This window comes from Protomyctophum bolini (assembly GCF_963924005.1).
Source record: "Protomyctophum bolini genome assembly, chromosome: 20".
Taxonomy (NCBI): Eukaryota; Metazoa; Chordata; class Actinopteri; order Myctophiformes; family Myctophidae; genus Protomyctophum; species Protomyctophum bolini.
Window position 1 is genome coordinate 200,799 of NC_137881.1, and position 118,229 is coordinate 319,027.

The 118,229-nt window shown below is 43.8% G+C and overlaps 6 protein-coding genes across 12 annotated transcripts; all 6 read right to left on the reverse strand.

Annotated features, from left to right (window-relative positions):
• Window positions 1-20,491: 20,491 nt before the first annotated feature.
• On the reverse strand, window positions 20,492-34,145 carry LOC308335000 (large ribosomal subunit protein eL15-like). The gene is made up of 6 exons (XM_080791927.1): window positions 33,898-34,145; window positions 32,653-32,700; window positions 32,147-32,199; window positions 29,589-29,770; window positions 27,192-27,328; window positions 20,492-22,652 (listed from the first exon to the last, which is right to left on the reverse strand). The coding sequence occupies exons 4-6, from the start codon at window positions 29,758-29,760 to the stop codon at window positions 22,446-22,448; spliced, it is 516 nt and encodes a 171-aa protein (XP_080648053.1). The 5' UTR covers window positions 29,761-29,770; window positions 32,147-32,199; window positions 32,653-32,700; window positions 33,898-34,145; the 3' UTR covers window positions 20,492-22,445.
• A 2,533-nt stretch (window positions 34,146-36,678) lies between these two features.
• LOC308335871 (hydrocephalus-inducing protein-like) lies at window positions 36,679-42,276 on the reverse strand (the record flags this gene model as incomplete). The annotated part of the gene is made up of 5 exons (XM_080793090.1): window positions 36,679-37,872; window positions 40,130-40,248; window positions 40,747-40,979; window positions 41,316-41,584; window positions 42,194-42,276. 5 exons carry the CDS (start codon window positions 42,274-42,276, stop codon window positions 37,785-37,787), a joined length of 792 nt encoding a protein of 263 aa, XP_080649216.1. The 3' UTR covers window positions 36,679-37,784.
• LOC308334997 (large ribosomal subunit protein eL15-like) lies at window positions 41,385-83,302 on the reverse strand. 4 transcript variants are annotated; one of them, XR_013965952.1, is made up of 9 exons: window positions 54,474-55,088; window positions 52,918-53,029; window positions 47,150-47,225; window positions 46,630-46,717; window positions 44,576-44,744; window positions 43,677-43,759; window positions 43,138-43,296; window positions 41,767-42,774; window positions 41,385-41,520 (listed from the first exon to the last, which is right to left on the reverse strand). XR_013965952.1 is itself a non-coding variant. In XM_080791922.1 (8 exons), exons 5-8 carry the CDS (start codon window positions 44,663-44,665, stop codon window positions 42,435-42,437), a joined length of 672 nt encoding a protein of 223 aa, XP_080648048.1. In that variant the 5' UTR covers window positions 44,666-44,744; window positions 46,630-46,717; window positions 47,150-47,225; window positions 52,918-53,026; window positions 54,474-55,088; the 3' UTR covers window positions 41,454-42,434. The 4 variants fall into 4 exon arrangements, 3 of the variants coding, with proteins under 3 accessions (XP_080648048.1, XP_080648050.1, XP_080648049.1); XM_080791922.1 differs by having other exon boundaries at window positions 41,454-42,774; window positions 52,918-53,026; XM_080791924.1 differs by lacking the exons at window positions 41,385-41,520; window positions 41,767-42,774; window positions 43,138-43,296; ... (4 more) ...; window positions 52,918-53,029; window positions 54,474-55,088 and adding exons at window positions 70,654-70,919; window positions 71,561-71,644; window positions 76,169-76,305; ... (2 more) ...; window positions 81,882-81,929; window positions 83,069-83,302.
• Window positions 55,099-66,957, reverse strand: LOC308335001 (uncharacterized protein). 4 transcript variants are annotated; one of them, XM_080791928.1, is made up of 7 exons: window positions 66,817-66,957; window positions 64,477-64,578; window positions 64,011-64,106; window positions 63,646-63,840; window positions 59,745-59,883; window positions 56,337-56,462; window positions 55,099-55,237 (listed from the first exon to the last, which is right to left on the reverse strand). In XM_080791928.1, exons 2-5 carry the CDS (start codon window positions 64,556-64,558, stop codon window positions 59,780-59,782), a joined length of 477 nt encoding a protein of 158 aa, XP_080648054.1. In that variant the 5' UTR covers window positions 64,559-64,578; window positions 66,817-66,957; the 3' UTR covers window positions 55,099-55,237; window positions 56,337-56,462; window positions 59,745-59,779. The 4 variants fall into 4 exon arrangements, with proteins under 4 accessions (XP_080648054.1, XP_080648056.1, XP_080648055.1 ...); XM_080791930.1 differs by having other exon boundaries at window positions 59,734-59,883; XM_080791931.1 differs by lacking the exon at window positions 55,099-55,237 and adding an exon at window positions 55,348-55,391.
• Window positions 83,303-86,752: 3,450 nt separating the features above from the next.
• On the reverse strand, window positions 86,753-99,995 carry LOC308335872 (uncharacterized protein; the record flags this gene model as incomplete). Its single annotated transcript, XM_080793091.1, has 10 exons — window positions 86,753-87,186; window positions 90,110-90,238; window positions 90,737-90,969; window positions 92,271-92,434; window positions 92,766-92,865; window positions 97,292-97,313; window positions 98,830-98,927; window positions 99,172-99,231; window positions 99,402-99,497; window positions 99,914-99,995. 10 exons carry the CDS (start codon window positions 99,993-99,995, stop codon window positions 86,908-86,910), a joined length of 1,263 nt encoding a protein of 420 aa, XP_080649217.1. The 3' UTR covers window positions 86,753-86,907.
• Window positions 99,996-108,013: 8,018 nt separating this feature from the next.
• On the reverse strand, window positions 108,014-114,520 carry LOC308334998 (uncharacterized protein). Its single transcript, XM_080791925.1, has 9 exons — window positions 113,004-114,520; window positions 112,754-112,846; window positions 112,284-112,347; window positions 111,498-111,548; window positions 111,119-111,320; window positions 110,378-110,694; window positions 110,098-110,194; window positions 109,574-109,660; window positions 108,014-108,398 (listed from the first exon to the last, which is right to left on the reverse strand). The coding sequence occupies exons 6-9, from the start codon at window positions 110,691-110,693 to the stop codon at window positions 108,332-108,334; spliced, it is 567 nt and encodes a 188-aa protein (XP_080648051.1). The 5' UTR covers window position 110,694; window positions 111,119-111,320; window positions 111,498-111,548; window positions 112,284-112,347; window positions 112,754-112,846; window positions 113,004-114,520; the 3' UTR covers window positions 108,014-108,331.
• Window positions 114,521-118,229: the final 3,709 nt, after the last annotated feature.

Genomic DNA, 118,229 nt, shown 5'->3' on the forward strand with positions numbered 1-118,229 from the left:
GCTATTAGGAAGAGAGCTCCCCAAAAGCGGGGATATTATATGAACACTCTCATATAGAATGGAAAGATGATTTTGACAACTACTGCCCCACTTTTTCAAGGATACACCTGATGTGCAGCACAGTAGCCTACCTTATTGAAGGAATTGCTTAGCAAAAACATCTGCAGAAATACACACACACACACACACACACACACCCTTACTGGGCCCCTTAAACACAAGCCCTCATTTGCCACCCCCCCCAAAAAAGCCCTTGTTGGGACTGGATTTAGGGAAAGGGCACTTTGAGGCAAAAGGGCAGGGGGGCTCAGGTGTTCAAGCCCACGTAGCCCACCTAGCCACTTTTTTAAAATACTTAATATGCACAAGAATATATTTTGAAAGCTTTATTTTGAATTACATTAGAAGGGGCCTAAATGTTCTGATGAATTGAAAATGGTGGACCCTAAACAGGTGTAATGCTTTATGGTGTCGTCCAGTACTCCAGTTTATAGTTGTGCTTGTGAAATGTACTGTAATTCTGAGTCCAAGCTGAAGCTGTTCAATCATATAATCTCAAAGTTTAAATGGGGACACTTTTCAAACATATTGAACTCACCTTTGTCTTCTGTTAGAAGACCTCCATCCTCCATAATTGTTCCTCGTGGTGTAGCGAGCTGAATTTACAGAAGCGTTAAACGCATGTGGCCGAGGTGTGTTGGGCTGCCCGGCGGGGAGGTTCATGTTGCCGGCGGCCTGTAGAGCAGAAGCCCCCGGCCGAAATAGGTTACTCAGCTCACTGGAGGGAGAACTGTGAACTGGAACTGGCGATGGAACAGGAGGTGGAACAGATTCTCCAACGGAGCTGGCGATAGCGTCGATAAGTGAAGGGTTTCTTAATAAGTTTCTAATGAACGACGCAGCTTCTCCTGCTGTCGCCATTTTCAGGTAGAGATTCGCGGGTTTCAGGGTGAGGGAGTGGCTTCCGCGGGTTCGTCATCACGTGACCCTCTATGCCCATAACGCTGTTTGCTTGGCGGTTTGCTGTTCCGGTTTATATAGCATGCGCAGCGTGGTCGGTGTTATGGCAAAAATGGTGTCCTGGCGAATTATGTGACCATCTTGCGAGCTTGCTTCCTGTTCCAGGAATTGCCTTCCTGTTACATACATACTTTTGTGCATATACCTTCATACTCTCTCTCACACACACACACACACACACGCACACGCACACGCACACACAGTCACTCACACACGTATATATTATGTGCGAATGAAGTATGTATGTAAGTACAAGTGAATTATTTATATATGTGCGAATGCAGTATGTATGTATGTGCAAGTGAAGTATTTATATATGTGCGAATGCAGTATGTATGTATGTACAAGTGAAGTATTTATATATGTGCGAATGCAGTATGTATGTATGTGCAAGTGAAGTATTTATATATGTGCGAATGCAGTATACATGTATGTGCAAGTGAAGTATTTATATATGTGCGAATGCAGTATGTATGTATGTACAAGTGAAGTATTTATATATGTGTGAATGAAGTATGTATGTATGTACAAGTGAAGTATGTATGTATGTGCGAATGAAGTATATATGTATGTGCAAGTGAAGTATGTATGTATGTGTATGTGAGATATGCATGTATGTGCAAGTGAAGTACCTAAATGTATGTATGTGCGAGTGAAGTATGCATGTATGTGTATGTGAGATATGCATGTATGTGCAAGTGAAGTACCAATATATATGTATGTGCAAGAGAAGTATACATGTATGTGCGAGTTGACTATGCATTTATGGCCTAAACGGCTTCCCATAGTTAAGTGTACAGGTGTGTATCCTACCTCCACTGCAGTGAAAGGACAGTCTCCTCCCTGCACAGAGAAGCTCTTCTTGTCAAAGGTGCTGACGTGTAGGGCTCCCATTAGGCTGCACTGGGCTGCACACCTCTCCCCAGTACACTGCCACTGGCCTGCTCTGCACACACTGGAGACCACAAGGAGGATGGAGAGATAGGGGGGGAGAAGAGAGATATAGGAAATTACAGACACACACAAACAGCCGTAGGTAGAGAGGAAGGTCGCCGGTCGACCCTATAGGCTCACACAGTCTACTTTCAAAGTGTCCCCCGAGCAAGATGCGATCACCTGAGCCATCTGAACAAGCCACCTGCCGGACAATAAATGCAGACAATAAATGTTCCCACACTCACCAGGTGTTGCACCTCTGCTGTATGCTGTCTCCCGGCTGGTAGGAGCGTCTCCGGTGGAAGCAGGGACAGTCGTCCCTCTTCAGACAGACGCCCTGGTGGAGGACGTAGAGACCGGGGGGACACTCGCAGCCCCCGACACACTCCTCCCTGCACTGGGCCGAGGCCGCGGCCGGCCCCAGGGCCTGGGGGGACGTGCAGCTGGGAGGACAGGAGGACACGCAGTCTGATCATTTTCTTTCAGGACAATATATAAACAAAGCATGACACACTGTTACATTCTTATTGTATTGGTTGGTTGATTGATTGATTGAAACAGTTTGCAGAATTCTAGTACATTTCAAGCACAACTCAATACAAAGACTGTTAACTGTGAGTGGACGACCCAATTAAGCATTACACTTGTTTACCACAGGGTCCACCTTGTTCAATTCATCAAACATTTAGAGACGTACTAGACACTTCTATATAGACAAAGAACAGAACAGGAATTCATCATAAAGGAGGGGAAAAGGGAAAAGAAACAGTGGAAAAACTACCTTCTACTGGTAGAAAACACACATTCTTAGTGTATATATTCTTATTGTATATATTATATATTAGTTATTGTATATAGTATAAACATAAACATACCGTCTTGTTCTGGTAGAAACGCCTCCTGCAACGTGTGTACTTGAAGCTAGCTCAGCGTTAGCTTAGCTTACTAAACAAACAAACTCCGTATGAAATAAATAAATTCCTCCCGTTTTCACAACGAGAGAATCTGTCCGTTATTCTCTTTAGTCACACAGACACAGGCTCGTTCATACCGTTTAAAGATTATGAAGAAAGGTTTTCTCCATGGAGGATAAGCTGTTTATTCTAATAACTTAAGAGACTTTCTGTGAATCTCATCCACTGTGAATCTCATCCACTTTGCCTTGTTTGTTTACTGTTTCCACCCGGACAGACAGGTACGGTGAGGAACTCTGTCCGTCTCTCTCTCTCGTCCGGGTGGAAGCACACAGACTGTTCTGAGTTCCTGTCGGCAGGAACACCGTATTAAAATATTTTTTGTTTAAAGATTTAGAATCTATAGTATAGATCATAAACATGCACAGTCTAAACGGTACCTTTTAGTATAACTGTTTATTTAAATGTTGGATCAGATTGACCTAAACCATATAACACACATTGACTGTAAAAACAAGAAAGAATACATAAAAACTCAAAAAGAATGAATAATGTACCATGGATTTCAGTGTATAAAATAACGTGTTTTTTAAAGAGGTTTTTAAAGAGGTTTTTTGAAGAGTAATTATACATGAAAGGGTTCAACATAAATGTGAAGTTACATTTTATACTCCATAAAGCATTACACTTGTTTACAAGAGGGCACACCTTGTTCAATTCAAAGGTGTTTTATAAAGAGATGAAACAGACAGTAGATAGATAGATAGATAGATAGATAAACGTTTTGTTTTCTTTGCATTCTAAGTGACAACCTACGGTGCCAACTGTCAGTGAGCTGGCGTGTTGCTGCCCCCCACTGTTGGTCTGGGGTACTGTCCATTGTTTAATGTAGCCTACTGTGTGACCTTCCAGACCTGCAACAGATCATCCTATAAACAAATTAAACATTTAAATGATTATGAAAAAATGATTGTAAATCATTAAGTTGATTAATTAACCTGTTATTAATCAATATCTATTTTGGAAATGTCATGTATGTTCCAAATATGATTATTATCAGAATGTTCTGGGAAACTGGGAAATAGTTCAATAAGTTAAGTCTTAAGTTAAGAGTCTTTTATTGATAGGATATGTAGTCTAATTATGTATTATTATATCAGGATATGTATTTATGAATGTATTGCATATTAACTGATGTCCCAAAGACATGCAGTGGAGACAGAGATTATTAAAAATACTGTACCTCCAACTGTAAATACTTAGTGTAAGCGCCATTTGAGTCACCTAACTGTGGCCAATGATGTCCACTGAGGGGTGTGGTCAATGTGAAGGTTGGAAGGGTATTTAATCTGATCTCAATCAAGCAGCAGGTGTTGCTGACAAGAGGCAAACAGTTTTCAGACTGTGTTTAGGAGGCTGTTTGTATCATTTACGTTTATTGCATTTATTTATATGTATGCTGTAGTGACTAGGCCTGCAGAAACAGATAATAAATCCTCATTATACCAACTCTACGCACATGTTTGGACATCACTTCCTGGAGCACACGTCTTAACTACAACCCCACTGTCGGCAACCAGTAGTGCCACAAATTTAGGATTTGGGCGCTACATTAGGTCTGAAAACTAGGGGTTACGTATGTAACCAAAGTTATATAACAGCGAGCAAGGCTGCTCACTTATGGGAGTTTGCGCCCCCTAGCGTAAACACAGAAGCATTATATAAACTCACAGACAATTTTGGCTGGGACTTTGAGACGTGATGACGTTGAGAACCGCCCACCGGTGCGCTAGTATAAAAGCGCGTCAACGTCCCTTAGTCTCCATTCGATAACAATTGTTCTCTTCTCAAGCAACAAGAAGGGAATCCTAGTGAGCAGCCTTGCTCGCTGTTATATAACTTTGGTTACATACGTAACCCCTAGTTATATTAATCAGCTTAGCAAGGCTGCTCACTTATGGGAGACTTTATTAACTCCCTTATTGTCATCGCGAAGTCTGGACCCTTAGGGCCCGTACCATCTGTGAGCAAGGACCACAGTACGTCCCCAAAAGGACTACTGCCCCTCCTTGGGAAAGCCAACCAGGCTCAGGTCTGTCATAAGCGCCTAAGAGGAGCCGACAGAACAACCAGCTCAGCACCCTGGAGAAGACCAATGTCCCCCCAGGGAGCCGAGTCACTCCACTAACTGGAGGCCACGCTCAGGACCGCATGCGCCATCGGCGCTGCTGTCACATCCAGCCTATAGAAGGTGGCAAAAGTGGAAGACGATGCCCAACTTGCAGCGGAACAAACATCCTGAACAGAGACCCCCCTACAGAGGGCCCAGGATGACGCCATACCCCTCGTGGAATGCGCCTTCAACCCTATGGGAGGCACCATATTCCTACCAGAGTAAGCCCGCTCTATAGCCTCCACGATCCACTGGGAAAGCCTAATCTTCGAGATAGGCAGTCCCACAGTCTTGGGATCCCAGGAGACAAACAGCTGCGTAGTCTTCCTTGTCGCCTTAGTTTTGTCCAAATACAACCTCAATGCCCTCACCGGACAGAGGTTATGCCTCCTCCTCTCCTCCTCAGAGGCAAAGGGGGGCGGACAGAACGCCACCAGGTCCATCGGTACCGGGGTAGCCAGGCGGTTCTTAGGTAAAAACGCCGGATTGGTCTTCATGACCACCCTAGCATCCCCATTAAACCTCATGCATTCCGCACTCGTGGACAACGCATGGATATCACCGACCCTCTTAGCGGTCACCAAAGCTATTAACAACGCTGTCTTCAGCGACAATAGCTTCATACTCAACTCCTCCAAGGGCTCAAACGGTGGTCGGGACAGAGAGTCCAGAACCAAAGCAAGGTCCCATGAAGGAACCAAAGACTTAGTCACCGGAAGGAGACGACTAGCTCCCTTCATGAACTGGCGTACCAGCGGGAGCTGGCCCACCGTCTTGTCCTCAAAACCGATGTGGCAGGCAGAGATAGCAGCCAGATACACCTTGACAGTACTAAAGGCTCTGCCTTTATCCAAGAGGTCCTGGAGGAACGACAGAACGACCCTCACTGGCGCTTGAAAAGGCACCACTTGAGCTGGTGAACACCAGTCCTCAAACAATCGCCATCTCAAATCATAGGCGTCCCTGGTCGACTGCGCCCTCGCACACTGAATAGTGTTGATGACGCTCTGGGGAAGACCCTCCGCGCCAAGATTCAGCCTTTCACGGGCCAGGCCCAGAGGTCTAGATCTTCCGGCCGCGGGTGGAATATCTCGCCCCCCGCCTGAGTCAACAGGTCCCTGCATACTGGAAGCTGCCAGGGCCGATCGTACAGGAGAGGGACAATGTCTGACCTCCAAGAGCCCCATCCTGGGGCCACTAGGATCACCGACAGGCACTGCGTCCTCACCCTCTCCAGTGTGGGAAGGATGAGAGACAGCGGGGGAAAGGCGTAAAGAAGGCCCCGGGGCCAACGGTGCGCCAAGGCATCCAAGCCCAGCGGCGCCGTCCCTGCTATGGAGAAAAACAGAGGACACTTGCTGTTTTCTTCCGACGCAAACAGATCCACTCGTGGCTCGCCGAACCTCTCCCATATCTGCTTGGCCACTGTCTTGTGCAGCGACCAAGCCGCGTAGAGGTGCCGGCCCCTGTACAACAGATCCGCTCCCGTGTTCAGGAGTCCCGGAACATGGGAGGCCCTGACCGACAGAAGGTGCTCGTCGCACCATAACGTCAGTCTGTGTGCTAGCGCATGCAGTTTGGTGGACCTTAGTCCCCCCTGCTTGTTGATATAGCACATCATCGTCGTGTTGTCCGTCCTGACCAGGACATGGGAACCGCTGATGAAATGTTCGAGGTGCTGCAAAGCCAACATCACTGCCATCAGCTCCAGGTAATTTATGTGTAGTCGCAGAGACGACTCTGAGTCCGCATAAATTTGCCAATCGTCCACGTACATTGCTATCCGAACGCCCCGTTGACGTAGCGGAGCGACGGCTGCTTGCGTACCTTTCACAAAAGTCCTCGGACTCAGTGACAGTCCGAACGGAAGGACCAGATATTCGTATATCTGTCCCCTGAAGCCGAACCGTAGGAATTTCCTGTGTGGCGGGTAGATGGGGATGTGGAAATACGCGTCTCTGAGATCGAGAGTAGTATACCAGTCCCCTCGACGCATCATACGCAGCAGAGCCTTGCTCGTGAGCATTTTGAAGCGAAACACCTTCAAATAGCCGTTCAGAGCCCGTAGGTCTAGAATGGGCCGCATGCCCCCCCCCTTCTTTTTCACGAGAAAGTAGCGGGAGTAAAACCCGGTGTTGCTCTGCTCCGCCGACACCACACGTATAGCCTTTTTCTCCAACAGAGATGTTACCTCGTCTTGGAGAATTTCGGCTGCCTGACCACTCGCTTGCGAGCAGAGAACGCTCCCACAGGTGGGAGGTCTTCTGGCAAACTGTAGTTTGTAACCTTTCGAAATGGTGTTCAACACCCAAGGATGAGCACCACAACGATTCCACTCCTGTAGACACAGCGCCAGAGGGGTCGAAGCCAGCTCCGAGCCGTTTTGTGGCGGAGCGGCGCAACGTACGGTCGGAACTCGGGTCTTGAGCCTCTGTTCTGCCGTACGGACCCTGGGCTCTGGTGCCGTGTCCGAGGTGGTTACACTTGCATTTCGGCCGACAGCCACAGGCCCCCTTGGAGGCCCGGGCCGTGGGCCCAACCCCTTGAGTTTCAAATGTCGACCCACGAGACCGGCTTTCAGTAGAGAACACTGCTTTATTAAAGAAAGTGGTGGTACAGAAAACCTTGGAGAGACATTTATTAACAAACAAGTCTTCTTCCTGTCTGCGTGGAGAGCGTCCTGCATGAGGCCCGTGGCCGCTATGTTGCGCTTTAGAGAAACTCGGGGACGGGTGGGGGAGACAGTGTCCGGTGTCCCCCCTTGGGGCGGGTCTGGTTATTTCGGCTCCCCGCCGGGTGGTCCACCCTTCCTGGCATTGCGGGGGCCGCCGGCCGGAGACGCCGAGGGGCGTCTAGGCCTGTCGCCCTTCCTGCGGGTGCGCGGTGGACGGGAGGACGAGGCCGCTGCTGGCGGAGCCCTCTGACCTGCAGGGAACTTGGGCCCCGAGAAGGTGCTCGTCCTGGACCTGGAACGATCGTCCCTTTCCTCGGGGCGGTCGTAGGACGGCCTATAGGGCGGAGCCTGTTTGGGCCGTGCTCTGGACGCCGGGAGGCAGGCGCCGATGACCTCCGTGTCGGTCTTCGTTTGCCCGTCGCGGGAGCGCATCTCTTCGAGCATGGACGCGAAGAGCGTTGAGGTGGAGACCTTCTGCTTTAGCGGGTTGCGTCCCACCTTGGGGGACAGCTCCAGCCACCTGGCCCTCTCGAGGACCAGAAGCCTCGCCATGGTCCCGCCCACCATCTCAGTCTGGGCCTGAGTGAGACGGAGGAGCTCGAGGTGCAGGCGCCTCAACTCAGCCATGTGCTCGGGGGTAGGTGTGTCACCCGCCTCGAGCAGGACATGGGACGCTGACCCTTGCAGAAGGGTCGCAGCGTTCAGCGCTCTGGCCGCAGTCGAGGCGCACTTGTACGCTGCCTTATTCATCTTGGAATCGTCCTTGTCCGAAGGCAAGGAGAAGTCCGGGTCCTCGTGGAAGACGTTGGGATTAACGCCCATGAGCCATCCGGCGAAGGACTTGTCCATGGGAGGCATGGCCTCGAGGCCTGCTTCCCGTTGACCCGCGCAGTCCAGCAGCTTCATGCCTCCGGTCAGAGAGGCGGAGGCTGAGTAAGGCTGTTTCCAAGACATCATGAGGGATTTCAGAAACCCGTCATCGATGGGGATCTCAGCCTTGATCTGGGACTTCACTGGGTTGCCCTGAATCCTCTTGCGGAACTGCTCGCATAGGGTGTCCTTAGACACCGGAGGTTCGAGGCTGGCCGGCCAGACCAGTCCACAGCGGATTGTGGCCTTCTTGAAGAGGTCGACTATGTCTGTGTTATCATAGTGGAGCTCTGGTTCGGCCGGAGCAACTGGGGCCATCGGAGCTATAGCGGCGTCGGCCGGTGCAACCGTAGCAGTGCTTGGTGTCGCGATGGGGGCGGCGACGTCGGCCAACTGAACGGCCTTGACGACTGGAGGCGGGACCGCCATTTCGGTGTCGCTCTCGCCGTCGCTCTCCTCGTTATCCTCCTCCTCTCCAGAGGTGTAGGAGGATGCTGAGTCCTGAGATGAGGACTCGTCGGAGTCCATCTCAGCGTCGCGCTCTGGGAGAGCTCGTACCCGGCCCGCGTCGTCGTCTGCAAGGATGACGACGTCAGGGGCGTCGGGGAGCGGCGCCTCCATGTAGCGGTTAGGGTCAGCTGCCTCCCTAGAGGCTTCCTGACGCTGGGCCTCGTCCTCTTTCCCCTGTGCGTGGGCGTCCCGTTGGGTTCGGTACGCCCTGTGGGCGCGCTTCTGCCTGCTACGCTTCAGAAAGTCGGAAAAGGTGAAGCAATGCGGGCATCGCTCCGGGTTTTCCATCGCTTCCACAGCATGGCCATAGCCCAGGCAGTAGAGACACTCGTCATGCAAGTCGTCATGGGCGAGCAGGCCCTTGCAGGTCTTGCACGCCCTTTGCATGCACTGGCTGTGAGCGTCCGCCCGGGCGTGGCGGCGTTGGCGACGGGTCGTGGTCTCTGCCATCACACGAGGCTAGGAAGCACGTGGAAACGAAGAGCAGAGTTAAAAGCAGCCACGTAGGTGGAGGCTTCGTGGGCGAACACGTTACAGGCAAGGCTCGCTGGTTCATATAACTCTGGTTACAACAGTAACTGCGAGTTTAATCAACCAGTTTCACAAGGCTGCGCGAACACGTTACAGGCAGGGCTCGCTGGTTCATATAACGCTGGTTACAACAGTAACCGCGAGTTTAATCAACCAGTTTCACAAGGCTGCGCGTTTCAGATCACCACGCTGCCGCGGGCTCGAAAGGCCGCGGGACGTTGTATGTGGAGGCCGAGTAAAGAGCTATTATTAGCTGTTAAATGCAGGCCGTCAACACAAACGTGAGAGCTAAACAGAAATATTACTATATGCTGTTCAGAATACCACGCCGTCACGGGCTTCGGGGCCGCGGGACGTGCGTGCGCTGTGTCGGCTACACTAGCTGTTAAAGCAGGCCGTCGACACAGACGTGAGAGCTAAGCAGAAATATTACTATATATTGCGCAGCTCACCACGCCGTCACGGGCTTCGGGGCCGCGGGACGTGCGTGCGCTGTGTCGGCTACACTAGCTGTTAAAGCAGGCCGTCGACACAGACGTGAAAGCTAAGCAGAAATATTACTATACTTTGTGCAGCTCACCACGCTGTCACGGGCTTCGAGGCCGCGGTACGTGCGTGTGTTGTGTCGGCTATAGCAGGCTATGGTAGCAGCCACCGATGCCGGCACACGTGTGGAAACTAGCAAAGGGTCGAGACCGTTTCTAGCCCGTCACACGTCCGGGACCTTAAGTCACCGAAGTTTGTGTGGAAGCAAAAACACGCTATTGCTAGCCGTGTCAAAGACCGTCACACGGGTAAAGAAACTTAGCAGGGCTCGAGCCACCACACAAGTTACATTACCCACCAAGTTATTATTAACCTTGGTTTATGGAAAAAGGACTTACCGTTTTTCTTTACTTCTCGAAGCCTCTAGGAAAGCAGTTTCCGCGGTACCGAGAAGTTTTCTCGTCCTTGTGGAAATAACTCAGATGCTAAACCTTAGGGAGACTTCGCTTGCGCTGTGTTACACACATGAGAAGAAACAAATGAATGGAGACTAAGGGACGTTGACGCGCTTTTATACTAGCGCACCGGTGGGCGGTTCTCAACGTCATCACGTCTCAAAGTCCCAGCCAAAATTGTCTGTGAGTTTATATAATGCTTCTGTGTTTACGCTAGGGGGCGCAAACTCCCATAAGTGAGCAGCCTTGCTAAGCTGATTAATATAACTGCCTTAGTTCTACACTTGTTTATAGGAAGCAAGTCAAACGAGCTGGGTTGTTTTGAGGACATTGGACACGCACGGACAAGGCGTGCGTGACTGTGTGTTGGCGTGGAGCGGACTGATCGTCCACTGCTCTACAAACAAGTTCTGCTGACTGCTGCTGTTACCTGAAGCAAGCGATTGATTGCCACCCGGAGCTACAGGGGTGCCACCGGGGACGTCATCACTTCAGCAGGCCAGCCGAGATCGGGTCGGTACTGGACCGAGCCGCAAAGACACAGAACAAGGAACATATTTTGCGCTGACCACCGTCAGCGCCGTGGTCAGTGTTTATCCAGTGGGGCACACAGTACACAGTACACACAGACAGGGCGTGTGTGTGTGTGTGTGTGCGTTTGGTGAGAACTGGACGGATCTGCAGAGATGGCAGCAGCTGCGAGCGATCGTCTCTACAAGTTGCTGTGAGGTGGTGGTGATCGATTGCAACTCGGAGCTATAGGGGTGCACCGGGGACATCGGCAGCACTGTCGCCACACGGCCACAGCAGCAGATCTTCAGGGCCGGACGGAACCGCTTGCCAGTCGGAGATCATCCTCACCGACCAACAAAGTGGGTGTGTTTCAGCGGCGCACGGCCACCAATACAGAGGAAACCCAGTATTGGTAACAACGAGCACATTTAACTGACTCTTTGTTAATTTGAACATGGATTACTGGTTGGATGATGAACCTCCAGTAGTCACTTTGAAAACAATTCATGACTATCTCATGCACAAGTATTTTCCAAACAATCGGTGTCAAAAGTGCCATGATGGTGATGTCACATATGATATTGATGATATTGATGATATCCGATGACTGTGATGTCATATTTCATATTATTGGGGTCTCTGTTGGTGCTCATGAGTGTGACAATGGTGATGAGGCTCTGCAGGGAACACAGGAAATGCAGGCAGGTCTACAAGATGATATGATCAGCAGCTCAGCTGAAGAATCAGCTGTTGGTGAGAGGCCCAAGCTGAGCAGAGTGGTGGAAGAGCCACTCATACAAAAGCCTCCATCCTTCTCTCCAGCCCCGGCCATGAAGGCAGCAGCTCCACGACCAAAGAAGACCAGCCCCAGCATCGCTGAGCAGGTCGTCGAGGCCATGTCCGCCCCTAAGGAACGGAGCAACAACATGTCCCTGACTGTGATCATGAAGATGGCAGCTAAAAGCTCAAAGGAGAGAAAGAAGGGAAATGGCAGAGCCAAAGAAAGAGAAAGAAAAGATGGCAAAGCTCAAGAAAGAGAAAGAAAAGAAGATGGGAGAGCTCAAGAACAAAAAGGAACAAAGCAGAAGACATAACCCGAGTTGTTTAAGCAAGTCTCTGACATTCACCCTCTAAGTAGGCCAGTTTATGTTTGCAATCTTGAATATAGCCTGTGTTATGAATGCTTAAAAGGTTTTGAATTTAGTTTTTGTTATTTAATGGCTCTTTGTATTTTTACCATCCGGCGTCCCTCCCAACTATGGGACGTCATCGGCGTCCCTCCCAACTATGGGACGCCGGATGGCGTCCCTCCCAACTATGGGACGTCATCGGCGTCCCTCCCAACCATGGGACGCCGGATGGCGTCCCTCCCAACTATGGGACACCATCCGGCGTCCCTCCCAACTATGGGACGTCATCGGCGTCCCTCCCAACTATGGGACGCCGGATGGCGTCCCTCCCAGCTATGGGACGTCATCGGCGTCCCTCCCAACTATGGGACGCCGTCCGGCGTCCCTCCCAACTATGGGACACCATCCGGCGTCCCTCCCAACTATGGGACGTCATCGGCGTCCCTCCCAACTATGGGACGCCGTCCGGCGTCCCTCCCAACTATGGGACGCCGGATGGCGTCCCTCCCAACTATGGGACGTCATCGGCGTCCCTCCCAACTATGGGACACCATCCGGCGTCCCTCCCAACAATGGGACGTCATCGGTGTCCCTCCCAACTATGGGACGCCGGATGGCGTCCCTCCCAACTATGGGACACCATCCGGCGTCCCTCCCAACTATGGGACGTCATCGGCGTCCCTCCCAACTATGGGACGCCGTCCGGCGTCCCTCCCAACTATGGGACACCGTCCGGCGTCCCTCCCAACTATGGGACGTCATCGGCATCCCTCCCAACTATGGGACGTCATCGACGTCCCTCCCAACTATGGGACACCATCCGGCGTCCCTCCCAACTATGGGACGTCATCGGCGTCCCTCCCAACTATGGGACGTCATCGGCGTCCCTCCCAACCATGGGACGCCGGATGGCGTCCCTCCCAACTATGGGACACCATCCGGCGTCCCTCCCAACTATGGGACGTCATCGGCGTCCCTCCCAACTATGGGACGCCGTCCGGCGTCCCTCCCAACTATGGGACGCCGGATGGCGTCCCTCCCAACTATGGGACGTCATCGGCATCCCTCCCAACTATGGGACATCATCGGCGTCCCTCCCAACTATGGGACGCCGGATGGCGTCCCTCCCAACTATGGGACGTCATCGGCGTCCCTCCCAACTATGGGACACCATCCGGCGTCCCTCCCAACAATGGGACGTCATCGGTGTCCCTCCCAACTATGGGACGCCGGATGGCGTCCCTCCCAACTATGGGACACCATCCGGCGTCCCTCCCAACTATGGGACGTCATCGGCGTCCCTCCCAACTATGGGACGCCGGATGGCGTCCCTCCCAACTATGGGACGCCGGATGGCGTCCCTCCCAGCTATGGGACGTCATCGGCGTCCCTCCCAACTATGGGACGCCGTCCGGCGTCCCTCCCAACTATGGGATGCCGGATGGCGTCCCTCCCAACTATGGGACGTCATCGGCGTCCCTCCCAACTATGGGACACCATCCGGCGTCCCTCCCAACAATGGGACGTCATCGGTGTCCCTCCCAACTATGGGACGCCGGATGGCGTCCCTCCCAACTATGGGACACCATCCGGCGTCCCTCCCAACTATGGGACGTCATCGGCGTCCCTCCCAACTATGGGACGCCGTCCGGCGTCCCTCCCAACTATGGGACACCGTCCGGCGTCCCTCCCAACTATGGGACGTCATCGGCATCCCTCCCAACTATGGGACGTCATCGGCGTCCCTCCCAACCATGGGACGCCGGATGGCGTCCCTCCCAACTATGGGACACCATCCGGCGTCCCTCCCAACTATGGGACGTCATCGGCGTCCCTCCCAACTATGGGACGCCGTCCGGCGTCCCTCCCAACTATGGGACGCCGGATGGCGTCCCTCCCAACTATGGGACGTCATCGGCATCCCTCCCAACTATGGGACGCCGGATGGCGTCCCTCCCAACTATGGGACGTCATCGGCATCCCTCCCAACTATGGGACGTCATCGGCGTCCCTCCCAACTATGGGACGTCATCGGCGTCCCTCCCAACTATGGGACACCGTCCGGCGTCCCTCCCAACTATGGGACGTCATCGGCGTCCCTCCCAACTATGGGACGTCATCGGCGTCCCTCCCAACTATGGGACGTCATCGGCGTCCCTCCCAACTATGGGACACCGTCCGGCGTCCCTCCCAACTATGGGACGTCATCGGCGTCCCTCCCAACTATGGGACGTCATCGGCGTCCCTCCCAACAATGGGACGTCATCGGTGTCCCTCCCAACTATGGGACGCCGGATGGCGTCCCTCCCAACTATGGGACACCATCCGGCGTCCCTCCCAACTATGGGACGTCATCGGCGTCCCTCCCAACTATGGGACGCCGGATGGCGTCCCTCCCAACTATGGGACGCCGGATGGCGTCCCTCCCAGCTATGGGACGTCATCGGCGTCCCTCCCAACTATGGGACGCCGTCCGGCGTCCCTCCCAACTATGGGATGCCGGATGGCGTCCCTCCCAACTATGGGACGTCATCGGCGTCCCTCCCAACTATGGGACACCATCCGGCGTCCCTCCCAACAATGGGACGTCATCGGTGTCCCTCCCAACTATGGGACGCCGGATGGCGTCCCTCCCAACTATGGGACACCATCCGGCGTCCCTCCCAACTATGGGACGTCATCGGCGTCCCTCCCAACTATGGGACGCCGTCCGGCGTCCCTCCCAACTATGGGACACCGTCCGGCGTCCCTCCCAACTATGGGACGTCATCGGCATCCCTCCCAACTATGGGACGTCATCGGCGTCCCTCCCAACCATGGGACGCCGGATGGCGTCCCTCCCAACTATGGGACACCATCCGGCGTCCCTCCCAACTATGGGACGTCATCGGCGTCCCTCCCAACTATGGGACACCATCCGGCGTCCCTCCCAACTATGGGACACCGTCCGGCGTCCCTCCCAACTATGGGACGTCATCGGCATCCCTCCCAACTATGGGACGCCGGATGGCGTCCCTCCCAACTATGGGACGTCATCGGCATCCCTCCCAACTATGGGACGTCATCGGCGTCCCTCCCAACTATGGGACGTCATCGGCGTCCCTCCCAACTATGGGACACCGTCCGGCGTCCCTCCCAACTATGGGACGTCATCGGCGTCCCTCCCAACTATGGGACGTCATCGGCGTCCCTCCCAACTATGGGACGTCATCGGCGTCCCTCCCAACTATGGGACGCATCCGGCGTCCCTCGCAACTATGGGACGTCATCGGCGTCCCTCCCAACTATGGGACACCATCCGGCGTCCCTCCCAACTATGGGACACCGTCCGGCGTCCCTCCCAACTATGGGACACCGTCCGGCGTCCCTCCCAACTATGGGACGTCATCGGCGTCCCTCCCAACTATGGGACGTCATCGGCGTCCCTCCCAACTATGGGACGCATCCGGCGTCCCTCGCAACTATGGGACGTCATCGGCGTCCCTCCCAACTATGGGACGCCGTCCGGCGTCCCTCCCAACTATGGGACGCCGTCCGGCGTCCCTCCCAACTATGGGACGTCATCGGCGTCCCTCCCAACTATGGGACGCCGTCCGGCGTCCCTCCCAACTATGGGACGCCGGATGGCGTCCCTCCCAACTATGGGACGTCATCAGCGTCCCTCCCAACTATGGGACACCGTCCGGCGTCCCTCCCAACTATGGGACACCGTCCGGCGTCCCTCCCAACTATGGGACGTCATCGGCGTCCCTCCCAACTATGGGACGTCATCGGCGTCCCTCCCAACTATGGGACGTCATCGGCGTCCCTCCCAACTATGGGACGCATCCGGCGTCCCTCCCAACTATGGGACGCATCCGGCGTCCCTCCCAACTATGGGACGTCATCGGTGTCCCTCCCAACTATGGGATACCATCCGGCGTCCCTCCCAACAATGGGACGTCATCGGCGTCCCTCCCAACTATGGGACACCATCCGGCGTCCCTCCCAACTATGGGACGTCATCGGCGTCCCTCCCAACTATGGGACGCCGTCCGGCGTCCCTCCCAACTATGGGACACCGTCCGGCGTCCCTCCCAAATATGGGACGTCATCGGCATCCCTCCCAACTATGGGATGTCATCGGCGTCCCTCCCAACTATGGGACACCATCCGGCGTCCCTCCCAACTATGGGACGTCATCGGCGTCCCTCCCAACCATGGGACGCCGGATGGCGTCCCTCCCAACTATGGGACACCATCCGGCGTCCCTCCCAACTATGGGACGTCATCGGCGTCCCTCCCAACTATGGGACGCCGTCCGGCGTCCCTCCCAACTATGGGACGTCATCGGCATCCCTCCCAACTATGGGACATCATCGGCGTCCCTCCCAACTATGGGACGTCATCAGCGTCCCTCCCAACTATGGGACACCATCCGGCGTCCCTCCCAACTATGGGACGTCATCGGCGTCCCTCCCAACTATGGGACGCCGTCCGGCGTCCCTCCCAACTATGGGACGCCGGATGGCGTCCCTACCAACTATGGGACGTCATCGGCATCCCTCCCAACTATGGGACATCATCGGCGTCCCTCCCAACTATGGGACGTCATCAGCGTCCCTCCCAACTATGGGACACCGTCCGGCGTCCCTCCCAACTATGGGACACCGTCCGGCGTCCCTCCCAACTATGGGACGTCATCGGCGTCCCTCCCAACTATGGGACGTCATCGGCGTCCCTCCCAACTATGGGACGTCATCGGCGTCCCTCCCAACTATGGGACGCCGTCCGGCGTCCCTCCCAACTATGGGACGCCGGATGGCGTCCCTCCCAACTATGGGACGTCATCAGCGTCCCTCCCAACTATGGGACACCGTCCGGCGTCCCTCCCAACTATGGGACACCGTCCGGCGTCCCTCCCAACTATGGGACGTCATCGGCGTCCCTCCCAACTATGGGACGTCATCGGCGTCCCTCCCAACTATGGGACACCATCCGGCGTCCCTCCCAACTATGGGACGTCATCGGCGTCCCTCCCAACCATGGGACGCCGGATGGCGTCTCTCCCAACTATGGGACACCATCCGGCGTCCCTCCCAGCTATGGGACGTCATCGGCGTCCCTCCCAACTATGGGACGTCATCGGCGTCCCTCCCAACTATGGGACGCCGGATGGCGTCCCTCCCAACTTTGGGACGTCATCGGCGTCCCTCCCAACTATGGGACGTCATCGGCGTCCCTCCCAACTATGGGACGTCATCAGCGTCCCTCCCAACTATGGGACACCGGATGGCGTCCCTCCCAACTATGGGACACCACCCGACGTCCCTCCCAACTATGGGACGTCATCGGCGTCCCTCCCAACTATGGGACACCACCCGACGTCCCTCCCAACTATGGGACGTCATCGGCGTCCCTCCCAACTATGGGACGTCATCGGCGTCCCTCCCAACTATGGGACGTCATCGGCGTCCCTCCCAACTATGGGACGTCATCAGCGTCCCTCCCAACTATGGGACGCCGGATGGCGTCCCTCCCAACTATGGGACACCACCCGACGTCCCTCCCAACTATGGGACGCATCCGGCGTCCCTCCCGCCAATGGGACATGTGGATGGACCATAGAACTACATTCAAACACTACATTTCCCATACACCCTGTGGGTGGATGGAAGAACTACATTTCAGGACTACATTTCCCATATGAACATGTGGATGGACCATAGAACTACATTCAAACACTACATTTCCCATACACCATTGGATGGAAGAACTACATTTCAGGACTACATTTCCCATATGAACATGTGGATGGACCATAGAACTACATTCAAAGACTACATTTCCCAAACACCATATGTGGGTGGATGGAAGAACTACATTTCAGGACTACATTTCCCATATGAATACCAATAGATCTGTAAAACATGTGGATTGACCAATTAGATCTGTAAAACATGTGGCTGGACATGCTAGCATGACGCTAACTGGCAGACAGAGCCTTTAAAAACTACATGTTCCAAACACCACTGGACGCTAGAAGAACTACATTATGAGCCTCTAAGAACTACATGTTCCAAACACCACTAGACGCTAAAAGAACTACATTCTGAGCCGCTAAAAACTACATGTTCCGAACACCATGGGACGCTAAGAGAACTACATTCTGAGCCTCTAAAAACTACATGTTCCAAACACCACTGGACGCTAGGAGAACTACATTCTGAGCCTCTAAAACTACATGTACCAAACACCACTGGAAGCTAGGAGAACTACATTCTGAGCCTCTAAATACTACATGTACCAAACACCACTGGAAGCTATAAGAACTACATTATGAGCCTCTAAGAACTACATGTTCCAAACACCACTAGACGCTAAAAGAACTACATTCTGAGCCGCTAAAAACTACATGTTCCGAACACCACGGGACGCTAAGAGAACTACATTCTGAGCCTCTAAAAACTACATGTTCCAAACACCACTGGACGCTAGGAGAACTACATTCTGAGCCGCTAAAAACTACATGTTCCGAACACCACGGGACGCTAAGAGAACTACATTCTGAGCCTCTAAAAACTACATGTACCAAACACCACTGGAAGCTAGAAGAACTACATTCTGCGCCTTCAGAACTACATGTTCCAAACACCACGGGACGGGACGCTATGTCAATGAGCATTAGCTTAAGTTATTCGTTATTGTCTTATCTTTATAGCTATTGTTAAGGGTTATCGTTGTTTTAAAGGATAGTCCATTCATTGTGTAATTAATTAGGCTACTAATAGTTGGATGTGTTGAAATAAATAACAGTTTTTACATCAAATGTAGTACTTTTTAGTTTTTTATATCATTTGAAAAGCTAGCTAGGAGGCTAGCAGTCACAGAGTTCGATGGGTCACTGGATTTCAATGTTACACACCGGAAACCTCAACCAGAATCTGGTCACTTCAGCGCTAAACAACCTTTATTTATAACTCGATGTAAACAACAGACATTCCTGCTTTTAATAACGTATAAAACCTTTCAACAGCTACAGTACTGATTATTGATGATGTTTAGCAACGTATACAACTATAAACATTATAACAGTTAGTGTCTCTCAGTAGAAACGCCATTAGATTATAGTTTAAGTTTATTATTGCTTTAAAATCAAGCTTTGTGGACGGTTAATCTACAATGTGCCGTATGCGGTTATCACCACCAGATGGCAGCAAAGCCTTTATTTTGCATATATATTGTAAATTGAGATGTAAAATGAGGGGAAATCGTTTTGTCTCCACCATGCCGAAGGCATGGGGAGCTAATCTCCGGCACCGTTAACCTGGACGATGCCAAATTTTGCACACACACTCCCTGGATGCCAACGATGAACCTCTGGCCCAAAATCTCCATAACGGCCTGTTATAGCGCCACCAGGAGACCGCTTTGTGCAAAACAAGTTTTTGGACAGTACAACTGCAAATTTGGTCCAAACATCACGCAAATTGGTACACAGTCTCTCTAGAGCCATTCAACGAATCGGGTCTTTCAGATTTCTCAGACTCCATCCTGATTGGCTAAGATTGGCTTCCAAAGTTCGCAGGAGTGCTCAGTTTCAAACAAAAAGCTGTAAATCATGAACACATCTTGTGATTGCTGTGAAATTGTGCACACAATGCAAAACTTATATTATTGTTATTAATGTTATATACAATTATATAAAATAAATAATTATGTTTTAGAACGTATTTAAATCCAAACATTTACTATCGTTACTGTAACCCTAGGCTATAGGTACTTACTAGTAACTAGACCCTGATGTAAACAAGTGTAATGCTTCATGGTGTCGTCCACTCACAGTCAACAGTCTTTGTATTGAGTTTGTGCTTAAAATGTACTGTAATTCTGCAAACTGTTAATAAATATTTCAATCAATCAAACAAAAAGACGGACCACAAACTTATATTATTGTTATAGTGTTATACAATTATAAAAAACCCTAACCCTAAATAATATTATATAATTTAGTAATAAAATGTTGAAATGTATTATAGTTGTATTAAATAATGTTATATTCTTTAATTAAACAATAAAATATTTATTTTTATTAATAAGAATGTGCCAGGTAGCAAATAAAAGCCGGACCACGCAACCCGGACCAATATTTAACCCATTTTGGGCGGGAACCCCTTTGGTGTTTTAAGCATTATGTTATGCTTTAGCCGTTGAAAAATAGCAGATCTACAAGCTCATAGCACAGCACCGAGTGCAGCGCTACGAGCTTGTAGGTCTGCTATTTTTTAAATATCGTGAAAATGTGGTGCAAATCTTTGAATATATATTCTTTCAGAGGGAACATTTTTAACTCATACATTTGCTTCTGGGGAGGTCTCTGGAACAACATATTTTCAGATGGGGGTCGGCGGCCAAATACACATAATTCTGGGGGTCCTCGACATGAAATATTGAGCACCACTGATAGAGAAACATGAGGTATTTCAGACATTTTTTTAACTTCGACGTCAGGCCTAAATGGGTTAACTGAAAAGAAAGAAAAAGAAAACCTGACTATTATTCATAATAACTCACCACACCAGATTACTTAAAGTGCAAAGACATATTATGTTTATTGGTGGAGCTTTGAGCTGTGTGGTTTCCATGCCACAATGTAACTACACATATTCGTGTCTGTTGTCCAATAGTTGCTCCATAGATTAAAAAGAATATATATGTATGACTAAAGGAGATTCTTGGGGAGACGTGAATTTAAAAATAAATCCACAGAGCAACTATATTTGGAGGTATGAATCTCACCAACACTTGGAGTTATCATGATGTTAACACAGCCCAAACCTCTAAAAATACGGGGAAGCAGCTTTTTGCTTCTACGGGTCGACGGCATGGAACAAGCTCCCACTGTGCCTTCTTCAGGAAGCCTCTGTAGACATTTTTAAAGCACAGCTCAAGACCCACTTCTACAACATTGCTTTTAATTGATCTTTTATTTTTTGTTATTCATGTCCTCACTGTATTGCATTACTGCTTGTTTTTTAATGTCTTTGCCTTGCTTTTCTTTTTTTTCTCCATTGCTCTGTAAAGCACTTTGAGCTGCATTTCATGTCATGAAAGGTGCTATACAAATAAAGTTTTATTATTATTATTATTACTATTATTAACAAATTATTAATTGCGCTTCAAACGTTTTTGAGAAGAAAAAAAAAGAATCTGAATCAGATCCGTGCCACATCCAGACTGGAATCCGATTTTTACAAATGCGACTTGAGCCACATTCAGAGGTGGTTTCAAGTCTGATTCAAATCTCATTGCAGATGCAGTGTGAACGGTCGGGGGAAAATATTTGACTGGCTGTGACTGCAGTCTAAATGGGGCATTACTACATATCTGTAGTCTTGTTTCTCTTGTTGTCTCCTTGATTTGATAAGCGAGAAACACCAACACACACTCACAAAGTCACCCAAGTGAAAAAACAATAAATATACTTTATATAAAAAAAATAAAAGTGACCAAAGTGTTCTTGTGCCTCAATGTCAGAAATGTGAGAGTTCACCGGAGGTGGGAGGAGCATTAAATGCCAACCTGGCTGAAAACACAATCTCCTCCCCTCAGTGGTGTTGGTGATGGCTCACGGACACAGACGGCGGCTGCAGTTTCTCAGCCGAGCGGTCTTTGCTCTCCGGGTCCAAAGCAGAGTCGATGTCCTGCGTCTGCTGTTTCATCCACATGTCAGTAACTGTGATAGAGAAACAGAAAGCTAGTGACCGACCGATAACATTCATTGGAAATTGGATTTCTTGAATTTATAATTTTTGGACGTCCAATGAGCAGGAATACATTTTCTTTAATTTCCTTCTGGTCACATCTTAACACTCTAGTTTAACTTTAAATTATTTTCCGTTTGATGTACAACATAATCAAACTGGTAGTTTGAATTGAATGGGAAACCAAACCACAGAAAATAAAGTGTAGAGGTAAAGGCTTTTTCACCATCAGCAGTGTAAGGATTGTGAACTGAAGCCGTTTAAACCATTATATAAAGGTCTTTGTAGATCCATTCTGCTGTATAAACCTTTTTTTATGACGTATTTATATTCAGAGTATTGTCTTGCACTTGATATATTTATTCTTGTATGAGCCTGTGTTGTCTTTTAACTAGGAGAAACAATAGTTTTTTTTTCCTGCTGCTGCAGTTGGAAAGAATGACAAAGCAAGCTTGAATCTATAAACAAATTAATTGGCAGTTGCTGCTCTTCAGTGAACAGAAAATATATGTAGAGGTCTGGAGTCTCTGCGGTGCTTGTGCACCGCCTTGGTGATCCACTGGGTGTCGGGGTTGCGACGGATGGCCTTGTGGAACGTGTCGATCAGGATCACCTTGAAGAACTTGTAGGTGGAGTCTTCTCCCACCCAATAGGAGTTGAGCACGCGCAGGCCGCCGCAGTGACGCCCGGCACGCTCCTGTTGGAGGAGAGGAAAAGTACAGTGCGAGTTACGACCAATGAGAGGACAGGAAAAACACAGTGTCAGTTATACCTCTCATGGAATAAATAAAACATTTAATCTCAAGACCGATAACGTAATGAGGTTTTAGGCCGACCAGCTGAAGAACTCATGACATTTTGTGTGAGACCATTCGTGTTTCTGAGAGATGTTTCTATTCTATTGCTAGTTTTGATCACGTCAAATACTAACTAATGACCGAAAATATAGCTGATCTACAAGCTAGATCTGCCATTCTCGGTGCGCAGCAGCATGGAGTCACAGAAGACCTGCTGGTTTTCTCTGGAATCCAAATGAGTGAAATCAGTCGTGGCGAATGAGAACTGTAATCCATGCAAGGATGGATAAAATCTTTCAAAGCCTATCCTTTTATCAATGCCAAAGGAAGATAGGATTACAAAAACACCTCATCAGCAGCCCTCTACAACCAGCTAGTGCTGCACAATTAATCTGATTGAGATTGAGATCTAGATTTTAGATTAATTTCTAAATGTGAGCCAGAATGGTGCAGCACTGGTTGGCTGTCCAATTCATTTAGTTATTCTTGTATGTATTAATGTAGTAGTTATGACTCCAGGTGTCACATTTCTTTATGTAGTAATGTTTAGCAACTACAGTGCAGCCATGCAACCAGCACGCCCTGATACGAAGAAATACACAATGTCAATTACACTTCTATAGGAAGACAGGAAAAATACTGTCAGTTACACTTCTATAGGAAGACAGGAAAAATACTGTCAGTTACACTTCTATAGGAAGACAGGAAAAATACTGTCAGTTACACTTCTTTAGGAAGACAGGAAAAATACTGTCAAACACCTTGACATGAACCTTCTACAACCAGCACGCTCCTATAGAACCACAGGAATAACACAGAATGTCAGTTACTCTTGCCCACCACGGTGCACAACCAGTCCCACACAGACAGTCCCATGGGCTATGTGCACAACCAGCCCCACACAGACAGTCCCATGGGCTCTGTGCACAACCAGCCCCACACAGACAGTCCCATGGGCTCTGTGCACAACCAGCCCCACACAGACAGTCCCATGGGCTCTGTGCACAACCAGCCCCACACAGACAGTCCCATGGGCTCTGTGCACAACCAGTCCCCACACAGACAGTCCCATGGGCTCTGTGCACAACCAGTCCCCACACAGACAGTCCCATGGGCTCTGTGCACAACCAGCCCCACACAGACAGTCCCATGGGCTCTGTGCACAACCAGTCCCCACAGCAACAGTCCCCTGCACTCCAGCTTCAGAGCCATTCAAATAAAGCTATGGGAAAATGAAGCCAACGGGAAATGGAATACTTTTCATCGGTTCAATATTTACACATTAAAGCACTTCCACAAAAACTAAATCTACAAATCTAATCTCATCTGCAAAAGTAGCAAAAGCTGAAAATCTACAAGCTCACACTGTCAAAATGTGACACACTGAGCTTGTAGATCCGCTATAGAAATAGAAATTTGAAGATTAGTTTAGTGACCAGCAGCAGCGATTTGACTGAAGGTCAGCTCGTAGCCACAATGAAACCACTACCTTTTATTTCCCCAACGTTTTGACACAATACAGGTTTATATAATGTAGAATATAAGAACTATATTATGTCGAAACGTGTGCAACAGTTTTACACCATTCTCCTACATCACAGGCTGCTGTTCCATCGTGTTATGCTGCGTTCACACAGGCAGATATAAAGCTCTGTATATTTGTAAACCAGCTCAATGTTTTGTAACTTTGCATCTTCATGTCGATGGCTTCCAATTTCCATTAAAAATTTGCCGCAGTTTTGCAACTCTAGATATTTTTTTATAATGGATGAATCAATTTTTCACCCCTGTGTCAATCATCTAATGTGATCCTGGGCTCTACACACCCTCCGCCAACCTGGGGAGAGCAACGGACTTAACTCATGCTTCCTTTCCTGTCGAAGTTGCTCCTTTACACCTGACAGGGGGGAGTTTCCCTGGTTGGACGTAGCGCGTGGAAGGAACACGTTATTCCAACCAGTTCCTTTCCCCTCCATCAGGCGCCCTAGCTGGCCAGGGGGAGGCAGTTTAGAGACCAGGATTACTGCATGTTTTTGTGAGGGTACCTACCCTAGGGGACACAGGGAGAACATGCAAACTCCACACAGAAAGGCCCTTTCGCCAACCCCGCCTTCGGGTATGGGCACTGATGACGCGGAGGAGGAAACACGCCGCCAGCACCCACGGCGCCCCGAGCGGGAATCGAACCCAGGACCTTCTAGCTGTGAGGCGACAGCACTACCAACTGTGCCACCGTGCCCCACAATACCCTCCATTGACAACTCATTCATCCAAATTGCTTTTGCAATCTGCTTGTATTAAACGACATTAAACTCACCAACATTTCAGCTGTAGGGAAACCTTTAATTATCCTCTTTCAATCTGCAAAGGGTTTGTTTCATAAAAATCCACGTAGACATGTTATGATGAGCTACTTTCTGTCAATAAATTCTGTGCAGGTGATTCTTTTTATTTTTCAAAGTGTTGCAGTTTGGCAGCACTCATTTTTATTATGGGGTCGCGCTGCTGCCTCCTGCATTATGTGCAAATTCTAAACAGGTGGAACGCAGGGCCGTTCAGTGACTTCCAAAATCCAACACACCGGCACAGAATTTCTTGACATGAAGTAGCTCATAACATGTCTACACTCTACGGTGGATTTTTTAAGAAACAAAAGCTCTACGGATTGAAAGAGGATAATTCAAGCCTTCCCCTACAGCTGCAACGTTGGTGAGTTTAACGTTTAAGCAGATCGCAGATGCAGTTTGGATGAATGGGGAGTCAATGGAAGGTATTGAAACTCTAGATTAATCCCATTATTAAAAAAAACCCTACAGTTGCAAATTGCAGCTAATTGAGAATTAACGTCTTTGCATCTGCCTGTGTAGTGTGAACACAGCAATAGAGATGGTAATAGCACTGGTTTTCCTTCAGCACAGAAACTAACAAACCTCTTCCTCGTTACGTTTAGTACCAACGATACGATGTCCTGTCTCGTCCCGTCTGACTAAACGATGTTAGATGTCCATCTTCAGTTCAGTCCACAGTACCAAACGCTCCAAATGAACTACATCTGAAAAACTTTCACACTACTACTGTATACTATCCCAGGTTAGGGTCAGACTCACCTCAGCGGTGGACTGCAGGCTGTGTGTACATCCACACTACTACTGTACACTATCCCAGGTTAGGGTCAGACTCACCTCAGCGGTGGACTGCAGGCTGTGTGTACATCCACACTACTACTGTACACCATCCCAGGTTAGGGTCAGACTCACCTCAGCGGTGGACTGCAGGCTGTGTGTACGTCCACACTACTACTGTACACTATCCCAGGTTAGGGTCAGACTCACCTCAGCGGTGGACTGCAGGCTGTGTGTACGTCCACACTACTACTAGGGATGTCAGTAACGGATAGTTTCCCAGCCGGTTAGCCGATAGGATTAACCGGGTCATTAACGGATAGTGGTTGATTTATTTTCTTTTTTAATAGGCTACCGCTACCCCAAATGTAATATGCATGATGTATAGGCTGCATAATTAAAGTTGGTAGACGAATGGTATACATTTATTTATGCTCCTTTTTAAAAGACAAACTAAAAAGCAACATTTAACAATATAAATTGTTGTAGGCTTAATCATCAATAAACAACGCATCGCATATTCGCATCTGCATGATGCATGCATCTGCGTGTCTACAGTACAGAGGTCCGCCGGTTCTAGTCCAAAACATAAATAAATCCAGTCCAGATCTAAGCAACCTATACCTATAAAGCCACTGGACGCATGGGCTAAGCCTTTTTTTATTATTAAGGAAGATCAGCATGCATGTCACCGTGTTCTGTTTGTTGACTTTTCGCTGACGAGAAAACCCTCAAACATCGATAGCACATGGCTAACTTGATAGCCGTAAGCCGTGCTAGTGTGGGGACTCGGGAGACGGATAGGAGGAGGAGGTTGAGGAGGAAGCGACAGCGGCTGTAAACGTTCTCCCTCCAGGCCAAATGGCCAATAATGGATTTAATAATGTAGGTCTCTGCATTGATACGGTCGACATGTGTTAATCTCGTCTCGCTGTCAGCCTGTCACTCGCTTACATTTTGACTACCGCAACGCTACCGTTGTAGGCTTGTCGCCAACTAGCCATTGAAGTACAACAGAGAACGGGGACATTGAGGGGGCAGAAAACAGAGCCAGAGCGCTGTTCATGCAGCCTGGAGTGTGACAAGCTGGGCGGCGCAAATAAGAGCAATTTTAGGCATGTGTGCAACATGACAACTGTTTTAAAGTATTGTACAGTGACAACTACAGTCTCTGTAATGTTTATGTTGTACTATTACTAAAAACGATCTAAAATAAAGAGCAACACGCATTTATTATTATGCAAATTAACCGTTAAAGCTGATAATAATATCCGGATGTTTCTTAACGGTCGACTAACCGGTTAGGGTCAGACTCACCTCAGCGGTGGACTGCAGGCTGCGGGCGAACTTGATCTGGTTGACTCCGTGGTGAACGGGCTTGCCGTAGGTGGCTCCCTTCGGCACGGGGCGTTTACGACCGCCACGGCGCACGCGGATACGGTAGATGACGTAGCCTGTTGGAACAAAAGAAAACATACGCTAATGACGTAGCCTGTTGGAACAAAAGAAAGCATACGCTAATGACGTAGCCTGTTGGAAAAAAGGAAAACATACGCTAATGACGTAGCCTGTTGGAATAGAACACAGTAACCCATTTAGGACCACATTCTACATCATTTGTAACTATTTCATGTCAAGGACCCCAAAAACTATTTAAATGGGCGCCGACCCCCATCTGAAAATATGTCGTTCCAGGGACCTCCCAGAAGCAAAGATGAGTTAAAAACAGCCTACAGACCTTAATGTACCCAGTAAACACTTAGGCCCTCATTTATCAATCAAGTGTAAAATCTGCCACAGATTCGAGTGCAGGTTTCGTAGTACACCCACGGCCACTCGCCACGGCATTTATAAAGTGATCGCAAACAGCTGATCCTTCCTTAATTTCGTTCTGACGTTAACAAATGTGACGGCTGAAATCTATCTGGCACGCCCTATGAAATCAAGCCTCGCCCTCGTTTTTGCGACATGAACAATTGCAATACGACGGCTGGTAAGTTTGGTAACCAGGGTTACAGGAAAAAATACGTTTCTCCCGTGCCTTGCTGCCCACACCCCCCTCTCTTGACACACACACACACACACACACACACACACACACACACACACACACACACACACACACACACACACACACACACACACACACACACACACACAGACGCACACGCAACTTGCAAGCCGAACTAACTGGTGTCTTGTTAAATAAATAAAGAACGAACACCTGCATGAATTAAATAAAGTTGTAGGCCTACCCTGTCTGTTTCCCTCTCGCTTGCCTTGCTGTCATGTCCACGCATGCACGCATATACATGACACATCGACATCGCATCGTATCGCATCGTATGTGTATGTATATGTATATATATATATTATTTTTATCATTATTACTTTTTTGTTCTTACTGTAAAGCACTTTGAACTGCACTCACTGCCTGAAAAATGTGCTATATAAATAAAGATTGATTGATTGATCGCCATGAATGGAATTAGTTTGTAGGCTGGCCTATATTAATTTTACCCATTCGTGCGCAGTGCACGGCGAAGACTGCGCACTGCTGTGATATTAAAGTCCTGTAGGTGACTGCCGACATGATAGCCTAGCTCTCTCATGCAGCATGAGAGAGGCTATCATGTCGTCAAGGCAGTCATAATCAACGTTTATGTAGTGATTTCTGATTTGATCATTGATGAACGAATCATAAACATATGGATGAAGGCTTGCCGCTTGCATGTGTGCTGGTATGTGTTGGCGACGCACGCCGCGGTCCCGTCCTCCCGAGCCCCGAAAATGATCTCGCTTTTATCTGAACTGTCAAAACTGTCAAAACCTGTCTAAGCACTTATTTAAATGGTGAATGATTAAGCCCCTTACGCCTATAGCCTGCTAGTACTTACTACAAATAGGCAAGCTGTATGCTTGTCATCGTCACTTGGAAATAAAGGCGTGCAGTCCATTTATGCCTTTTTAAAAATAATATCATAATCACATATGCCGCATCACCGCATGCGCTCCAAAATCATCTCACAAGTGCGCTTGCATAACAAGGCCAGTAAAGCACTGTTTGATTAAGCACAAACTAATACATTGTAAACATGATATATTGTTTTTAATTGCACGATTTTAATTACTTGTAAAGTTTGAAATCTCTCCCTTTTTTTTACATACACATACCGTTTTATATTAACATTTTAGGAGCGAAAACATATGTTTAGATGCCTGTGACAGCGTGTCAGCAGTTCAGACAATGCTGCTCCGCTTGTGTAAGACAGAAAAACAGCCAAGGAAAAAGCGTACGCCAGCTGCGGAGCAGATGTGGGTTTTGAACGTTGTCACGTTCAATTTCAAGCTTTGCCGGAAATGGTAAATGTCGAAAATGTTTTCGCCATATTTTGGCGAACGCACGGTTGATAAATGAGGGCCTTAAGGCCTATTCATAGTCTGGATTTTCGGTGGTGAGCTGATCACCGGAGCTGAAATAACGCTGAGCGGTGGTGAGTAAAAACAGAGAGAAGGGCCTGAGCGGTGGCGGTGGTTTGCTGATCACCATGGCTCGTGACGTCATGTTGTAGTTCGGTGGTCACCCCACCACCGTAAATCCAGACTATGTATGAGCCTTCACCCTGCTAGGCCTTGTAGCCCAGCCTACAGACGCAGTAAACACTCACCCTGCTTGGCCTTGTAGCCCAGCCTACAGACCCAGTAAACACTCACCCTGCTTGGCCTTGTACCCCAGCCTGCAGGCCTTGTCGGGCCTGGTGGGTCGGGGGGCTCTGTGGAGGTTGGACAGTTGGCGGTACTGCCAGCAACGGACTTGCAGCAGAAAACGCATCACGTCCGACTGCTTCTTGCGCCACAACTCCTGCATGTACTTGTACGCTCCCATCTTGGTTTATCTGCAGGAATAGACAACATCTTCATCAGTATCATCCAAACATCACCTTAAACGCTTAAACCAGTGGTCCTTGAGGGGGTTCCAGGTGGTCCCCAGCTAAATGGAGTTGGTAACCAAATGGACCCTAATTAGCTCTTTAACTGTCGAGTGTAAAGGGTTAGTGTGTGTGTGAGGCAGCGTGTGTGTGTGGGAGAATAAATGCTTCACTCAGGTCATTTATGCTCGTTGATCGAGTCTCACTGAGCATCTAGTGGTCTGACACACACTGCTGCGCAGCAGGAGTACACACACACACACACACACACACACACACACACACACACAAATCCTAGCAAGCTTCTCCAGTGGTTTCCAACTTTGTCTCAATCGACGCCAAACTAAAATCCACGGTTTTAGTGTGGCACCTCCATATACATCTATACAGTATCATATCCACCAGTACAGTTATCATATCATTATCATATTACACACATATTACTACTACTAACACTCCTATCCAAATAGATGGGGTTGCTATTGAACGGGTGCACGAAAACAAATTTCTAGGTGTGACAATTTATTGACGATGGGCTTAGCTGGAAAACACACATCACAAACGTAAAATATAAAGTAGCTAGAAGTATAGCAGTCATAAATAAAGCAAAACTGGTTCTAGATCTTAAGTCACTTCACACCCTCTACTGTTCCTTAGTCTTGCCATATTTCCATTACTGTGCTGAGGTATGGGGTAGCAACTACAAAACATCAATTCATTGACTTGTCATTTTGCAAAAGAGAGCAATAAGGACTATTCACAAGGTTGCAGAGCATGTGAGCGGAGCGGAGCGAGGAGCGGAGCGGGGGGATTTTGACGTGAGCGCGGAGCGGGTTTTTAAATGGGTCAGATTGACTTCCGGAGCGAGAACTGTCCTCCGCTCCGAACCGCTCCGAGCCGCTCAGTGCACACGGCACGGCACTGTGCAAGCTTGGCTAGCAGTTTACATCAATCATTGCCTCTCTCCTAAAAACTTTATTGGGACACACACACACACACACACACACACACACACACACACACACACAGTCACACAGTCACACACTAAGACCGAGTTTGTTGGTGTGTCAACTACTATAGTTTAATTCACAAGTACACTGGACTGGAGGCTTGTTGTGCTGTAGTAGTGATAACAACGTTAGCTAACCAGCTAATGCGACGCTAACGCTATTCCCTCTCTCCTTGTTGCGCACAGCTGTGCTTTTGTACACATTTCCATCCGTTCGCCTTTTAAATCTAAATGTCCCATCAACACACGGGTCCAAGGCGCAACGCGATCTTATCTGGTTCTTGGGGTTTCATTAACACTGAGCAGTGAGCACTGACTGCAGTGCTGCCTGCTCGTTACGTCTCCACCTAAGGTCCTCCTCGCCCCGCAGACGGCGCAGTATACACAGGAGGAGAGGAGAGGAGAACAACAAGTCTAAAAAGGAGGGGAGGAGACCTGTCTGTCGCCTAGTCGCCTGTGTAATCTAAATAAAACTGTAAATAGAAATAAAGTGTGGGCAAATGTCGACTCGGGATAGATATTATTACTGTAATGTAGATGATACTCGGGGGGAACACCTTTTTCTTTTAAAGATAACTTTTTTTTACACCAGCGACAGATTTCAGTTGTGCGCGAGAGCATTTGGCCATGTGCGCACGTTAGGGGGAACATTGGCACAGAGCATGTGAGCGCGAGCGGAGCGGAGCGAGGAGCGGAGCGGGTGGATTTTGAAGTGAGCGCGGAGCGAGCGTAGAGCGGCGTGGGGAGAGATGAACGTGAGCGCGGAGCGAGCGTAACAAAAGCCGTCGAGAGCGAAGAGCGGAATTATCGGCCGCTCCGCTCCGCTCACATGCTCTGCAAGGTTGGTTATCTGGAACACACAAATCAATGCTGAGCTGCAACTAATCTGTTCTGTGACTGTCCCAGCATAGCGCTGTGTCATAGCGATCCACAGCAACAAGTGATTTCGTGACTTGACGTAAACCATACAGCGCGCACACACACACGGCTAGCTTATTATTTATTTATTATTATTTGTCTTCGTAGGAATGGTCATGGTAGTGTACTGTACTGTACTGTACGAAATATCTTATTTATTCCTCCCTGTAGATTACATGATTTACTTTGATGTGTTATATTTTCTTTTGTGCGTTTGTGTGTTGTATTGTTTATTTCCCTTTTTTGTGCAGTCTGTGTTTTGTAGACTTTTGTATTGTTCTTAATTAACTTTTAATCTGTTAAACCATCTGTTCTTTGATATGTTATTGTCTATTTTTTTGTACTACGTGCTAAATAAATAAACCTAAAACCTACTGTACTGTACCGTACTGTAATGTTAGGGTTTAGTCTCTTACCCGTCTTTGTCTTCGTAGGAATCCCTGAGACTGGAGCTCACCTCCATGTATCTCTGTACAGAATGGAAACATTTATGATTAAACATATTATTACGATGGATGCATTTATAATAGAACGTATTATAATCTATATTACATTAACCCATTTAGCCCGAGAATGATTCTACAAATGCCTTCTAAATTCTGACAGTTTTCTGAAAAACCATGTTTGTATGTCAGCCGTTCTCCACATTCATTTTCATGTCAAGGACCCCCAAAAATATATGTAATAATTGGCCGCCGACCCCCATCTGAAAATATGTTGTTCCAGGGACCCCCGTTCCAGACATTAAAAAACATTCCCTCTGAAAGAATATATATATATATATAAATTCAAAGACATCCACCACATTTTCTTGATTTTTTTCTAAAATAGCAGATCTACAAGCTCAGTGTGTGATATTAACTGAGCTCAATTCTGCATTAATTCCATATTAAATAATAGATATTTTGCTGCTAGTGCTTACATCCAACATGGCTCTGGTTCGATGGTCTGAGTTGATCTGTTCTCTGAGCTGAAAATAATGGAAATATGTTTTATTAGTTCAATGTTTATCTCACACACACACACACGTAACGGATTTATAAACCCACACACTGTCGTAAAGGTTGTAAGCGGTCTAGCTCTGTTCCATAGCTCTAGAAGGATATGGATCAGAGCTATAAGCGGTCCCCAAATGGACCCTTGCAGGTCTGTAACTCTGAGAGTAACACATGTGGAACCAAATGGACCCTTATGGGTCTGTAACTCTGAGAGTGTAACACATGGAACCAAATGGACACTTACAGCTCTGTAACTCTTTGATTGATTGATTGATTGAAATATTTATTAACAGTTTGTAGAATTACAGTACATTTTAAGCACAAACTCAATACAGAGACTGTCAACTGTGAGTGGACGACCCAATTAAGCATTACACTTATTTACAACAGGGTCCACATTGTTCAATTCATCAAAACATTTAGAGACATACAAATAGACACTTCTATGTAGTCAAAGAACAGAACAGGAATTCATCATGTAGGAGGCAAAAAGGGAAAGGATACATGTCATATACAGTGAGGGGAAAAGGGGGGGGGCGGTGGGGGGGATTCAGATTTTACAGAGGCCAGTTTCGAATTGCAGCCGTCCGTAGGTGCCCTTTGAGAGCGGTTTTGAAGGAGTCAAGGGATTCACATGTCTTAATGACTGTTGGTAGGGCGTTCCACATTTTGGTGGCATAGGAGCGAAAATAATTTAGTCCCTTGTTTGTGCCGAACCTGGGTTGTACATGGTTTGTTGCACTCCCTCTGGTGTTGTGGCAGCCCCATATGTGCCCTCTCCCTACGCGTAGGGAGAGGGCACATATGGGGCTAGTGTTGTGGGTGTGGACTTCGTTTACATTAAGGAAGTATTTAGACAGGTACATGGGTATCTTGGTGGTGTATCGAATCTTGTGGAACAGACCCATTGCAAGATGCTGTACTCTGTCGTCGACCCTAAGCCATCCCAGCCTGTCAAAGTGGGCAGGGGTGAGGTGGGTTCGGGGGGTGAGGCCAAGTAGGAGCCTGACTAGTTTGTGTACAAATGGAACCACATTCCATCTGGTTCCATTTCTCTCTCAAAATAAACCAACATGTGTAATAAGTGACATTATGGCATAATAATAATAAAACTGGTGTGTGTGTGTGTGTGTGTGTAATAACAGTATAAACATTAGCATGTAGCATACCGTGCTCTTCTTGTGTAGCATCTCTTTAGCTTTAGCATCCATTAGCCTCTCTTTCTCCTCGTGGTAGCGACGCTGCTGCTCCAGAATGGTCTCCATGTTTATTCTGAGTAATTTATATTAAATTTAACTTCCTAACGCAGTTAGAGTTTAAAGTTGAAATGAAGTGATTAAAGCGACAGTCTGTTGGTTTCGCCGCTAAACGGTTAGCTAGCGTTCCTTCCACCGTTTGTTTTCACTGCTGCAACGTTGCTGCTGACGCCCCTATAGCCCGGAGGGATCAGCCCACACTGGGATTGGCTGCTTGGTTGCTAGGCAACAGCGCGTTCATTAAATTAAACTCAAGATAGATGTATCGATATAAATATAAAATCATATCTATTTATTTTATTACATATAAACGTATTTATATTAGTTTAAAACAAACCGTCATCTGTCTTTGGACAATATGTCTATAATATGATAAATATTAACTAACCAAGTGACTAACCAATCACAGCGCGACCGTCCCTTCGGGCAATAGGATCTTGGAACGGAAGTAGGTGCGAGCCTAACTTCAACTGGGAGGAACATCAAGGCCTCAATGTTTGGTTCCGGTCTTGGAAAAAAATGAACTTTAATAATAACGATTGATTGATTGATTGATTGACATACTGTGAAATATAATGAAATGTACCCATTCTACATACTGTGAAATATAATGAAATGTACCCATTCTACATACTGTGAAATATAATGAAATGTACCCATTCTACATACTGTGAAATATAATGAAATGTACCCATTCTACATACTGTGAAATATAATGAAATGTACCCATTCTACATACTGTGAAATATAATGAAATGTACCCATTCTACATACTGTGAAATATAATGAAATGTAACCATTCTACATACTGTGAAATATAATGAAATGCACCCATTCTACATACTGTGATGAAATATAATGAAATGTACCCATTCTACATACTGTGAAATATCATTAAATGTAATAACCATTCTACATAACATGACATCACGAGCCGCGGTGAAGAGCAAACCACCGCCACCGCCCCCAGCCCTTCTCTCTGTTTTTACTCACCACGGCTCAACGTTATTTCAGCTCACCACCGACAAGCCAGACTATGAATGAGCCTTAAGTCGCCTGAGGGCCCTAAAGGGCGAGGTCGCATGCACGCATCCGCCTGGGTGACAGCGCTTTGGAATGGGGGTCAGATCATTCTGTACTGGCCATATAAGGAGCGTGTCTATAAGGAGAGTGTACAGGGTTTGATGAGGTCAGATCAACATATGGAATGTCAGAACAGGTCAGCTACATATATGGAGATCTAAGAGTGACAGCGGGGCCAGTCTTGAGTGTACAGGGTTTGATGAGGGCCCAGGTAGGGCCGGGCCTTCATTTCCAGGCCTGTTGAGAATGTAAATATTGATGACATCAGGTATCTCCATATATGGGCTTAATTGCGACAGCACGTCGCTTTTACTATGACATCGGGGGTCTTCATCACTGATGATGTCACGAGACCTGGGCACCATATATGGGTCTTTCCCATGTATGGGGATTTTGAGTGACACACTGACAGACAGGAAATGCACGATTCCATTTAACTGCGACCTACTGTAGCCTTAGAGTATATATGAATTATGTATATTATATATATTAATATTATACTCTTAAGACTGTAGCCTACATATGTTTAATAACCGTCTATTCTAACCGTTTATAGCCTATGATTATTTTACTGTATATTTGCATGTAATTAAATCTCCTGGTGAATTAAATGAAAATGGAGGACCCCAATGGAAACAAGCCTTTAATAGTGCTTTTTTCTTATTAATTTTAATCCTCAGACATTTGTATTGAACTGTACTTTAATATTCTACAAACTGTTAATAAAGTTTTCAATCAATCAATGTGTTTGTTGTTTACCTTTCTTACTGTAAGTCACTCTGATAATATAGTGTAGTATAAGCCAATAAGCATCGACCAATGAGAAATCAATATTATGTAAACGCAATACCACAGATCTGTTTGGATTAGTGGAGGACGGCCCTGGTACCATGGGGTTATACTGACACCTAGTGGCCATCATGATTCATGACAGGCTGGATGAAGCTGCTGGTAGAATGGAACGATGTTTATAAAACTACCCTAAAAATATGATTTATGTTTATTCAAACTACCCTAAATTAAATACTATTATGAATGTCAAAATAATGTGTTCAAATATATTTTATGTGACCATATTGACGCCTTGTGATGACGAATATGGCACATATTCAAAGTTGTAATATTGTATTATTTATTGACTGGAGAAATGCTCCATTGATAGTTATTCAAATTAAATATAGGGTAAATGTTTAATATTACAAAATGTAATACTGGGAGTTTATTTTCTAATTATACTGTACACTGTACAGTATATACAGTACCTGCACCATCAATAAAATGATGAAATGTAGATGCATGCAGTTGGTTCTTGCTGCCAGTATGGGAAAAGAATGGGACTGAAAAGAATCGAATGCACTCATGTTATGTTAAAACAAATTCCTATGTGTGTATACACAAATGGCTAATAAAGGTATCTGAATCTGACATTTCTGATAATTCATAAAATACATCATATTGACTGTTAAAGGTCAGCTTGGTGTACCTGGAATGATTCTTAAAGTATACACGACATTATATAAAGTATTATACAGATATATGTTATATATATATACCAGTCAGGTGGTACTGATGGTCAGTTTGGTGTACCTGGACTTACTTTTTAATTCCATTGTCCTATAATCTATAGAAATGGCAAAAAACAAGTTGTCTTCATGAACAAAACATTAACATAATGAATGTCTTCCAGATAGTATGTTCATACAGGCTGTCAGTCAACTATGTTTACATGCTCATATTGTTCATACAGGCTGTCAATCTACCACTATGTTTATAGTGGTAGATTTATACATATTGTCATGTCAGCTCAAAGAGACAAAGGTTTTACATTAATTGGAAATTGGATTTCTTGAATTTATAATTATTGGATGTCCAATGAGCAGGAATACATTTTCTTTCATTTCCTTCTGGTCACATCTTAATACGCTAGTTTAACTTTAAATTATTTTCCATTTGATGTACAATATAATCAAACTGGTAGTTTGAATTGAATGGGAAACCAAACCACAGAAGATAAAGTGTAGAGGAAAGGCCTTCACTGCCATCAGCAGTGTAAGGATTGTGAACTGAAACCATTATAAAGGTCTTCGTAGATCCATTCTACTGTATAAACTAAACATTTAATATTCAGAGTATTGTCTGGATATATTTATTCTTGTATGAGCCTGTGTTGTCTTTTAACTAGGAGAAACAATAGTTTTTTTCCTGCTGCTGCAGTTGGAAAGAATGACAAAGCAAGCTTGAATCTATAATCTAATTAATTGGCAGTTGCTGCTCTTCAGTGAACAGAAAATAATATGTACAGGTCTGGAGTCTCTGGACATCTAAACTAATATAACGATTAGAAATGATTACGATCAGAATAAAAATGAAACCCATTTACCACTTTTATAGCAGGGATTACTATCAGAATAAAACCCATTCAACACCTTTACTGAACAGCTAACTCTATAGGAGTGATTGATATCACAACAAAGAGCTTTAACCTTTTAACAAACACCGCGTTACAACAACCAAAATGTACTCAAACTAAAATTAAACCAACAGCGCGCGGCGGGAGCCTCCGATGGTCATGTGGAAGCGGTGACCCTTGCCCAGGCCGCGGCTCTTCTTGCCCGCGGACGTCAGGCCGCGCATCTCGCGGTGCTTGTGCACCGCCTTGGTGATCCACTGGGTGTCGGGGTTGCGACGGATGGCCTTGTGGAACGTGTCGATCAGGATCACCTCAAAGAACTTGTAGGTGGAGTCTTCTCCCACCCAATAGGAGTTGAGCACGCGCAGGCCGCCGCAGTGACGCCCGGCACGCTCCTGTTGGAGGAGAGGAAAAGTACAGTGTGAGTTACGACCAATGAGAGGACAGGAAAAAACACAGTGTCAGTCATACCTAAATAAAAAATAAAATCTCAAGACCGATAACGTAATGAGGTTTTAGGCCGACCAGCTGAAGAACTCATGACATTTTGTGTGAGACCATTCGTGTTTCTGAGAGATGTTTCTATTCTATTGCTAGTTTTGATCACGTCAAATACTCTTTCATCTTAAAATAACTAATGACCGAAAATATAGCTGATCTACAAGCTAGATCTGCCGTTCTCGCTGCGCAGCAGCATGGAGTCACAGAAGACCTGCTGGTTTTCTCTGGAATCCAAATGAGTGAAATCAGTCGTGGCGAATGAGAACTGTAATCCATGCAAGGATGGATAAAATCTTTCAAAGCCTATCCTTTTATCAATGCCTAAGGAAGATCGGATTACAAAAACACCTCATCAGCAGCCCTCTACAACCAGCTAGTGCTGCACAATTAATCTGATTGAGATCTAGATTAATTTCTAAATGTGAGCCAGAATGGTGCAGCACTGGTTGGCTGTCCAATTCATTTAGTTATTCTTGTATGTATTAATGTAGTAGTTATGACTCCAGGAGTCACATTTTTTATGTAGTAATGTTTAGCAAATACAGTGCAGCCATGCAACCAGCACGCCCCGATACGAAGAAATACACAATGTCAATTACACTTCTATAGGAAGACAGGAATAATACTGTCAGTTACACTTCTATAGGAAGACAGGAAAAATACTGTCAGTTACACTTCTATAGGAAGACAGGAAAAATACTGTCAGTTACACTTCTATAGGAAGACAGGAAAAATACTGTCAAACACCTTGACATGAACCTTCTACAACCAGCACGCTCCTATAGAACCACAGGAATAACACAGAATGTCAGTTACTCTTGCCCACCACGGGCTCTGTGCACAACCAGCCCCACACAGACAGTCCCATGGGCTCTGTGCACAACCAGCCCCACACAGACAGTCCCATGGGCTCTGTGCACAACCAGTCCCCACAGCAACAGTCCCATGGGCTCTGTGCACAACCAGCCCCACACAGACAGTCCCATGGGCTCTGTGCACAACCAGCCCCACACAGACAGTCCCATGGGCTCTGTGCACAACCAGCCCCACACAGACAGTCCCATGGGCTCTGTGCACAACCAGTCCCCACACAGACAGTCCCATGGGCTCTGTGCACAACCAGCCCCACACAGACAGTCCCATGGGCTCTGTGCACAACCAGCCCCACACAAACAGTCCCATGGGCTCTGTGCACAACCAGCCCCACACAAACAGTCCCATGGGCTCTGTGCACAACCAGTCCCCACAGCAACAGTCCCCTGCACTCCAGCTTCAGAGCCATTCAAATAAAGCTATGGGAAAATGAAGCCAACGGGAAATGGAATACTTTTCATCGGTTCAATATTCATAACACATTATTAAAGCACTTCCACAAAAACTAAATCTACAAATCTAATCTCATCTGCAAAAGTAGCAAAAGCTGAAAATCTACAAGCTCACACTGTCAAAATGTGACACACTGAGCTTGTAGATCCGCTATAGAAATAGAAATTTGAAGATTAGTTTAGTGACCAGCAGCAGCGATTTGACTGAAGGTCAGCTCGTAGCCACAATGAAACCACTACCTTTTATTTCCCCAACGTTTTGACACAATACAGGTTTATATAATGTAGAATATAAGAACTATATTATGTCGAAACGTGTGCAACAGTTTTACACCATTCTCCTACATCACAGGCTGCTGTTCCATCGTGTTATGCTGCGTTCACACAGGCAGATATAAAGCTCTGTATATTTGTAAACCAGCTCAATGTTTTGTAACTTTGCATCTTCATGTCGATGGCTTCCAATTTCCATAAAAAATTAGCCGCAGTTTTGCAACTCTAGATATTTTTTTTATAATGGATGAATCCATTTTTCACCCCTGTGTCAATCATCTAATGTGATCCTGGGCTCTACACACCCTCCGCCAACGGACTTAACTCAACAGAGAGAGAGAGACAACACTAACATAGCACTACTGAAATAATTAAACGTGTGGTAACCTGAAAGTGACACGCACGCACACACGCACGCATGTCACACAATGCCACAAACCCGTTGAATAGTACTAGAAGTACGTCTAACGCCACGCGTTGACGCAGAAACCTGTGGCCTGTAGAATGATGTTACCATAGGTGTCTCACAGGAGTTTCATAATCCTAGGGTCACCTCATTCGACAGGTGAGGCCTCGAACACAGCGTGGTGGAGCTGCATGGTCTGGGGTGTGAAGGTGACCACTGCAAAGGCGTGCCGGAGACAGATCAAACACTTCCAGACTGCGGGACGACTGTAGAGAAGAACGGACAACTTTAAGAAGCTGCTACCCCTAAAGAAATCCACTTAATATACCCACCAGTAGGATAACAGCCCCGAAGCCAAACAATGTGACTGCATTGGATAATATCTCATAAAGCTCTCTGTCTAATGGATGATTTGTACTGGTGTCTCACACAGAAAATAGCTGTTCTACAAGGTCCAGCTTGTAGATTTTATTTTTTCAGTGCGAGACACGGTGTGCAACCATCTATGAAGACCTGGAATGCATCTCTGTCACCTTAGCTTTTAACCACTTTTAACCATTATTTTTTTAAACTTAAGCTAACGAAAAATAGCAGATCTACAAGCTCGTAGATCTGCTATTGTTTTTGAAAAATCATGAAAATGTGGCGCAAGTCTTTCACAGCAAACGTTTTTAACTCAAATCTTTGCTTCTGGGGGTCCCTGACACAAACTTAGAAGACATTTTGTAGAATCTGGTCTCAGGTCTCAATGGCTTACGCCCTACCTTTGTATTGAGCGGCTTGATGGCGAGGCTGAGCAGGCAGGGCACCTTGCCACTGTTGGTGAGCTTGAAGCGGGCCTGGGCCGAGCGACCCACCAGAACATTGTTGAAGATGAAGCGGTTGTCGTCCAGGGCGTAGATACCTTCGGCGCTGCGGAACTCCTCCGAGGTCAGCAGGCTGCTACTACGACACAGACGGTGTTCCTCAAAGATAGAGCCCAGGTCTCCCCCGATCCCTGGAGAAGCAGAGAGAGAGATAATTTTTTAATTTTAAATAAAGAATGTTTTAAACATATATATTAATGTTATACTATCTGTAAACAATTGTAAGTATTGCCTTTGTTAAATGTTAAATGTTTGTCTGTGTCGGACCCCAGGAAGACTAGCTTTTGTCAAGGCAAAAGCTAATGGGGATCCTAATAAACAATAAAATCTTAGTGTTTGCCAATTATTTGGGGGCCCACTCGCAGCCCACGTGTTGAATACGTGAGAATAACTTGACACAGCAGTATAGCACTACACACACACACACACACACACACACACACACACACACACACACACACACACACCTGGCACGCAGACTTCAGCCACCAGTCTGTAAGGGATGCCCCCCGGCTGGTCCTTTGGGTCCCGGTCACTGATGTCCACGGACAGACACTCGCTCCAGTCGCCCACCTGCTCCGCCCCACAGTCCACGGTCACCACCTGGTGAGCCCCGGGAGGCAGGGTCCCCGCACAGGGCCACACCGTGAACACGCCCACAGTGAGGCGAACCTGGGGGAGGGGGGGGATGGATGAGGGCAGGGGGAGTTTGGACAGCGTCTGGACGGCGTCACACCTGGTTCATGCTTTGACGCCGTCAAAACGCAACGCAAACGCACTCAGTTGAGCCAAATAGCACTAAAACCAGTCTTACCGGTTTTATTCCTGCATAATCTGTGCCATTTGTCTGATTATGCAGTAAATTATGCGTTCGCATAAACAAATTTTTCTGGTGGGTCTAAAAAACGTGCCTCTCACTTGCGTCGTGACACCCGTGTCCTTCTGAGTGGCCCCCTCCGAGCGTGCGCACAGTCACACGCCCGCAGCCAGGAGGAGGAGGAGGAGGCGGGTTTGTTCCCCTCGTTGGTTGGTCGGTCAGTTGGGAAGATGCATGCACGTGCGCATGTGCTCCGGTGTACGCACGTGCATACGTGCAAGCTTTTGCATGCGTTCGAAGGGGTGGGTCAGGCAGGGTTAGGGTTTTTGTACAGGGGTCCCGCCGGGGGGGTCCGGAGAAGAGACCGGGGGGAAGTGTCTGCGCAAACAAAGACGTGCACGCCTCTACACCCTTCCGGGCGTCCACACTGAAAAGACTCATTGCTCGCCATTCAGCTAAGCCGCGCCCACAGTCGTCCCAGTGTGGGTGAGTGAGTGAGTGAGTGACCCTATTTCCCCGGAGAGTGACCCGGAGGGAGACTGGTGAACGACTCGTGATGAGGTGAGGGGTTTGGGGTTGGGACAGGGGGGACAGGGAATGGGCCCATCCATAGTGTAGTTCCGCTTTTCTGGTTCATGCATGACAACATGAACCTACTAGGCTGATCAAACAACAACATATGGACCGACTCACGACGAGGCGAGGGGTTGGGGCCCGCAGTCAGGAGGAGGAGGAGGAGGCGGGTTTGTTCCCCTCGTTGGTTGGTCGGTCAGTTGGGAAGATGCGTCACGTCTCCCCCGGAGAGTGAGCTCCCAGGTGTTCCTGTTGTGTGCCAACGCTCCGCCGAGCGGTTGAGTGGGTCCGGATATAACGCTCCGCAGAGCTGCAGTTCCTGTATCCTGATGCTCCGTAGAGCTGTAGTTTGACGTGTAGGTGTTTCTGTTACGTGCCAATGCTCCGCAGAGCGGAAGGGTAGTGAGGTCATGGGCCCATCCCTAGTGGAAAGGGGACAGGGAACGCCCCCCATATGCCCCCACATGCGCCTCCCAGCAGGAAGCTGTTTGGCTGAATGGCTCTCACGAGGCCCGCGCTTTACTGGACCTGAAGCTCTGAGACAGACAAGGAGCAAGGTGGTGTTATAGTTAGTGATAAGTAAGTAAGACATATTGTTGTTTTGACACTATTCATTTGTAAATAAATACCTTACTAATTTGCATCCCCATGTTTGGGGATGGAATTGAGTTTGATAGCGAAATGGCACCCACCTACACAAAATTTGACTACTTGTGTGATTGTAAATGGGTTTATATATGAATATATCCAAGCCAGTACATCGTATTATTCAAGCAACATTATCGTTCTTTTTGGACCACCTCGAAAACGAGATGGTACGGTACATCTCAAGGTGTTTTTCTTAAGTAGAGTACTTAGTTTACATTCCACCACTGGTGTTGTGTTTAAAGGTGTCCTACCCCGGCCTCCCAGGTGGTGCAGGCGTGTGTTTGATCAAGCGGCAGATGCTGAAGCAGCTTTCAAAGTCTCCTGTGTTCTCAACAGTGAACGTCTGTGTCCTCCTGCAGCCGTAGACCACTGGACCAAAGCTGAGGCCACTCGTAGGTGTGATCTTGTACCTATAGGAGAGGCAGATATAGTCGAGCATTTTTGGCCATATTAGATTAGTACTGTAGGTTATGACTCATGAGATGATAAATCATAGGTGATGAGACCTTTTTTTTGCAAAAACAAAAACGGAAAAGATCTGTTTATAAAAATACCCGCCTGTATACAGTACGTGTGGACAAAGCCTAAATCTTTGCGTTGATTGATCGAGACAAAAAGACAGAGGATGTTCACATCGATTCAAATCAAACATTTGAATGACAATTATTTTATATATACAAAATGTTCTCATTTGAATGAGGGACACATTACAAATTCTACATAGGCTACTAATACTACAAAAACTGGTGTCAGTGATGCCATATTGATCCCCAAAACAACGTGCGCTGACCTGGAGAAGACTGACTGGATGGAAACCTTGACTGGAATGATGGCTATGGTCTCTCCTTTCTCCCCGATGCTTGGCTCAATCACCTGCAGAAGAGAACGTTTGAACACAAGCTCATACAGTAGTACAGGCATGGGATTCAACACAAATAAACGGCACTTGATGGAACCACCAACTTTTATTTCTTCCTTTATTTTTTCTGTGCCACGAGAGTGGCAGCAGAGTGTAGGTAAACCCTGCCAGGGGTTTTTGCCTCTATTTGGTCATCTTAATTTTCGGTTTCCCGGCCTGGAGACTACCATTGTAATGATCAGCTATTATTAACGTTAGCTCACGTCGTAGTTTCAGAGATACGAGGCATTGAAAATCCTACTTTGACTGGTAAAGGGGCGGGGGGACGAATACGTAGCTGGCAGATAACGTCTCATACACTGGCGTATTCAAATGTTTTGGACTGGTAATGGATATAGATTCAGAATGTGACGATGCGTGGTGACCGTGTATGCCCTTTTCTCTCCCTGATTTTGGTGTTTTAAGGATTCTGTTCTACTTTAGGTATTGAAAAATAGCAGATCTACAAGCTCACCGAGCACCAAGTGGTGCGCTCCGAGCTTGTAGGTCTGCTATTTTTGAAAAGTCGTGAAAATGTGGCGCAAGTCTTTGAATATATATTTCAGAGATTTGTACTAAAATATTGGCTTCTGGGGGGTCCCTGGAACTACATGGGGGTCCGTGGTCCAATAGAGATAATTCTGGGGGTCCTTCACATGAAAAAGGTTGAGCACCACTGAAATAGAAACATGGGTTTTTCAGAAAAATGTTAGGATTTAGAAGCCTTTTTTATCGACCTCAGTCCAAAATGGGTTAAAACATTGACCATCAGCAACATAATAAATTCAAACCTGGCACCGCAGAACAGGCTGATCTTTGAGCGAGACCTCCTTGTGGTGCTTGAAGAGAACCTGCACTGCCGTGGACCTCTCTGTGGACATCAGGGTGCCGTGAAGGGGCGTAACGGTGAAGATGGAGGCCCAGTTTGGCTGAGACGGGTCTGTTCGCTCTAAAGTGAATCTGGTGCAGAACAAAATATCCAGTCAAAAATCAGACAAATCAAATCGAACTGAGCGGTGCAGTGTGTGTGTGTGTGTGTCAAGCATTCGCCCCTGGACCAGACCAATCTGTGGGTCGTGCAGGGTCACATTTTTCATGGATCCCTTAATTTAGTTTTGTATTATTATAATTTCAAAACATTTTCAAAAAAACATTCACAAAAAGTATTTTCATGGATAAGAAAATAAAAATAAACTTTTTTTCATTAATTGAATGAATGTTTAATTTAAGCTTATTCACTTTGTGGATACAGGTGCATCATGTTATTGACTGTTCCAACTCACTTGTCTTTCTGACCACTGGCATAATGCCCAACGTCAGCTTCTTAAGTCTGCCTTTGCGGCAGATTCTGGCAATGCTTTTCAATGGGAACGGAGCGGTAAAGAGGTTAAAACCCTCTGCTCAAAGAAAAATGAAGCCTTTAAGAGTGGCAACAAAGAGGCTTTTAAATTAGCCAGGTATGACTTTTGAGCATGCTGTGAAAAAAGCTGAAGCCAAATATAATGACATGACCGTGCATATAAGTCTGCAAGACAAACTACGTGCCAACGACACCAAGGGCGTTTGGCAAGGGATGCAAATCATCACAGCGTATAAAGGCAGCCGCCGAGCTCCCTGATAGATTGAACCAATTCTATTGTAGATTCGACATGCCCAGCGATGTCCATCCCAGTGAAACAGCAGTTAGTATAGATTCTCACCTTCTGCAGGATGCAGAAGGTGATTGCCGACCCCTCCCACCCTGCCTGCTCTCTTTTCGCACCCCCTGCCCTCAGGTAAGAGACCGCTGCAGTCTCTAAAGTGCAATAACTCGCGCTTTAAAAATAGCACTTATCCCGAGGCTGTGCACCTCCTGAATGCTGACCCTCTTTTCGCTCGCACTTTACAGCGTGAAGCTGCTTTGTAATACGACAAACTGCGATGAATTTATTTATTCAACATGAATTGTAACATTTTGCATTCTACTTATTTATTGGTCCCCCTCATATGATGTTTGTACTTTTGTATCTTGTTCTACTGTCTGAATATGTGTCTTTTTGTATGTCTGTTTTAGTGCACTGAAACAAATTCCAATCAACTCTGTTGACATGGCAATAAAATATTGAATCTTGAATCTTGTCCCCATTGAAAAGTAGTGTCAGAATCCGGTATAAAGGCAGAATTAAAGATCGATGTGACTGCACCCTAAAGGACAAATTTTAAGCCCAAATAATATTATGTGTGTACAGCGTGACCAGAGCATAGCAAGTGTTTAAGTATGATCTTTAATGTTCTCGGGGGTCAACAAAAAAGCCATTGCTCGCCTACAAATAGTACAAAATTATGCAGCGAGACTGCTGACAAACACGAGGAGGCGTGGGACACATCACTCCAATAGAATTGATTTTAAGATTTTATTGACAACTTTGACAACTACCTACATCTCGGCCATGCTAAAGCCATACAACCCAGCGTGTACCCTCAGATCGTTGGGTAGGGGTCTCCTGACTCCCATAAAAAACAAACTCGTCACCATGGGTGACCGGCCTTCGCAGCCACCATATCTGTGGAACGCCCTACCCCAGAACCTGAGGCTCTTTTTAAATCACTGTTAAAAACCCATCTGTTGTTCTGTTCACAAAGGCTTTCCCCTAGATTTATTTTATTGTTTTTGCTATGTGGTGTTGTTTTATTTTATTGCTTCTGTGTACTGCAGTCACGATTTATTGTTGTTGTTTTGTGCCTCTAAGCTGGTGTACTGCATTTTTACGTTCCATTGTAAAGCATTTTGTAACTCTGTTTTGAACAGTGCTTCATAAATAAAGTTTATTAGTATTAATAATTGGTAAGTTGTGACCATAACTACCTTTAGGAAAGGCGATGTCCAGAGCTACAGCAATGATCTGCATGTTCTCAGTGTGCACGATCCCAAGAATGTTCTCCATATCTGACACCTGAGGCACAATATGCACACGCACACGCACACGCACACACACACACGCACACACACACACATTAATGAAATTACCTATTTGTATCTACCTTTAAGGTGGTTGCACACTGATGCGTTTTGCCGATCCGAAAGTAGTAAGTAGGCTATCACTAGCTGTCAGCCTGTCGCCAACACCCCACTACTAGACAGCCGCAGAAAACGGATAAAAGATCGACCCCCGTCCGAACAAAAAACTTTATATACTGTAGGACAAAATATTCGGCGTCAGTGTGCAAAATAGGGTCCACCATGTAGCAAACGCTGCATTCGTGGTCTGGAGAGGGCAGTTGTTTTACAGACGGGTAAAAGGGCAGGGGCTGAAGCCCCCTTTGATGTCTGTGTGTCTGTGTGTGAATGAATAGAACACAACGTGTAGATCTATACATCCACTAACCTGGCGACATGCGCTGCATACTTCTTCTGTAGCTTGCATATGGGGGCAGATTTATGGAGGAACTGCACGGCGATATCTGGAAGAGCAGCAAACAGACGTGATGATGAGACACATTAACCTCATTGAGAGCAGAGAGCAGATTCTACAACATGTCTTCTAAATCAGGGGTGGGCAACTTTGGATATGGACAGGGCCACACTCACTCCAGAGGGCCACACTGCATATACTGTTGTAGTAGCCAAGATAGCAGATCTACAAGCTCAAAACATGTCACACTGCGACACGTTTTGAGCTTGTAGATCTGCTATTTTTGCTGTATTTGGATTGAAATATATTTTTATATTGAAAACTACTAGTAACTGGTGTACTGACCATGGTATTACTGTGCTTAACTGACCAGCCAACTGGCCTGACCAGAACCCCACAAAGATTCTAGGTTGTATTGTCAAGAGGAAGGTGTGAGACATGAGACTGAACAATACAAATTAACTTACGGCTGTTATCAAAGCAAACCTGGGCTTCCATAACACCTCAACAGTGCCACAGGCTGGTCACCTCCATGCCACGCCCCATTGATGAAATGGTTTGTTCAAAAGTAGCCCAGATCAAGTATTGACTGCATACATAAATATACTTTTTTAGTGGTCTCGTAAATATTCTAATATTTTGAAATAGGATTTTTAGATTTTCATGAGCTGTACGCCATACTCATCAAGATTAAAACAAAAGTCAGATACAAGGCCTGGTTACAAAATTAATTTGGAAGGGGGAACGACCAAGGCTGAAAAATACAATTATTTACCAAAGTAAACAACAAGGTGGATTTGAATTGCCCAATTTAGAATTATATCACATCTCCTTTGCCATCCGCTCACTTGAGAAATGGTTTTCCCAAGAAGAGAATATCCCATGGCTTCTGATGGAACGCAGTATAGTCACACCCTACAAATTGAATGAAGTTCTGTTCAGTGGCACATTGAGTAAATACTGCCAACAAAAATGTGGTCCTCTCATATCTCATTCCATTCATATATGGCAACAAGCCGAAGAAATTGGAAAAAGGAATGTTAAATGGCACATACTGTACATACACCAATTTTTAAAAACACGTCATTGTGCTTAGAACGCAAACCCTTGGTCTTTCCATCCTGGTCCAGTTGTGGCATCCATACTTTATTTCATCTAGATTCATCCCATTATAAAAAAATCTAGAGTTGCAAATTGCTGCTAGTCTATCAACTAGGCTTGATAGATAGCCTGATATAGTCTGGGCTTTAAATGAGCTGTACTGTACTTTGTTTGAATGTGTGAAAGGTGGTATATAAATAAAATGGCCTACTTGCTCAGACTGAGGTAACGCATATATATATATATATATATATATATATATAGGGTTAGGGTTAGGACAGGACCCACCAACGAAAGATCAATGGATGGACATTATTGAGGAACTGCATTCTATGGAAAAACTAACATTCATACTTAGACTACAAGAGGATAAATTCTATAAAAAATGGGAAAAGTGGAATCTCTTCTCTCAGCCTAGCGATATTGCAATAGAATTTCATTGAATGTTTATTGTAATATGAAAAATGCAGCCTTTTTTCTTTTACTTTTTGTCTTTTTTTTCTTGTTAGTTGAGTTTTTGTCTGTCTGTTCTTCCTTCAATAAAAATTAAGTGGGAAGTGAGGTGCTCCTATCATTATATATCATCATATTTGGTGGACATTTGATCTAATTTCTTTCATTCTCAATAGCAAATATTGAGACCTGTGGGGACAAGCTGTATAGCAAAAAAGGGAAGGGAAAATGTTCATGGTGGACTGAATACATTTCTCCATGGTCTGAATAAATAAGTTTCATATTTTATTGTTAAACCTTAACCCGGCATGTGATGAACTCTGCAGTGCTCAGTGCTCAGAAATGCAATGTCTTAATGCCACAGTTAGGTATGCACGTGACTAATGCACTGACATGGAGATGTTTACAAGTGTTAATTGGTATACTGCGTTATACTCTTTTATTAATACAATGTATTGCGTTATATATATTGTCTGTGCTCCTTACTTTTTGGGTAGGTGCTCCTAATTTTTTGCTAGTGCTACTAACTTTTTAATTTGGGAGCACTGGTGCTACCAAGAAAAGTTAATTTCGAGCCCTGGGTTCACAGACATGCCGGTCTGACAGACAGACAGCAATCACTAGGGCTAATTAGCCCTATAAAAAAATAGAAGTCCACATTATGGCATCAGTGCAATTCGGCCAGTCTATAGTTTTAAGCCAGATCACCTTAATTAATTATAATATGGGCAACTGTAGCTGTGTAGGCTGTAGGCTACTACATTGATCTCATCATGAGATCAATCATGTTTGGTGACAAATGTCCCGCAAATCATTTTAATATGACGACATCATGCAATGAACCTGCACAAAGAGGATATAGGCTACCCGCCGTATATGGTTGAACATTTAAATAGCTATATGCCTACCTACGTGTCCATGATCAGAACAAATCCATTCTCCACATGGCATTTAGACAGATGACAGTGAGATGATATTAATCTATTCCCTGCATGAATCAATGCAGCTCTGATATCTATTTTACTTCTGCAGGCGAGTGTGCAATTGTTCTTTCATATTTTTATAACCCTGCAGTGCAGTCATCAGTAAGGGCTTTTATCATTGCCGAGTTGTAATATAGCATTTGGTCGTGTGGTGAACAGGACAAATTAACTTCTTTCTCATTATGTGAAAGTAACTGTAACATCAGTTAACTTATTAATGTTCTGACATTTAACAAGGAGTGAAGCAATGCGTGCCAAGTTGGCAAGTTTAGTTTATAATTATATACAACTTGCGCTGTTTACTTGAAGATCTGTCCGTGCAGAGACCCTCCTGTCAAAATGAACTGCTCATCGCGGCTGTTGTATAAAATTTAAAGTTTGGAATCCTCTGTGCAGGCTATGATGACGTATTTCGATATTTCCTGTTGCCTTATATTGTGTTGAATGGGCATGGATGTTCCAACTAACCAGGCGACACCAGGCGAATCGCTTGGGAAAAATGCGGAAAGGATACACTCAGCGATCCGCAATTGAAGTGATTACACCATGCAGGTTCCCTGAATATCACAGGAGCAAATCGCAGCTTGATCGGACGGATAAATACGATATCATATTACGCATCTATTTACGCATCAGTTACACTGTGGCGTATTTCTCCTTTGTGAATGAGGAGAGGACCATAGTGTGTATATTGTATAGTGTTATAGTCAGGGCTGCACATAAGCGGTGCGCCAGTGTGCATGCGCCGTCAAAATTCATAATGCGCCGGGAAGCGCTTCTGCACCAACAGCTTACAGCTGGGGCCACACAGAGAGCATTTCGCACTGACTGCCACTCAAAGTACCGTAGCTACTACTGGCTAATCACAGCACGTCTTGCACAAGTGCACTGGCCATTGTGGCTAATCACAGCGTGTCCTTAGTCAAACGAGGGAGGATTCCATGCTGCTCACTGCTTGTTTTCCAGATGCTGGAGCAAGTGTGCGATGCCGTTTCTCACGGACTGGCACTGCTGCTGCACAATATGAAGCTTATCAACATGACAACAGCGTGCCCCGACATACTGTCCCTTATTATCGTAAAGTCGGGTAGTGTACACTGTTTATTTTGCACCGAGGAGCAATGTGTGTCTGTCTGACTGTCTGACTCTGTGTTGACTGTGTACATTGCCTCAGTCAGGGAAGCCTGACGTATGCTTCGCCGTACGACGTGTCATATGTTAAACAAATAGCCGATCTGCAAGCTCACAACGTGTCGCCTCCGCAACACGTTGTGAGCTATTAAATAATTTAAAAAAATAAATCTAAATATTGCTTTGATGTTCATATTATCCTTAGGAAGTATTAAGAAGTTTGTATTAGAATATGCATGATATAGGGCTGGAATACACATGGACCTATAGCTGCAATTTGCAACTCTAGATTTTTTTAAATAATGGGATGAATCTAGAGTTTAGTTGCAATACTCTCCATTGACTCCCCAGTCCCCACTTATCCAATAAATATCGCTTTGCTATAAGTTATTCATGCATCCCTCTTTTATCCATCCGGCGAGACGGGTCGCCGCATTTTAAGAGCACCAGTAACTCCTCCAGGTGCTCCTCTGAGTAGGCTACTAGACCAAAAAAGTTGTGTGCAGCCCTGGTTAGTGGTTATAGGCCCTCATTTATCAACCGTGCGTACGCCAAAATATGGGTGCACGCCGAAATTACCGACATTTTTGACATTTACCATTTCCGCCAAAGCTTGAAATTGAACGTGACAACGTTGAAAATCCACGTTTGCTCCTCAGCTGGCGTACGCATGTTTTTCTCCGCAGAACGGCGGAGCAGCATTGTTTGACCAGCTGAGAGGCTGCCAAAGGCATCGAAACATATGTATTCACTCCTAAAATGTTCATATAAAACTGTATGTATATGGGCTACATGTAAAAAAAGAAAAAGAAAAAAGGAATGGACCTACAAGATGTGTCTTTGTGTCATATTAAATTTATAGGAGCTTTCCAACTTTACAATTAAAATCGCACTTGATTTAAGCCATTTAAACAGTGTTTTGCATGAGCGCATACATGCGAGGATTTGGGCTGTCTGTGCTGGAATATTTCCATGACGTTGGAAAGTATAGCCTACGTGCAGTGCTGCCTGCAGCTGCGGAGAGTCCCAACATGCATGGGTAGCCTATATACTGTAGCCTAATCTACAGTAGGCCGATGTCTTTCTGGAGTTACATGTGCAATCTCCTCCTCGTTTAATAAACCCGACGCGTCGCTCGAATGCCAAATGTACCGCCAGCGCAAGTGGGAACCGCATCGGAGATGTAGGCTACCCAGCCAGCCCACCACCACCACTCCTCCAGTGCCAGCCACATGGGCTACGGTTTTAGCTGCACATTCATATATTGACAGTTGAGTTGAGTTGACAGCCTATCCACTGCAGCGACTATAGCGACTGTGAGGCAATCTAAATAGACTGTCGAACGTGCATGGTCAGTTGATCACGGTGTCACGGACAGACAGACAGGCAGACAGGACAGGATCAGGATCGAGGAGCAGCACCTATGCAAAACAGCAGCGTGTGTGTGTGTGTGTGTGCGCGCGCGCGCCTATTTGTTATTTAATTCATGGTTCACAGGTTCAGGTTTTCGTTCACTAATAGATCTTGTTGTATATTAAATTAAAAATACTTTAATAATTTAATATAACTGTACAACTAACAACATACAGTGACAGTTGCTTGCAAATTGCGATATGTGCGTCAGCGTGCGTGCGGGGGGGGGTGAGGCGGGCAGCAAGGGGGAAGCGAAGCGAGAGGAGAAACAGACCTACAACTTTATTTAATTCATGCAGGTTTATTTATTTAAGATACAACAAGTTGCAAGTTGCGTGTGCGTGCGTGCGTCTGTGTGTGTATGAGAGAGCTGGGGCAGCAAGTCCATGTAACCATGGTTTCAGGAAACGTATTGCCGTTTTCAGGTCGCAAAAACGAGGGCGAGGCTTGATTTCATAGGGCGTGCCAGATAGATTTCAGCCGTCACATTTATTAACGTCAGAACGAAATTAAGGAAGGATCAGCTGTTTGCGATCACTTTATAAATGCCGTGGCGACGTGGGTGTACTACGAAACCTGCACTCGAATCTGTGGCAGATTTTACACTCGATTGATAAATGAGGGCCATAGTGTGTATATTGTACAGTAGGATTCACATACTGTGTGTGTGGAGGTCCAGGTTCATTACTGAAGTCAGGAGAAAGTCCTTTAGACGCGTCTCTTCATAGACATGTAGCTGGGTGTTGGAGACTCTGCTCTGTGGTACAGACTTCTGGAATCATAACATTGTTTGTGTTAATGACATTGTCAATTCTTTTTTTTATTTGTATTATTGTTACATTTCATTTTATTTATACAAGGGTAACATCTTTTAGTTTCCTCTCACAACATTGCAGCAAAAAGAAAACTAATTGCAAAAAACATTATATAAATTGTTTTGTTGTAGTTTTACTATGCATGTAAAATACTGTAGTTACAGGGCCTGGCCAAGAGGGGGCACAAGTACACCAGATTAGGACTATAGTAGGAATATAGTCAGTAGGAGGCAGAGCCATATAGATTGATCTTAAATCCCTTTATTTTAGTTTTATAGTAATAGACAATAGTACAACATAAACATTACAGAGACTTTAGTTGTCACTGTACAATACTGTGCGGCGGCGGTGGCTCAAGGGTAGAGTGCCTGGATGGGAACCGCAAGGTTGCCAGTTCAAACCCGGGCTCCCCCAGAGTTACTGTCGAAGTGTCCTTGAGCAAGACACTGAACCCCTAATTGCTCCCGATGTGCTAGTTGGTGCCTTGCATGGTTTCCGCTGCCATCGGTGTATGAATGGGTGAATGTAATGCACAATCTATGTAAAGCGCCTTGGATAAAGGCGCTATATAAATGCACCATTTACCATTTACCATTTACTAAATATACAATACAATAACCGGGGATAGTTTAAACATGGCTTGTTGCATATACTGTACACAATCACATACTGTACATATTACTGTTCACATACTATACATGCACACAAGCAGCCAGCCTGTCTACTGAACACCACACTGATTTGTACCACTCCATTCACAAACTGCACACACAGTAACTTACAATCTGTAGATTAACTTTGAACAGGATTCATACAACATTATTAGATGTTATGTCTTGTTTTTGTCATTCATGTAACTTAGCATGAGATCACAAAGTTGTATTATAGTGTTGTGTATATCAGTGGTTCCCAAAGTGGGGTCCGGGGACCTCCAGGGGTACTTGAGGGAGTTCCAGGGGGGACCCAGCTAGATGATAGTTATGAACCAACTGGACCCTTATGGGACTGTAACTCAGAGACCCGTTAGGGTCCATTTGGTTCCATTTGTACACTCTCAGAGTTAAATTAGCATTGATTTTACAATATAAATTGGGGGTCCCAGAGATAGAAATGCCATTAAATGGGGATATGTAGACTAATGCATGTCAAACTGGGGGTCCTTGAAATTAAACGGGTTGAGAATCACCGCTAGAGCCGTACAAATCTTCTCTTATGGGGGGTCCCTGGCATATATTTTTTGGGGGTCCTTGTCGTGAAAAAGTTTGGGAACCGCTGGTGTATATAATGCTGCTGCATTGTCTGAAGGAAGCCAAGTTTCACTCTTATGTACATGTAGTGTACACAAGATGGAAGAATAAAGTACAACATTGAACCTTGAATTGTATAGGAGGATTCACATACGTTGTATCTGGAGGTCCAGGTTCATTACTTAAGTCAGGAGGTTCATGACTCTTCATAGACACAGATGGAGGCTCTCCTCTGTGGATGTGATGTTTGTCAGCTCCCTCCTCCTCTCTCTCCTCACACTGACTCATCTTTGGTCTTCAGGAAACCTGTCAAGATTACAGTCACAATACACCAGGAAACAGTCAATGCTGGCCTAGTCCAGGCACATAATAGGCTCTTATTGTCGCGTCAGCTCGTCGCTTGTAACTATCAACAAAGGCACAAAAGCCAAAAACGAATCTTAAAAAAATGAAAGGAAATGTTTGCTGTATACATAATGCGCGTGTGCACACACACGCACACACACACACACACACACACACAGACGTGCAGAGAATGTTAGAGGGGCTAACATTTCTAAAATCTCGCTCTCAGCGGTTCTTGTATTTTTTTACTGAGTGTTAGGCATGATTTTGATTGACAGGAAACCGAGGAACATCATTTATATTAGCAGTATGATTGTGATGATGTGTCATAGGCTTGTGATTGTAACATAACTGCACCCATAATGTTTATGTCCTTGTATGCATTTTTCCTTTTAAAGTGTGGACCAAATAAAATAATTCAAATGTGTGTGTGTGTGTGAGGTCAGTATCTCTTGTCCTCAGGGGGCGTGGCCACCAGTACTCCCTGGTTGCTGAAGTCCAAGGCTGCAGTGAGGTGGAACGCCATGTTGGATCCAACGACCAAGTATTCTAGGAGCGCAAAGACGGTGTAGACTGTCACACACACACACACACACACACACACACACACACGCACGCACGCACGCACGCACGCACGCACGCACCTATGTTAGCAGTAGTCTACATGTAAACAACATGTGGAGCAGAGAGCCACCGATGAACACGATGAAGGAGTTCTTATGGACTTCTGAAAAACACACAATAATATAGTATAGAAACACACAATACATTACCCTGAAATACACACAATAATATAGTATAAATACACACTACTAGCTGAAATACACACAATACATTACCCTGAAAACATACACGATACATACACAGAGTTCTTATGGACTTAATATACTTGGCTGTAGACAAATGTACAAGAAGCAGATCCGACTACATTTCTTTTGGCCCCAGACGGTTGAAAAGGGTTTGGTTTCATTAAGGATCTTAGATGTACAGTCCAACACGGATTGGATATAAAGGCTCTTTTATGTGACTACATTTATATCTGGGCCACAGACAAGACAGTACTTTCATTACAGATGTGACTACAGGTTGTATTCATATATCGACACCACAGCGGTCAGTAAATACTTACTGAATGTCTCTGTAGAGGAGACGTACGTTAGCAGTAATAATAATAATACTTACTGTATTGTAAACATTAAATTCCCATTGACAATGAATGAGTGGAATTTACGTATACATATGTAGACGTGCAAATCGGCTATTTTGGGATCTACAAGCTCATAGCGCGCCACCAAGTGGCGCGCTACGAGCTTGTAGGTCTGCTATTTCTTTTAAATCGTAAAAATGTGGCGCAAATCTTTGAATATATATTCTTTCAAAGTGAATGTTTTTAACTCAGGTCTAAATGGGTTATTCTGTACTGAGAGGGAGAATGCACACACTGATCGATGCACACACACTTATCAAATGTCACTTTCATTTAAGCAATATTACACGAGAGGGTGTGGGTTAGCGTCATTATTGCCACGACAGGGATGCGGTCAGGAACGAGTCTGAGTCGAGTTCCGCAAGCATCACTGAAGTGGCAATAATCACGTTAACCCACACCCTCGAATGTAATATTGCAATTCTACCACAGACTGACAGTTACCCTTAAAACAAAGAAAATCACCTTCTCCTTCAGGCCTTCCACCTCTGCCTGGAAGCTCTCAGCTCGCTCCTCTGCCATCTCTTCCACCTCTGCCTCTGCCTCGTCCAGCGTGGCGTCCGCTGTGTCCACCATCTCATTTAGGGTTATCTAGGGTTAGGGTCATCTGGGGTTAGGGTTATCTGGGCTATGTTGTTCCAGGTACCCCCCATCTGAAACTATACATGTTGTTCCAGGTACCCCCCCCCCCCCCCCCCCCCATCTAAAACGATGTTCCAGGGACCCCCAGAAGCAAAGATTTGAGTTAAAAACGTTCCCTCTCAAAGTTTTGCGCCACATTTTCAAGATTTGTCAAAAATAGCAGAGCTACAAGCTCACAGCGCGGCACTCTGAGCTTGTAGCTCTTCTATTTTTCAATAGCTAAAGTATAACATGATGCTTAATAAAACACTGAAGCGCTTCCCGTCCTGAATGTTAATGAGCAGGCCAATAACTGCTGCTAAATGATAACACATATAGCAGAGTCTATATCTGAGACGAGTTGTTTCAATGTCTAAATAACAGCAGGGCTGCCATATTTCAGAACATGTCAAGAGTGAGACTCTGGTGTCCAATGCGTTCGACGCCGTCCGAAGGGCGGCGGCGAAAACAATTGGCCTTTTTTAATGTGGATTTGTCCCGTTTTAACGTTGATATTTAACCTTAACACTGATGTCTTCACCTCCATGCCAGCTGCTCTCCCTGCACTGACAGCCTCCTCATGCTTAAAGTAGAAATTAAAAAGATATCCATCTATCTATCTATGTATGCTAGACCCAGCCAGCCAGCCAGCCACACACATAGTGCTCAGACCCAGCCAGCCAGCCATCCACACACATAGTGCTCAGACCCAGCCAGCCACACACATAGTGCTCAGACCCAGCCAGCCAGCCATCCACACACATAGTGCTCAGACCCAGCCAGCCAGCCATCCACACACATAGTGCTCAGACCCAGCCAGCCACACACATAGTGCTCAGACCCAGCCAGCCAGCCATCCACACACATAGTGCTCAGACCCAGCCAGCCACACACATAGTGCTCAGACCCAGCCAGCCACACACATAGTGCTCAGACCCAGCCAGCCACACACATAGCTCCGTAAGGGAGTGGTCAGTGGATGCACCACTCAAAACATCTTAAAAAAACTGAAGAGGCTACTGGAGATTGGAGAACCTGATTTGGACATGATCCGATACGACAATGTCACTATGACAGAAAGAGAAGATGGGTCTGGCCCAAGGTTATAATAGTTTTGGGTTTTTCATTATAGTTTAGTTTTAGTTAGTTTTGACTTCTTTTTTTCTAATTCAGTTAGTTTTAGTTAGTTTTTAAAGCGGGTTTGCTAGTTTTTATTTAGTTTTGGTGAAATGCTTAGTTTTAGTTTAGTTATAGTTTAGTTATAGTATTTTCGTACTTTGGTTTATTTGTCAGGTATAGGATTAAAAAAGATCAATAAGTATTGTGTAATAAAACCTAAAAAATATACCATTTAAAAATATAAACTCTAAAAGTTAGTTTTTTTGTTAGTTTTAGTTAACTATTATAACCTTGGACTCTGGCCACATTCATTCACCCCATAATCTCAGTGTAAATTGGGGAATATGTTGTGAAATAAAAAGTCAGAAAACTGGAATGTGGGAAAATGCCTTATTTTTACATTTTCTTAGTTCAAACACATCTGTGGGCTCTCTCTCTCTCTGAACAGTTAAGTCGCGATGCGGCCCCTCCCCCTCCACTTCACACACACACACACACACACACACACACACACACACACACACACACACACGACTTTGTCCCTATAATGTGCACCGTTCCACTTCCTCATATCACGCAAGAGACGCCACACACCAGTATAGAAGAGAGATAGTCACAGGTCACTTTGACACTTACTCACTTGTTGTAACTTGTGGGGGCTATATTGTCTTCCATGAAAAATATTTCTTAGCATGTTAAACTCTGCATGGCTCATTTCCATGCGTCACACAGTCAGGGACCCTGGTGAGGGTTTGGTCCACTGTTTACCCTCCTACTGCATATATCAGCGCTGCATGCAGATCGGCTATTAGGGCTGTCAGAACGAATTTCATAATATGAAAGAAATTTGAATATTTAAAAAAATTAATATATTCGAAAGCTAAAATTGCCATTCGAATGGAGCTTTTATCATTTATTAATTCTATTTAATATTTTTATTTTGTTTTATGTTATTTTATCCGCTCACTAAATTTATTGAGTAACGAATCTACCGCTGTGAAATCTCTCTATCGGTTATTCGGTTCCCACACGCGGTCACACGCTATTTATTTATTTTCTACCCGCAGCGCAGGGAACAGAGCTGATCTACAAGCCTACACCGCGTTGAATCAGCGACGCGTTGTGGGCTTGTGGCTTGCAGAGGTGGAGCTATTTCTCTGCATAGAGTTGTCGAGGAGTGTAGAGACAGAGAGACGCGCGGTGCAAAGAAGCATTGAAGCAACACAATTATTAAAGTTTCTTAAACTTAATTTTCAAGTGAAGTTTATGGGAGGAAACCTTTAAGAGAGGGGACAGGAATATTGTGCCCTGCTGCCCGAGTTGCCTCACTGAATGATCATGCATGTGCGCTGCACAGCATTGAATCATCATCAACCCACCTCGAATGCGCGCCCGTGTGTGTGTGTGTGAGAGAGATATCACGGCGTAGGGTTCAGAGGCCCAGTCAGTTTAGAGCTTGCAGTCTAACTTCGAAGAGAGGTGGCGAAAAAAAACAAGAAAAACAACAAATGATGGACTACTCTGGCAGCCCATGTGCATGCAAAACACAGCATGCAAGACGCCTTTGTTGCATTTGCACTATAGACAGACAACAATCTTACCGTGCTGAGTGCACTGTGCTCAATAAAACAACAGTTTAAACGCTATTTTGTGCTGTGAGAGTACTGCTTTGTCGTTTGGAAGGGGGGGCCCTCTAGTGGACAGAACGTGCATCGTCAACCTTGTTATTCTGTGTATTATTATAGGCTAAATACCGGTATGAGCTAAAATAAACAATGTAAATATTCGAATATTTTCGAAAATTACAAATAATGAAGCAATGAAATTCAAATTGGATTATAGAGGTGAACTGACAGCCCTATCACTGACCAGTAAAGATGTCTCAATCACTGACCAGTAAAGATGTCTCTATCACTGACCAGTAAAGATGTCTCTATGACCAGTATCACTGACCAGTACCTGACCAGTAAAGATGTCACTATGACCAGTATCACTGACCAGTAACTGACCAGTGAAGATGTCACTATGACCAGTATCACTGACCAGTAAAGATGTCACTATGACCAGTATCACTGACCAGTACCTGACCAGTAAAGATGTCACTATGACCAGTATCACTGACCAGTAACTGACCAGTGAAGATGTCAGCGATGCTCCTGAAGTGTGGGTCAGCTGCTCTCCATGTTCTGTAGAGATCTTCCAGCTTCACGTCCAGCTGGAAGTAATCCTTCAGCAGGGAGTCCAGCTCCGATGCTTCTCCATCTGACTCCACCTGATCAAATCAAACTTTATTTATATAGCACATTTAAAACAACAGAAGCTGACCAAAGTGCTGTACAGGTCAAAACAAACGGAACATCAACAGCGCCCATCAGCGCACAGACTAGTAAGGATGGGCCGACGGCATGGAACAAACTCCTCAAAAGCACAGCTCAAGACCCACTTCTACAACATTGCTTTTAATTGATCTTATCATGTCCTTTTTTAATGTCTTTGCCTTGCTTTTAATTTTCTTTCTCCATTGCTCTGTAAAGCACTTTGAGCTGCATTTCATGTCATGAAAGGTGCTATACAAATAAAGTTGTATTATTAGTATTATTATAGGAATGGGACACAAAGGGAAGGTCTATGCTGCTGTATTTTAACCAGTGTTGGGTGTAACGGCGCTATTAATAACGGCGTTATGTAAGGGACTACTTTTATTGGTAACGGAATAAAGTAACTTGTTAGTTTTGCAATTTAGTAGTTAGTTACCTAGTTACTTTTCCAAAACAGTAATCCCGTTACTATAATGCGTCCCTGTTCATTTTGTGTGCAAGATTTAAAAATAATAAAACCCCGACTGCCCGGAGTCTATTTCTCCTGCCTTCTATGTGATTTATCTCCCCAAGCCCCAACGCGCAGCGCATAGTATAGCCTACTATACATCCTGCGTCTACTACATCCTGTAAGTTCACTTAAAGGAGAACACCACACCAAAACACACTGGCCATGCATCTACCTTCATCCCTGTGCCATCATCCATAGTGCCCTTGATTTTTCTCATAGATGCCCCCTCCTCTACATCTCCCTCTGACTCCCCCCTCCCCTCCCACAGCTTGCATTTGCGCATGTTGTCCTCCTTCTAATGTGGGTATTTAGATAGCTCCAAACTTTCTTTTTTTTTTCACGCATCGTATTATAATAGTATACAGAGACTCACGCATGCGCAGTTTTCACTCTAGGCCAGCCGTTACATGTAATCCCAGAAGTAGTCGATTCCAGACGAGATTCTCGCGAGACGCGCGATACTTCAAGCTGGAGCGCTCCTTTCAACTGTGATCCACTATCTCTCCCAGTCTCCCTCTTGTTTGTTTACATGCAATCTGATGACTGATCGCGTCGCATCATTATAGTCCTTATCTTTCTGTATTATTAACAAACTAGACTAGTTTCATAATGGCCGAAGTTGAAGAAGATGTTGAGTATATGAGTATACCGACGAAGAAATGCGTCTAATGGAGGAGGCACGGATGAACGAGGCAGCAGGCGGTTCTACTGTTCCCCTTCCAGGCGTACGGCAGAGAACCGAGGATTTATTTTGGTGTTCATGTGGAAAATGCGATTTAAAGCCATTGGAAGTGGAATGTAAATGCTGCAGAGAATGGGAAGAGTGGAGGTCGAAGCCTGATAGTGATGATGAAAACACAGAGACAGTAGGTGTTTCTCGTCGTCGCTCACGATCACAGACAATGCAGATGTACCTCTACCCCATCTACTCGACAGAGGAGTATTGGAATTCTTTTTTCTGACCAAGAAAATAAACTGGGACAAACGACCAAAACCAGAAGGAGAAGACGGGCACCTATCCGTTGAGTAAGTATAGTCTACTCTACAACAATTAAAACAATTATTTATCTAATCTAAATGCCAGTGTTATTTCAAATAGAATTCATTATATTGTATTTCTATTGATACTATATATATTTTAACATTGTACTATTGACAAACCTTTAAAATAATGTCAATCATACATACTATTTTGGGGTGCATTTTTTAAATGAGTCACAGAATGACACGCTTCAGCCAATATGCTCTTTCTTATTGGAAGTAACAACAATATAGTGCTACACGGATTCAATACAGGAAAATGAATGAAAAAAAAATATATATATAATATGTATGTAGATAAGTAACATAAGTCTGGAGTAGGTAGTTATAAATTGACGCACCATTTTAGCAGTAGTAATTCCCACTAGTTTGGCATTTACATTTTTTATTCAAAGTGTTCAATGTGCAGTGTGAAGTCAATAGTATTTAGTCTGTGGAACTGCGTTTGCCTGCAGTCTAGTCCGTTCTATTTTTCGCTTTGTTTTTATTTTTAATCGTCTCAGACCGTGACCCTTCTTTTTATGTAGCGAGGCAGTAGTTTCTTCTTCTTGTTGTTTTGGACGAAAATCATCTGCCTTGAAGTGATCGCTGCAAATAATGCGTCCTTGAGTCTGCTCATCTGAGCTATTGAGATCCATCTGTAGTGCTAGAAGCCAACGTCTCCTCAAATCAAGGTTCTTCAGAGTAGGTATCGCATGAAAACTTTTTCTCTTTAGAGTTGACCTAGTCTTTGCGGTTGAACAGCCTGGATATATACAACGAGGCATGTTGTTGCTCAAATAAATGAAACTAGACAACTAGTAGGAATGCTTGACACGCGTGCGAATGTAATTAAACCATGTAAACACAAGTGGTAGGCGGCGGCGTGGAAGAGCAGAGCACAGAGTTGAGTTGACAGGAGCGCTCATAGGAAGGGGCGCTCCAGCTTGAAGTCTCGCGAGAATCTCGTCTGGAATCGACTACCTCTGGGATTACATGTAACGGCTGGCCTAGAGTGAAAACTGCGCATGCGTGAGTCTCAGTATACTATTATAATACGATGCGTGAAAAAAAATAAAGTTTGGAGCTATCTAAATACCCACATTAGAAGGAGGACAACATGCGCAAATGCAAGCTGTGGGAGGGGAGGGGGGAGTCAGAGGGAGATGTAGAGGAGGGGGCATCTATGAGAAAAATCAAGGGCACTATGGATGATGGCACAGGGATGAAGGTAGATGCATGGCCAGTGTGTTTTGGTGTGGTGTTCTCCTTTAAGAAATAAAAGTATTGTTACAAGTAGAATTTATTTTGAAGAGGAAGAAGAAGTTGTTTCGGTTGTAGCCAGCCGCTATGACAGTGCCGGTGGTGGTGGTGGAATATACTCTAAGCAGAATAATAATAACAACATGCTTTAAGCCAAAGTAAAAACTGCATGCGTCTTTGACTTAAACAATGTAGGCTAAACACTTTGGAAATTACGTTAAACATGGTAGATCCTCCGTGGCGGCGTCATTAGGTGAGTACTAGTTTAATGAATTGTTTAAGTTAACAGGCTGTTGTTGATGCCCCCCCCAAAGGGCAGGTCTACGCTGCTGTATTTTAACATCAGTTATTATAGGAATGGAACACAAAGGGCAGGTCTACGCTGCTGTATTTTAACATCAGTTATTATAGGAATGGAACACAAAGGGCAGGTCTACGCTGCTGTATTTTAACATCAGTTATTATAGGAATGGAACACAAAGGGCAGGTCTACGCTGCTGTATTTTAACATCAGTTATTATAGGAATGGAACATAAAGGGCAGGTCTACGCTGCTGTATTTTAACATCAGTTATAGGAATGGAACACAAAGGGCAGGTCTACGCTGCTGTATTTTAACATCAGTTATTATAGGAATGGAACATAAAGGGCAGGTCTACGCTGCTGTATTTTAACATCAGTTATTATAGGAATGGAACACAAAGGGCAGGTCTACGCTGCTGTATTTTAACATCAGTTATTATAGGAATGGAACACAAAGGGCAGGTCTACGCTGCTGTATTTTAACATCAGTTATTATAGGAATGGAACACAAAGGGCAGGTCTACGCTGCTGTATTTTAACATCAGTTATATTAATAATGTTAACGTACTTCCGAAAGCAGCTGGCTTTATGTTATAATAATAATAATAATGTTAACGTACTTCCGAAGGCAGCGGGCTTGGCCGCGCCGAAGGCATTGCTCTGCTGTGAGGAGAACAGTCCTCCTGTAGTCACGGTGTTGGTGGATCCGAACAGGCTGGTCCCGCTGGTTTGCGTGGTTCCCCCAAACCCGAAACCTGCACTGGTCGTCTGGCTGGTGACGGGCTGGCTGAATGTACTGGAGCCAAACAGGCCTCCTGGTGGAGAAACACTGTATTACACACTGGAGCCAAACACACCGTTAGTGAACAGACTTTGTCTCTATTCCAGAATGATTTCTTTCCGTCTTAGTGAAACAGAAACCAGCCCCTGGGTTATTTGTGTTCGTTCTAGAGAGTTCAGAATGAAAAGAAGAATCTTAACTCACCAGGTTTATTCTGTGTGGCTCCAAACAGACCTCCAGTGTTGGGTGTGGCTCCAAAAGCTGAACTGCCAAAACCTCCAGTGGTTCCAAAGCCAGTGCCTGAAAACACATCAAATACACATTAAATACACATCAAATACACATCAAATACGCACAATAACTTATTCTGCTGTCCAAAGGTGGAGGTAATAAAACTATAGGCTACAGTAGGTGATCCGAACGTCATTCAGACGGAGCATTAGTCCGACATGCGGGAACAACGGTCGGACTAGCGCTCAAACATGCGCTGTTCCGTGTTATGGTTAGGTTAGGGATAGAGGTATGTTATGGTTAGGGTTAGTGATAGAGGTAGGTTGTCGGTCTAATGACTGTCGGACCAAAACACGTTGTGTAAAGTATTAGAGTAAAGTATTAGTACTTACTCTGCTGTCATGTACATGTAGTATTAGAGTAAAGTATTAGTAGTTACTCTGCTGTCCAAAGGTAGACGTCGCTCCGAAGCCACTGGTGGTTCCTCCAAACGGAGCTCCAAACGAAGACTTGTTGAACATGATGTCCTTTTATGGACGTCCTGTTAGAGGACAGACAAACACATGACATAGAAATGAGTTACGTCTTCACAACCCTACAACCCCTCTCCTTAAGAACACCCTGGACACCGCTCCACACGTCCCAGACTCTTCTCCCTTCTCTTAAACACCCTGGACAACGCTCCACACGTCCCAGACTCTTCTCCCTTCTCTAAAACACCCTGGACAACGCTCCACACGTCCCAGACTCTTCTCCCTTCTCTAAAACACCCTGGACACCGCTCCACACGTCCCAGACTCTTCTCCCTTCTCTTAAACACCCTGGACAACGCTCCACACGTCCCAGACTCTTCTCCCTTCTCTAAAACACCCTGGACAACGCTCCACACGTCCCAGACTCTTCTCCCTTCTCTAAAACACCCTGGACAACGCTCCACACGTCCCAGACTCTTCTCCCTTCTCTAAAACACCCTGGACATCGCTCCACACGTCCCAGACTCTTCTCCCTTCTCTAAAACACCCTGGACAACGCTCCACACGTCCTAGACTCTTCTCCCTTCTCTAAAACACCCTGGACAACGCTCCACACCCCACATTGCCCCTCAATAATGTAACTGATATACAGTAGAAATATTACACCTTTAACTGGGAAAGCACCCGTCTCATTTTATACTTTGACTATTCAAAAATAGCAGATCTACAAGCTCCTAGTGCGTCACTTTGAGCTTGTAGAAACAACATAACCTAACCACATAACCATAACACTAACACTAACATTTATGAATATATCTTTGAATACATCCTGATCTTGTATGTAAAGCAACAATATTGAAATGAAATCTTTGCTTCTGGGGGTCCCTGGAACAAAATGTTTTGAAATGGTGATCGGTGGCCAAATACATTATAATGTTTTGGTGTCCTTGAAAAGTTTGAGCACCACTGATATGGAAATAGAAGTTTATCCAGAAAAAGGTTATAATTTAGAAAACATTTGTAGTATCGGGCCTCAGGTCTTAATGGGTTAATGTTGAATGTTCAAATCGTGTTACTGTAAACTTTACTTAATTACTTTACTACTGAAATGTTTTATTGTTGTAACATTTTGAGTCAAATATCGGTTTTAGCACAGAGGCGTCAACATACTTCGACCCAAGAGCAAAATAACAGATCTACAAGCTATTCTAGCAGTGGTTCAGGGTCTTATTGACAGCAGTGTTTTGATTGGTTCAGGCCAGGGGTTGACAACTTGACACTAAAGGCACTTGCCCGCCGGGCAAGTACAGGTCATGTCCTACTTGCCCAAAGGTCCTGCCCACTTGCCCCAAAAGTAAATTGTCTCATTATAAAATGATAGATTTCTTGGGGCTGTGCGTTAAAAATTGTCATACCTCAATTGTTATGCCAAATACAGTACATAGCTATGAATATGACTATGGGTTCACACTAGTTATTTTATGTTTAGGTGAAATCTGCACATTCTAGGTCAACAGTGCTCTTATGTTGCTTTCCACAGACCAGAAGACAGAGCTCTGGTCACTTTCAGGTGTTTAGACAGATATCTGGTGTTGTGTTTATAGAAGACAGAACGCTCTGGACACGTTCAGGTGTTTAGACAGATATCTGGTGTTGTGTTTATAGAAGACAGAGAGCGTTCTGGACACGTCATTACTTAAGTTACAAGAAGTCTACACTATTAGAGAATGTAGAAGAATTTTGATCAACGTTTGCCTGATTATGTCCTAATGGTACCAACATCAAAACAGCATGGAATTGTGGACAAGATCTGATCCAACGACAACAACAGGATTCTTTAGTTTTGGGTCTGGTAAATGTCATCAGATGGTGGTCTAGTATTAGTATTATACTATTATTTCATAGTATTATAGAATTATTATCGTCATTTTATGAACGCCAGTACGCCACAGCTTAAGTTGCAGATCTGTTGTTTTTAAAGAGCGACACCGTCCTACTGCGCAGCATAGCATACATTACATTACGTTAGCTCAGCCGTTAGCAGCTAACTGGCGAGCTAACGCTAGCATTCCTAACAACACCGAGTTCCACATGAATATAAACACATAACATCATGAATAATTATCATGAATGAGCTCCACGGTTAGACCTGACGGAGTTCTGTCGGCGTTAATGTGACTGGCATGTAAATAAACAGCGTGTCTCGCGCTGCTGATGCTGCTAATGCTAACTGCTATTAGTTCCTCGTAGTTTAACGAGGTAAACAAAACAACACTTTAATGTTTTTAAACGTCTTTAAAACTCACCTCCTCCTGTGACGTCACTCCCTCCTCCTATGGGCTTTAAACGCTCCAGTAAATTAATATGAATCAGATTAAAGTCGTTTGTGATTAAATGTCAGATTAAATATAGTTTAATGTGTGTCACGAATACTGACAGAGCTACAATTATACTTCTCCGTCCAACAGTGTTTCTGACAGAGCTACAGTTATACTTCTCCGTCCAACAGTGTCCAACAGACCGCCGGGAACAGCCGAAGTGCCGAACCACGTCACTCGGCTGTTGTCGTGCGAGCGGAACTGAGCATGCGCAGTGTGCGTTAATAAAATAATAATAATAAAACTATTTATTTATTTGTAGCACCTTTCATGAAATGAAATGCAGCTCAAAGTGCTTTACAGAGAAATGAATGGAGAACAAAAAGCAGGAATAAAACATTAAAATAATAGCAGTAAATAATATAGTGAGGACATTAATAATTACGATAAATAATATTACTTTTATACTCTAAGAATAGAACAACAAAACAGTGACGACATCTTAGAGTATATATTAATTATTAATATATTTATACTAAGGAGGACATTTAAAAGATCAACTAAAGCTTAAGTTAGCTTTAGCTATCGTTAGCTTTATGCTATCTTCATGGATATTATATTAATACGTGTTTAAGTGTTTCATTGTTGTTCTAAAAAATTGAAGATTATTTAACACAAACTGTCGATTCAAAAAAAGAAAGTTTTACAACAAATAAAGTGTCGTTTTTAGGTCATGAAGACACACAGCTAGCTGGTCAGCTAGCGGCTAGCGCGTAGCTAGGCCCTGTCTAATTAAATAACCCTAACTTTATTCTGAAGGCAACCGGATGTCTTAAATTTGCTAGCTCTCAAACAGGAAATTTTAAATTTGCTAATTAGACGGAGCCCTCTCAAACCGGAAGTCCTAAATTTGCCGATTAGACGGAGCCAAACATAATTTTATTCTGAAGGCAACCGGATGTCTTAAATTTGCTAGCTCTCAAACAGGAAATTTTAAATTTGCTCATTAGACGGAGCCCTCTCAAACCGGAAGTCCTAAATTTGCCGATAAGACGGAGCCAAACATAATTTTATTCTGAAGGCAACCGGATGTCTTAAATTTGCGAGCTCTCAAACAGGAAATTTTAAATTTGCTCATTAGACAGAGCCCTCTCAAACCGGAAGTCCTAAATTTGCCGATTAGACGGAGCCAAACGTAATTTTATTCTGAAGGCAACCGGATGTCTTAAATTTGCTAGCTCTCAAACAGGAAATTTTAAATTTGCTCATTAGACGGAGCCCTCTCAAACCGGAAATTCTAAATTTGCTGATTAGACGGAGCCAAACATCAGCTGTTTTCGACAAGAGTCGTACGGATGGAAATACACGCTGCCGCATCCTGCAGTTGTCGGTTGTCACCACCAGGTGGCATCAGAGACTACATTCTGCTGTATCTGTGCTGTGTTGTATGTTTAGAATGCATGTTTTAGGAAGCATTCATAGGGCAACATGTGTAGCCTAAATGTACTCAAATAGCCAGTTATAAACCTAACTAATACCTACCCTAGTTAGAACCTTAATGTACTCAAAGAGTAAGCGGAAATGCAGCGTTTAACGGCAGAATTTCGACGCTTTCATTTTACAACGCACATTACTAAAGTTACCAGATGGCGTTAATACCCACTTTCAATACATTTTGCATCACAGCCCAGTTTAAAGCAGTGTGATTGTTGCGTTGCGTCCTCGACGCCCTGTGGGCTTGTAGATCTATTTTCGGCGCTCTGCACCGTTATACGACGGTTCATAAATGTACCGGGCGAAAATAAATATTATTAAATTATGTTAATGAATGGATTATTTTAAATTAGATAGTTCATTCGTTATTTCGCTATTTTTTTAGTTAGTTTATTAGATGAAAAATATATATAGCACAGATTTAAAGTGAGACTTTGGTCTAAAGGATAACAGTGTTTCCATTGTGGTCCTAATATTCAATTACTAATAAAAAACACACGGACATTTACATTACACAAAGTTGGTAGACTAACCACCAGGGGCGCTATCGTCAGAGCTACAAGCCCACAACGAGCTGCATCAGAGACGCGCTGTGGGTTTGTAGATCCGCTATTTACAGCACACTACACCTTCAATGTAGGCTATAGTGGGTGGCACACATCTACCTATTAGATCTGGCTCTTTAGCCGAATGGTAACGTAAGGCTGGTATGTACGAGGATCCGTGTTCGCCTACCGAGGATTATAATTATGATACGAAGGTAAATAAATATACCGATGTAAAGTGTGAGATAACGTCTTAGTTATATAATATATGTTTATGGATTATTTTAAATTAGTTGGTTATTTGTTTTACGAATGGATTATTTTAAATTAGTTAGTTAAACTAGTGTTATAACATTCATATTCATAGTGGATGTCACCATGTTAATATCTGAAGCTTCTAGACTATTTAAAACAGTTTTGAGAAGGAAACATGCTGCCGTTTGTCCCTAAAGATTTCTACTGGTTTAAAAAAGCATCCCTTGCAAAGTTAAGTCTCTCTGTTATTATTCAACGGCATCTGTCACCCTCAAAGGAAAACAGGGCGCCGTTTTTATTTTATTTGACGATGAGTTTAGATTGTGAAAGACAGAGCTGAATCCGTTTTTATTCTACGGTCTGTGTCGCCCTCAAGTGGAGAAGACCAGTAACAGGTCTAGAACCATCCATCCATACATACATACAAACGTTGTGCCAAATCTTTGCTACTAGACCACCTATCCTAGGACATAGGATCACTCCGCAGCACGTTGTGAGCTTGTAGATCGGTTCATTTTTGTCTGTGTCAAGCTGTGCTTCATTTGATGCCGATTGCCTGCAGGGCACCGCTCTGCAGACCCGTCTATAGGCCGATTCTAACAAAAACAGAGAGATCCATGTTCTTTGAGCAGTATCGCCTTACCCTTTTCATATCAAGTTATATTATTTATTCAGCATATGAGCCACGGACCACCATTTGATGACGTTCAACCAGGCATAACAGGCAAACGATGAAAATGACAACTATTCTACTGTTCTACATGCTCTAATTGTGTAGACATCTTGTTTAACAATAATTTAACTTTTCAACTAGCTGTTGAAAAATAGGAGATCTACAAGCTCATAGCGCGGCAGCGAGCTTGTAGGTCTGCTATTTTTGAAAAATCGTGAAAATGTGGTGCAAATCTTTGAATAAATATATATTCTTTCAGAGCGAACATTTTTATTTTTTGCTTCTGGGGAGGTCTCTGGAACAACATATTTTCAGATGGGGGTCGGTGGCCAAATAAACATAATTCTGGGGGTCGTCGACATGAAATATTGAGCACCACTGATAGAGAAACATGAGGTATTTCAGACATTTGTTAAATTTCGACATCAGGCCTAAATGGGTTAACTGAAAAGGAAAAAAAAGAAAACCTGACTATTATTCATAATAACTCACCACACCAGATTACTTAACGTGCAAAGACATATTATGTTTATTGGTGGAGCTTTGAGCTGTGTGGTTTCCATGCCACAATGTAACTACACATGCGACTTGAGCCACATTCAGAGGTGGTTTCAAGTCTGATTCAAATCTCATTCAGGAGATCCGTCTCAGTCTGAACGCAATATAAATCGGATTCCATGTGACTTGTTTGTGTTTAGTTATTTAAACAGATCGCATTCCAATCTGGATCTTGCACAGATCTGATTCAGACTGGATTCAGCTGCCAGTCTGAACACACTTATTCACACACATTTATCTTGTTATCTCCTTGATTTGATAAGCGAGAAACACCAACACACACTCACAAAGTGACCCAAGTGAAAAACCAATAAATATACTTTATATAAAATAAAGTGACCAAAGTGTTCCTGTGCCTCAATGTCAGAAATGTGAGAGTTCACCGGAGGTGGGAGGAGCATTAAATGCCAACCTGGCTGAAAACACAATCTCCTCCCCTCAGTGGTGTTGGTGATGGCTCACGGACACAGACGGCGGCTGCAGTTTCTCAGACGAGCGGTCTTTGCTCTCCGGGTCCAAAGCAGAGTCGATGTCCTGCGTCTGCTGTTTCATCCACATGTCAGTAACTGTGATAGAGAAACAGAAAGCTAGTGACCGACCGATAACATTCATTGGAAATTGGATTTCTTGAATTTATAATTTTTGGACGTCCAATGAGCAGGAATACATTTTCTTTAATTTCCTTCTGGTCACATCTTAACACTCTAGTTTAACTTTAAATTATTTTCCGTTTGATGTACAACATAATCAAACTGGTAGTTTGAATTGAATGGGAAACCAAACCACAGAAAATAAAGTGTAGAGGTAAAGGCTTTTTCACCATCAGCAGTGTAAGGATTGTGAACTGAAGCCGTTTAAACCATTATATAAAGGTCTTTGTAGATACATTCTGCTGTATAAACTTTTTTTTATGACGTATTTATATTCAGAGTATTGTCTTGCACTTGATATATTTATTCTTGTATGAGCCTGTGTTGTCTTTTAACTAGGAGAAACAATAGTGTTTTTTTCCTGCTGCTGCAGTTGGAAAGAATGACAAAGCAAGCTTGAATCTATAAACAAATTAATTGGCAGTTGCTGCTCTTCAGTGAACAGAAAATATATGTAGAGGTCTGGAGTCTCTGCGGTGCTTGTGCACCGCCTTGGTGATCCACTGGGTGTCGGGGTTGCGACGGATGGCCTTGTGGAACGTGTCGATCAGGATCACCTTGAAGAACTTGTAGGTGGAGTCTTCTCCCACCCAATAGGAGTTGAGCACGCGCAGGCCGCCGCAGTGACGCCCGGCACGCTCCTGTTGGAGGAGAGGAAAAGTACAGTGCGAGTTACGACCAATGAGAGGACAGGAAAAACACAGTGTCAGTTATACCTCTCATGGAATAAATAAAACATTTAATCTCAAGACCGATAACGTAATGAGGTTTTAGGCCGACCAGCTGAAGAACTCATGACATTTTGTGTGAGACCATTCGTGTTTCTGAGAGATGTTTCTATTCTATTGCTAGTTTTGATCACGTCAAATACTCTTTCATCTTAAAATAACTAATGACCGAAAATATAGCTGATCTACAAGCTAGATCTGCCATTCTCGCTGCGCAGCAGCATGGAGTCACAGAAGACCTGCTGGTTTTCTCTGGAATCCAAATGAGTGAAATCAGTCGTGGCGAATGAGAACTGTAATCCATGCAAGGATGGATAAAATCTTTCAAAGCCTATCCTTTTATCAATGCCTAAGGAAGATAGGATTACAAAAACACCTCATCAGCAGCCCTCTACAACCAGCTAGTGCTGCACAATTAATCTGATTGAGATTGAGATCTAGATTTTAGATTAATTTCTAAATGTGAGCCAGAATGGTGCAGCACTGGTTGGCTGTCCAATTCATTTAGTTATTCTTGTATGTATTAATGTAGTAGTTATGACTCCAGGTGTCACATTTCTTTATGTAGTAATGTTTAGCAACTACAGTGCAGCCATGCAACCAGCACGCCCCGATACGAAGAAATACACAATGTCAATTACACTTCTATAGGAAGACAGGAAAAATACTGTCAGTTACACTTCTATAGGAAGACAGGAAAAATACTGTCAGTTACACTTCTATAGGAAGACAGGAAAAATACTGTCAGTTACACTTCTTTAGGAAGACAGGAAAAATACTGTCAAACACCTTGACATGAACCTTCTACAACCAGCACGCTCCTATAGAACCACAGGAATAACACAGAATGTCAGTTACTCTTGCCCACCACGGTGCACAACCAGTCCCACACAGACAGTCCCATGGGCTATGTGCACAACCAGCCCCACACAGACAGTCCCATGGGCTCTGTGCACAACCAGCCCCACACAGACAGTCCCATGGGCTCTGTGCACAACCAGCCCCACACAGACAGTCCCATGGGCTCTGTGCACAACCAGCCCCACACAGACAGTCCCATGGGCTCTGTGCACAACCAGCCCCACACAGACAGTCCCATGGGCTCTGTGCACAACCAGCCCCACACAGACAGTCCCATGGGCTCTGTGCACAACCAGTCCCCACAGCAACAGTCCCCTGCACTCCAGCTTCAGAGCCATTCAAATAAAGCTATGGGAAAATGAAGCCAACGGGAAATGGAATACTTTTCATCGGTTCAATATTTACACATTAAAGCACTTCCACAAAAACTAAATCTACAAATCTAATCTCATCTGCAAAAGTAGCAAAAGCTGAAAATCTACAAGCTCACACTGTCAAAATGTGACACACTGAGCTTGTAGATCCGCTATAGAAATAGAAATTTGAAGATTAGTTTAGTGACCAGCAGCAGCGATTTGACTGAAGGTCAGCTCGCAGCCACAATGAAACCACTACCTTTTATTTCCCCAACGTTTTGACACAATACAGGTTTATATAATGTAGAATATAAGAACTATATTCTGTCGAAACGTGTGCAACAGTTTTACACCATTCTCCTACATCACAGGCTGCTGTTCCATCGTGTTATGCTGCGTTCACACAGGCAGATATAAAGCTCTGTATATTTGTAAACCAGCTCAATGTTTTGTAACTTTGCATCTTCATGTCGATGGCTTCCAATTTCCATTAAAAATTTGCCGCAGTTTTGCAACTCTAGATATTTTTTTATAATGGATGAATCAATTTTTCACCCCTGTGTCAATCATCTAATGTGATCCTGGGCTCTACACACCCTCCGCCAACCTGGGGAGAGCAACGGACTTAACTCATGCTTCCTTTCCTGTCCAAGTTGCTCCTTTACACCTGACAGGGGGGAGTTTCCCTGGTTGGACGTAGCGCGTGGAAGGAACACGTTATTCCAACCAGTTCATTTCCCCTCCATCAGGTGCCCTAGCTGGCCAGGGGGAGGCAGTTTAGAGACCAGGATTACTGCATGTTTTTGTGAGGGTACCTACCCTAGGGGACACAGGGAGAACATGCAAACTCCACACAGAAAGGCCCTTTCGCCAACCCCGCCTTCGGGTATGGGCACTGATGACGCGGAGGAGGAAACACGCCGCCAGCACCCACGGCGCCCCGAGCGGGAATCGAACCCAGGACCTTCTAGCTGTGAGGCGACAGCACTACCAACTGTGCCACCGTGCCCCACAATACCCTCCATTGACAACTCATTCATCCAAATTGCTTTTGCAATCTGCTTGTATTAAACGACATTAAACTCACCAACATTTCAGCTGTAGGGAAACCTTTAATTATCCTCTTTCAATCTGCAAAGGGTTTGTTTCATAAAAATCCACGTAGACATGTTATGATGAGCTACTTTCTGTCAATAAATTCTGTGCAGGTGATTCTTTTTATTTTTCAAAGTGTTGCAGTTTGGCAGCACTCATTTTTATTATGGGGTCGCGCTGCTGCCTCCTGCATTATGTGCAAATTCTAAACAGGTGGAACGCAGGGCCGTTCAGTGACTTCCAAAATCCAACACACCGGCACAGAATTTCTTGACATGAAGTAGCTCATAACATGTCTACACTCTACGGTGGATTTTTTAAGAAACAAAAGCTCTACGGATTGAAAGAGGATAATTCAAGCCTTCCCCTACAGCTGCAACGTTGGTGAGTTTAACGTTTAAGCAGATCACAGATGCAGTTTGGATGAATGGGGAGTCAATGGAAGGTATTGAAACTCTAGATTAATCCCATTATTAAAAAAACCCTACAGTTGCAAATTGCAGCTAATTGAGAATTAACGTCTTTGCATCTGCCTGTGTAGTGTGAACACAGCAATAGAGATGGTAATAGCACTGGTTTTCCTTCAGCACAGAAACTAACAAACCTCTTCCTCGTTACGTTTAGTACCAACGATACGATGTCCTGTCTCGTCCCGTCTGACTAAACGATGTTAGATGTCCATCTTCAGTTCAGTCCACAGTACCAAACGCTCCAAATGAACTACATCTGAAAAACCTTCACACTACTACTGTATACTATCCCAGGTTAGGGTCAGACTCACCTCAGCGGTGGACTGCAGGCTGTGTGTACATCCACACTACTACTGTACACTATCCCAGGTTAGGGTCAGACTCACCTCAGCGGTGGACTGCAGGCTGTGTGTACATCCACACTACTACTGTACACTATCCCAGGTTAGGGTCAGACTCACCTCAGCGGTGGACTGCAGGCTGTGTGTACGTCCACACTACTACTGTACACTATCCCAGGTTAGGGTCAGACTCACCTCAGCGGTGGACTGCAGGCTGTGTGTACGTCCACACTACTACTAGGGATGTCAGTAACGGATAGTTTCCCAGCCGGTTAGCCGATAGGATTAACCGGGTCATTAACGGATAGTGGTTGATTTATTTTCTTTTTTAATAGGCTACCGCTACCCCAAATGTAATATGCATGATGTATAGGCTGCATAATTAAAGTTGGTAGACGAATGGTATACATTTATTTATGCTCCTTTTTAAAAGACAAACTAAAAAGCAACATTTAACAATATAAATTGTTGTAGGCTTAATCATCAATAAACAACGCATCGCATATTCGCATCTGCATGATGCATGCATCTGCGCGTCTACAGTACAGAGGTCCGCCGGTTCTAGTCCAAAACATAAATAAATCCAGTCCAGATCTAAGCAACCTATACCTATAAAGCCACTGGACGCATGGGCTAAGACTTTTTTTTATTATTAAGGAAGATCAGCATGCATGTCACCGTGTTCTGTTTGTTGACTTTTCGCTGACGAGAAAACCCTCAAACATCGATAGCACATGGCTAACTTGATAGCCGTAAGCCGTGCTAGTGTGGGGACTCGGGAGACGGATAGGAGGAGGAGGTTGAGGAGGAAGCGACAGCGGCTGTAAACGTTCTCCCTCCAGGCCAAATGGCCAATAATGGATTTAATAATGTAGGTCTCTGCATTGATACGGTCGACATGTGTTAATCTCGTCTCGCTGTCAGCCTGTCACTCGCTTACATTTTGACTACCGCAACGCTACCGTTGTAGGCTTGTCGCCAACTAGCCATTGAAGTACAACAGAGAACGGGGACATTGAGGGGGCAGAAAACAGAGCCAGAGCGCTGTTCATGCAGCCTGGAGTGTGACAAGCTGGGCGGCGCAAATAAGAGCAATTTTAGGCATGTGTGCAACATGACAACTGTTTTAAAGTATTGTACAGTGACAACTACAGTCTCTGTAATGTTTATGTTGTACTATTACTAAAAACGATCTAAAATAAAGGGATTTAAGATCAGAACACGCATTTATTATTATGCAAATTAACCGTTAAAGCTGATAATAATATCCGGATGTTTCTTAACGGTCGACTAACCGGTTAGGGTCAGACTCACCTCAGCGGTGGACTGCAGGCTGCGGGAGAACTTGATCTGGTTGACTCCGTGGTGAACGGGCTTGCCGTAGGTGGCTCCCTTCGGCACGGGGCGTTTACGACCGCCACGGCGCACGCGGATACGGTAGATGACGTAGCCTGTTGGAACAAAAGAAAACATACGCTAATGACGTAGCCTGTTGGAACAAAAGAAAACATACGCTAATGACGTAGCCTGTTGGAAAAAAAGAAAACATACGCTAATGACGTAGCCTGTTGGAATAGAACACAGTAACCCATTTAGGACCACATTCTACATCATTTGTAACTATTTCATGTCAAGGACCCCAAAAACTATTTAAATGGGCGCCGACCCCCATCTGAAAATATGTCGTTCCAGGGACCTCCCAGAAGCAAAGATGAGTTAAAAACAGCCTACAGACCTTAATGTACCCAGTAAACACTTAGGCCCTCATTTATCAATCAAGTGTAAAATCTGCCACAGATTCGAGTGCAGGTTTCGTAGTACACCCACGGCCACTCGCCACGGCATATATAAAGTGATCGCAAACAGCTGATCCTTCCTTAATTTCGTTCTGACGTTAACAAATGTGACGGCTGAAATCTATCTGGCACGCCCTATGAAATCAAGCCTCGCCCTCGTTTTTGCGACATGAACAATTGCAATACGACGGCTGGTAAGTTTGGTAACCAGGGTTACAGGAAAAAATACGTTTCTCCCGTGCCTTGCTGCCCACACCCCCCTCTCTTGACACACACACACACACACACACACACACACACACACAGACGCACACGCAACTTGCAAGCCGAACTAACTGGTGTCTTGTTAAATAAATAAAGAACGAACACCTGCATGAATTAAATAAAGTTGTAGGCCTACCCTGTCTGTTTCCCTCTCGCTTGCCTTGCTGTCATGTCCACGCATGCACGCATATACATGACACATCGACATCGCATCGTATCGCATCGTATGTGTATGTATATGTATATATATATATTATTTTTATCATTATTACTTTTTTGTTCTTACTGTAAAGCACTTTGAACTGCACTCACTGCCTGAAAAATGTGCTATATAAATAAAGATTGATTGATTGATCGCCATGAATGGAATTAGTTTGTAGGCTGGCCTATATTAATTTTACCCATTCGTGCGCAGTGCACGGCGAAGACTGCGCACTGCTGTGATATTAAAGTCCTGTAGGTGACTGCCGACATGATAGCCTAGCTCTCTCATGCAGCATGAGAGAGGCTATCATGTCGTCAAGGCAGTCATAATCAACGTTTATGTAGTGATTTCTGATTTGATCATTGATGAACGAATCATAAACATATGGATGAAGGCTTGCCGCTTGCATGTGTGCTGGTATGTGTTGGCGACGCACGCCGCGGTCCCGTCCTCCCGAGCCCCGAAAATGATCTCGCTTTTATCTGAACTGTCAAAACTGTCAAAACCTGTCTAAGCACTTATTTAAATGGTGAATGATTAAGCCCCTTACGCCTATAGCCTGCTAGTACTTACTACAAATAGGCAAGCTGTATGCTTGTCATCGTCACTTGGAAATAAAGGCGTGCAGTCCATTTATGCCTTTTTTTAAATAATATCATAATCACATATGCCGCATCACCGCATGCGCTCCAAAATCATCTCACAAGTGCGCTTGCATAACAAGGCCAGTAAAGCACTGTTTGATTAAGCACAAACTAATACATTGTAAACATGTTATATTGTTTTTAATTGCACGATTTTAATTACTTGTAAAGTTTGAAATCTCTCCCTTTTTTTTTACATACACATACCGTTTTATATTAACATTTTAGGAGCGAAAACATATGTTTAGATGCCTGTGACAGCGTGTCAGCAGTTCAGACAATGCTGCTCCGCTTGTGTAAGACAGAAAAACAGCCAAGGAAAAAGCGTACGCCAGCTGCGGAGCAGACGTGGGTTTTGAACGTTGTCAATTTCAAGCTTTGCCGGAAATGGTAAATGTCGAAAATGTTTTCGCCATATTTTGGCGAACGCACGGTTGATAAATGAGGGCCTTAAGGCCTATTCATAGTCTGGATTTTCGGTGGTGAGCTGATCACCGGAGCTGAAATAACGCTGAGCGGTGGTGAGTAAAAACAGAGAGAAGGGCCTGAGCGGTGGCGGTGGTTTGCTGATCACCATGGCTCGTGACGTCATGTTGTAGTTCGGTGGTCACCCCACCACCGTAAATCCAGACTATGTATGAGCCTTCACCCTGCTAGGCCTTGTAGCCCAGCCTACAGACGCAGTAAACACTCACCCTGCTTGGCCTTGTAGCCCAGCCTACAGACCCAGTAAACACTCACCCTGCTTGGCCTTGTACCCCAGCCTGCAGGCCTTGTCGGGCCTGGTGGGTCGGGGGGCTCTGTGGAGGTTGGACAGTTGGCGGTACTGCCAGCAACGGACTTGCAGCAGAAAACGCATCACGTCCGACTGCTTCTTGCGCCACAACTCCTGCATGTACTTGTACGCTCCCATCTTGGTTTATCTGCAGGAATAGACAACATCTTCATCAGTATCATCGAAACATCACCTTAAACGCTTAAACCAGTGGTCCTTGAGGGGGTTCCAGGTGGTCCCCAGCTAAATGGAGTTGGTAACCAAATGGACCCTAATTAGCTCTTTAACTGTCGAGTGTAAAGGGTTAGTGTTAGTGTGTGTGTGAGGCAGCGTGTGTGTGTGGGAGAATAAATGCTTCACTCAGGTCATTTATGCTCGTTGATCGAGTCTCACTGAGCATCTAGTGGTCTGACACACACTGCTGCGCAGCAGGAGTACACACACACACACACACACACACACACACACAAATCCTAGCAAGCTTCTCCAGTGGTTTCCAACTTTGTCTCAATCGACGCCAAACTAAAATCCACGGTTTTAGTGTGGCACCTCCATATACATCTATACAGTATCATATCCACCAGTACAGTTATCATATCATTATCATATTACACACATATTACTACTACTAACACTCCTATCCAAATAGATGGGGTTGCTATTGAACGGGTGCACGAAAACAAATTTCTAGGTGTGACAATTTATTGACGATGGGCTTAGCTGGAAAACACACATCACAAACGTAAAATATAAAGTAGCTAGAAGTATAGCAGTCATAAATAAAGAAAAACTGGTTCTAGATCTTAAGTCACTTCACACCCTCTCAGGGCTCGACAGTGCGACTAGGTACTCGCATTTGCGACTAAAAATATCACCGTGCGAGTTGTAAAATTCAATTTGTAGCACAGGTGCGACTACAGGATTTGACCATTCAATCGTGATAAAGACAAGTCTCTGTCTACAGCAAGTGCACATTCTATAGTCGCGGTTCTATACCTACATTTATATTTCTGAACGGCGGTGTCGTTCGCCAAAAAGAGCAGAGCTACAAGCCAACAACGTGTCGACTCTGTCGAGGCTCAATGCGGTGTTCATTTGAAGATCTGTTCCCTTTGCTCCCACCGCCCCTCCCCTCCCTGTATTGCTGCTCCGTGCTCTTCCCTGTCACACTGCTTGCTAAAGAAGTCAGAGCGAACTCAGCGGGATAGCATTAGCATGATCGCACAGATGCAGAAGGAATTGCTTGGACCCCGACACGTTATTTGCAAAGTTTGTTTGTAATGTTCAAAGTTCAAACGTAACTTACTTTTAACCAAACGCGGGTGAAACAGCGTGCACACATATGGAGTGGACGGATTGATGTTTATCAAAAACAACCCTTGCTTAGCGTTTGCTTACAAAAGTGTGTGCCCAGCATAAATGATAATGCAAATGACCGAACTGGCTGGATTACCGTATTAATATCAGTCAGTCAAAGCCAAGGAGAATGTTACAATACTAATTCACCATCGAGCAGCCTCTGCACTGTCTGAATGTCACACTAACATGATAGAACAGCAGGATAAAAACGGATAGCCTGTCTATCCATCCATGAGCAACTTATTATCTATCTAGCTCTGGTCCATAGCTCTAATGTGTTGCACGTATTAGAGGTATGGAACAGAGCTACTATCGATCTATCTACAAAGTATTAGCATAAAACAAATTGATTATATAGATTATATGAAAACAAACATAACAATGATATCATGATGAATATCACTATTTTGTGATAATTGCTGAAAAGATAGTGATATAATATTTTGACATTATTTTCCACCCCTACCTCATATCACTTCATTAAAAGAATCACACCCATGTGAAGTGAGGGGCGCTCTTGTCATCATACATCATCAGAAATCATCTCATACTGGCCAATCAGAATGCCTGTTGCCTGTGATTGGTTAGCTGATTTGCTCGTTTACTTATGACATACATTTTCCCTTCAATGTCAATGGCGTCATATTTAGCAGAATTTTGACGTAATTTCTCTGTTGATTGTCAATGGCTCATTTTGAGATGTGTGGGGACAAAGGCTGTATATTGGAGGGGCTAGCGCCCCTTAAAAATACATCATTTTTCATCGTGCTCCTAAAATATTTTGTGTGCTACTAGATTTTTCAACTTAGGCGCACACGTGCTACTTGGAAAAATGCTAAGCGTCGAGCCCTGCACCCTCTACTGTTCCTTAGTCTTGCCATATTTCCATTACTGTGCTGAGGTATGGGGTAGCAACTACAAAACATCAATTCATTGACTTGTCATTTTGCAAAAGAGAGCAATAAGGACTATTCACAAGGTTGGTTATCTGGAACACACAAATCAATGCTGAGCTGCAACTAATCTGTTCTGTGACTGTCCCAGCATAGCGCTGTGTCATAGCGATCCACAGCAACAAGTGATTTCGTGACTTGACGTAAACCATACAGCGCGCACACACACACGGCTAGCTTATTATTTATTTATTATTATTTGTCTTCGTAGGAATGGTCATGGTAGTGTACTGTACTGTACTGTACTGTACTGTACGAAATATCTTATTTCTTCCTCCCTGTAGATTACATGATTTACTTTGATGTGTTATATTTTCTTTTGTGCGTTTGTGTGTTGTATTGTTTATTTCCCTTTTTTGTGCAGTCTGTGTTTTGTAGACTTTTGTATTGTTCTTAATTAACTTTTAATCTGTTAAACCATCTGTTCTTTGATATGTTATTGTCTATTTTTTTGTACTACGTGCTAAATAAATAAACCTAAAACCTACTGTACTGTACCGTACTGTAATGTTAGGGTTTAGTCTCTTACCCGTCTTTGTCTTCGTAGGAATCCCTGAGACTGGAGCTCACCTCCATGTATCTCTGTACAGAATGGAAACATTTATGATTAAACATTATTACGATGGATGCATTTATAATATAACGTATTATAATCTATATTACATTAACCCATTTAGCCCGAGAATGATTCTACAAATGCCTTCTAAATTCTGACAGTTTTCTGAAAAACCATGTTTGTATGTCAGCCGTTCTCCACATTCATTTTCATGTCAAGGACCCCCAAAAATATATGTAATAATTGGCCGCCGACCCCCATCTGAAAATATGTTGTTCCAGGGACCCCCGTTCCAGACATTAAAAAACATTCCCTCTGAAAGAATATATATATATATAAATTCAAAGACATCCACCACATTTTCTTGATTTTTTTCTAAAATAGCAGATCTACAAGCTCAGTGTGTGATATTAACTGAGCTCAATTCTGCAATAATTCCATATTAAATAATAGATATTTTGCTGCTAGTGCTTACATCCAACATGGCTCTGGTTCGATGGTCTGAGTTGATCTGTTCTCTGAGCTGAAAATAATGGAAATATGTTTTATTAGTTCAATGTTTATCTCACACACACACACACGTAACGGATTTATAAACCCACACACTGTCGTAAAGGTTGTAAGCGGTCTAGCTCTGTTCCATAGCTCTAGAAGGATATGGATCAGAGCTATAAGCGGTCCCCAAATGGACCCTTGCAGGTCTGTAACTCTGAGAGTAACACATGTGGAACCAAATGGACCCTTATGGGTCTGTAACTCTGAGAGTGTAACACATGGAACCAAATGGACACTTACAGCTCTGTAACTCTTTGATTGATTGATTGATTGAAATATTTATTAACAGTTTGTAGAATTACAGTACATTTTAAGCACAAACTCAATACAGAGACTGTCAACTGTGAGTGGACGACCCAATTAAGCATTACACTTATTTACAACAGGGTCCACATTGTTCAATTCATCAAAACATTTAGAGACATACAAATAGACACTTCTATGTAGTCAAAGAACAGAACAGGAATTCATCATGTAGGAGGCAAAAAGGGAAAGGATACATGTCATATACAGTGAGGGGAAAAGGGAGGGCGGTGGGGGGGATTCAGATTTTACAGAGGCCAGTTTCGAATTGCAGCCGTCCGTAGGTGCCCTTTGAGAGCGGTTTTGAAGGAGTCAAGGGATTCACATGTCTTAATGACTGTTGGTAGTGCGTTCCACATTTTGGTGGCATAGGAGCGAAAAGAATTTAGTCCCTTGTTTGTGCCGAACCTGGGTTGTACATGGTTTGTTGCACTCCCTCTGGTGTTGTGGGTGTGGACTTCGTTTACATTAAGGAAGTATTTAGACAGGTACATGGGTATCTTGGTGGTGTATCGAATCTTGTGGAACAGACCCATTGCAAGATGCTGTACTCTGTCGTCGACCCTAAGCCATCCCAGCCTGTCAAAGTGGGCAGGGGTGAGGTGGGTTCGGGGGGTGAGGCCAAGTAGGAGCCTGACTAGTTTGTGTACAAATGGAACCACATTCCATCTGGTTCAATTTCTCTCTCAAAATAAACCAACATGTGTAATAAGTGACATTATGGCATAATAATAATAAAACTGGTGTGTGTGTGTGTGTGTGTGTAATAACAGTATAAACATTAGCATGTAGCATGTAGCATACCGTGCTCTTCTTGTGTAGCATCTCTTTAGCTTTAGCATCCATTAGCCTCTCTTTCTCCTCGTGGTAGCGACGCTGCTGCTCCAGAATGGTCTCCATGTTTATTCTGAGTAATTTATATTAAATTTAACTTCCTAACGCAGTTAGAGTTTAAAGTTGAAGTGATTAAAGCGACAGTCTGTTGGTTTCGCCGCTAAACGGTTAGCTAGCGTTCCTTCCACCGTTTGTTTTCACTGCTGCAAGTGCAACGTTGCTGCTGACGCCCCCATAGCCCGGAGGGATCAGCCCACACTGGGATTGGCTGCTTGGTTGCTAGGCAACAGCGCGTTCATTAAATTAAACTCAAGATAGATGTATCGATATAAATATAAAATCATATCTATTTATTTTATTACATATAAACGTATTTATATTAGTTTAAAACAAACCGTTATCTGTCTTTGGACAATATGTCTATAATATGATAAATATTAACTAACCAAGTGACTAACCAATCACAGCGCGACCGTCCCTTCGGGCAATAGGATCTTGGAACGGAAGTAGGTGCGAGCCTAACTTCAACTGGGAGGAACATCAAGGCCTCAATGTTTGGTTCCGGTCTTGGAAAAAAATGAACTTTAATAATAACGATTGATTGATTGATTGACATACTGTGAAATATAATGAAATGTACCCATTCTACATACTGTGAAATATAATGAAATGTACCCATTCTACATACTGTGAAATATAATTAAATGTACCCATTCTACATACTGTGAAATATAATGAAATGTACCCATTCTACATACTGTGAAATATAATGAAATGTACCCATTCTACATACTGTGAAATATAATGAAATGTGCCCATTCTACATACTGTGAAATATAATGAAATGTACCCATTCTACATACTGTGAAATATAATGAAATATAACCATTCTACATACTGTGAAATATAATGAAATGCACCCATTCTACATACTGTGATGAAATATAATGAAATGTACCCATTCTACATACTGTGAAATATCATGAAATGTAATAACCATTCTACATAACATGACATCACGAGCCGCGGTGAAGAGCAAACCACCGCCACCGCCCCCAGCCCTTCTCTCTGTTTTTACTCACCACGGCTCAACGTTATTTCAGCTCACCACCGACAAGCCAGACTATGAATGAGCCTTAAGTCGCCTGAGGGCCCTAAAGGGCGAGGTCGCATGCACGCATCCGCCTGGGTGACAGCGCTTTGGAATGGGGGTCAGATCATTCTGTACTGGCCATATAAGGAGCGTGTCTATAAGGAGAGTGTACAGGGTTTGATGAGGTCAGATCAACATATGGAATGTCAGAACAGGTCAGCTACATATATGGAGATCTAAGAGTGACAGCGGGGCCAGTCTTGAGTGTACAGGGTTTGATGAGGGCCCAGGTAGGGCCGGGCCTTCATTTCCAGGCCTGTTGAGAATGTAAATATTGATGACATCAGGTATCTCCATATTTGGGCTTAATTGCGACAGCACGTCGCTTTTACTATGACATCGGGGGTCTTCATCACTGATGATGTCACGTGATGTCACGAGACCCTGGGCACCATATATGGGTCTTTCCCATGTATGGGGATTTTGAGTGACACACTGACAGACAGGAAATGCACGATTCCATTTAACTGCGACCTACTGTAGCCTTAGAGTATATATGAATTATGTATATTATATATATATATATATATATTAATATTATACTCTTAAGACTGTAGCCTACATATGTTTAATAACCGTCTATAGCCTATGATTATTTTACTGTATATTTGCATGTAATTAAATCTGGTGAATTAAATGAAAATGGAGGACCCCAATGGAAACAAGCCTTTAATAGTGCTTTTTTCTTATTAATTTTAATCCTCAGACATTTGTATTGAACTGTACTTTAATATTCTACAAACTGTTAATAAAGTTTTCAATCAATCAATGTGTTTGTTGTTTACCTTTCTTACTGTAAGTCACTCTGATAATATAGTGTAGTATAAGCCAATAAGCATCGACCAATGAGAAATCAATATTATGTAAACGCAATACCACAGATCTGTTTGGATTAGTGGAGGACGGCCCTGGTACCATGGGGTTATACTGACACCTAGTGGCCATCATGATTCATGACAGGCTGGATGAAGCTGCTGGTAGAATGGAACGATGTTTATAAAACTACCCTAAAAATATGATTTATGTTTATTCAAACAACCCTAAATTAAATACTATTATGAATGTCAAAATAATGTGTTCAAATATATTTTATGTGACCATATTGACGCCTTGTGATGACGAATATGGCACATATTCAAAGTTGTAATATTGTATTATTTATTGACTGGAGAAATGCTCCATTGGTAGTTATTCAAATTAAATATAGGGTAAATGTTTAATATTACAAAATGTAATACTGGGAGTTTATTTTCTAATTATACTGTACACTGTACAGTATATACAGTACCTGCACCATCAATAAAATGATGAAATGTAGATGCATGCAGTTGGTTCTTGCTGCCAGTATGGGAAAAGAATGGGACTGAAAAGAATCGAATGCACTCATGTTATGTCAAAACAAATTCCTATGTGTGTATACACAAATGGCTAATAAAGGTATCTGAATCTGACATTTCTGATAATTCATAAAATACATCATATTGACTGTTAAAGGTCAGCTTGGTGTACCTGGAATGATTCTTAAAGTATACAAGACATTATATAAAGTATTATACAGATATATGTTATATATATATATATATATATACCAGTCAGGTGGTACTGATGGTCAGTTTGGTGTACCTGGACTTACTTTTTAATTCCATTGTCCTATAATCTATAGAAATGGCAAAAAACAAGTTGTCTTCATGAACAAAACATTAACATAATGTACTTAACATAATGTACTTCCAGATAGTATGTTCATACAGGCTGTCAGTCAACTATGTTTACATGCTCATATTGTTCATACAGGCTGTCAATCTACCACTATGTTTAACATGCTCATATTGATCATACAGGCTGTCAATCTACCACTATGTTTAACATGCTCATATTGATCATACAGGCTGTCAATCTACCACTATGTTTACATGCTCATATTGTCATGTCAGCTCAAAGAGACAAAGGTTTTACATTAATTGGAAATTGGATTTCTTGAATTTATCATTATTGGATGTCCAATGAGCAGGAATACATTTTCTTTCATTTCCTTCTGGTCACATCTTAACACGCTAGTTTAACTTTAAATTATTTTCCATTTGATGTACAATATAATCAAACTGGTAGTTTGAATTGAATGGGAAACCAAACCACAGAAAATAAAGTGTAGAGGAAAGGCCTTTTCACCATCAGCAGTGTAAGGATTGTGAACTGAAACCATTATAAAGGTCTTCGTAGATCCATTCTACTGTATAAACTAAACTTTTAATATTCAGAGTATTGTCTGGATATATTTATTCTTGTATGAGCCTGTGTTGTCTTTTAACTAGGAGAAACAATAGTTTTTTTCCTGCTGCTGCAGTTGGAAAGAATGACAAAGCAAGCTTGAATCTATAATCTAATTAATTGGCAGTTGCTGCTCTTCAGTGAACAGAAAATAATATGTACAGGTCTGGAGTCTCTGGACATCTAAACTAATATAACGATTAGAAATGATTACGATCAGAATAAAAATGAAACCCATTTACCACTTTTATAGCAGGGATTACTATCAGAATAAAACCCATTCAACACCTTTACTGAACAGCTAACTCTATAGGAGTGATTGATATCACAACAAAGAGCTTTAACCTTTTAACAAACACCGCGTTGCAACAACCAAAATGTACTCAAACTAAAATAAAACCAACAGCGCGCGGCGGGAGCCTCCGATGGTCATGTGGAAGCGGTGACCCTTGCCCAGGCCGCGGCTCTTCTTGCCCGCGGACGTCAGGCCGCGCATCTCGCGGTGCTTGTGCACCGCCTTGGTGATCCACTGGGTGTCGGGGTTGCGACGGATGGCCTTGTGGAACGTGTCGATCAGGATCACCTCGAAGAACTTGTAGGTGGAGTCTTCTCCCACCCAATAGGAGTTGAGCACGCGCAGGCCGCCGCAGTGACGCCCGGCACGCTCCTGTTGGAGGAGAGGAAAAGTACAGTGTGAGTTACGACCAATGAGAGGACAGGAAAAACACAGTGTCAGTTATACCTCTCATGGAATAAATAAAACATTTAATCTCAAGACCGATAACGTAATGAGGTTTTAGGCCGACCAGCTGAAGAACTCATGACATTTTGTGTGAGACCATTCGTGTTTCTGAGAGATGTTTCTATTCTATTGCTAGTTTTGATCACGTCAAATACTCTTTCATCTTAAAATAACTAATGACCGAAAATATAGCTGATCTACAAGCTAGATCTGCCGTTCTCGCTGCGCAGCAGCATGGAGTCACAGAAGACCTGCTGGTTTTCTCTGGAATCCAAATGAGTGAAATCAGTCGTGGCGAATGAGAACTGTAATCCATGCAAGGATGGATAAAATCTTTCAAAGCCTATCCTTTTATCAATGCCTAAGGAAGATAGGATTACAAAAACACCTCATCAGCAGCCCTCTACAACCAGCTAGTGCTGCACAATTAATCTGATTGAGATTGAGATCTTGATTAATTTCTAAATGTGAGCCAGAATGGTGCAGCACTGGTTGGCTGTCCAATTCATTTAGTTATTCTTGTATGTATTAATGTAGTAGTTATGACTCCAGGTGGCACATTTCTTTATGTAGTAATGTTTAGCAAATACAGTGCAGCCATGCAACCAGCACGCCCCGATACGAAGAAATACACAATGTCAATTACACTTCTATAGGAAGACAGGAAAAATACTGTCAGTTACACTTCTATAGGAAGACAGGAAAAATACTGTCAGTTACACTTCTATAGGAAGACAGGAGAAATACTGTCAGTTACACTTCTATAGGAAGACAGGAAAAATACTGTCAGTTACACTTCTATAGGAAGACAGGAAAAATACTGTCAGTTACACTTCTATAGGAAGACAGGAGAAATACTGTCAGTTACACTTCTATAGGAAGACAGGAAAAATACTGTCAGTTACACTTCTATAGGAAGACAGGAGAAATACTGTCAGTTACACTTCTATAGGAAGACAGGAAAAATACTGTCAAACACCTTGACATGAACCTTCTACAACCAGCACGCTCCTATAGAACCACAGGAATAACACAGAATGTCAGTTACTCTTGCCCACCACGGGCTCTGTGCACAACCAGCCCCACACAGACAGTCCCATGGGCTCTGTGCACAACCAGCCCCACACAGACAGTCCCATGGGCTCTGTGCACAACCAGCCCCACACAGACAGTCCCATGGGCTCTGTGCACAACCAGCCCCACACAGACAGTCTTATGGGCTCTGTGGACAACCAGCCCCACACAGACAGTCCCATGGGCTCTGTACACAACCAGCCCCACACAGACAGTCCCATGGGCTCTGTGCACAACCAGCCCCCACAGCAACAGTCCCATGGGCTCTGTGCACAACCAGTCCCCACAGCAACAGTCCCCTGCACTCCAGCTTCAGAGCCATTCAAATAAAGCTATGGGAAAATGAAGCCAACGGGAAATGGAATACTTTTCATCGGTTCAATATTCATAACACATTATTAAAGCACTTCCACAAAAGCTAAATCTACAAATCTAATCTCATCTGCAAAAGTAGCAAAAGCTGAAATTCTACAAGCTCACACTGTCAAAATGTGACACACTGAGCTTGTAGATCCGCTATAGAAATAGAAATTTGAAGATTAGTTTAGTGACCAGCAGCAGCGATTTGACTGAAGGTCAGCTCGTAGCCACAATGAAACCACTACCTTTTATTTCCCCAACGTTTTGACACAATACAGGTTTATATAATGTAGAATATAAGAACTATATTCTGTCGAAACGTGTGCAACAGTTTTACACCATTCTCCTACATCACAGGCTGCTGTTCCATCGTGTTATGCTGCGTTCACACAGGCAGATATAAAGCTCTGTATATTTGTAAACCAGCTCAATGTTTTGTAACTTTGCATCTTCATGTCGATGGCTTCCAATTTCCATTAAAAATGAGCCGCAGTTTTGCAAGTTGCAACTCTAGATATTCTTTTATAATGGATGAATCAATTTTTCACCCCTGTGTCAATCATCTAATGTGATCCTGGGCTCTACACACCCTCCGCCAACCTGGGGAGAGCAACGGACTTAACTCAACAGAGAGAGAGAGACAACACTAACATAGCACTACTGAAATAATTAAACGTGTGGTAACCTGAAAGTGACACGCACGCACACACGCACGCATGTCACACAATGCCACAAACCCATTGAATAGTACTAGAAGTACGTCTAACGCCACGCGTTGACGCAGAAACCTGTGGCCTGTAGAATGATGTTACCATAGGTGTCTCACAGGAGTTTCATAATCCTAGGGTCACCTCATTCGACAGGGCACGTGTCCGACTCCGTGGTGGCATTGTGTAGGAGCGTGGAGTTCTCTCAATTATATATATAGATATACCTGGTGGCCCCCTCCAGTGAGGCCTCAAACACATTGAATAGTATCTACCTGGTGGCCCCCGGCCCCTCCAGTGAGGCCTCAAACACATTGAATAGTATCTACCTGGTGGCCCCCGGCCCCTCCAGTGAGGCCTCAAACACATTGAATAGTATCTACCTGGTGGCCCCCGGCCCCTCCAGTGAGGCCTCAAACACATTGAATAGTATCTACCTGGTGGCCCCCGGCCCCTCCAGTGAGGCCTCAAACACATTGAATAGTATCTACCTGGTGGCCCCCGGCCCCTCCAGTGAGGCCTCAAACACATTGAATAGTATCTACCTGGTGGCCCCCGGCCCCTCCAGTGAGGCCTCAAACACATTGAATAGTATCTACCTGGTGGCCCCCGGCCCCTCCAGTGAGGCCTCAAACACATTGAATAGTATCTACCTGGTGGCCCCCGGCCCCTCCAGTGAGGCCTCAAACACATTGAATAGTATCTACCTGGTGGCCCCCGGCCCCTCCAGTGAGGCCTCGAACACAGCGTGGTGGAGCTGCATGGTCTGGGGTGTGAAGGTGACCACTGCAAAGGCGTGCCGGAGACAGATCAAACACTTCCAGACTGCGGGACGACTGTAGAGAAGAACGGACAACTTTAAGAAGCTGCTACCCCTAAAGAAATCCACTTAATATACCCACCAGTAGGATAACAGCCCCGAAGCCAAACAATGTGACTGCATTGGATAATATCTCATAAAGCTCTCTGTCTAATGGATGATTTGTACTGGTGTCTCACACAGAAAATAGCTGTTCTACAAGGTCCAGCTTGTAGATTTTTTATTTTCAGTGCGAGACACGGTGTGCAACCATCTATGAAGACCTGGAATGCATCTCTGTCACCTTAGCTTTTAACCACTTTTAACCATTATTTTTTTAAACTTAAGCTAACGAAAAATAGCAGATCTAAAAGCTCGTAGATCTGCTATTGTTTTTGAAAAATCATGAAAATGTGGCGCAAGTCTTTCACAGCAAACGTTTTTAACTCAAATCTTTGCTTCTGGGGGTCCCTGACACAAACTTAGAAGACATTTTGTAGAATCTGGTCTCAGGTCTCAATGGCTTACGCCCTACCTTTGTATTGAGCGGCTTGATGGCGAGGCTGAGCAGGCAGGGCACCTTGCCACTGTTGGTGAGCTTGAAGCGGGCCTGGGCCGAGCGACCCACCAGAACATTGTTGAAGATGAAGCGGTTGTCGTCCAGGGCGTAGATACCTTCGGCGCTGCGGAACTCCTCCGAGGTCAGCAGGCTGCTACTACGACACAGACGGTGTTCCTCAAAGATAGAGCCCAGGTCTCCCCCGATCCCTGGAGAAGCAGAGAGAGAGATAATTTTTTAATTTTAAATAAAGAATGTTTTAAACATATATATTAATGTTATACTATCTGTAAACAATTGTAAGTATTGCCTTTGTTAAATGTTAAATGTTTGTCTGTGTCGGACCCCAGGAAGACTAGCTTTTGTCAAGGCAAAAGCTAATGGGGATCCTAATAAACAATAAACAATAAAATCTTAGTGTTTGCCAATAAGACCTGATACTTAAGACACGCAAAATACAGCCCAATAAATCATAAGTGATGAGACCTTTTTTTTTGCAAAAACAAAAACGGAAAAGATCCGTTTATAAAAATACCCGCCTGTATACAGTACGTGTGGACAAAGCCTAAATCTTTGCGTTGATTGATCGAGACAAAAAGACAGAGGATGTTCACATCGATTCAAATCAAACATTTGAATGACAATTATTTTATATATACAAAATGTTCTCATTTGAATGAGGGACACATTACAAATTCTACGTAGGCTACTAATACTACAAAAACTGGTGTCAGTGATGCCATATTGATCCCCAAAACAACGTGCGCTGACCTGGAGAAGACTGACTGGATGGAAACCTTGACTGGAATGATGGCTATGGTCTCTCTTTTCTCCCCCATGCTTGGCTCAATCACCTGCAGAAGAGAACGTTTGAACACAAGCTCATACAGTAGTACAGGCATGGGATTCAACACAAATAAACGGCACTTGATGGAACCACCAACTTTTATTTCTTCCTTAATTCTTTCTGTGCCACGAGAGTGGCAGCAGAGTGTAGGTAAACCCTGCCAGGGGTTTTTGCCTCTATTTGGTCATCTTAATTTTCGGTTTCCCGGCCTGGAGACTACCATTGTAATGATCGGCTATTATTAACGTTAGCTCACGTCGTAGTTTCAGAGATACGAGGCATTGAAAATCCTACTTTGACTGGTAAAGGGGCGGGGGGACGAATACGTAGCTGGCAGATAACGTCTCATACACTACTGGCGTATTCAAATGTTTTGGACTGGTATTGGATATAGATTCAGAATGTAACGATGCGTGGTGACCGTGTATGCCCTTTTCTCTCCCTGATTTTGGGCGGGAACCTTTTGGTGTTTTAAGGATTCTGTTCTACTTTAGGTATTGAAAAATTGCAGATCTACAAGCTCACCGAGCACCAAGTGGTGCGCTCCGAGCTTGTAGGTCTGCTATTTTTGAAAATTGAGGATTTAGAAGCCTTTTTTATCGACCTCAGTCCAAAATGGGTTAAAACATTGTCCATCAGCAACATAATAAATTCAAACCTGGCACTGCAGAACAGGCTGATCTTTGAGCGAGACCTCCTTGTGGTGCTTGAAGAGAACCTGCACTGCCGTGGACCTCTCTGTGGGCATCAGGGTGCCGTGAAGGGGCGTAACGGTGAAGATGGAGGCCCAGTTTGGCTGAGACGGGTCTGTTCGCTCTAAAGTGAATCTGGTGCAGAACAAAATATCCAGTCAAAAATCAGACAAATCAAATCGAACTGAGCGGTGCAGTGTGTGTGTGTGTGTGTGTGTGTGTGTGTCAAGCACTCGCCCCTGGACCAGACCAATCTGTGGGTCGTGCAGGGTCACATTTTTCATGGATCCCTTAATTTAGTTTTGTATTATTATAATTTCAAAAAAGCATTCACAAAAAGTATTTTCATGGATAAAAAACAAAATGTAAACTTTTTTTCATTAATTGAATGAATGTTTAATTTAAGCTTATTCACTTTGTGGATACAGGACACAGGTGCATCATGTTATTGACTGTTCCAACTCACTTGTAAGCTATTTCATATTTGCCTTTGTTCTTCAGGTTGACAAACCGCTTCACCTCTTCAGACACTTTGGTGGTTCCAAAGTCCAGGCCGCCGTTCGCTCCTGCATGGGTCAGGAGGAATTTAAATGACATGCAGCTCCAAATATTACCCTTACTTTGTTAGATTTCATACAGTACACATTTTATAATGTGTGTGTGTGTGTGTGTGTGTGTGTGTGTGTGTGTGTCTTTCTGACCACTGGCATAATGCCCAACGTCAGCTTCTTAAGTCTGCCTTTGCGGCAGATTCTGCCAATGCTTTTCAATGGGAACGGAGCGGTAAAGAGGTTAAAACCCTCTGCTCAAAGAAAAATGAAGCCTTTAAGAGTGGCAACAAAGAGGCTTTTAAATTAGTCAGGTATGAGTTTTGAGCATGCTGTGAAAAAAGCTAAAGCCAAATATAATGACATGACCGTGCATATAAGTCTGCAAGACAAACTACGTGCCAACGACACCAAGGGCGTTTGGCAAGGGATGCAAATCATCACAGCGTATAAAGGCAGCCGCCGAGCTCCCTGATAGATTGAACCAATTCTATTGTAGATTCGACATGCCCAGCGATGTCCATCCCAGTGAAACAGCAGTTAGTATAGATTCTCACCTTCTGCAGGATGCAGAAGGTGATTGCCGACCCCTCCCACCCTGCCTGCTCTCTTTTCGCACCCCCTGCCCTCAGGTAAGAGACCGCTGCAGTCTCTAAAGTGCAATAACTCTCGCTTTAAAAATAGCACTTATCCCGAGGCTGTGCACCTCCTGAATGCTGACCCTCTTTTCGCTCGCACTTTACAGCGTGAAGCTGCTTTGTAATACGACAAACTGCGATGAATTTATTTATTCAACATGAATTGTAACATTTTGCATTCTACTTATTTATTGGTCCCCCTCATATGATGTTTGTACTTTTGTATCTTGTTCTACTGTCTGAATATGTGTCTTTTTGTATGTCTGTTTTAGTGCACTGAAACAAATTTTAATCAACTCTGTTGACATGGCAATAAAATATTGAATCTTGAATCTTGTCCCCATTGAAAAGTAGTGTCAGAATCCGGTATAAAGGCAGAATTAAAGATCGATGTGACTGCACCCTAAAGGACAAATTTTAAGCCCAAATAATATTATGTGTGTACAGCGTGACCAGAGCATAGCAAGTGTTTATAGTCTAGTCGCTGGAGGGGGGTCTCCTGCACCCCCCGGAAATATACTTCTAATCAGTGTTTTCTTATTGGAAAAAATGTGCTGAACATGATGAGCTATGATAAAAAGTTGTCAAAATGTCCCACCTACCTCAAAACCCCCTTTTTGGTATATGGCTCTGGCGAAATTGTGTAAAGGCAAATATTAATTCACTAAAATTACATAAATAGACATGGTAGTCTGAAATTGGTCATGAAGTATCTTGACACATAGGGGTAAGTAGCAGAACAGGATTTGGGGGGTTGCTACCATTATATTCTGAATTATGACCCACATCATCCTCAAAAACACAAAATAATATGGTGTCCGCTTGGCTAATAACAACAAAGATGGTTATTTTCCAACACATTATGGTGAGAATCACTGCCTCACTTGTATATAGAAAACTTCCCATATCCCTAAGCTTCAATTTGAGCCAAAGATAACCTTTCTATCTTGTAAATTACTCTTTCTGTAGCCAAAATTCTGAACTATACCTCAAATCGGTGAAAATTGTATATTTAGTCAGTATCAGCTATACATTTGGAATAAATTAATGAATGACTGAGTTTGAACTGACTCGACATCATGGAATATTTCTTACTTGAATAAGCTATGTTAAAAAGTCTATCTATCTATCTATCTATCTATCTATTATCAAAATAATCGATTTTCACTATAGCTCAGGCAATATTGCACTTAAATGAACAAATAAGGTGTTTAGACCTATGTTTTGAGGGTCAAGGTTCTCAGTGAAACTATTCTTAAAGTGACCACATGTGCCCGTGGCATGCTGGTGTACAAATCAGTGCCGATTAAATATCTATCTCGTCGGCTTCTTGTCCATGCTCTCCAGACAGTGTCAAGGAGTTCAACCAGTGAGGTTGGTAGGACTGCACTGCAGGACACACTGGATTAAAAAACTCAACCACCCCTGTCCTTCATCATAGGGTTTTGGTTTTTCCAAAAAAGCTTCATCAGCTCGCTTGTATAAGGCAACACGGTGGTTCTCTTCAGAGCAGAGTAGCATGGAGCAAGACGAGCCAGGTCAACTTTAGATTTAGAAATGAGTTTGTCATCTTCCCCCACCACTCTTTCACTGAAGACTCACAATTCAAATAGCTCTAGCCAAGCCATGTGGCTCATCGGTCAGGAACCTAACAAGTACACTCCCTGACATGACTAGTATGTACCAAAGGGACCCTTTGGTATACTATACCTCAAATCGGTGAAAATTGTATATTCAGTCAGTATCAGCTATACATTTTGAATGAATAACTGAGTTTGAACTGACTACACATTATGGAATATTTCTTACTTGAATAAGCTATGTTATAAAATTGGCAAACAATTTTTATGCAAATGAGTGTCACCATTATCAAGACAATCGATTTTCACTATATCTATATTGCACTTAAATGAACAAATAAGGTGTCTAGACCTATGTTTTGAGGGTCTCAGTTAACCTATTCTTAAAGTGACCACATGTGCCCCTTGGCATGCTAGTGTACAAATCAGTGCCGCCTTTACAATAAAGTCACATTTATACGTAAGAGATACCAATATTGCATATAACATCTAGGTGCTGTGTTTTTAAGCAAGCTTTATAATTTAGAATATACTGTAGAATAACATCACAAACTAAAAACATCCTTAGTATGAACAATAGTATACGGCAGTATACACACTAGACTATAGAATGGCCTGCAATATGCAGTACAACATTCAAACAGTCACACAATCCTGTAACAGTATTCAATCCTATTCCTGTACACACTCAAAGGCAAAAATGTAAGCAACAGTGTACAAACAGTGACCACCCTAGCCTGCACCATAAAGGACAAAATGCACAGTCACATGAATCAGTCATCGTGTTCATAGAACTCATCAGTCTTCTTTGTCTGCTTGTCCATGATCTCCAATGACAAGGATTTTCAACCATCTCTGCCCTTCATATGGTTTTGGTTTTTCCACAATAGCTTCATCAGCTACATCAGCTATCAGGCAACACGATGGTTCTCTTCAGAGCAGATTAGCATGGAGGAAGACGAGCCAGGTCAACTTTAGATTTAAGAAGGGTTTGTCATTTGCCCCCACCATTATCCACAGCAACTTGGCATGGGTGACGTCCACTGGGGCGGCGGTGGCTCAGGGGTAGAGTGGCTGGATGGTAACCGCAAGGTTGCCAGTTCAAACCCGGGCTCCCCCAGAGTTAGTGTCGAAGTGTCCTTGAGCAAGACACTGAACCCCTAACCGCTCCTGGTGTGCAGTTTGGTGCCTTGCATGGTTTCCGCTGCCATCAGTGTATGATTGTGTGTGTGAATGGGTGAATGTAATGCACAATCTATGTAAAGCGCCTTGGATAAAAGCGCTTTATAAATCCTTCATTTACCATACTGAAGACTCGCAACACTGTCCATAGAGCATGCTCCAACTATACTAATTAAGGATCTGTTCTATATTGTGTAGCACAAGGCACATTTCAAGGACCCCCATAACCCTTACAGTTCCATTTGTACATTCAGAGTTGCACACCCGTATTAAGGGGCGCTGCATATCAACAGCTCAGTGGCCTTGTGGTCAGAGCATTTGCATTGAGCCTGGGAGGTCGGGGTTCGATCCCCGGCCGGTCAATACCAAAGACTCAGAAAAATGGAACCCAGTACCTCTCTGCTTGTCCCTGCTTGGTAGCCTACTCAGCATCAAGGGTTGGATTGGGGTAAGTCCCTGCTACATACTAGCGTCATGTCCAGGGGGTGTACTTGTACATCAAGCTGCCTCACGCTACAGAAACAGGAGATAGGCTCCTGCCCTATGGGCCTCATGGCTCCGCAAGGCTTACAGGTCCATTTGGTTCCATTTTTTACACTCTAGAGTTACACACCCGTAAGAGGCCCTGGATATCATCAACAGCTCAGTGGCCTTGTAGTTAGAGCGTCCACCCTGAGACTGGATGGTCAGGGGTTCGATCCCCAGCTGGGTAATACCAAAGGGTCCCTGCGACATACTAGTCATGCCAGGGAGTGTACTTGTTAGGCTCCTGACCGATGAGCCACATGGCTTGGCTAGAGCTATTTGAATTGTGAGTCTTCAGTGAAAGAGTGGTGGGGGAAGATGACAAACTCATTTCTAAATCTAAAGTTGACCTGGCTCGTCTTGCTCCATGCTACTCTGCTCTGAAGAGAACCACCGTGTTGCATTATACAAGCGAGCTGATGAAGCTTTTTTGGAAAAACCAAAACCCTATGATGAAGGACAGGGGTGGTTGAGTTTTTTAATCCAGTGTGTCCTGCGGTGCAGTCCTACCAACCTCACTGGTTGATCTCCTTGACACTGTCTGGAGAGCATGGACAAGAAGACGAGATAGATATTTAATCGGCACTGATTTGTACACGAGCATGCCACGGGCACATGTGGTCACTTTAAGAATAGTTTCACTGAGATCCTTGACCCTCAAAACATAGGTCTAAACACCTTATTTGTTCATTTAAGTGCAATATTGGCTGAGCTATAGTGAAAATCGATTATTTTGATAATGGAGGCACTCATTTGCATAAAAATGGTAGATGGGACACTTTGCAAACTTTTTAACATAGCTTATTCAAGTAAGAAATATTCCATGATGTGGAGTCAGTTCAAACTCAGTCATTCATTAATTTATTCCAAATGTATAGCTGATACTGACTAAATATACAATTTTCACCGATTTGAGGTATAGTTCAGAATTTTGGCTACAGAAAGAGTAATTTACAAGATAGAAAGGTTATCTTTGGCTCAAATTGAAGCTTAGGGATATGGGAAGTTTTCTATATACAAGTGAGGCAGTGATTCTCACCATAATGTGTTGGAAAATAACCATCTTTGTTGTTATTAGCCAAGCGGACACCATATTATTTTGTGTTTTTGAGGATGATGTGGGTCATAATTCAGAATATAATGGTAGCAACCCCCCAAATCCTGTTCTGCTACTTACCCCTATGTGTCAAGATACTTCATGACCAATTTCAGACTACCATGTCTATTTATGTAATTTTAGTGAATTAATATTTGCCTTTACACAATTTCGCCAGAGCCATATACCAAAAAGGGGGTTTTGAGGTAGGTGGGACATTTTGACAACTTTTTATCATAGCTCATCATGTTCAGCACATTTTTTCCAATAAGAAAACACTGATTAGAAGTATATTTCCGGGGGGTGCAGGAGACCCCCCTCCAGGGACTGTACTATTAAGTATGATCTTTAATGTTCTCGGGGGTCAACAAAAAAGCCATTGCTCGCCTACAAATAGTACAAAATTATGCAGCGAGACTGCTGACAAACACGAGGAGGCGTGGAACACATCACTCCAATAGAATTGATTTTAAGATTTTATTGACAACTTTTAAAGCTGTGCGAGGCCTGGCCCCTACCTACATCTCGGCCATGCTAAAGCCATACAACCCAGCGTGTACCCTCAGATCGTTGGGTAGGGGTCTCCTGACTCCCATAAAAAACGCACATGCACGCACACGCACACGCACACGCGCGCGCGCACACACACACACACACACACACACACACACACACACACACACACACATGAAATTACCTATTGGTATCTACATTTAAGGTGGTTGCACACTGATGCGTTTTTTCGCTGCGTAGAATTAAAATGTTAGTCTTTTTTATGGCCAATGTATTTAGTTAACATAATTATAATTAAATGCATTTGAAAGGCTTTTGAATTTTTTTAAAAAAAATATGCCAAGGTCACACACACACACACACACAGGCAACTAGCGGGTGGGGGATACTTGCGGCCCCCCACCCCACCTGAGTGAGTGAGTGAGTGAGTGAGTGAGTGAGTGAGTACCTCCAGGCTCTTGTTCTCGTACTCCTTCATGGCGGTGATACACTGGTGTTTGGTGTTGATGCTGGTGGTCACGCCCCCTTTCACCATCGTGTCACTTCCTGTTGGAGGCTGGGGAGGGGGGGGAAATCGTTGTTAATATCATAAATAGTAGTAGTAGTAGTAACAGTAGTAGTAGTAGCAGTATTTTGGTCGCATATGCTCCCGAAATTTGATCAATGCGACCAATAAATATAATTAGGAGCACCAGTGCGATGGGGAGAAAACAATCTGGTGCGCCTTTTTTTTCTCCAAAAACCAGGTTATTTCCCCGTCTCTCTCTCTCTCTCTCTTCCCATTTGTTGCCAGTCAGCGTGGTGGAGCTGGTGACGGGCTGGCTGAATGTTCTGGAGCCAAACAGGCCTCCTGGTGGAGAAACACTGTATTACACACTGGAGCCAAACACACCGTTAGTGAACAGACTTTGTCTCTCTTCCAGAATGATTTCTTTCCGTCTTAGTGAAACAGAAACCAGCCCCTGGGTTATTTGTGTTCGTTCTAGAGAGTTCAGAATGAAAAGAAGAATCTTAACTCACCAGGTTTATTCTGTGTGGCTCCAAACAGACCTCCAGTGTTGGGTGTGGCTCCAAAAGCTGAACTGCCAAAACCTCCAGTGGTTCCAAAGCCAGTGCCTGAAAACACATCAAATACACATTAAATACACATCAAATACACATCAAATACGCACAATAACTTATTCTGCTGTCCAAAGGTGGAGGTAATAAAACTATAGGCTACAGTAGGTGATCCGAACGTCATTCAGACGGAGCATTAGTCCGACATGCGGGAACAACGGTCGGACTAGCGCTCAAACATGCGCTGTTCCGTGTTATGGTTAGGTTAGGGATAGAGGTATGTTATGGTTAGGTTAGTGATAGAGGTAGGTTGTCGGTCTAATGACTGTCGGACCAAAACACGTTGTGTAAAGTATTAGAGTAAAGTATTAGTACTTACTCTGCTGTCATGTACATGTAGTATTAGAGTAAAGTATTAGTACTTACTCTGCTGTCATGTACATGTAGTATTAGAGTAAAGTATTAGTACTTACTCTGCTGTCCAAAGGTAGACGTCGCTCCGAAGCCACTGGTGGTTCCTCCAAACGGAGCTCCAAACGAAGACTTGTTGAACATGATGTCCTTTTATGGACGTCCTGTTAGACCCCTCTCCTTAAGAACACCCTGGACACCGCTCCACACGTCCCAGACTCTTCTCCCTTCTCTTAAACACCCTGGACAACGCTCCACACGTCCCAGACTCTTCTCCCTTCTCTAAAACACCCTGGACAACGCTCCACACGTCCCAGACTCTTCTCCCTTCTCTAAAACACCCTGGACAACGCTCCACACGTCCCAGACTCTTCTCCCTTCTCTAAAACACCCTGGACAACGCTCCACACGTCCCAGATTCTTCTCCCTTCTATAAAACACCCTGGACAACGCTCCACACGTCCTAGACTCTTCTCCCTTCTCTAAAACACCCTGGACAACGCTCCACACGTCCCAGACTCTTCTCCCTTCTCTAAAACACCCTGGACAACGCTCCACACGTCCCAGACTCTTCTCCCTTCTTGCTTCAACTTCTTGTTTATGCCCCAAAATGACTGGATAAACAGGTTTTAATAAAAATCACATCCGTGTGAAGTGAGGGGCACTCTTATCATCATCATGCATCATCTCATTCCCGGCCAATCACAATTTGCGTCGTCACTTTTGTCTGCAATGTTTGTGTTTACAGAATGTTTGTGTTTAGACAAACATTGTGTAAAGTAAACAATGGACATTGGCCCTCAATGGGGCAATGTGGACATTGCCCCTCAATAATGTAACTGATATACAGTAGAAATATTACACCTTTAACTGGGAAAGCACCCGTCTCATTTTATACTTTGACTATTCAAAAATAGCAGATCTACAAGCTCCTAGTGCGTCACTTTGAGCTTGTAGAAACAACATAACCTAACCACATAACCATAACACTAACACTAACATTTATGAATATATCTTTGAATACATCCTGATCTTGTATGTAAAGCAACAATATTGAAATGAAATCTTTGCTTCTGGGGGTCCCTGGAACAAAATGTTTTGAAATGGTGATCGGTGGCCAAATACATTATAATGTTTTGGTGTCCTTGAAAAGTTTGAGCACCACTGATATGGAAATAGAAGTTTATCCAGAAAAAGGTTATAATTTAGAAAACATTTGTAGTATCGGGCCTCAGGTCTTAATGGGTTAATGTTGAATGTTCAAATCGTGTTACTGTAAACTTTACTTAATTACTTTACTACTGAAATGTTTTATTGTTGTAACATTTTGAGTCAAATATCGGTTTTAGCACAGAGGCGTCAACATACTTCGACCCAAGAGCAAAATAACAGATCTACAAGCTATTCTAGCAGTGGTTCAGGGTCTTATTGACAGCAGTGTTTTGATTGGTTCAGGCCAGGGGTTGACAACTTGACACTAAAGGCACTTGCCCGCCGGGCAAGTACAGGTCATGTCCTACTTGCCCAAAGGTCCTGCCCACTTGCCCCAAAAGTAAATTGTCTCATTATAAAATGATAGATTTCTTGGGGCTGTGCGTTAAAAATTGTCATACCTCAATTGTTATGCCAAATACAGTACATAGCTATGAATATGACTATGGGTTCACACTAGTTATTTTATGTTTAGGTGAAATCTGCACATTCTAGGTCAACAGTGCTCTTATGTTGCTTTCCACAGACCAGAAGACAGAGCTCTGGTCACTTTCAGGTGTTTAGACAGATATCTGGTGTTGTGTTTATAGAAGACAGAACGCTCTGGACACGTTCAGGTGTTTAGACAGATATCTGGTGTTGTGTTTATAGAAGACAGAGAGCGTTCTGGACACGTCATTACTTAAGTTACAAGAAGTCTACACTATTAGAGAATGTAGAAGAATTTTGATCAACGTTTGCCTGATTATGTCCTAATGGTACCAACATCAAAACAGCATGGAATTGTGGACAAGATCTGATCCAACGACAACAACAGGATTCTTTAGTTTTGGGTCTGGTAAATGTCATCAGATGGTGGTCTAGTATTAGTATTATACTATTATTTCATAGTATTATAGAATTATTATCGTCATTTTATGAACGCCAGTACGCCACAGCTTAAGTTGCAGATCTGTTGTTTTTAAAGAGCGACACCGTCCTACTGCGCAGCATAGCATACATTACATTACGTTAGCTCAGCCGTTAGCAGCTAACTGGCGAGCTAACGCTAGCATTCCTAACAACACCGAGTTCCACATGAATATAAACACATAACATCATGAATAATTATCATGAATGAGCTCCACGGTTAGACCTGACGGAGTTCTGTCGGCGTTAATGTGACTGGCATGTAAATAAACAGCGTGTCTCGCGCTGCTGATGCTGCTAATACTAACTGCTATTAGTTCCTCGTAGTTTAACGAGGTAAACAAAACAACACTTTAATGTTTTTAAACGTCTTTAAAACTCACCTCCTCCTGTGACGTCACTCCCTCCTCCTATGGGCTTTAAACGCTGCAGTAAATTAATATGAATCAGGTTAAAGTCGTTTGTGATTAAATGTCAGATTAAATATAGTTTAATGTGTGTCACATTTACTGTTAGCCACGCTGCTACCTGATGCTAGTCTGTGCTGCGCCACGGAGACGTCACGTGACGTCGTCAACACGTTACTTTCACTGTTGCCACATCTGTGGAAGAAATAAGGCAAAACAAGACCAAATATGGTCATTAATATATTCCTAATAAAACAATGTAACATTATGTTACTATAATTAAGGTTTATAATAATAATAACAATAAAATAAAAAATAATAATGTTTTGGTTATTTATTAAAACATTTAAAACATATTATTGAATGAATTAAAAATGGAGGACCCTGTTGTAAACAAGTGTAATGATTGATTGATTGAAGTATTTATTAACAGTTTGCAGAATTACAGTACATTTCAAGCACAACTCAATACAAAGACTGTTAACTGTGAGTGGACAACACCATAAAGCATTACACTTGTTTACATTAGTAGTTAAATAACTGGTTTAATTCACATCCATTCATTATTAATAGTTATAAATTAAATAACGACTAGTTTAATTCACATCCATTCATTATTAGTAGTTAAATAACTAGTTTAATTCACATCCATTCATTTAAAGTTTCTTTCCATTTGAGCACCGTCGTATGACAGAAAATAGCAGATCTACAAGCCCACAACAGGTCGTGGTTGCAACGCGCTGTGAGCTGGTAGATCTGCTATTTTCATCACATTTGTGCTCCGTCGCAGGACGGTGTCGAGCGCCGAAAATAGCAGATCTACAAGGCCACAACACGTCGTGGATGCAACGCGCTGTGGAACTACTATTTGTTTTCTCTGGTTTAAAGGACAAACTGCTCAGTTTCGCCGCCCCTTGGTTCATCATGACCTTCACACTCTGAGCTTTGAGCTGCAGAATGCAGTGAAAAGTGGGTAAAAGCGCCATCTGGTGGTTGAATTATACTGACAGAGCTACAGTTATACTTCTCCGTCCAACAGTGTTTCTGACAGAGCTACAGTTATACTTCTCCGTCCAACAGTGTTTCTCGGACCGCGGACCGCAGGTTTCACCTCGCGACCGCTTGAGGGACCGCGGACCGCAGCTTGAACCTTGCGACCGCTTGAGGGACCGCGGACCGCAGGTTTCACCTCGCGACCGCTTGAGGGACCGCGGACCGCAGCTTGAAAACCGCGTTACAGAAACAGAATTCACTGGGCCACCGATTTGAGTGTGACAGACCGGAAGTCTCTATTTCATAATGTGACCGTGGCGTGTTTACATCCGCTAGCCACCTATCTAGCTAGCTAGCTAGCTAGCTTGTCAGATGTATGTCAAAAAGAATAAAAAAACAAGACTGTATTTGTTGTAAAACATTTTTTATTTAATCGACAGTTTGTGTTAATAATCTTCTGTCCTTTAGAACAACATTAAAACATGCAACAAGTATTAATATGAATGAAGAGCAAATAAAACTAACAATAGCTAAAGCTAACGCAAACTTCCACGTTTTAATTTGAAAAAGAAAGCGGAAATGCAGCGTTTAACGTCAGAACTTTGACGCTTTTTATTTTGAAGAGTAAGCGGAAATGCAGCGTTTAACAGCAGAATTTCGACGCTTTAATTTTACAACGCACATTACTAAAATTACCGCCAGATGGCGTTAATACCCACTTTTCACTACATTTTGCATCACAGCCCAGTTTAAAGCAGTGTGTTTGTTGCGTTGCATCCGCGACGCCCTGTGGGCTTGTTGTAGATCTATTTTCTCTGTGCTCTGCACCGTTATACGACGGTTCATAAATGTACCGGGCGAAAGTAAATAATAATTATTAAATTATGTTAATGAATGGATTATTTTAAATTAGATAGTTAATTCGTTATTTCGCTATTTCTTTATAGTTAGTTTATTAGATGAAAAATATATATAGAACAGATTTAAAGTGAGACTTTGGTCTAAACTAAAGGATAACAGTGTTTCCATTGTGGTCCTAATATTCAATTACTAATAAAAAACACACGGACATTTACATTACACAAAGTTGGTAGACTATTAGTTGGTTATTTGTTTTACGAATGGATTATTTTAAATTAGTTAGTTAAACTAGTGTTATAACATTCATATTCATAGTGGATGTCACCATGTTAATATCTGAAGCTTCTAGAGACTATTTAAATAGTTTTGAGAGGGAAACATGCTGCCGTTTGTCCCTAAAGATTTATACTAGTGGTTTCAAAAAGCATCCCTTGCAAAGTTAAGTCTCTCTGTTCTTATTCAACAGCATTTGTCGCCCCAAAGACAAATAGGGTGGTGTTTTTCTTCTCTTTTTTGACGATGGGTTCTCAGATTGTGAAAGACATGCAGAGCTGAAGACGTTTTTATTCTCAATTGGACAAAATCAGTAACATGTCTATAACCATACATAGTTTATTTCCCCAGCTGCCTTAAGTTACTTTACCTTTTGTAGAGTTGAGTTGAGGAAAGTTATAATTGAAAATAGGGTTAAAAAATATATCTAAAATTAAAATATAACAGACCACACAACGTACTTGAAATAACTTCAAAGTGGATAATAATTAACCCATGAATTATAGTTGCATTATTTCATTCCTGAAGGTTAATTAGTTCATAGATTGAACGCATTGTAATTTAGGCTTGTTTCTTGTTTCTTGTTTGTTTGTTGACACTAACAGAGAAAGAAGCATGTTATTATTATTTTCTTATGAACACCAGACTGCTTTTACCAAACAATAGCTGTGGAAATAGTGTATTTGGACTTGTTTACAGGTGGAGAGGAACTTTGATAAGTCTGTCAGGGACACCTATGGGTGTAATAGTGAAATATTACACCAACCAGTTCATTCATTGAGCTGACTACAAGTTAAAAAAAAATACATTACACTAATCTACTAATGTGGTGTTGATTTAACGGATAGGCAGTTACAGGTTCCCTTTTTAGAAATCTGAATCAATTCACAAGTAGATCCTGTATTGAATTTACTTTATTATGTATCCGTTACCTACAATGCATTTTACATCAAAAGGCAAAGAACACAATTCTATGGTAACAAAAAAGCAGGGGTGAAACAGCTCCAACAACCTACAAAATAACTTATTCACAAATACGTTTTACTTAGAAAGGGTTAGCATGGGTTAGGGCTAACCCATTTTACTTGGAAAGCTCAGTGCAAATGAAACTACAGCCAGAGTCAACTATGCAACAGTCAAGCTAGGTTTACAAAAACTGGAAAATTAACATCACTTTATTTTATTTATTTTAGGATAAACACTTATAAACAAAATTAAGCTAAGGTACACAACAGCAGAGAACGACACATCATGCTTATTGAAATCACCAATTTAATGTGTTTATGGTATGATGTATGATACATGGGTGATGATGGAGGGGTTCAATGTCTCCACACTCACTCCAGAGGGCCACAATGTCTCCACACTCACTCCAGAGGGCCTCTATATTTCCAAACTCACACCAGAGGGCCACAATATCTCCACACTCACTCCAGAGGGCCTCTATTTCCACACTCACTCCAGAGGGCCACTATAGTTCCACTCTCACTCCAGAGGACCACTATAGTTCCACACTCACTCCAGAGGGCCACTATAGTTCCACACTCACTCCAGAGGGCCACTATAGTTCCACACTCACTCCAGAGGACCACTATAGTTCAACTCACTCCAGAGGGCCACTATAGTTCCACACTCACTCCAGAGGACAACTATAGTTTCACACTCACTCCAGAGGACCACTATAGATCCACACTCACTCCAGAGGGCCACTATAGTTCCACACTCACTCCAGAGGGCCACTATAGTTCCACACTCACTCCAGAGGGCCACTATAGTTCCACACTCACTCCAGAGGGCCACTACCACTATCTGGATTATTTTCCACCTGTAATGCAGAATATTCTATGATTCTTCTCAAAGGTTGGTGAAAAACGCTCTGAATAATGTTACTAATATAGATTGAAGTAATTAAAGCGGAATTGTAACAGCCAGTGATGTAAATAGGTTTTCAATGTAATGGGTCCCGGGATGCACAGGTGGTCATTCAAGTCCCAAAGAAATCACACCTGTGTGAAGTGAGTCGTGCAACTCTGTGTGGGGGTTCGCGGGCGGGGGGAGAAGGGGGATGTTCCAGACCCCTAGGAACACGCCTAGGGGGCCGGGCCGGTTCCTGCGTGACGCGCCACGTCCGAAACGGTTGAGAAATGACAGAGTTACCGTGTGGCGGCCCCTCTACTGTACTGTAATGTACTGTACTGGCACCCCCGAAAGCTTACAGTTAATACGTGCGTGTGTGTGTGTGCATTAGGTTGCGCACAGATGGAGAAAAACAACCATGCTGTTTTCTTGCTCATACCCAGACACCCACCCACACACATAGCTCCGTAAGGGAGTGGTTGCACCACTCAAAAATAATAAAACATTTTATTTTATTATTTTATAAAAATAAATATATAAAAATATCAAATAGGCCTATACAGTATATCTTTAATGTAGGCTATTAGTATTAGCAAGCACAACTCAGTAAGAAATACTAATAGTGGGATTTAACATATAGCTTAATATACCAACCAAAAGTTGTGTGTCATTACACAACGTGTTTCTCATTGAATGGGGTCTGCTTTGTCACGCTAAAACATGTTCCCCTAAATATTTCTGTCGGAGGCAGCGCCGTTTAGTTGAGAGAGTTGCGTCATCTCCGTTCACTGCTTAATGGTGGGGCTGCGTGCGTCACTGATCACTCCATTGTCCTCCCTCTCTGTCTCTAAACAGCTCTAGTCTAGAGGCTGTGCTCCCTCTGTGTCTCTAAACAGCTCTAGTCTAGAGGCTGTCCTCCCTCTCTGTCTCTAAACAGCTCTAGTCTAGAGGCTGTCCTCCCTCTGTGTCTCTAAACAGCTCTAGTCTAGAGGCTGTCCTCCCTCTGTGTCTCTAAATAGGCTATAATTCATTGGTAAAAGTATGCTAAATAACTCATTTTTAGACCATTTGGGAAATAAATAAATCCGCGGCAGCGCGATCTAAGGGTAATGGACACATAACGGACACCCGGGTATAAATGCAATAATTTATTAACAAGAAAATAATGAATATTTACAGATATATGGCATCATGCATAAATTACAATCAACATGAAACATATTACTTTTATCACAATTTTTTTTGACTATGGCGTCTTCTCTCGTGTATCATCAGATGTCCGGCTTCATGCTCGCCTCTCATTGGAGGCCAGTTGGGTCAAAACAAAGTATACCACATTGTGACAGCTGTAGTGAGTCTACAGTCCACCTGCCTGCTGGCAATATAGCCTGGTTGTGATATGTAGATGTGATTGATATTTTGTGTTTGTTTTTTTAAGTCATTCTATAACAACACAAAGTAATTGAATTTATTTTATGTATTAATTGTATTTTATATATTACTATGTTATTACTAATTTTATGTATAACTATATTACTAATTGTATTTATTTGATGTATTACTATGTTATTACTAATTTTACTTCATGCATTACAAATTGTATTTGTTTTATGTATTACTGTTATTACTAATTTTATTTTTTATGCATTTATTTATTTTATGTATTACTGTTATTACTAATTTTATGCATTACTATATTGATAATTTAATTTATTTTATGTATTATCGTCTACATTACTAATTATATTTATTTTATCCATTACTATGCTATTACTAATTTTATTTTATGCATTACTAATATAAATTTACTTTTATTTTACTATTTTAATTTACTTTTATTTTACTATAATCTATTTTTTATCGTTCGTTTTATCCATTTATTTATATTATTATCAAGTTATTTATATTGGTTTATTATTTTATTGTTTAGAGCCCTGATTGATCACATCTACATATCACCACTACCAGTCAGGATCTGAGTGACTCAGAACCCTGGTGACCTCCAGATGGAGCCACACTGGAGACCAGCAACGTCCTAAAGAAAAGAAAGAAATGCTCATTACTACTTTGTTCATAAAACAATATTGATTGAAATATTTATTAACAGTTTGCAGAATTACAGTACATTTCACAAAGCACAAACTCAATACAAAGACTGTTAACTGTAAGTGGACGACCCAATTAAGCATTACACTTGTTTACAAGAGGGTCCACCATGTTCAATTCATCAAAACATTTAGAGACGTACAAATAAGACACTTCTATATAGTCAAAGAACAGAACAGGAATTCATCATAAAGGAGGTAAAAAGGGAAAATAAACTTATACAGTGAGGGGAAAAAGGGAGTCAAGGGATTCACATGTCTTAATGACTGTTGGTAGGGCGTTCCACATTTTGGTGGCATAGGAGTGAAAATAATTTAGTCCCTCGTTTGTGCCGAATCTGGGTTGTACATGATTCGTTGCACTCCCTCTGGTGTTGTGGGTGTGGACTTCGTTAACATAAAGGAAGTATCTAGACAGGTACATGGGTATCTTGGTGGTGTATAGAATCTTGTGGACCAGACCCATTGCAAGATGCTGTACTCTGTCGTCGACCCTAAGCCATTCCAACCTGTCAAAGTGGGCAGGAGTGAGGTAGGTTCGGGGGGTGAGGCCAAGTAGGAGCCTGACCAGTTTGTTTTGGGAGGTCTGGAGCCTAGTTTTAAGGGCCTTTGAGGTGCTGTGGTACCAGGAGGTGCATGCATAGTCAAAGAAACCTTGTACGAGGGCTCCTGTTAAGGTCTTCAAGGTGTTTTTGTTGACCAGTGAGGAGATCCTGTAAAGGAATCTTGTTCTTTGGTTGACTTTTTTGATTACGTTGGTGGCCATTTTATCACCGGAAAGATTAGCCTCCAGGATGGAACCTAGGTAGGTAATTTCATCTTTACGTGTGATAACATTGTCACCAACTCTAACCAAGAAGCCATTTGCCTTGCTGAGATTAGATCCAAAGAGAATGGATTCAATTTTTCCCAGGTGTAAAGATAGTTTGTTATCAGCGAGCCAGGTGCAGAGTCTACAGAGTTCAGAGCTGAGGGCCTTTTCAACCTGCAGTTTGTTCCTGTCCGAGACTAGCAGTGCCGAGTCATCTGCGAACAGGAACAAGTTGCAGTCACAAGCTGATGTCATGTCATGATCATAGTGTGTGTGCGCGTGTTGTATAGTTACCTTGCTGTGATGTAACTCCAAAGGTGATCAGAAATAGTTGCTCCATCGGCTAGAAACGTGCTGTTCACCGGCATGATGATCTTGTTCCTAAAAAAAGTCTATAGTCAACCCTAACTGATTACAGAACATGATATAAAAAAACACAACTAGAAGGATTTAGGCCTGTCACAATTACCTAATCGCCAAGTATTTGAGATACTTTTTTAGAGTCATAATCGTCTCCATGTTGAAAATGTTCATATATTGTCAAACATTTGAAAGAAATAATGCAAGCAACCGATCTACAAGCTCTAAATGTGTCACGTTGTAATTTACTTCTCTTTTTTTAGTGTATAAAGTTATTGAATTATGCCATGTGCAGCTTTTTGTTTACAAAGCCTACAAAAGCCAAAGTTTTATTTAGAATGTTAGTATGACGCAATTAAATTGTTACTTGTAATTTATTTGAGCGACAATTAAAATCGGCCATTATAAAACCTTAAATTCTGACAGGCCTAAACAGGTTCCAGTGGCGTCTACCGAACCTTCTAGCTCTGTCCGAGCCTCCCAGCGACCCAGAAGTCCTCAGCGGAAACACCCTGGGAAATCTTCGGATCTCAGGCATCGGCTGAGATCTCCATCCTAACAAAGAACGAAAGACACACACCCCAAATTAGCTTTGCTGTGTGCGTGCGTGTCCTGTCGCAACATACACATGCACTTACAGTAACGTTTAAGAATAGGGATCGACCAATTATCGGCAACGGACGATTATTGGCTTTTTACGAAGCCTAAAAAAAGCCCTAACCCTAAAGCGGTTCGTACCGTTGAGTTCCTCACTGAGAAGGCCCAGGTCCGAAGTCCTCCAGCGTCTACCCAGATCTCCGTCCTCCCATCCATCCAGGCCCAGGTCCGAAGTCCTCCAGCGTCTACCCAGATCTCCGTCCTCCCATCCATCCAGGCCCAGGTCCGAAGTCCTCCAGCGTCTACCCAGATCTCCGTCCTCCGTCCTCCCATCCATCCAGGCCCAGGTCCGAAGTCCTCCAGCGTCTACCCAGATCTCCGTCCTCCGTCCTCCCATCCATGGACAGACCTGCAGATCTCCATCTCTAGAGGCTCCAGCTGTGTCTATGATCTCCATCCTGAGAGAGAAAGAAAGAAACCATTAGCTCTACAAGCTCACAACACGTTGCAGTGTGAGCTTGTAGATCTGCTATTTTTGCTGAACGGAATAGGGATGCTGGGGTTGAAGTGGTTAAAAAAAGTGTCAAAGACTTTGATTAGCTTGGAAAGCTGACAGACATTCAACCAGAGTGCCACTAGGAGGCATCAACACATGTACAGTCCACAACATCTTTTGTAATTTGTATTCAAGTTGTTACAAAGACCAAGAGGTACGCTAATGATATGAGATATTGACTCTCAAACTATTGTGCAGAGTCATTTAGATTTATTCTAAAATATTTAAAACATTTGGATTACTGTAAATGATGCCATTCTTCGTACCATAACAGTACAAAAGCAGTTATCCATCCTCAGAAACAAGCAAGAACTATTCCTACTCACAGCTCATCAGAGTCCTCTGAGGAAGCCCCCGGGGTATCAGATCGTCTATCGATATCTCCATTCTAAGAAAAGAAAACACACACCAAATTAGCCTTTGTGTGTGTGTGTGTGTGTGTGTGTGTGTGTGTGTGTGTGTGCGTGCGTGTGTGTGCACTCCCTGTCCAGCAGCCGCGTTCCAGCGACGTCTACCGCGATCTTCATCCTAACAAAGAAAGATTGATTAGAGTGACCAAGAGCCAGATATATATTCTATCCTGTCACAACATATATACATAAAACTTTTATTTATAGAGAACATTTAAACAGAAGCTAAACATATCACTTACAGTAATAAACGTTTCAGTTAGGGTTCTTTTTGACAGGCCTAACAGGGTCTTACTTTGAGTCGTCTTCAGAGGAATGCAGATTCCTGGAGAGACCTGCAGTACATCTGGAAGAAAGACATGGCCGTTATCGTCTATGAATGGCTTCATAGAAAAGAGCTTCGCTAATCAACTCCCTTGTTGTTGCTGCCAATAGTCTGGATAGTCTATACTTCTTATTCTTGATGACAATTGTTTATGAATTTGATGCATTACTATGTGTTGTTGCTTACTGTAAGTCACTCTGGATGTGAGAACTGCCTAAATTGTTGAAATTCCTAGACGTGATCAATTAGGGTCATAGGGTGTGCTCTTCGGAGATAGCAGTGGTGTCATTTGTATATTTTTACAGTCCCACTCCTCCCCATCATATCTTGCGGTGAAGCTGGACAGAACACTGTCCTTTAAACAACACCTGACCGCGTCAAGAGAAAGACCACCGCCTGTGCCGCACCGATACGGCGTCCAGCCGGTACCGAGGCTCTGGTGTTCCCCAGCGCTGAGTACTGTGCCCCAGTCTGGAGCCGTAGCCCTCATGTTGGTTTTGGGACTTTTTATGCCTTTACTGATAGTGAACAGTATAGACAGGAAAGGGGGAAGAGATGGGGAGTGACACGTGGCAAAGGCCGTCGTGAGTCGAACCCGCAGCACGCCGTCCGGCTGGCTTGGCAGCATAGGTGCCCAGACAGTTGATCTAACCATCCGGGCCACACTTAAATATTTAATTGCAATTTATTTGAGTGACAATAATCGTCCAGTAAAAAGAAACCTCATAATCGTGAAAGGCCTAGAGCGGTTCTTACTGTGCGGTTCCTCACCGGGCAGGCCCAGGTCCGAAGTCCTCCGGCATCTACACAGATCTCCGTCCTAAGAAAGAAAGAAATAAGGACTAAATTAGCTTTTGTTGAGCTGCATATTCAGAACCACTTAAACCCTCTATAGATTTGATAAAACAGACCTTTAAAGAGAGCATTTGGTATATGCTCCGATTTCACTCTACACAAATTGATTTGCCAAACATAGCAGATCTACAAGCTCACAATACGTTGCAATGCGGTGTGAGCTTGTAGATCTGCTAATTTGGCTGAACGCTCCCCCCAGAATAGAGATGCTGCAAAGTGGTTAAAAGAAAAGTGTCATTAAGACTTTGATTAGCTTGGAGAGCTGACAGACATTCAACCAGTGCCACTAGGAGGAATCATACTGCCATGCTATACTTCGTACCATAACAGTACAACAGATATCCATCCCAACAAGAAATATTCCTACTCACAGCTCATCAGACGTCCTTCAGAGGAAACGCCCGGGAGGGAAGCTTTGGAACGGATCTCTGTCCTTCCACGACGTCTACCACGACCCATCCACCCTAAGAAAGAAAGAACGAAAGATTAATTTAAGTGACCAAGAGCCAGATATACGTACATTGTGTCCTTTCACATCATACACAAAATGTATAGAGAACATTTAAAACAGAAGCAGACCATACCACTCGCAGTAATAGAAAAGTCTAAGTGGTTTCTTACTTTGAGCCGCCTTCAGAGGCCCCCATGCAGATTCATCCATGGACAGCGAGAACTGCAGATGTCCACCTGTAGGGGCTCCGGTTGAGCCTCGCAGCATCTGGAAGGTAAACATGGTGGTTATAGTCTATGAATGGTTTGCACATCACTCACTTGTTGCTGCTGCCAATAGGAATTTGTGATGTCTGTGTGGCGACAATTGCTGTGTGTCTGTTTTTTTATAATACATACAATTTATATAGCACTTTTCAAGGTACCCAAAGTTGCTTCACAAAACGGTAAAAACAAATTCATTTGAAAATAAACTAGATTAAAAAGGTTCAAAACTAGAATTTTTTGGCATGTTTGTGAAGCTTTTCGGTTCCACACCAGTAACTGCTGTTCAACACTAACAGCTACATCCACGACCTCCCTGCAACAACATCAATGAAGTATGGCTATGCAGACGACCCGAGTACTGTGTCCCAGTCTGGAGCCGTAGCTCTCATGTCAAGAAGCTGGATGCTGCCCTCAACACCGGATGGGCCACGCCAAACAAACTGCCTGCCTGTTCTCGCTGGAATCACTCCAACAGAGGTCAGACGAGAAGCAGCCACGCTGGCCCTCACTGAGAAGGCACAGCTGAGTGAATCCCAGCCATCTCCTCCACAAGGTCGTCAGAGACACCACAGCACACGTGCCTCAAGTCACGGTGCCCTTTGCCACAACACACACCAAGTCACGGCGACCTTTGCCACAGCACACGTGCCTCAAGTCACTGTGCCCCTTTGCCACACAGGCCCAGGAACTGCTCCACACAACACCAGCTGACACCTCCAAAGCATCCTGGGTGAAGGCAAGACAGAGGGACCAGTGGAATACATCGAGGACCCCAAATGTGTTCTTTGCCAGCACCTCCCCTGCAAGGAGTGGACAACCCTCAAAGCAGAAGTGGGACATCTCGGACAGTGCCCACTATGAACACGTAATGACCATTTGCCCCAAATACCGGCCACCGAATGGTGACCTAGACAATGACACATTGTACTGGCTTGCTGCAACAGAGCTGAAGTTCTATGGACATACGGCAGAAGATGTTTAATTTCTTGATGTAATTTCTTCATTTTTTCGGCAAACCTTTGTGGCATTTAATTTATGGAACATGTGGATGTTTCTTTATTTATTGGTGAAGTTTTAGTGCCACTTGTGGCATTCTTTGAAATGTATCGACACGTTTTATATATGTTTTTGTTAGGGATGTCCGATATTATCGGCCAATAAAGGCATTAAAAATGAATAACCCTAACCCTTAATTTTACTTTTTTTATTATTTTACATTAAAAACATCTACAAGCTCACAATACAATAAGACACATGTGAGCTTGTAGATCTGCTATTTTCAAAATATTTTTATACATTTGAAAACTTGAGATGAGAGATTAGATCATTTTAGATGAGACATTTTGCATAATTATTAATAATTACTTTTGGTATTTTAAGTACATTTTATACCAAAACCTTTGTACCTTTACTCGAGTACATGTTGAATTGTAACAGAGTATTTCTATATTGCAGTATTGCCTACTTTTATTTAAGTACAAAGTTTGAGTTATGTTTCCACCACTGGAAAAAGCCTGCATATTATATATATATATATATATATATATATATATATCGGTATCTGTTGATATCGGCAATTAGGAGTTGGGCAATATCCAACACGGACTGTCGGACATCCCTTGATTTGTGTGATTTTGTGCAGCCTTTAGTGAGTTTGTGGCATTTGTTTGTTTGTTTTGTGAACGTAGTATGTATCACAAGGCTATTTCCACCAGTCAGGTGTACTTATATCTACATCTCATAAGCGGCCATGAACTAAACACTACAGATATCACAATTTGACTTTGGCAGCAGCAAGAAACGACTGATATGAAAAGCTCTTCAGCCATGCTTCTCTCTATACAAACGCTCATAATGTCCACATGGACATCTTAGCAGCAGGGTGGGGTGGTCGGTCTGGAGGCCACTCAGAACCCTGGTGACCTTCACATGGAGGAGAGGAGGGGGGGGGGGGGGGGGGTGGTGGTCCACACAGGAGACCAGGGCATCCTCAGGTTCAGCGTTCCAGCAGCATCTACGGTCATCTCCATCTACATCTAGAAAGAAAGACATCAGAAGCTGGCTAATAAGACAAATATTCCTTAACATTATACTGGCCATCTATAACTAAAATTGTAAAATATAAACCCCTTAAATATTGTATTTCTTTCATAAATAGATAATCCTTTCCTCCATAGGAACTGTTCCCGTCGCAGGTTGATGGTGTCCATGTGTGGTCCAGCGCTATGGAATGCACTTGATAATAAAAAGTACTTAAAATATTCCTTTGATGCTTATATTAATTAAGCTGTTTTTTATTAGCATATTATGCATTCCATAGGGCTAGATCATATGGACATATGACATAATCAACTTGCAACAGGAGCAGTTCCTATTGAGTGAAAGATTTATCTAAGAAATAAAATATTGAAGGTTTCTATTTTAAGAGTTTCGTTACAGAGGGTTAAGTATAATGTTTTAAGTGCAATATCAAAATGTATTTTATTATAAGTGTCCCTGCACAATAGTTTGTAGAGTCAATATCTCATCTGCTTCTAGAAAGCAATTTAAAATACAAATTACAAGTAATGTCGAGTACTTTTGGAAGTCACTGAACAGCCATGTCTACCACCCGTTTCGAATTGTCTCAAATTGCACTGCTGATGCAAATTAGTCATTTGACTCAGCTGTGTGGACACTGTGGACAACACATTTGGTTTAAATACCTTACATTTCACAGCAACCTTCTACATACAAACCAAACGAAATCATTAAATTCACACAACTCAAGAGGCTCACTCCCTAAATGTTCCACAGTTCAAATGATAGCCTACCTTTCTCTCAAAAGAACAACTTAAAACAGTTCTGTCAAACCAACCGCAATAAATCCACCATTTATGAAACACCTTCTCAAAATGATAAGTCCTTTACCAGTAGCAGGTACGGTTAGCACAGGGTTTAAAAGGCTACAGCCAGGGGGTCCGCCGCTGGTCCGTCCGGGATGGTTTTATTAACTTGCCGAAGAGGATTCATTCAACAACATGCTCGGTCCTAGCCGTGATAAGAATGCTTTCAATCATTCAAAGTGACGCGGACAGGTCACGTGCGGAGAATGACGCGATGTGATTGGCTGACAGGATGGATGAATGGAGTGGCATGAATATTCTAGTAGGGGCGGGGCCGAGGGCTGGGTTGTAACTGTGTACGTGTACGTATGTGTGCTGCCTAGACTACTATTTAAATAGTTTTGAGGGGAAATAAATGCTATTTGTCCCAAAGTGACTGCAAGAGATTGCGATTGTTTTCATAAAGCATCATTATCACCCTTGCAAAGTTCTGAGTTCTGTTCTTATTCAACGGCCTTTGTCCCTCAAAGGAAAATAGGGTCTCTGACGCCCTCAAGTGGACAAAATCAGTAACAGCTAGGGCCTACAATATAACAGACCACATAATGTACCGTAAAATAACTTAAAATAAATGGATAATAATTAACCCATGAATTATAGTTAAATTATTTCATTCCTGAAGGTTAGTTCATATATTGAACCCATCGTAATTTAGGCTGCTTGTTTCTTGTGTTTGTTGACACCAACAGAGAAAGAAGCATGTTATTATTTTCTTATGAACACCAGACTCTGCACAACAAAGCTATCAAAAAAAGAGAATACAGAAGAAACATTAAATTCTTTAAAACTATGGATGGAGCACACATTTTTACCAATGCATTTCCAAAACATTTACAGGAATATGTAACAATAATTCAGTGCAATGATTGATTGATTGAATGATTTTTTTTTGTCATTCTTCCCAACTGTAGCAGCAGTTGGGAACGTTTCTTCTAGTTAAAAAGACACTAGGAGAATTGGCCAGGTGTCTAGACCTCCAGTTCTAGGCAACACAGAATGGGGTGACTTTTTATTATTATTTCCACAACAGGTATATTAATGACAATAAAATGTTGAAAATGAGTGGTATCCTGTAGTCACTATTCATTGATTCACTGGGATACCAAAAAACATTCAAAAAAAGGTTTCTCGCTGTTCTCAGGTTGAATATTGATATGCGATTAAAATGCGATTAATCTAGATTAATTAACTACAAAGCCTCTGATTAATTAGATTATTTTTTTTAATCGAGTCCCAGCTCTAATAATAACTGATGTTAAAATACAGCAGCGTAGACCTGCCCTTTGTGTTCCATTCCTATAATAACTGATGTTAAAATACAGCAGCGTAGACCTGCCCTTTATGTTCCATTCCTATAATAACTGATGTTAAAATACAGCAGCGTAGACCTGCCCTTTGTGTTCCATTCCTATAATAACTGATGTTAAAATACAGCAGCGTAGACCTCCCCTTTGTGTTCCATTCCTATAATAACTGATGTTAAAATACAGCAGCGTAGACCTGCCCTTTATGTTCCATTCCTATAATAACTGATGTTAAAATACAGCAGCGTAGACCTGCCCTTTATGTTCCATTCCTATAATAACTGATGTTAAAATACAGCAGCATAGACCTCCCCTTTGTGTCCCATTCCTATAATAATACTAATAATAAAACTTTATTTGTATAGCACCTTTCATGACATGAAATGCAGCTCAAAGTGCTTTACAGAGCAATGGAGAAAAATAATTAAAGCAAGGCAAAGACATTAAAAAAGGACTTGATAAGATCAATTAAAAGCAATGTTGTAGAAGTGGGTCTTGAGCTGTGCTTTAAAAATGTCTACAGAGGCTGCCTGACGAAGGTACAGTGGGAGTTTGTTCCATGCCGTCGGCCCGTAGAAGCAAAAAGCTGCTTCCCCGTATTTTTTAGTTGCCATTTTTTTAGGCAAAGCGAGCAGGCCAGCAGTGGAAGACCTTAGGGGGCGGTTTGGGACATATTTAGGCAGGCAGTCATGTAGGTAGGAAGGTGTGAGACCATTGAGAGCTTTATACACAAGTAAAATCATTTTAAAATCAATCCTAAAAACAACCGGAAGCCAGTGCAGTGAAGCCAAAACTGGACTAATATGTTCTCTCATCTTAGTTCTAGTTAAAACTCTGGCTGCTGCATTTTGGACAAGTTGTAATCTGTCGGTTGTTTTCTTAGGCAGTCCAGAAAAAAAGTGCATTGCAGTAGTCAAGCCAAGAAAAAACAAAGGCGTGGA

Bases quoted from the DNA above. Each gene is read 5' to 3' on its own strand.
- LOC308334998 (XM_080791925.1), bottom strand. From the start codon at position 110,693: ATGGAGATCATAGACACAGCTGGAGCCTCTAGAGATGGAGATCTGCAG. The intron at 109,661-110,097 runs GTTCGGTAGACG...GACTTTTTTTAG, and splicing joins GGCTCGGACAGAGCTAGAAG to GAACAAGATCATCATGCCGG. The intron at 108,399-109,573 runs GTAACTATACAA...TCTTTTCTTTAG, and splicing joins TGGAGTTACATCACAGCAAG to GACGTTGCTGGTCTCCAGTG.
- LOC308334997 (XM_080791922.1), bottom strand. From the start codon at position 44,665: ATGTCCACAGAGAGGTCCACGGCAGTGCAGGTTCTCTTCAAGCACCAC. The intron at 43,760-44,575 runs GTTTGAATTTAT...TCTCTTCTGCAG, and splicing joins AGCCTGTTCTGCGGTGCCAG to GTGATTGAGCCAAGCATCGG. The intron at 43,297-43,676 runs GTCAGCGCACGT...CCTCTCCTATAG, and splicing joins ATCCAGTCAGTCTTCTCCAG to GTACAAGATCACACCTACGA.
- LOC308335001 (XM_080791928.1), bottom strand. From the start codon at position 64,558: ATGTTCAACAAGTCTTCGTTTGGAGCTCCGTTTGGAGGAACCACCAGT. The intron at 64,107-64,476 runs GTAACTACTAAT...ATGTGTTTTCAG, and splicing joins GTCTACCTTTGGACAGCAGA to GCACTGGCTTTGGAACCACT. The intron at 63,841-64,010 runs GTGAGTTAAGAT...TTTCTCCACCAG, and splicing joins AGCCACACAGAATAAACCTG to GAGGCCTGTTTGGCTCCAGT.
- LOC308335000 (XM_080791927.1), bottom strand. From the start codon at position 29,760: ATGGGAGCGTACAAGTACATGCAGGAGTTGTGGCGCAAGAAGCAGTCG. The intron at 27,329-29,588 runs GTGAGTGTTTAC...TTGTTCCAACAG, and splicing joins GGGGTACAAGGCCAAGCAGG to GCTACGTCATCTACCGTATC. The intron at 22,653-27,191 runs GTGAGTCTGACC...CTCCTCCAACAG, and splicing joins GCCTGCAGTCCACCGCTGAG to GAGCGTGCCGGGCGTCACTG.